Genomic DNA, 121,896 nt, shown 5'->3' with positions numbered 1-121,896 from the left:
CCATTATCTTTTTCCTCAAAAGAAAGTGCCTCGAGAGACTTATGAAGACTTTTCAAGATTGCCTCAAAACACACCTGCCACGTCTCGGCCAATTTCCCCAGGTGTAACCAACACTTCCTTCCCCCTTCCCCGGAAACGGAAGGAGGACAGGAAAGGCCCAGCGCTCAGGGTCTGGAGACGCGTTTTCCTCAGGTTCCTTGGTGGGCGGGGCCGGTAGGCCGAAGCCGATTGGCGGGAAGAGACGTCGCTCTCGGCTGACTTCGCTTCCTATTGGCTTCCCCGGATTCCGCCCTCTGGGCAGGGCGGGAGATTCGGTGTGCGGCAGGCAGGCCTCCCATCCCCCCACCCCCCCCAGACTCTGCGATCCTGCGGCCGGCTCTGACTGCTTCCCGGGGATTTGGTCCTGCCTGCCGGGGACCGGGCCGCCTTCCCCGCGGCGCCCAGGAGCGGGGTGCGGGGAGCGGCGCCCGCCGGAGACCCAGCGGTGACCCAGCGGTGCGCGGTGGGACGACGCGCCAGCCCGCTTCCCTCTCCCGCTTCGCTGGGCTTTGTGAGGTGAGTCCGGGGGCGCCCAGCCCCGGTCGCCGAGCTGCGGGCCGTGTCTCGGAGAGGGCTTCCCCTCGGCGCCGCCTGCTGGGTCGCGGCCGCCGGCCCCCGCGGGCCCTGGGACCCCGGGCTGGCGGAGCGCGGCGACCGGCGGGCGGCGCGAAGGCCCCGGCCGGAGTCCGTAAGGGTTCTCGCTGGGGCGAGAGGCTCCTCGGGGAACGCCGTTGGTCAGCCTCCCTCTCCAGCCAGTGATGGGCCTTCTGGGCGAGCGACGCGTCACCAACGCCTCAGTTTCTCGGCGTGAGGAGCCTCGTGCTTGTGAAGAGAAAACTGGAAATCGGTAACCGGCGTGTGGAGTGACCTGAGAGGAGCGGCACGGGGGGGGCTGAGGTAGAGACTCCGTCCCAGGAGCTAGCACGGGAGCGAGAACCATGATGCCATCCCGCTAAGCCAGCAGTCACCCTGGGACAGTGGTTGTGCCGCGTGGATGAACCGGGCTCCTCCGGTGGCGCTTTTCAAGTGGAGAGGATGTGGATGCGTGACTTCTCGCCTTACAACTGAAATCCCGATACAAACCATTATACTTCCCCTGGTTAAGTTGCGATCCGAAGAAAAACCGCGTGGCCCCTACCTCTCTGGGTGTTGGCGCTGCCCGTGAAATAGGTGTCCCTCATCCATCATTCACTGAGCACCTTGACTGTCAGATGAGACGTAGAGATGTGAGGTCTGCGTGCTCAAGGTGAAGGTTGAGGAAGCTGGTGATAGGAAACATGTAATTACCATTCTCAGATGCCAAGCACAGGATCTCACTGAATCATCACAGTTTTGTCCAGAGCCACACAGGAGTGTGGAATTCAGATTAGAACCCAGGTTTATCTGTTATTAAAATTGGTGCTTAACTTTTTTTTTAAAAAGGATTATGTTTTTTTTTTTAAAGATTTTATTTATTTATTCATGAGAGACACACAGAGAGAGGCAGAGGGGGAAGCAGGCTCCATGCAGGGAGCCTGATGTGGGACTTGATCCCACAGACTCCAGGATCACTCCCTGGGCAGAAGGCAGGTGCTAAGCCACTGAGCCATCCAGGGATCCCCAAGGATTATGTTTTTTAAAATTGTAGCAAATCCTTTATTTGCTCTCAAAGGAGGAGGGTATGTTGCTGTTAATACTCTTTTGGTGCTGCTGTATTACCTGCCTTGCTGACTCCTTGAATCCACTTAAAAGTAAGCACCCAGAAACAGTGCCTTGAAGAGTAAATGGTCACTAAAATTTCATTTTTATTGTGTAGTTGTCAAGTAGTGTTTTTCTTTTTTTTTTAAATTTTTTTTTAAATTTATTTATTTATGATAGTCACACACACAGAGAGAGAGGCAGAGACACAGGCAGAGGGAGAAGCAGGCTCCATGCACCGGGAGCCCGATACGGCGGGATTCGATCCCGGGTCTCCAGGATCGTGCCCTGAGCCAAAGGCAGGCGCCAAACCGCTGCGCCACCCAGGGATCCCAAGTAGTGTTTTTCTTTTGTCTGTTTTGTTTTCCGGAAATTGTTGGAGAAGAAGGAAGGAAAGGTTTCTTTCAGCTTTGTAGAAGTGTCTTCAGTTTGGTGATTCTGTACTGTGTAATAAGATGCCTTCAAATCTGGAAAAAGAAATTAGATATAAATGCATTCAGCTACAAACAAGATTTAGTTAGGGTGCCTCTGTCCAGGCAGTTCTTATGTAAAATACCATAGGAAAATTGCAAAAGGCAATATTAAGTTGTCTGGAATTTCTGTTTTTAAATTTTCCTGAAAAATCTCTTCCTGAAGGAACCACCGAACTTCTGCTAATGAGAATCATGTAACTGAACGTTACTCCTTTTTCGCTTTGATGGCCAATTATTAGCTCAGAGAGAGAATTCTTTGTATGATGTATTTTGTTTTCTTTATATTTTCCTAGGTCCAGACTTCCTATTAGTATTATAGTTTGTTATTTGTTTTATTGCATTTGCTTATTGTCACTACTTCAAATCCTTTGTAGAACATAGCTGCTTGTATTTTAAAATGATAGATTAGGGCAGCCCTGGTGGCTCAGCGGTTTAGTGCCGCCTTCAGCCCAGGGCATGATCCTGGGACCCCGGGATCGAGTCTCATGTCGAGCTCCCTGCATGGAGCCTGCTTCTTCTTCTGCCTGTGTCTCTGCCCGCCCCCCTAAATAAATAAATAAATAAATAAATAAATAAATAAATAAAATCTAAAAAAAAAAATAGACTGAATCTGGCCATGCTCTTAAAAGTATGCTTGTTAGAACAAGGCATGTTTAGCTTAATGAACTGGAAATGTAGAGAAACTGTAGAAGTCTTTGGATGTTTGAACTTACCAGGTGGGAAAATGATTAGATATATTAGGAATACGGGTGCCTGGTGGCTCAATTAAGTATCTGTCTTTGGTTCAGGTCACGATCCCAGGGTCCTGGGACCAAGCCCTACATCATCTTCTCCCTCTGCCTGCTATTCCCCCTACTTGTGCTTGCTCTGTCAAATAAATACATATTTTTTTTAAAAAAATAGATATAAACAGTATCCAGAAGTCCGAACAAGCATTTAGGATAATGGATTTGGGGACACTTGGGTGGCTCAGTAAGTTCAGGATGTGATCTCAGGATCATGGGATCCAGCCTCCATTCCAGGTTTGCACTCAGCAGGAAGTCTGCTGGAGAATATCTCTCCCTCCCTCCTTCCTCCTCTTTCTCCCTCCTCCTCTGTCTTCCTCTCCCTTCACCCCTCCCCTGCCTCCCTCCCTCTCCCTCTCCTGACACCTCCTGTCTTTTTCTGCCTCTTCCCTCAATTCTTTATCTCTTGCTCTCTAAAATAAATAAGTAAATTTAAAAAAATAACAAATTTGTATTTAATGGCAAGAAAAGTGTGTGACAGAGTGATTAGGGTCTTTAGAATCAGTCAGACTTCGGTTTTAGCCCTAACACACTTTCTAGTTGTATAAATTTGGATGAGTAATTTAATAGTTAACCTCAATTTACTCCTATATGTATTGGGGAAAATATATATATTTTAACTGCCTCAAAGAATATGAGGACTTAATGATTTGCTATGCATAAAAGTACCCAATAGAGTGTCTGACAAGCCGCCCCTCAGAAAAGCTTTTATTTATACAGATATAAAGAAATCATGTTTCTTTATTATATAAAAATACCACGTAAATACATTAATTTTTTTCTCTACTACGTCTGAATTCCCCATAATAGAAAGCACTATCATGACTAGAAAGATGGCCCAAAGGAGTATATATTCTGCTAGCAATGGTCTTATAAATTATAGATGAAATATTATCTTTATACACAAAGCATAAGCCGAAGAGGATTGTTATGAGGGTTAAATGAAAATATGTATAGAATAATCAAAATTGTGTTTAGCATATAGTAAGTGCTCCCTTGGCCTCCTCTTTCCAGCCACTTGCTTCTGCGATTGAATCTTCTCAGTCTTTAGTACTCTTGGCCAAAATACTGATGGGTGTTTTGCCCTTTACTATGCCATCATAGTAACTTTGCAAGAACTGCATTTATCGATTTATCTTGTTTATTTAAACTCAGGAACTCGTTTGGTTGTTTTCATTTCCTAGAAGCCGACCTTGACCAAGTTCTTTTTCCAATTGCAGGTGACTCAGAATTTTCCAGCTGCAGAATGTGTAGGGCCTTTAAAGGTAAATGAAAATTAAGACAAGTCATTTAAATGTGCTAGTTTCAGGGGCACCTGCCTGGCTTATTCCGAAGAGCGTAGGACTCTTAATTTCAGGGTTTTTCCTAACTCTGGGAAACAAACTAGGGGTGGTGGAAGGGGAGGTGGGCGGGGGGGGGGGGGTGACTGGGTGAGGGGCTCTGAGGGGGACACTTGATGGGATGAGCACTGGGTGTTATTCTATATGTTGGCAAATTGAACACCAATAAAAAAAAATTCAGAGTCTTGAGTTTGAGCCCTATGTTGGGTGTAGAGATTATTTAAATAAAACTTAAAAAAAAAATGTCATTAAAAAAAAAATCGGTGGGGGGTGCCTGGCTGGCTCAATTGGTAGAACATACCGCTCTTGATCTCAGGGTCATGAGTTCGACCTCACGTTGGTTATAGAGATTATAAATAAATAAGCTTTTTATTTTTTTTAAAATGTGCTGGTTACGAAGGAAAACTTGACAACATTTAGTAAGTTATCTGCATGTGAATAACTGACTTATGAGTGACATAGTCTGCAGTTCCTATTAGTAGGAAAAACAAAAATAGGATTTATAGTAGAAGAGAAAAAATTCATTTTTTTGAGTAAACTGATTAGCTAGGAGCCAGTTGGAATCATCATTATTTAGTTTCAGGCCATTAGTATTTTAAGTTCCAAAGCAAAATTTTTCTTTGAGTTTATCTTTGTGTATGGTGCAAGAGAGTGGTCCAGTTTCATTCTTCTGCATGTGGATGTCCAATTTTCCCAGCACCATTTATTGAAGAGACTGTCTTTCTTCTAGTGGATCGTCTTTCCTCCTTTATCGTATATTAGTTGAGCATAAAGTTCAGGGTCCACTTCTGGGTTCTCTGTTCTGTTCCATTGATCTATATGTCTGTTTTTGTGCCAGTACCACACTGTCTTGATGAACACAGCTTTGTAGTACAACCTGAAATCTGGCATTGTGATGCCCCCAGATATGGTTTTCTTTTTTTAAAATTCCCCTGGCTGTTTGGGGTCTTTTCTGATTCCACACAAATCTTAAAATAATTTGTTCTAAGTCTCTGAAGAAAGTCCATGGTATTTTGATAGGGATTGCATTATACGTGTAAATTGCCCTGGGTAACATTGACATTTTCACAATATTAATTCTGCCAATCCATGAGCATGGAATATTTTTCCATCTCTTTGTGTCTTCCTCAATTTCTTTCAGAAGTGTTCTGTAGTTTTTAGGGTATATTTTGAGAACCATTTGAATGGTAAATGGTTCTCCAACCTTTTATTTTCAGGTTGTAGGTGTCCTTCTGTCTAAAATGAGTCTCTTGTAGACAGCAAATAGATGGGTCCTGTTTTTTTATCCAGTCTGAAACTCTGCGCCTTTTGATGGGGTCATTAAGCCCATTCACGTTCAGAGTTACTTGAACTTCTTCTTAAAGGGGAGTTTTAAGAGTCCCCCTTAAAATTTCTTGCAGAGCTGGTTTGGAGGTCACATATTCTTTCAGTTCCTGCCTGTCTTGGAAGCTCTTTATCTCTCCTTCCATTTTGAATGAGAGCCTTGCTGGATAAAGTATTCTTGGTTGCATGTTCTTCTCATTTAGGACCCTGAATATATCCTGCCAGCCCTTTCTGGCCTGCCAGGTCTCTGTGGAGAGGTCTGCTGTTACCCTAATATTCCTCCCCATGAAAGTCAGGGACTTCTTGTCTCTTGCTGCTTTAAGGATCTTCTCTTTATCTTTGGAATTTGCAAGCTTCACTATTAGATGTCGAGGTGTTGAACGGTTTTTATTGATTTTAGGGGGGGATCTCTCTATTTCCTGGATCTGAATGCCTGTTTCCCTTCCCAGATTGGGAAAGTTTTCAGCTAGGATTTGTTCAAATACATATTCTGGCCCTCTGTCCCTTTCGGCGCCCTCGGGAACCCCAATTAAACGTAGGTTTTTCTTCCTTAGAGTGTCATTTATTTGCCTTAATCTGTCTTCATGGTTCTTTAATTGTTTGTCTCTTTTTTCCTCAGTTTCCCTCTTTGCCATTAACTTGTCTTCTATGTCACTCACTCGTTCTTCCACCTCGTTAACCCTCGTCGTTAGGACTTCTAGTTTGGATTGCATCTCATTCAATTGATTTTTAATTTCTGCCTGATTGGATCTAAATTCTGCAGTCATGAAGTCTCGTGAGGCCTTAATGCTTTTTTCTAGAGCCACCAGTAGCTGTATAATGGTGCTTCTGAATTGGCTTTCTGACATTGAAGTGTAATCCAGATTTTGTAACTCTGTGGGAAAGAGGGCTGTTTCTGATTCTTTCTTTTGAGGTGAGGTTTTCCTTCTAGTCATTTTGCTCAGTGCAGAGTGGCCAAAAACAAGTTGTATTGGAACACGGGGGAGTATCACTGGTCCGTCTAGCTGGTCTTCTGGGGGAGGGGCCTGCTGTGCTGATTTTCAGGTGTTAGCACTTGGGGGAGCTGCTCTGCCCCTGCCTGCTGCAGGGCTCAGCGGGGGTTGTTTACCCCGTGGGACCCAGGGAGGAACAGCAGCAGTTGCTATGGCAACTCTGGAAGCCTGGATTCAGCCTCCGCAGGAACTACGGGGCTCCGGGCTCTCGGCTCTCCGTCTGCAGGGCCTGGAGGCTCCGGGGCGGGGCCGCTGATCTGCTCAGCTCGGGGCAGGAGCGTCCTTGCTGTCCTGGGCCCTCCCGGCCTCTGCCTGTCCCAGGGGGAGGCCGGATCCTGGGCTGTGTCCCGGCGCCCTGTGCTCCGGGGCCTGCGCTGTGGGATTCGCGCTCAAACTAGGCAGAGTTGATCAAGTTTTTGCTTGCCAGATTCTGAAATCTGTTCAGTGAAGAACTGACTATAAAGTACTGTTTAGTTACCAGGATACGCAGAAAGCCATATTCATAACTGTAAAGTTGTTGGTAAGCATACAATAATAGTAAAGGGAGGTGCTTGAGGATTATTTGATCCAGGTTTGGTATACCAATGAAATGCATAGACTTCCCCCACTAGAAGTAAACTATTTGTTTTTAGTGAATAGATACTACCAAACCATTATTCTTTGCTTGTCTGCTCCTTCTCTAAATTCATGTATTAACCACTCCTTTCTGGTAATGTTATCATTCTGTAGATTGGTTAGGGCTTTCTTTACAGGAAGAATTGTTTTCCTCTTATTATATTTTAGTTGCGTTGATTGAATTTTGCTTTTTCCAACTCTCAGACACCTCCTGTCTTTTCCATTTTTCAGATAAAGAGTTGATTTACCTATGTTCAGAAACATAATACTAATATAATAATGCATAATATGTGTTTTATACTTAAGACTTTTTAAAATGTCATACAAATGCATGTATTTGTTATGTGAATGTTTATTTGGCTGTTGATATCAATTTTTCATCACTTTTGAGTGCTTTATTGTTTTTGTTTAGATTGGCAATGATGAGTAAACTGGAATTAAAGGAAGACAGGATGTTGGAGGTTCAGTTTGTGGGAGATGATGATGTCCTTAATCACATTCTTGATAGAGAAGCAGGTACTGATTATATAATTGTAGAGATGTTTATGTGACGGTTATGGTTTACTTCACTTTTAAAATATTTTAAACTATTTTGAAAATACAGCACAAAGTATTTCATCTACTAAGACTAAATAAAAACTACTTTTTTAAGTTTATTCCACTCAAATTTTTGAAAATTAAAAATAAAGCATTTGATATGAAATGCTTAATAATAGGGGTAAGTGATAACTACCCATTGTAATTAAAATGTGTCGCCCCCCAAAATAATAAACTTTCAAGATTTTGCTTCAAATTATATAAAGTGTGGTGAAAAGTGGTGCATGCTTTCATCAAAAACACTGAATTTTTTCCCCAGATTTTAAATAATGACAATTTAAGTAGTACAGTTTATTTACTTATTTAAATGTAATGTTTAGAAAGAATTTATGCCTGTCACATTGTAATTCTTTGGATGTTCTTACAGGAGCTAAATTAAAAAAGGAGAGAACTCAGCTTTTGGTCAACACAAAAAAAATAATAAAGAAGCCAGAATATGATTTGGAAGAAGATGACCAAGAAGTCTTAAAAGATCAGAACTATGTAGAAGTTTTAGGACGAGATATTCAAGGTATTTTGGTGGTTGGAGTTGGGGAAACTACACTCAAATTTCTGCTAGTAGCTGAAATTGCTTTGCAGGATACATAACCATAGTCTGGTAGGTTAGGCAGTGGCGAGCTATATTATTATTTTTTAATTGTAAACTACATGTAATATAAACTTTACCATCTTTAACACATTAAGTGTATACTTCATAGTTTTATATATTCATGATTCTGTGCTACTATCCCCACCATCCATCTCCAGAGCATACTACATTATTATGTTTCTCATCAGAAAAGCATTTGCTTCAGGGTTTTATGTACAATTGGGAAGGTTGGAAGCACTGAGTTTCCAATACAGTTTTTTTCTTTAGTTTTATTTTTTCCCACAAGCAACCAGTCCTACACTGAATTATTTTTAGATTCTACAAACCAATCTAAAGTTATGTTTAAGATATTTATATGTTTAATTTGAAATAATTTCATAAAGCAAGTCACTTCGTTATGACTGTAATCTTTACAAAATTAGTTAGAAAGGGGAACCTGGGTGGTTCAGTCGGGTAGGTATCTGACTCTTGATTTCAGCGTGGGTCATTTTCCCAGGTTCCTGGGATTGGGTACTATACTGGACATGGAGTCTACTTGCAGTTCTCTCGCTCCCTCTCCTTCTGTCCTTCTCCCCCCTGGTTTACACACACACACACACACACACACACACACTCTCTCTCTCTCTCTCTCTCTCTCTTTAAAAAAGAAAAAAAAAATAAGAAGGAAAATTCCAAGAAGTAATGTTGTTTCAACGTTCGCATGCTGGTGTTGTGGTTTTTTTACACCTAAGCCAGATTCCTGCCAGATTATATTTATTTAAAATTTAAGTTGGAAAAAAATAAAATAAAATTTAAGTTGACTTAAAAAAATAAGGGACGCCTGGGTGGCTCAGCGGTTGAGTGTCTGCCTTTGTCTCAGGGCGTGATCCTGGAGTTCCTGGATTGAGTCTCACATTGGGCTCTCTCCGGGGAGCCTGCTTCTCCCTCTGCCTATGTCTCTACCTCTCTCTCTGTGTCTCTCATGAATAAATAAATAAAACCCTTAAAAAAATAATAAAATAAAGACCAGGGGCACCTGGGTGGTTCAGTCAGTTGAGCATCTGCCTTCAGCTTAGGTCATGATCCCAGGGATCTGGGATCAAGCTGCATCGGGCTCTCTGCTCAGCGGGGAGTCTACTTCTCCCTCTCCCTCTGCCTTTCCCCTCTCCCCTCTCCATGGGGCTTGATCCCAAGACCCTGAGATAATCACCTGAATCAAAGTCAGATACTTAACTGACTGACTCATCCAGGCACTCCAGAACTTTGCATTCTTGACTCCTATTATGGTAGACCTAAAATTGAAAACAACATATTTGTCTTTAAATTGTTTTTTTTTAAGACTTTTTTTTTTTTCAAAGATTTTATTTATTTCTGAGAGACACAGAGAGGGAGAAGCAGGCTCCACGCAGGGAGCCCGATGTGGGACTCAATCCTAGGACTCTAGGATCACTCCCAGAGCAGAAGGCAGATGCCCAACCACTGAGCCACCCAGGCATTCCAAGACTTACTTTTTATTTGAGAGAGAGAGCATGAGCAGGAGGGGCAGAGAGAGAGAGAGGAAGAGAGAATCTCAGGCAGACTCCCTGCTCAGCTCGGAGACCAACTCAGGTGTCTATCCCACAATCCAGAACCAGGACCAAGTTGGTGGCTCAACTAACTGTGCCACCCAGGCACCCCTAAATTTTTTTTTAAAGATATTATTTATTTACTTGAGAGAGTATAAAGAGAGAGCACGAGTGCGGTATGGGGAGAGGGAGAAGCAGGCCCCCCACAAAGCAGGGAGCTTTCTGTGGGGCTCGATCCCAGGACTCTGGGGTCACAACTTGAGCTGAAGGCAGATGCTCAACCAACTGAGCCACCCACGTGGCCCTAAAATTTTTTTTCTTTTTAAGATTTTATTTATTTATTTGAGAGAGACGGCAAAAGGAAGGATGAATTGGGGGAGTAGGGTACCAGGGGTTGGGAAGAGGGACAGAAGCAGGCTCTCTACTGATCAGGGAGCTTGATGCAGGGGTTAGTCCCGGGACCTGAAGATTGTGACCTGAGTCAAAGGCAGACACCTAATCAACTGAGCCACCAAGGCTCCCCAAAATTATTTTTCTCCCCAAAAAATACATATCTGTGAGGCACATGGCTGGCACATTCAGTAGAGCATGTGACTCTTTGATCTTGGGGTTGTAAGTTCAAGATCCACTTTAGATGTAGAAATTACTTTAAAAATTTAATTAATTTTTTTTAAAGATTTTATTTATTTTTCATGAGAGACGTACCAAAAGAGGCAGAGATACAGGCTGAGAGAGAAGCAGGCTCTCTTCAGGGAGCCTGATGCAGGACTCAATCCTAGGACCCCGGGATCACAACCTGAGCCAAAGGCGGACACAACCACTGAGCCACACAGGTGCCCCTAATTAAATCTTTTTAAAAAAGGGTAATACATATTTGTAATAGAAACTCAGTGCTTCCAAGCTTTGTCACATAGTAGCATTCACAGCAAATTATATTTGGAAGCATGCTGGAATAAATGGAGGAGAATGCTCCAGACCAGGACAGATGCCCTAGGGCTACTGACCCCTGTTCCTGACCCTTCTGGAAGCCTTGTCTGGCGTCCTCAAAAGCCTGAGAGGATTATTACTCAGCACACCTGTAACCTTTGCCTTTAATTTTGCACACTTACTGGGAAACTTTGCCTTAGAGCAGCGTTCTACAACCTGTTTTTTACTCTCATCCCCTAAAGAGCCTTTTTTTAGACAGTTTCTCCTAATTGCCCCCACTCACAAAATTTTAATACCACACGTATGATCTGTTTACATATCTGTTGCCCTTGTGAAGACCACAGACCAGTTTATAATATCTAGGATGTTTTCACATTCTCCCTCCTCCCACACCAAGAGCTAATTTTTAATCCATTAAGAGCAATATATTCCTGTTAAGAATGCATGCTTTAGAGAACATGGAACTGTTAACAGTTGGGTGTTAAGCACACACATAAGCTTGTGTTGACAGTCTCTGAGTCGAGGAAATAGAGCTGTTCATTTGGCTATGGGTATGTACAACAAATGAGCTCAAAACTTGCAGTTGAGTCTCACAGACATGACTCTTTCTGTTTTGATTTGTTTTTTTCTTGTTTGCCAAAATGTGGATAGGGATAGAGAATGCTGTTCCAGTTAAGATATAGGAAGGAGTTTTTTCTCAGTGTTTTCTTCAGAGAGAAAATGTGACATTTATTATAGTCTTTTTTAGATATGAACAATAAGCTTCTGCCCAGTCTTTTATTATAACAAAAAGCATATATGCATTATTTTTAAGACACAGAGGACATTTGGTAAAGAATCTTTTTTTTTTTTTTTCGGTAAAGAATCTTTAGGAATAATTAGAAAGCAGCCTTTCAACAAGGACCTCTTAATACTTTATTGATTAATCCCTTTACTTACTATCAAAGTGTAAGCTTCTGCTTATAATCAGTACACATCTTGACATAACTGGCATAATTCTCATAGTCTATTAATCCATCTAGTCTGGAGAACAATCATTGCATGGAAATGCTAAGTGATCTCAGCCTTAAATAGAAGATTTTTCCCAAAGATCTCCCAAAGCAAGTAGATAGGTGTCCTCAAGAGCAATTTGTCTTATTGATACTTCTCTTGAGCAATTGGTGTGTTTTTTAGTCTTATAAACAGTATAATTCTATACTTGATTCTTTATAAGTTGAATGCTAGAAAATTATGTGACAAGTATGTGGTCTATTTATAGTTTATTTAAAGATTTTATTTATTTGAGAGAGAGAGCGCATGCACACAAGTGGGGGAAGGGAGAGGGAGAAGCAGACTCCCTGTAAGTGCAGAGCCTGGTTTGGTGCTCCATCCCAGGACTCTGAGATCATGCCCTGAGCCCATCAGCCACTTAACTTACTGAGCCACCCAGGGCCCCATTCATAGTATATTTAATGTTGCCTTATTCACAGTTCCATTTTTGAACTTAAGGATTATGTCAGGGTTTTTTTTTTTATTTTTTATTTATTTATGATAGTCACACACACAGAGAGAGAGAGAGGCAGAGACATAGGCAGAGGGAGAAGCAGGCTCCATGCAGGGAGCCTGATGTGGGACTCGATCCCAGGTCTCGAGGATCATGCCCTGGGCCAAAGGCAGGCGCTAAACCGCTGCGCCACCCAGGGATCCCTATGTCAGGTTTTTAATTGTGGTTAAATAAAATCTCTTTTTAAAAATTATGAGAGGAGTGCCTCGGTGGCTCAGTCAGTTAAGTGTTTGACTCCTAGTTTTGGTTTAGGTCACGATCTCCGGGTTGTAGGAATGAGCCTTGCTTTGGGCTCAGTGTAGAGTTTGTGGGATTCTCTCTCTTCCTCCCCCATTCTGTCGATTTCTCTCTAAAATAAATCTTTAAAAAATAATGTGATAAAAAATAAAAATTGTAGTAAAATAAATGTTACATAAAATTTCCCATCTTAAAGTCTATATAGTTCAGTGTTAAGTACGTTCACATTGTTTTGCAGTCAATCTCCAGAACTCTTCATTTTACAAAACTGAAATCCTACTCATTAAAAAACTCCCTAGCCCTTCTCCCCACAGCCCAACAAACACCATTCTATTTTCTCTCTGAATTTGACTATTCCAGGTACCTCATATATGTGTGACTTGCTTATTTTACTTAGTGTAATGTCCTCAAGGACACGTGCCTCATACATGTTGTGTCACGTGTCAGAATTTTCTTCCTTTTTGAGGCTAGATATTAGTGCATTGTATGTATATACCACGTTTTGCTTATCCATTCATCTGTCAATGAGCATTTGGGTGGCTTCAACCTTTTGGCTACTGTGAATAATACTGCTGTGGACATGGGTGTATAAGTATCTTTTTGAGACTCTGATTTGAATTCTTTTGGGTATATTCCCAGAAATGGAATTGCTGGATCATATGGTGATTCTATTTTTAATTTTTTGAAGAACTGCCATGTTTTCCACAGCAGCTACACCAAATTACATTGCCATCAAGCATTGCACAAGCATTCCAGTTTCTCTGCATGCTCACCAACACTTTTTTTTTAATAGCCATCCTAATGGTTGTGAATGGTAGTGCTATTTCTGTAATATTGCATTCAGATTTATAAATAACATAGTTGGCCTCTATTAGACTTGGATTGTTTCTAAATTTTTATTGTAACCAATGTAGTAGTGATTATCCTTGGACATAAATCTTTGTTTAGAAATCTTATTTCTTCAAAAGAGACTTCTAGTAGCAGAATTACTGGTAAAAGTCTACTAACTTTATAAAGCATACATATTGCCAAATTGTTTCTAGAAAGATTATATCAACTAGTATTAAGATCTCTCATTGGCATTAAACATTTTTTCTTACATTTATTTAGACTTTATTCCCGTTTTAATTTCTTCCGTAGTTTGTATAGTCATAGTTTTTTGGTTTTGTGCTTTTCAAGTAATTTAAAACCTATTCAAAAGGTTTTTTTTTTTTCTATTCAAAAGTTTTATATGTATTATAGTAAAACCTTAGCCTTTGTGATTAGAACCATTGTTAGGGGATCCCTGGGTGGCGCAGTGGTTTGGCGCCTGCCTTTGGCCCAGGGCGTGATCCTGGAGACCCGGGATTGAATCCCACATCGGGCTCCCGGTGCCTGGAGCCTGCTTCTCCCTCTGCCTATGTCTCTGCCTCTCTCTCTCTCTCTCTCTGTGACTATCATAAAAAAAAAAAAAAAAAAACTCAACAGAAAATGAATAACCTGATTTAAAAAAGAACAGAGGAACTGGACATCTCACCAAAGAAGATATACAGATGGCAAATAAGCACATAAAAATCTACTAGCAATATGTGTCATTAGAAAATTGCAGATTAAACAATAAGATATTATTTAACACCTATTAGAATGGCCAAAATGCAAAACATTGACAGCACCAAATGCTGGCAAATCTGTGGAACAACAGGAATTCTCATTTACTGCTGAGATTGCAAAATGAATGATATAGCTCTTTGACAGTTATGCAGTTTCTTAGAATCTAAACATATTCCTAGCATATGGTATAGCAATAGTGCTGATGGTATTTACTCATAGGTGTTGAAAATTTATGTCCACTCAAAAACCTGCACAAAGATGTTTATAGAAGCTTTGTTTATAATTTCCATAGCTTAGCAGCAACCAAAAAGTTCATGAAGAATAAATTAATTGATATATTCATACAATGGAATTATTCAGCACTTTTTTTAAAAAGCTATCAAGACATGAAAAGATGTGGAGGAACCTTAAATGCATATTACTAAGTGAAAGAAGCCAATCTGAAAAGGCTACTGGCTATGGTTCCAACTATATGGCATTCTAGGAAAGGCAAAACTTTGGAGACAGTGAAGAGATAAGTGGTTGCCAGGCATCGGGATGGGAGGTATGAATAAGTAGAGTATATAGGAAACCTCTGTATCTTCTATTCAAGTTGGCTCTGAACCTAAAACTGCTTTTAAAGTCTTTGAAAAATAATTCAGTACTTCTCTTCCTCAAATGTCATCATAAAAATGAGAGAAGACAAGTCACAGAATGGAGAAGATATTTCTTCCTTGGAAATAAGAAACATTGAAAAGATGTTCAGCCTCATTAGTGGTTAGGGAAAGGGAAATTAAAACAACTCTCCCCATAAGATTCATTTTACACCCACTTGATTGGCAAAGATTAAGGAGTTTTGATAATTCCAGGTATTAGTGCATATATAATGGGGACTCTTAAACAGTAACGATGGTGAACACTGATTCGGGGAAAGTCTGGTACTGTTTTGTAATAACAGTAATAAACCCATTATATATTAACATATATTACGTATGTTTAGATGAAAACTATTTCCAAAGAGAAATTAGTGAAGAAGTCATTGTTTCACATTTTTACAAATCTCTTTCATGTCTGACTTAGTAGAAGATGAATTTTCATATCTGCTTCACATATTCCATTAATCCACAGGGCGGTGCTGACATCACACATCATGTAGTCTCTGGAATAGCTCACTATCCACTCTTGATTGAGAAAAAGTCAAACAATCTCTAAGTGTTGTTATTAAATAGTTTTGGCTTTAGCCACACTTTGAGAATTGCTGTGCCAGAGAGTAGGCTACTAGCCATGGGTATCTAGTATGTTGTAGGTAGCAGTTGTTATTTAAAGGGATGATTTTAAAGAAGGGAAATGAAATCATCTTGATAGAGAATGAGAGCTTCCACTATGTAACAACTATTTAAATCTCAGCCTCAAATAGCTCAATTGTACTTTGCATGTTTGCTTCAAGAAGAAAACATAATAGAGTTCCTTCTGTTTTCCCTCCTCAGGGGCAACACTATCATATACATTCCTCTAGTCTGAAGAGGCTTTTGGGGGGGGAGGGGGCCTTGTGTGTGTGTTTTAAGTTTTTAGTTAAGATTTTATCTTTTTTTCTGTTGATTTTGTTTATTTTTCCAAAATAAGCATTGGATTTTCTCTTTCAGAATCCTTGAAAAATGGCTCTGCTGCAGATGGTGGGAATAAAGTTTATTCTTTTCAGAATAGAAAACACTCTGAAAAGATGGCTAAATTAGGTATGTTGCTTTTTCTAAGGTGTATTTAGCCACATGCCCCACAATTATGTTATTACATTCCTGAAAAGAATGAGGAGATGTCATTTTATCATGTTTTCAAGCATACATAAAGTCAGTGTTTCATCCTCAGATGTGTCTTCTGTTCCCAGCTAGGTTTTAAGCTTCTCATAGGAATCCTGTCTTTGTCTTCTTCTCACGTGTAGCCTAGGTTCTGAACAAATTTTTAAGTATATGGGTTACTTAAGTCACAGGTACTCTGAATTTATTGAATAATAATTTTATACTATATATAGAATAATGTTTGTGTTATAGAAAACTATATAAAATTGTTACTAATGGGCTCTTGTAACATTTTCTTACTCAATTTACCACTTACACTAATTATACATGAATTACTAATTTTTAGAAAACTAAACTAAAATGAATTACATGTAGCATTAAATTAAACCATCAATCCAATTAAAATTAAAATTCAGATTGCACTTTATTTGGGTCCTGTGGGGTGTGAGGGGTCAGATTTAAAAGCTTTGAGGAAGGGAAATAATATGTAAAAGCAGTTTGAAAATTAAGGAAGTCTGTAAGTATATAAGGTTCAGGAACACCAAGATGTTAAGAGCAAGGGAATAATAATTAGCTACCTGGTAAAATGTAATAGTTGTTTAATAGGGTTTATTGTCTATAATTATGGAATACCAACATATATTTCTGAAGTGGTATATTTTTATGCAGTCATTCTGGTTAACCAGGTAATCATTCAAGATCAAGTGAAAGGGATCCCTGGGTGGCGCAGCGGTTTGGCGCCTGCCTTTGGCCCAGGGCGCGATCCTGGAGACCCGGGATCGAATCCCACATCGGGCTCCCGGTGCATGGAGCCTGCTTCTCCCTCTGCCTGTGTCTCTGCCTCTCTCTCTCTCTCTGTAACTATCATAAACAAATAAAAATTAAAAAAAAGATTTAAAAAAAAAAAAAAAGATCAAGGGAAAAACATCGGTGTTGACATTGATGAGGAACATAGAAGAGTAATTATAAGACCTATGTTATAGAACATAATAATATTTAATCATTTGCAAAATTCAGTTTTTCTGAAAGGTATAGTATGAAATTTATTAATTTTGAAATTAATATGGTAGTAAAATTTACATTAACTGATCTGTTTCTTAGTGTTTATAATCTCCTTGAAAGTTTTCGTTCTGTAAAAATGACTGTATTCTGTGTAGGATCTCTGAGAAACCAGAGAAGAAATGCTAAAACAATTATTAGGGAAAGTAGGACAAAGAACATTGGAGAAAGAGAACTCATAGTGAAGAGATGAGCCCCAGAGGAGTAATCAAGTAGAAATTCTCCAAGTAGATAATCAACATGCATATAATAACCGTGATGTATGTCTTACATTGTATGGGCTGCAAGAAACTTAAGTATTGTTAGGTTGTGCATTTGTTTGGAAGCGGGAGAGCTAGGTTCTTGTCTCACAGAGTTGAAAAATAAATCTTGGAGACAAAAGAGAGTGAGTATAGTGATAGAGTTTTATTAAGCAAAAATGCAGAAAAAGCTCTTAGGAGTGAGAAAGGTCCCAACAGGGTTGCCACTGAGGGCTTTTAGGGTTGGTCTTTGATTGAAGGCTAACCAGGGAACTTAAAACTTATTCTCTACTGACAGCATCTTTATGTAAGCAATAATACTTAGTGATAACTTAGTAATACTAGTGATAACACCTTTATTGGCTTACTTCTTTTTAGGGTCTTTGTATTTCCTGTTGACCATAGGTGACTGTCTTAAAAAAGATACCCCCCCCCCCCCGGACACCTATAGCAGAGTGGTCTGATGTGTTCACCTATCTCTGGTTTCCTTACACCTCTGCATTTTTTGGGATTTCTGTGAGCCTGATCACATAGCCACCTATCTATCCCTCCTACCCAGCCCTGCCTGTCCCTTACTCATTATCATCATAAATGAAAGAAATATACAGTCATGAAAAGATGGTTTTCTGGATAATTTGAGACTGATCATACTTTCTAAAATCTGTGTTAAGACTCCTGTTTAGTTGTGATGCTTTTTAAAGAGTTTCTTTGACTTACTAAGTATTGTTGCTAATTGTGTTTACATCTAATTGTATCAATGAAGTAGAAGGCCTTAGTATATTTTTTAAAGGTCTTATTTGAGAGAGAGCACCAGTACCTGCACACATGAGTGTCGGAGGGGCTGAGGGAGAAGCAGACTCCTCACTGAGCACAGAGCCTAATACAGGGCTTGATCCTGGGTGGCTGAGATCATGACCTGAGCCGAAGTCAGACACTTAACGAACTGATCCATCCCAGCACCCCAGCCTTCGTGTTTTTAAAATAACTCTAACATGCCATAAAATCATATATTACTGTGTATAAATGATTAGATATAATTGGGCTGACAAAGACATAGGACTAGAAATACACTCAGAGTTAGATTGGGAGGCTTTTAAAAATACGTGTCTGAGATGAACAAATGAATGCAAACAAAAGAACAAAGGTAGCAATACCAAGTAGAGGACAGTAAGGACTTCAACGAACTTGTAGAAAGGGATGACTTTAGGGAAATTAAAAATAGATTGGTTGATAGGATAAATAATATCCTAATGAGAAGGCAAACAAGATTTTAAAATTTTATTTTAAAATTTCCGATATATTGCAGACCAATGTGTAAAATATAATACAAATGAAAAGCCACAGAATATATTCCTCAATTTTTTATTAGTAGATTCAATAGCCATACATGGATAATGTCTCATGTTCTTTTTCCTCTTTAATTCTTCCTTTTCCTTTCTTTTTCCTTTTGAGGTTTGTAGTTTATTTAAAAACAGAATTTTTCCATGTTTCAACATATAACCAAAATGATCCCAGGTAAATTACTTTGTGTTTACATGACTTTTTGTTGATGTGAAGTTTTTTTCCTGTCCTTTGGATCAATAGCCTTTAATCCAAAGGTACTATATTCTTCTGATATAAAGAGAAATGGAAGGCCTGATCTTCATGAATACTTAGAATGTTGCAGAGGAGACAGCAGAGAAGAAATGGAATAATTACCAACAGTAGCTGGGGGCCAGAATAATGTCATAGAACAACCCAAATGGAGGAATAATTTCAAAGAAAGATGAAAAAACAAAAACAAAACCTCCCAGTGAATGATACAGAAGACCGAGGAGGTTAGTTAAGAAAAAAGAGGGCAGTACTTTCGTGGAAGCTGTCAGGAGTATTTTAGATCAATTTCAAGTTTGGAAGATAAAACTGTGAAACAGGTTAGGAAGAGTTTGAGTCAGTAAACTGGCTTTAACTAACACAAATTCAGCTATACTTTCTCCTTTACCAAAAGATGGGGTGAGGTGCCTGGGTGGCTCAGATGGTTGGGCTTCTGCCTTCAGCTCAGGTCTTGATCTCTAGGTCCTGGGGTTAAACCCTGCCCCGGGCTTCAGTTCAGCAAGGAGTCTGCGTCTCCCTCTGCCTCTCCCCCTGCTTGTGTTCTGTCTGTCTGTCTCTCTAATGAATAAATAAACTCTTTTAAAAGGGGAGGGGACAGGCAGCCCCGGGTGGCTCAGCGGTTTAGCGCCACCTACAGCCCAGGGCCTGATCCTGGAGACCCGGGATTGAATCCCATGTCAGGCTCCCTGCATGGAGCCTCCTTCTCCCTCTGCCTGTGTCTCTGCCTCTCTTTCCTCTCTGTATTCTCATGAATAAATAAAATCTTTTAAAAGGGGGGGGGGACGGACATAATTTGAATAGCATATAACTTTTTTCTCCGTGAACAGTGTGCCTTTGTGTGTTAAGTTAGGAAATGCAAATCTATTCCTTAGGCGCCATTCCACAGGCTTCTCACACTGTTGAGAAAGTATCTTTAAAGGTAAAGATTATAGTTTTCATTTAAAATTGCCCCCTTGTGTTTAGAAGCCAACTATTTAATCTGATGTTTAGTTGAAGAAACAGCCCTCTGTTCAATGCTATATTTTACATATTGTTCACACGTATTACAGAGTTTTAGACACAAAATATACCGCAGGTGATAGGAGATTTAAGAGTTTTTAAAGCATAATTTTAAATATACATAGCTTCCATTTGGTTTTAGACCCTGTTTTCTGGCCATTCTTTCTTACCCCTAGTAAAGATATGCCTCAAGTATACTTATGATAAAGAAATGCAAAGAGTCTAAAATTGTTGATGGAGAGGAGAGGGAGAGAGAATGACAAATATAGAAACCAGTAAGGTGGGGGATCCCGGGGTGGCTCAGCGGTTTGGCACCTGCCTTCGGTCCAGGGTGTGATCCTGGAGTCCTGGTATCAAGTCCCACATCAGGCTCCCTGCATGGAGCCTGCTTCTTCCTCTGCCTGTGTCTCTGCCTCTCTCTCTCTCAGTCCGTGTCTCTCATGAATAAATAAATAAAATATTTATAAAAAAAAAAAAGAAAACAGTAAGGTCAAACTGTTTATTTGTATTTTCTTGAAACACCTGTAGATAGTGAAAGAAGACTTAAGATGATTGGAATACAGCAAATAAAGATAAAAGAGGCAGTACTCTTGATATGGGTAGATTTATTATCTTCCTGGTAACAGAGTAGGCAGGTTTCTTGTTTTTCGCTCCCCTGAGAATTTATGTAATTGAGGGGCACCTCGGTGGCTCAGTTGGTTAAGTGATGAGTCTTTATCTCGGCTCAGGTCTCATGGGTTGTGGGATTGAGCCCTATTTTGGGCTCTGTGTTCAGTTCAGTCTGCTTGAAGATTCTTTCCCTCTACCCTTTACCACCCCCCGCAAGCGTGCACCATCTCCCTCTCTAAAATAAGTCAATGAATCTTTATTTAAAAAAAAAAAAAAAGAATTTAAGTGAAATAAAGCTATTTCCCCCCTTCATGTGCTGTCATCCATTAAAGATTGTTTTTATACTTTTTGTCTGTTTACAGCTTCAGAACTAGCAAAAACACCAAGAAAAAATGTTTCGTTGAGTTTGAAGAATGATCCTGAAATTACAAACATTCCTCAGTGTAGCAAGGGTAAGATTTTACCTCAGTTCTTTGAATAGAGTTCTCATAGTTGCTTCAAGTTATGCTTCTTTTCCTTGTCTAAATGCATTAGTATATAATTCTTTTCTGTTGTGAAAATTCATTCAACAAAACGCAGTTCATACCCAGTTTGTGCCTTAGTATACCCATATTTAGCTATTGATAAAAGGGAGAAATGTGGGCAGCACCGGTGGCTCAGCGGTTTAGCGCCGCCTTTAGCCCAGGGTGGATCCTGGAGACCTGGGATCGAGTCCCACGTCGGGCTCCCTGCATGGAGCCTGCTTCTCCCTCTGCCTGTGTCTCTGCCTCTCTGCCTCTCTCTCTCTGTGTCTCTCATAAATAAATAAATAAAATCTTTAAGAAAAAAGGGCGTGGGGGGAGAAATGTCTGTGCTGATTGAAGTTGTGCAAATCGACAGGGCCAACTAGAAACACTTAAACTGCTATTATCGTTTGCTTAAGTTAGCCAAATGTTCGTGGAGGATTTGCTTTGCTACACTCTATTTGAAATAAGGCTTTGGGAGTTTGGAAGTCACAGTTTGTAGAGAATTGTGGAGCAGTTAAATGAAACTAGACCATGATGAAAACTGAAGTACTTCTGGTAAGTAATGCCTCTTTATTTTATTCTTTAGGGCATTCTGCTTCAGACAACGTTCAGTTGAAGGTAAGCTATTTACTGAAAACAAGCAAAAACCTTAGTGCTACAAAGATAGGATGAAAAATAGTCACTTCATCTCTTATATAGTGCTTTATAATTTACAGGTATTTGCCAATTAGACACCTTACATTAGATGAAGAATCTGAAGTTTAGAGAGGTGAAGTGACTTGTCTTAAGTTCATCTAACTGGGAAGGACAAAAGGTGAAAAATGAAGCCAGATCTTCTACACCCAACTGCTAAGCCCTCTCTCCCTCACTTCCTCCCTCCCCCACTTCTTTCCTTCCTTCCTTGAGAGACACAGAGAGAGGCAGAGACATAGAGGAAGAAGCAGGCTTCCTGCGGGAGTCTGATGTGGAATTAGATCCCAGTACCCTGGGATCACAACCTGAGCCAAAGGCAACACTGAACAACTGGGCCACCCAGATGCCCCTGCTATGCCAGATAGTTCTGTCAGAACTATTCGGGATATTTTCACCTCAGTAGTGCTGGCCTGGAAATTTTATGGGTTTTGTTTTGTTTTGCTTTTATATATAATATTTTGTTGTTTCTTGAGAGAAATCCATTAATATAGCCTTTCATAATTTACGTTTGAAAACAAAGTTGGTTTTGGTAAGTTTCTTCTAGGGTAGCTGAGGAGAATTGACCATTTTTATCCTCTCCTTTGTGTTTTTGTGATTTTGTTTTCTCATTAATGCTTTGTCAAATGGCCCTATCTGGATATGAGCAAACCCATATGGGCATGGATGAATCCAGGACAATGAGTATGTGAGTGATGAGTGTGTCCAGGCCTGGTGGCCATAAACTTAGACTTGCCTGGAATTGCTCATAGACTAAGTTTGGGGAACCCCTTATAAGAAAGTGAGTATAGACATTCAGGGCCATGGTTATGGCCTGTGTACAGATGTCCTATTTAGGCAAGTCTAGATGTGAGATTAGACATGTTAGATAGAGCCTCTTTTGTCTTTAATAATGCGTTTTTCCTGTATTATATCTTATATACTGTATCACTATGAAATAATAAAACTCATTCCATAATCTAGTCAAGAATATAGATATATTAATGTACATTGTTTTTTAAGATGTGAATTATAACACATAAATGGATTTTGTCAGTTCCCCCAAGAAACCATCAGAAAACCTACTACAGTAAGATGCAATATCAAAGTGGCAGTTTTAGTGCACTGTCTTAGAAGGGAGATTTCAGGAGAGAATATGTATAGGGCTTGGGGATCTGGACTCAAAAGGCTTAAGGCAGATGGAAAACTGATATATATGAGACAAAATTCATTACATGATACTTGAGGATTGGTGGACATAGTAAAAAGAGGGTCTTGAACCGAGTCCTGATGAATGAATTATTGTTTGCCCTGCTGAGTAATCTATTATTCTGATGGGAGAAAAGGTTGCCCAAATGAGCAAATTGTCTAGATAAGTTAGTTTGCATAAATTTCTGTACCAAACACTGAAGTTAATTATTTGTTTATAGCCTTACCTTTTTGAGCAAGAATTTTCTTAAATGGTTATTTTGATACAATTGTTCTTTTTTTTTTTTAATTTTTATTTATTTATGATAGTCACACACAGAGAGAGAGAGAGAGAGGCAGAGACACAGGCAGAGGGAGAAGCAGGCTCCATGCACCGGGAGCCCGACGTGGGATTCGATCCCGGGTCTCCAGGATCGCGCCCCGGGTCAAAGGCAGGCGCCAAACCGCTGCGCCACCCAGGGATCCCTACAATTGTTCTTATACCTGATAATTAAGCTATATGAACACAGACTGTTTTGACTTTCAGTCTTGAGATGAGTTTAGTAGGATATGATCTGCAGTTGTTTTTTTTTTAAAGATTTATTTACTCATGAGAGACACAGAGAGAGGCAGAGACATAGGCAGAGGGAGAAACAGGCTCCTTGCAGGGAGCCCGATGTGGGACTCGATCCTGTGATCACACCCTAAGGTGAAGGCAGACACTCAACTGCCGAACCACCCAGGTGTCCTGATGATCTGCAGTTTTAAAACTCAGATAGAATAAAATTGAAAATGTCTGTTTCATATTATTTCATTATAATTTGTTTCAGTTATATTTGTTTCAATTATATACTACATGCATATGTCGATCAAGATGTACAAAATATAAAAACTTTTTAAGGATCTGGATCAAAAAAGTTTATATACTTTATAAACCTATTGGGCTCAGTTCATTTATTATAGTACTATTCTTAACATCCCAAATCAAAATGTATTAACATTTGAAACTAGCACCAACAACCTATCACAACAAATTTTAAATTTTTCATCATAATTTCACATTGCCAAAATCACAAAGGGTACTTTATCTTTTTATCAGTACTATTAAAAATAACATTGGGCATTTTAATGTGCTAGAAATGTATTGGTGTTAGATTATTATATTCTGTGAGGAAAAGAAAAAGATTTTATGCTTCTGTAAAGTGTTTAAAAATTTTAAAATAATGGAATAAAATTATGTAGATCTCATTCTCTCATCTTCACATAGGGTAATATATTAACGCCAGTAAATTTCAAGCACATTAAAGGGCCCACTGCCATATGCATAGGAGTGCCTATATCTTCCCTTACTCATTATCAATGGATATTATCAATTTTTTAAAAAGAAATATTCTAATCTGATGGGTGAAAGTCATCAAAATGTGAAAGGCACATTCATATACTTATGTTTTTTCTTTACATAATAAAAAATACTTTATAGATGTGTGGAATACTACTTCTAGAATCACTTTGGGAATCCTTTGAAATTTGTTGTATTGTTTTTGTTGCTTTCCACTGTTTTTTCCTAAGGGCCATTTGTCATTGTCTTCTGATTCAAAATTAATCTAATGAAAACAAAATATTTTTCTTTCCTAGCCTCTTCACTCATCCATCATTAATTTCCATGTCATCATTATTATTTAATTATTGAAACTGTATTGCTTTATTTTTAAACAGAACAATGATAAAAGTGAATTTCTATCAACAGCACCTAGTGGTCTAAAGAAAAGATTAATAGGTATGTATTTCTTTTTAAACTGAATCTTTATAAAAAGCACCTAAACCATGGGCAGTAATGGTTAAGTGTGTAGGTTCTAGTCTTAGACTGTTTTGTTTTTTTTTTTAAGATTTTATTTATTTATTCATGAGAGACACAGAGAGAGAGAGAGAGAGGCACAGGCAGAGGGAGAAGCAGGCTCCATGCAGGGAACCTGCCGTGGGACTCGATCCCAGGGCTCCAGGATCACACCCCAGGCTGAAGGCCATGCTAAACCACTGAGCCACCAGGGCTGCCCCTAGACTGCTTTTTTTTTACTCTTTGGCTTGCCACTTCCAGAGACTTGTCTGTGGTTCAGGTTTTTTCATTTGCAAAATAGGGATAATAATGGTACTAGCCCTGGAATTGTTCTGAGAGTAATGGAAATAAAAGATGTCAAAGTGCTTGGTATAGTGCTTGACCTTGATATATTTCACAGGTGTTAGCTGTTATCTTTTTTTTTTTTTTTAAGATGTGTTCATTTTAGACAGTGTGCATTGGTGGGGGGGGGGGGGCGCGGCAGGAGAGGAAGAGAGGAAACAGACTTTGCTAAGCAGGGCTTGATCTCATGACCCTGAGGTCAAGACCTGAGCCAAAATCCAGAGTAAGTCGGCCGCCCAACTGACTGAGCCATTTAAGGTGCCCAAACCTTTTTTTTTTTTTTTTTAAGTGAGCTCTAGGCCCAACATGTGGCTTAAACTCATGGCCCTGAGATCAGGAGTTGCATGCTCCACTGACTGAGCCAGACAGGTGCCCCCCTATTATTTTTTATTATTATCACTACTTCTTTTCATGAAAGAAAGGATAGCACTTTATCTTTTACATTATAGTAAGTGGGTACTGAAGTTAGTTAAAATGTCTGCCTAATAAAATAACATGCCTTTTAGGTTTTTCTTTCTGAGACAGTTTTGTAAGTGGTTCTGTTGATTTACTTAAAAATTTTATAATGAAACCATTTTAAATATTCACAGTTATACTGAATGATACCACGCCAAGTAAATAGACATGGTCCATCCTGCCTTCTGGGAAATTAAAAATAGTTCTAGATTTTCAAATATATAACTCTAGAGCAAATGACTTTGTTTACTTTTTATATTTCAGAAAGATGTCAACTCCTTTCTTGAGGTTGACCCGACAGTAATACAGCCAACATTGTTAAATCTATATGCAGTAGCCTTTTCTTTTCAAGGCATAGATTTCAGAGAGCATTTAATAATTACATTTTTAATGAACATAAAAATGTAATACTAAATGATTAGATATCTGAAGCAATAAAAGATGATATATGCAGTTTTGATTATTATTTTACATCAGGTACAGTTATCCTGTTTTCCCTCCTTACCCCAAAGACTCATCCTTTTGTGAGAGAAGCTGTAAACTTCCTTGTCCTCAGTTACCACCATACAAGTAGGAAATATCCATGTAAATGAGCTAGAAGCATTTTCTGGTTCCTCCTGCATCTACCATGGGCAGCAGTCAGTGCAAATATGAATCTGCTAAGGTATATGTGCCCACAAAATCAGGCCTCTATTTTTCTTCCTTTAGATCTACATTTATTATATGCTGACCCTAGATATCCTGAAATATATCTGTTGTTCAAAATTAATAACTGATTCGTTAAAGTTATTTCACTCATATTGGAAGTTAACTTTTTATAATAGTTTTATACTTACTGTGTTGGGTGTAAAATTAGTTTTATCCTTTATGAGTATAAAACTAGCTTTAATATTTCTGGGGAGTAGTGGAGGTTGCTATGTTTTTTGTTTTCTTTGTTTTTTTAATAAAAAATCAGCTATGGGATGGAATGTGCCTGTGTATTAGTAGTACTTAGAATAGTAACTACCATTTATTGAGTCAATTATGAGGGTATTTTCTGTGTAGGCAGCAACAGAAAATTCTACAACAGTGGCTTAAGCTATAGACATTTAGTTATCTCACATAATGAAAAGTCTAGGGATGCACAGTTCCATGGTTGAGGTGACTCAACAGGTCACCTATCTTCTTGGCTCTGCTACCAGCATTTTTCATCTTTAGGTTTGATGCTTCATATTGCAAAATGGCTTCTTTGCCTTTAAGCTCTTGGTATAAATAAGGGCCTTTCCTTCCATAAGTGCAAGAAATCTTTCCCAGAAGCTTCTAGCAAATTTCCCCTCACGTTTCATTGGTCAGAGGGTTACATAGCCAATCCTAGTTACAAAAGAGGCTTGGAAAACAAGTGTCAGGCAAACAAAAGAAAATTACCGTGATTATTTATCCCTTAGGTTGAGACACATTGCCACACTTTACAAAATTGGAGTACTGTTAGCAAGGAAGAGGGCAAGAAATGATACTAAGTATGACTGGCAGTTTCTGCCATGGTCCTCGGGTGTCCGGCATTGTCAGTTGCTTTATATACTTTCAGTGTGGTCTTCACAATGGTTCATTAAATTAGGCACTGTGATCCTCATGTGATAAATGAAGAAATTGATGCTCAGAAAACTTTAGCTCTGGGGAAATCATCAGCAAGTAATGACAAAACCAGGAGTGAAAGGCTCTTATTTCAAAGTCTACTTTCTTTTCATTACCCTTCAGTGCCTCTCCTGTCAAACTGTCAGATTTTTCCCTATTGCTTTTCCCCCACAGTTCCGAGGTCTCATTCTGACAGTGAAAGTGAATATTCTACTTCCAACTCAGAAGATGATGATGGGGTTGCACAAGAAAATGAAGAGGACACTAATGAAGTCATATTGAGCCAAAAGATTCCGTCACAGAATAGAGCTGTTTCAGCTCCTGTTTGCAAAGAAACACCTTCTAAGAAAATGAAAAGAGATGAAACAGTAAGTAGAGGCTTCAGCCTTAAAGAAAAATTGTATAATATCTTAAAGCTAAGCTACCCTAAGAGAAGAGATTCAAATTGGGGAATCAATAATTTTTTTTCTTCTGTGTATTCTCAGTCTTTCACATAAATGCCCATTTGTGTCTATATAGTTTCATTTTTGTAACATTGTTGATGTATTCAAGTCAGTATAAGTAGTAAGTGTATATAGTTTCATTTTTGTAACATTGTTGATATATTCAAGTCAGTATAAGTAGTAAGTGAAGTGGCTGTGAATCCACATGGAGTTGTTTGGAAGAACCTTGTAAGACTGTGGCCTGAGGAAAAGCTAACTATCTGGTGTTCTGTGTGTAAAGACTCAGAGTAGTCGAGGAACCCTACTGCTTGTAAGGTTTTGCATCCCTTACTACCATGGAGAGTAGTCCTGCCTCAAGTCCACAGAACAAGTAGTGAGCCATTTTACTGGACTAGTAGGCAAATCTTTTACTTTGCTGTTGATGTCTTCCTCATTTTCAGCTCTTCTACTGTACTAATATTAAAGGATTTGTTAGAACTGTGTGAGGCAACATGAAAGTCCTGATAGGTAAAACTCCTTTTCTTTTGAAGTCTAAATGGAAATTTTATGTTGGAACTGAGTAATCGTTTTTGTAAACAGACTACTTCAGTCGAGTCATTTCTTTGATTTTCATGGTCTTAAGAGTTCCTTAGTTTTACTGCTAGAATTAAATGTCCTTGGTGCTTAATCTGATTGTTGCTTCAAAAGGAAAATACTGCCAAATAAAGAATTTCACATATCCTATTTTATGCTAATGTTACTGTCTAGTTTGATATAAAACAAATATTTGAAACTAAGAATTGGTTTTGCTCTGTTCATTTTCAGAGTGATTTGGTAGAAGAATATTTTGAAGCTCATAGCAGTTCAAAAGTTTTAACCTCTGACAGAACACTGCAGAAACTAAAGCGAGCTAAACTGGATCAGGTATGTTGCAAGGAATGTTACTTCTACTTTTTTTTACTGTGAGCTAGAAAACATACTTCATAAACAGATTTGAGTGACTTTACACAAATAGAATTATTGTCCTGATAAAATAAAACACAAATTGATGTGACATAATAACTATTAAATATTTTATAAAATGGTAAGTGGTTCACTTGAATTGTTTGACATACTATAATTACATTTTTTTCTCTAATTTGTCATTTCTTCAGGGTAATCATCAGGGCCGTAGTTTCTTTGATATCCATGTAGCATTAATATCTGTTATTCTTTAACCCACATCTTCATTGAACTGTACCTTGGTCGTAAAATGGACTGTGACCTTTTAGTTAGGAACCTTGCAAAGAGCAGAGGAAATCTGCTTCTTGATATGGGAAACTGCTCAAGTGCCATAAGATAAGAAGGGTACTATATACTATGGTTCTCATATCTCATTTTATAAAAAATACCTGTTATACTCAGGGTTTTGACTGATACCACCCTAAGAGGGAAGACAGACCTATTTGAGAAAATCTTCGAGTAGAAAGTGATATGATGGGATCCCTGGGTGGCTCAGCGGTTTAGTGCTGCCTTCAGCCCAGGGCATGATCCTGGAGACCTGGGATCGAGTCCCACACTGGGCTCCCTGCGTGGAGTCTGCTTCTCCCTCTGCCTGTGTCTCTGCTGTCTCTCTCTCTCTCGGTCTCTCATGAATAAATAAATAAAATCTTTAAAAATAAAAAAAAGAAAGTGGAATGATCATCTGAGTCAGGAAAAAATTATTATTGGCTCAGAATATTGAGACTTACTCCTTGCAAACTAGAATTTTTGTAATTTTCCAAGGTATACAGGGCTTTTTGCAGATACAGAAGAGGAGAGAATATAGGGTAAGCTGCTATGACCTGGAAGACATGATGCTTTGTGGTTTTTGTTTTTGTCACTTGGCTTATTGGTATTGAGACTCAGAGCAGAGATTGGCTGAAAACATGTCAAGAAGCCAAGTTATTCCAGGAAAAAGATGGCACTAACATCTGCTTAGTGCATATATTTCTATATAAGCAACATGGGAGAAAGGTAAATGGATCTAGGGTCAAAGCAGGACTCATAGGACTGAAATTCAGAAAGACCTCTAAAATGAAAGGAACACTTATTACCAATAATGACAGAAGGGAAGGTCGTTCACTGATTTTGGACATAGCTAACCAGAACAATCTCAGTAGCATGTGTCATTCAGCATTTATTTCTTTTGCCTACAGGTCAGCCGGGGGTTGGCTGATCAAACATTTGCTCCGTATGTCTCCCTTCCTTTTTGGACCAGCAGGCTAGCTGAGGCATGTTCTTATTGCAATGGCAGAGATGTAAAAAGTGGAAAAACATAAGACCTCTTACAGCCTGGGCTCAGATTGGCCCAGTATCACTTCTACCTCATTCTAGTGGTCACAGCAAATCATGTGGCGGAAAACAAAGTCAAAGATCAGGGAACTAGACTCCACCTCTCTAGGAGGAGGCAAAGTCACAGGGCAGAGGATATGGATATGTGGAGTATTGAGGCTGATAGTGCGATTCTCTGCAGACACGAAAGTTTAACATTAAAGTTTATAGATAACTTCCCAGATCGAGTTCACACTCAAGTGTGAGTATGCTTTGATAATCTGAGATTAGATCTGAGTATAAATGATTACTGGAAAAGATATTCATCTGCTTTTCCAGGTTCTAAACTTCAGAAGGAATGTGGGAAAATGTGTACGTGTCCTGTTTCTCTTTAAGTGTGTGGATAAATGAAACCTATACAAGCCAGTATGCCTGGGATGCTGACTACAACTCTACCCTTTAGTATTAAAAAAAAATGTTTTTCTTAAGGGCCAGAATCATGGAAAGATGGTAGCACTAGGGTAAAATGCATATACAGCTTTTTTGCTAGAGTTTTCATTTCAAAAAGTGAGCTATGTTTGATTCACCAGCATGAATTTCCAAATTTTGGGTACAGGTACAATGTACCCTCCTTAGTTTATTTACATTATTGTTTAAAAAATGTTGTCACGAGACGCCTGGGTGGCTCAGCAGTTGAGCATCTGCCTTCGGCCCGGGGTGTGATCCTGGAGTCCTGGGATTGGGACCCACACTGGGCTCCTTGCATGGAGCCTGCTTCTCCCTCTGCCTATGTGTCTGCCTCTCTTTCTCTGTGTCTCTCATGAATAAATAAAATCTTAAAAAAACAAACAAAAAAACACAAAACTTTGCCATACTGGGGCTCCTGGCTGGCTCAGTAGAGCATGTCACTCCTTGATCTTGGGGTTGTGAGTCTAAGCCCCATGTTGGGTGTAGAGATTACTTAAAAATAAAATTTTATTTTTATTTTAAGTACTTTCCATGCTCTTTCCACAACCCTAAGATCAAGACCTGAGCTGAGATCAAGAGTTGGATGCTTATCCAACTGCACCACCCAGGCGCCCCTTAAAAATAATATCTTAAAGAAAAAAATCAAAAAACTTTGTTGCACTTATCAAAGATGGATTTGTCAGAAGTAGATTTTGGGGGGTACCTGGCTGGCTCAGTTGGTAAGCATGTGACTCTTGATTTTAGGGTCATTGGTTTGAGTCCCTTGCTAGGGGCGGAGAACACTATAGTAAGTAAAAGTTTTTTTAAAAAAAATCAAAAGTTAATGAGGCATCTGGGTGGCCCAGTCAGTAGAATGTCCCAACTCTTGATCTCAGGTCTTGATCTTAGGGTTGTGAGTTCAAGCCCTATGTTGGCCGTGGAGCCTATTTAAAAAAAAAAAAAAAAAAAAAAAAAAAAGGTAGCTTTTGGAAAAGGAGCAGTGATTCAAGTTTACTTTACTAATGACTATGGTAAATTATAAAGAACCTTTAATATTTTCTGAGAATTCATATTTCACAGTTACCATCAGCTTTCACATTTCTTCAAATTCAATAGGTTTTTAAAAGTCTGTCTGGATTTGTTGTTAAAGGTGGGAGGGAGGTTTAATCTCCTTCTGGTAATGATCTTTTTAGAAATTAAAGCCTTATTGAAATTTATAATCACAGAAATGGTTCTAGACAAAACCTGGGAAATTCTTTACTATTACATATTTGTACTAAAAATGAGGTTTAAAAAATTTTAAGAAAACAAGGGTGCCAAGGTAACTTGGTGGGCTTCCAGCTCTTGGTTTTGGCTGGGGTTGTGATTTCAGGGTTGTGGGATCGAGCCCTGTGTCGGGCTCACACTAGGCATGGAGCCTGCTTAGAATTTTCTCTCCCTTTTTCCCTGCACTCATGCACATGTACTTACTCGCTCTCTTATCACACTCTCAAAAAAAATTTTTTTTTTAAGAAAACAAATATTTAAATCATACTTAATATTATGTGTATTCAGTTGATGATGCACTCATTACCAAACCTGATTAAAGTAATATTTCCACTAGTTTGCCTCTTCTAACCTCTACCTCTAATGAAATTTTTAGTTTGGATTGATTTTGATGTATGTGGTTTGAGAATGATTTTCTTTACTTTTTTTTTTTAAAGCAAACTTTGCGTAACTTGTTGAGCAAAGTTTCTCCTTCCTTTTCTGCTGAACTTAAACAACTAAGTCAACAATATGAACAATTATTTCATAAATGGATGTTGCAGTTACGGTACGTACTATTATTGCATACTGTTGTGAAATAACAACATGGATATGCCTGTGTTAAAATCAGAGCAATTTAATTTTCTTTTTGTAATCAACCAGATATTTTTTTCATATATAAAAATTTGAAAAAAATCCTAATTATATGACTCACATGTAGAAATGTCATATTGTATGATTCATCTCAGAAATTTTAGTTTTCAAGAAATGTGTCTATATTTATCAGATGTGAAAGCCATTGGTAAAATAAATAGCCCATCTTAGAATTCCAAGTTATTACTTATTAAAGTATTTGGAAATCTGATTTGTTAAGACTGACAAGATATATCAATTATATTTGAGTCCAGTTTTCCACAGCAAAGTTCCTAAAAAGAATATATATATTTATTTTAATCTCATTCTATTTTCATGTACTACAGATCTTCAAAATTTTGTGATGTCTGTCTGATAAACATTATTTTACCATTTTAAAATTATTTCTTAGATTATATTTTCAATTTTACTGTTTTTCAGATAACAGATTAAAATTTAAATTCGCATTAAAATAACTAAAAGAATAACTTTTTATTTTTACTATACTTTTATACTTTTATTAAAAAGGATCTTAGTGCTTAAAAACTATACTATCGTGAATGTGTACTCAGTCACTGATAAATAAGAAGGCAGATCTGCCAAGCAGTAAAAACAAATTGACACAATTTTCCCCATTGATGCTGGTTTTGCTTTTTTGTCAATAATACATCAAAGGGGTTATGCTTATCTTCCCTGCTAGGAGCTCAGCTTCTCTCAATAACTATTTATAGATAGATCTGTTCATTATAAATTGGCAAAGTAGCTCTTTACTCTGATCCTATCCTCTATAGTCCAGTTCCTCCATCTGTCAACCCTGATAATTTGTTGGGCTTTGCTTCCCAGCCTAGACTTTAGTCAGCTACTTCAATAGAAATTGCCAACTCTCTGAATAACCTTTTTTTCTGCTGCTGCCACCTTGCAGCAGAATGTGCTACGTGGGGGTTATTGCTTTTCTTTGATTTCTAGGCTCCCCTGAGCATCACGTAAATACTATTTCTGATTGACCTCTATAAACAATCATGAAATCGAGCTTTAGCTTTAGCCTTAGCGCTTTGGTGTTCTGGATCTTCTTAATCGCTTGGCTTTGGTTGCTTTTTGCATGTGAGTAACACCCATTGTATCTCTGGCCCACCCCAGATATCACTCCTCAGCAGCAGATACAGATATCTCAGTGTATATTTGAGGTTTCCATGTGGATGTCCTGTAAATAATTCAATATACATAAAATTTAACTCCTCTTTAAACCCATCATTCCCACCTGCCCCCTGCAACCTGGCACAATGGATGTCCCATTTGTGTTGTCGCCTATGCCAAAAAAATGAGGTATTCTGAAATACTCCCTTTCCATCACCTTCCACATCTAACCACTCTCCAAATTGATCGGACATGTAAAGCTCTTGACAACTTGTTTTTCTACACAACACCTAATTCAGGGCCATAGTCGTTGGTACTTCTCTCTCCTGTCTGTTCCCTCTGTTTAGCCAGGATGATCTTCCTGAAAATATCATGCTACTTTCCTACTTAAAACCTTTCAATTAACACCTGAGTAGTTAGTTTTAAATGGTCATTGTCCTTGAAATAAAATCTAATCAATGTCTTGGTTGCCTTAACAAAACCTTTGTGACCTGGCCTCTGCTTACCTTTCCTATTTAATCTCAAATAAATCTGCCTGAGCCTGTGGAATCGGTAGTGCCTTGTCCCCGCTGTTCTCCTTTCCCTCCAGCCCGCCATCACGTGAAAGGTAATAAAGAGCTGGAGAGAAAGCTACTGAAGTCTGGTGTACAGATAATAAAACTGTGCTTCTACAGTGTATGAGCTGGAAATCAATGTAATTACTTAGTCATCCTAGTCCTTTCCATATTCTTTATCAACTTAAAGAAACTAGTTGATTATAATAAATTAGGAGGTGCCGAACTTTAATTTCATGAATGCTATCTTTCCTAACAGCCTGGGGTTCAACATTGTGCTTTATGGTTTGGGTTCTAAGAGAGATTTACTAGAAAGGTTTCGAACCACTGTGCTGCAAGATTCCATTCATGTTGTCATCAATGGCTTCTTTCCTGGAATAAGTGTGAAATCAGTAAGTTTCAAAAATGTTAAAGGAAGCAACATTATATCTCCTGCCAATCCATACCCCTACATTAATGAGGATGCTACTTCTCATTCTGGAACATTGAGGTTTTTTTTAGCCTTTACACTAGTAGGATTACATATTACTTAAGATCGTGTTTGAACTCAGGGTTCTAGCTTTGAGTCCTCATCTGAATTTCCTACTTTGTAACTGATAAATATATTAAATCTTAGAGAAATGTTAGTTTTATTTACTATACCAAATACCAACAGTACTTCTCTGAAGGACAGGATTATGGAAGATTTTACTTTTATTATGCTCAGTGACACTTTGGTACTCTAAAAGTAGTAAGTTAATAGTTTGTAGTTTTAGAATACATTTATTATAGATCATTTTCAGTGCAAATACTCATGTTTCATCATTTGAAAACTAAACCTTTTGGTGCTGGCTATTAACCAATGCAGTATTCCTTTTTTTAAAATGTCTTTAATGTTTGTATCCTATTTTCATTGGTAGATCTATGGTTTTCTAATGTTTTCCATAATCGGGGAGGGATATTTTTGCTACCCTCCTATCTATACATCTTTGCCGTTCTTCCATGTTTCATTTTAGATATAACTTATGCCAAAAAAATGAATTAGGTATACTTAAGTACCAGTATAATTTTTTAAGTGGTTTTTCAGACTTGATGGGAAATCTAAATGCATTTTTAACTTCTAAAAAAGGACTGACTGTAGTTGAATTTATCCTATATGACAGAATGAGTAGTAATTGATGTACCTCTTGCACTTTTATGATACAGATCCTGAATTCTATAACAGAAGAAGTCCTCAATCATATGGGTACTTTCCGCAGTGTACTGGACCAGCTAGACTGGATAGTAAACAAATTTAAAGAAGGTAACATGAAATAGATGCTCTAGTTTTAGGGCGAAGCTAAGCATACACTTCTACTTATTCATGTACAGATCAACGGTCCCCTTAAAATGGATTGACTTACCATTTTTTTGACTTTATGATGGTGCAAAAGCAGTATTCATCCATTCACTAGAAACCATACTTTGAATTTTGATCTTCTCCTGGGCTAGTGATATGTGGTATATACTCTTCTCATGATGCTGGGCAGCAATAGTGAGTCAGCCACATGACCATGAAAGTAAATAACCGATAAATTTAAAACCATTCTGTTTTTCATTTTCAGTATTTTATTCAGTAAATGACATGGGATATTCAACACTTTATTATAAAATGGCTTCGTGTTTTTGCTCTACTGTAGGCTAATGTAAGCTTTCTGTGTGTGTTTAGGTGGGCTAGGCTTAGCTATGATATTTGGTAGGTTGAGTGTATTGAATACATTTTCAAATTATATTTTCAAGTTAGAATGGCTTTATTGGAACATATCCCCATCTGAAACCGATGAAGATCTGTATTATTGTATACAAAAATCTGGATTATATCAGTAATAACACTTCTTTCAATGCTGATTTAGATTTCTCTGAAATAATTTGTCCTTTCTTTTATCATGAAGTTTTTCTGTGAACTTGACTTATACCTAACAGGAATGATTTGCTCATACTCCTTGAATTTGTATAACCAAAAAAGCCTTTATCTCAGAATAGTTATCAGGTTTTACTTGGCCCATATGAAATGCCCCCAGTTGATAGGTGCATCTTTGGTATTGTTATAGTTGCATATTTTTAGAACACATTTTTTCTCTTTATTTGAAATAAATATCACTACATTTGAATAGTTTCATACATTAAAATCTGTGGAATGGAAAAAACCATTCTTTATTTTTGTGTGAATATTTTGGCTATGTGAGCATTTCAAGAAATTAAAAATAAAATTATTTAGAATCAAACAATTGCCACTTAGTCACTAAAGAATTAAAAGGAGTGGGGTGCCTGGGTGGCTGTCAGTTAAATGTCCAACTCTTGGTATCAGCTCAGGTCTCCATCTCTGGTGGTGAGTTCAAGCTCTACACTGGGTTCTACACTGTGCATGGAACCTACTTTAAAAAAAAAAAAAAAAAGGATGGGATCCCTGGGTGGCTCAGTGGTTGAGCACCTGGCTTCAGTCCAGGGAGTGATCTTGGAGTCCCAGGATCGAGTCCCACATCGGGCTCCCTGCATGGAGCCTGCTTCTCCTTCTGCCTATGTCTCTGCCTCTATGTATGTGTATGTCTCATGAATAAATAAATAAAACCTTCAAAAAAGATAAAAGGTATAACTTAATTTGATCTGATGGAGAATTTTAATAGTTTATATGCTCATGAGAGAATGCATGCCGAAGTCATTGTATGTATATATACATATATAATGCCTATTACATATTATTTATATAAAATATAGTTGTAATTATATAAATTGTAATTACATAAGTTATATAAAAGTATTTACATATGGGTATATAATTTGAATGTATATAATTACATCATTCATAATTATATATTATGCATGTGATATAAATGTCAATATATTAACATTTAAGTATAATTCAATTAATAGAAATATATGGGGACGCCTGGGTGGCTCAGCAGCTGAGTGTCTGCCTTTGGCTCAGGGCCTGATCCCGGATTCTCAGGATCGAGTCCCACATCGGGCTCCTTGCATGGAGCCTGCTTCTCCTCCCTCTACCTATGTCTCTGCCTTTCTCCCTGTGTCTCTCATGAATAAATAAATTTTTTAAAAATCTTAAAAAAACTACAGGCATTAAAAAAAATAGAAATATATGTTTATATGTAATTTAAATACTGTTGATTATGGTGGCTTCTAGAATTTTAAGGAACCTTAGACTTTCAGAATGTTACCAGAATCTTTGTTGTTATATTGTCTCTCTTGTCCCTCTAGCCCCAGTGAGAGAGAAATTTACTCTAAAAAGCTCATCCTCCATTATAAATGCTGAATGTTCTGTTTCTTACAAACTCCTGAGAAACTTATCAATGACTTTTAAACATGTATAGGACTTCTTCCATTATAAGAAAAGGCTTACCTGATTCTACTGCCCTTCCACACTATTTTACTTTCTTATTTCAATGATTTCAGAGTTTTTGAAGACATTCTGCTTTCTACTTTTTACCTATTGCCTTAATTTCTTACTTCTGTGCTACCTTAACTATATGCTTGAAGATCACCTGTAATTTTCTTACTAAACCACAGTTGACCTTGGCCCATCCTTTGTCTGTTTTTTTGCAGTATTTTAATGGTTTTGACAGCCCCATCCATAAATTCCTCCTTCACTGACCTTTATATATTTTTTTTACCTCTGACTTTCCTGATGCCTTGAGCAATAGCCTAAATCCCTCTCCCCCCCACCACTTTTTTTGTTTCCTTTGGCTTTTGTGTTAATCAGGGCATTCTATCTCTTAATGCCTAGTGAGACCTTTATGTGTGTGTGTGTGTGTGTGTGTGTGTGTCTCCGTGTCTCCCTCCTTTTCCCCTCTCCACTCCCACCTTACAATGCAACATGCACGGATTTACCTCCAACCCAAAATGCATCTTGCCTTATTTCCTGTGCTTTATTGAAACTGCTTTATGATCCGATTCAGGTGCTAACCATTCCAGTTAAGTCTCTAATACCCAGTCCCTACTGATTTTCAATGAATTTCCTTAAGACTTTAATAATATGTTGCCTCTTTTGAGACTGATATCTTCTCAAATAAATTACATACCTCTATGCAATATTTACTATGTCTTATGCTACTTTGATACATCTTTTAATACACAAGCATTGCGTGTGGTAAGGACTTCACAAATACGCTTTGTAAATAATAATTGAATTGTCTTTCCTTTAGATTCTTCTTTAGAACTCTTCCTTCTCATCCACAACTTGGATAGCCAGATGTTGAGAGGAGACAAAAGCCAGCAAATTATTGGACAGTTGTCGTCTTTACGTAACATATACCTTATAGCATCTATCGATCACCTCAATGCTCCTCTCAGTATGTACTACCATTTTTCTTTCTTGGGATACCAGTCTTAAAAAATTTCTAAGTGTTGTAAATCACAACATTTTTATTGTTTTTCAGTACACTTTTTTTGTTTGCATACTTAAAAGACACATATTGCTAAAAATAAAAGTGTCCTCAATCTGATTCAGAATATAATTCTTGGAAATAAAAATTAAGATTCTGTAGGTGGTGTTTTACACCTAAAGTTTCATGAAGAAGAGACCCAACTCTTATTTTGGTCTCTTTCTACTCTTTGTGGTATTGCAACATTTATTTTAATGCATTTAAATTCAGAGACTTTGTGATAATCCTTATAGAACAAAATGTTAAATTATTAAATTGTTTTAAAAGAATGCCTTGGTAGCACTAATATATAATATAATTTAATTATATTTAATTATTTTTCATTATTTAATTATATTTAATAATATAATATAATTTAAAATATAAATTATATTTAATACACAAAGCTTCATATGTTGATTGATAATGAAATTAGATTATGAGGTACTGATTTGGATAGGAAAATGTCAAAAATGAAAAATTTCAGGATTCATTTTTTAATACTTTCTGATTCTTTCCTAGAGTAGAATCTAGTAACATGACATTATGATAATTAGTACCTCCTGTTTTCTTTAATCATATGTTACAGTGTGGGATCATGCAAAGCAGAGCCTTTATAACTGGCTCTGGTATGAAACTACTACATATAGTCCTTATACTGAAGAAACCTCCTATGAGAATTCACTTCTGGTTAAACAATCTGGATCATTACCACTTAGTTCCCTAATTCATGTCTTACGAAGCCTTACCCCTAATGCAAGGTAAGAATGAAAACTATAGTTTCTTTTTTTAAAAAAGCTCTACATTTTACGATACGCATGAATAGCTTTTAATGGCAATTTTAAAGTCTCTAGTTTGCAGGATTAAGACAAATGGTTAAGAAAAAAAAAAAAGTTGGCAGTATTAAGGCAGACTCCTTAACAGTAGAGTTAGCATTTTTTTCTTTTTATATTTCCAAATAAGAGCATCTCAAGATAGTGGTCACTGGAAGAAAAAGAATTTTCATGGATTTTACTTAAATCTGATGGTAATTTTTAACTTTATTGAACACTGTGGTGCAAACATGGGGCCCTTTACATGAAATAATTCCCTTGATCCTCACTACCATTCTAAGGTAGATAGCAACGGGCACAGAGATTTTGATCCAAATCTGCCTGGCTCCCAAGTTCTTGCTCTTAAACATTTCTGTGTGATACCTCCAGTGAAGCCCCTTCAGCAGCCTCCCTATGAGGCGTATCTGAAATAATAAAAGCTAAGAAAAGCTGGATACAGCATAAAGTGGCAAAACATAAAGGGCATGATAATTAACCTGTTGAAAAAGGCTTTGAGTAGCAGCCCCCCCCCCGCAAAGCATAGAGTTCTAGAACAATTTTTAACAAGATGAAATATTTAAAAACAAGCCCTCTTGAGAATAAGTAAAGTTTGAAAAAAGATGAAAATACTATGTTCTTGGATGAGTGGACTGAGCATGTATTAGACCTATAAATTAATTCAAACATCAATGGTTGTGTTTTAAATCTGACACAAAATGTAAAGTTTCTTAAAGAAGCAGATGTGACTAGCAAAATCTTTTTCTCCCAAGAGCAGTGGCATAGATGGTACAATACTTTTCACTCTTTAATTCATCCCCTTTTGTTCCAAACACACAGCATAACAGATAAAATATAAAATGACCAAAAAACATAGATACAGCCTGGCTGAAAAATATGAACATCTCAATGAAACAATCATAAAGCAGTGAGAGAGCTGAAGGCAAAGCCCAGCTATGTTCTGGATCTAGCTAGTAGCATTGGCAACTGAGTTTCGCTTATGTAGGGTAACAGTGGTATGACAATACCACTTACTGTCCAGACCTCTAGATACTTTTGTTCAGGACAAATGCCAAACCAGACAGGATGGTAGATTTAAAAAAAAAAAAAAAAAAAACACGTAAAACAATACCATGTATATTATATAGTGCTCAAATTCATACGGCAGTATGGCTAAAATTTTAAAGTGTGCATGGAAGTGAAAAATAACCTGTTCAGGATGGCACTGACCCTATAAAAGAAGGTGGAGACTAGCTAGGGGGTGGGGTATGCAGGAAGTTTTCAAATCTTTTTTTTTTCTTCTGGCAATTTCTTTTGCATTGTTTGCTTTTTTCCTTCAAGATTTTGTTTATTTTAGAGCAAGGGAGAGCAAGAGAGCAGGGGAAGGGGCAAAGGCAGTGGGGTAGAGTCCCAAGCCGACTTTGTGCAGAGCCCGACACAGGGCTGATCTCAGAACCCCAAGACCATAACCTGAGCCGAAACCGAGAGTTGGATGCTCAACCAACTGAGCCACCCAAGCTGCCCTACATGTATTTGCTTTTTAAAAAACTTTGGGTTGTGAAGTAATTAGATTCACAGAAACGTACGGGGAAATCCTGAGCATCCCTTTCCCAACTGCCTCCCATCACAGTGCAGTATTAAAACCAAGAAACAGACATCGGCACCATCCATAGAGCTTATTCATGTTTACCTTTGATACGTGTAGCTACTTGCGTGTTTATAGCCCTGAGCAGTTTAGTCACATGCAGAGCCTTACAGAACTATTACCACCACAATCAAAATATTCATCTGTGTCCTCACCGGAAGACTTCCTCATGCTAGCCTCATGCTAGTAATTTAATGAATTTTGTTACTCTGTAAAGCTGCACTGTACACCTGAAGGTTAGCATTGCATTAATACTGAAATGTGCATTGGGTAGCTAATCAAAACTTCTATGTATCTGCAACAGAAAAAGTCTCACAAAGTCTCATTCAGTCTTACTATGCTTACTCTTAATGGACTAGTGCAAGCTGCTGCATATAAAGTTAGGAATCCATGCAATAGAAGTACTCTCAACACTGCTCTAAAGCAAGTAATTTTTAGTTCGGGGTACCCTCAACGTCTGTGCACTAGCCTTCGCTGCCTTTTTTTTTTTTTTTTAACTATGAAATTTTTTTTCATTCTGCAAACTCCAGTATCATTTAGTCTTTACCTGGTGTGAATATGATCAAAACCTTTGACCAGCATTTAGCTGTGGAGTCACTAGCAAGGTCTACTTATAATGTGGCCAGTCAGTCTAAATATGCTTATACTAATTATTTTCTAGGTAATCTTGAAAACGTAAAGGTTTAAGGTTTTTGCCATACCCAGGGAGTCCTGGAAATCTTAGTGTGTGTGCTTCCAGCCCCATAATTCCACTTTGTACACTTCTGGAGAAATTGATATGAAAGAATCATGTATAATTTAATGTGGAGATTTTAATCATTAAAATTGCAAGTAATGTAAACGTCCAAAATGAGTAGGGCAATGGTAAGTTTGTGGTACATGATAGGATAGGCAAGCAGCCAGTAAAAATTTTGGGAAGATTTTAATGACATGCGAAAATCAAAGTGAAAAGGTGAGATGTAAAATGATGTGTACTATATATAAATGCATGAATTCATGTGTCTTGACCTTGCTTCATTCCACAAAGACTTGAGAAGGCACCACACAGGATTGTGATTTGCACATCAAATGTTAGTGGCTATTATTTTAGGTTTATGGGATTAATATTTTCCTCTTTACACTGTATTATATAGTCCAGATTTACTGTTCTCATTTGATGTTAATGTTCTGGATTTGAATTCCTGTTTTGTTTTTTTCCCTTAGGGGGATTTTCAGGCTACTAATAAAGTATCAGCTGGATAACCTGGATAACCCTTCTTACATTGGTATCCACTATTTATAATATTGTGTGTCTTTTGTTTCACCCCATAAATTCCTTTATGTTTCACAGGAGCAAATAAATGGTTTGCCCTGGGATCAGTTTGTTGCCACGTGGCATATTTTCAAGAAGCCCCACAGATACACTGCTTGAACAGGCTGTTTGCCAAGGCACATTCAAAGACACGTCTGGCCTATTTTTAAATTTCCTATGGTAACTCTGGACGTGTGTCTGCCAACTACATACATTTCACATGCTGGACATCTTATCAGATTTTCTTCCCCCGGGGTAAAAATAATGTGTTAATTTGGACAAATATTTTAATAGTTCAGCTCTTATGACTTACTAGTTCCTTTTTTTTTTTTCTTAAGATTTTTATTTACTTATTTGACAGAGAGCACAAGCAGGAGAAGTGGCAGGCAGAGAGAGAGAGGGAGAAGCAGCCTCCCCGCTGAGCAAGGAGCCCAATGCTGGGCTCGCTCCCAGGACCCTGGGATCATGGCCTGAGCTGAAGGCAGATGCTTAACTGAGCCACCCAGGTGCCCCTAGTTCCTTCTTTAAAGGTCAACTTTATTCATAGTGTTTAAAGCTACCCACAAGATTTATGTTCTACTTGGTCATAGTTGACTACTTTTCAACCAGTCAGTTCTCTTTAATTTAAAATATAAGCCACAGTGTATAATACTCACCTTTATCAATACTTACTGCTTTGACATACGATGGCAACAGCACTTTGTGTTCTCTGGTATGGGTATCCATATATGGGGTCATGTTTTAAATGATGACTTATGTTCATATCTCCTTCTGAACTCTCTAGGACTTTCTTTTCAAGACTTTTACCAACAGTGTCGAGAGGCATTCCTGGTCAATAGTGATCTGACACTTCGGGCCCAGTTAACTGAATTTAGGGACCACAAACTTATAAGAACAAAGAAGGTGAGACTTTTGCTATTACAGCATTATATGCTAAGAATACCTTATCTCCTGTTTACTTAAGGACAAGTATGCCTCTGACTCAACTTCAATGATAAAATGCAAGTTCCATGATGGGTCACAAGGATCCATTTAGGCAGTATGCCATCTGAGTTCTGTAGAAAGAGATAAAGTACAAGTACTCAGTTTCAGAGCAGAAAACGTAGGAGTTCTAGCCCAGAGTAATAGGCCATTAGAAATAGAAGTCAAATAATTCTATTCCCTTCTCCCTCTCTCCCTTCTACCACATTCAGTAATTGGATGTATATGGAGCATTAAGTATTGGGACACGGTATTAAGCAAAAACCTAATTCCTTTCTGATAGAGCTTAGTCTAATGGAGAAGATAGACATTTGTCAAATAATCACATGTAAAGTGTTAACTGTAATTAAGTCCTATGATCAGAAAGGTACATGGTTCTAAAAGACGTCAGATTCATATATTATGCTAATTATGGTTATCAGATCACTGAGCTGAGATCTAGAGGGAAACTAGGAGATAACTGGTCAGAGAGAATAAACCAAGGCCAGCATGGCTTAGGATGAGGTTTATAAGACAATGACCTAAGGGCTAGCCCACACACTACTTTTAGGCCAAGGATTTTAATCTTCATTTGAAAATAAAGGGAAGTCATTAAAAAAAATTGTCCTCTGAATGTGGAGAGTGGGATGGGGATTGTTAAATGTCAGCACACAGAGACACCAGCTAGGAAGGTGTGTTAGTAGTCTGTAGTCTGGGTGAGCTGATGGTAGGGAACTTGACTAGGAACTCAGAGAAAAGTGGTTGGAGTTCAGATACATTTGGGAGGTGAAACTGACAAGAACTGGTGATAGATTGGGCATGAGTGCCAAGGAAAAGTGAGCAAGAAGGATTTCTGGTGTCTGGCTTGCATAGCCAGAGAGGTGGTGAGATCACTGGATGAGAAACATTTTTGAGGAAGACAGATCATGAGTTCGTGATTGTAATATGTTTGGTCTTAACTATGTTTGAGGTTCTTTTGAGATTTCCAAATGGAGGTGTCAACTAGGCAATTGGGTTTCCTGGGATAAGAAACCAGAGGAAAGATCTGGGCTAGAGACAGAAGATTAATCCCTGTGTATTAAGGTAGTAACAAACCAGGCATTGGTGGGACTATCTAGAGAGGGGACATACAGTGAGAAGGCCAGGAACTAAGCCTAGAAGTGTGACATTTAATGGCCAAGTAGAAGATAAACGTGTAGAGGAGGGAGAAATAGCCAGGAAGAAAACTAGAATATGATGTTATAGAAGCCAAGAGAATCATGCTTGTTTGCTTTTAAGATTTATTTATTCATGAGAGGCAGAGGGAAAATCAGGCTCTCTGCAGGGAGCCCGATGTGGGACTCGATTCTGGGACTGTAGGATCCCGCCCTGGGCGGAAGGCAGGCACTAAACCGCTGAGCCACCCAGGGATCCCCCCCCCCCCCCCGGAGAATCATGTCTTTAGGAAGAGTAGTCAGCAGTGTTGGGTTCTGCTGGGTGGCCAAAAAGATGAAAACTGAAAATATGTATTGGATATATAGGAATAAGGAATTCCTGGTATTCCCAGGAAAAGCTCTTTTAATGACATGATAATGGTGGTAGAAGCTAGGTTGGACTGGGAAAATGGAGACCACCAATTATTGACAGTTGATAGTAATGAGAGCCTAGCAGGAGTTTATTTTTTTTATTTTTATTTTTTAAGATTTTATTTATTTATGAGAGACATGGGCAGGGGCAGAGTTACAGGCAGAGGGAGAGGCAGGCTCCATGCAGGGAGCCCGATGTGTGGGACTCAATCCTGGGTTTCCAGGATCAGGCCCTGGGGCGATGGCGGCGCTAAACCGCTGAGCCACCGGACAGCCTACAAGTTATTTAAAAAGGGCAGCACCTGGCTGCCGCACTTAGTAGAGCGTGCCATTCTTGATCTCGGGGTCATGAATTCCAGTCCATACTGGGTATAGAAATTGCTTTTAAAAAAATGGTGTGTGATGGGGTAGAGATACCTGGATAAAAGAACAGAAAAATCAACAGTGTTGTAAGTAAGATTCTAGAAAGAACAGGAGGGTAAAGAGATCTATTCACCCTCTTTTCCACTATGAAGTGGTTTAACTATAAACTCAGTGTATTTAAATAGATATGTCTTTGTGCCCCTTTGCCTTAATCTTTACATTTCTGTATTTCTATATTAAATCCATTGTTTTTGCCTGACCTACAACAGGATTCACATACATCGCTTTACAAATGACTAACATCCAGGTTTTTGTCACTTCTTGTAGGGAACTGATGGAGTGGAATATTTATTAATTCCTGTGGACAATGGAACACTGAATGATTTCCTGGAAAGGGAAGAAGAAGAGTCTTGAAGTTATCCCTTTCTCTTGAATCTTTTGTGGAAGGATTGTACCCCAGCTGCCACTCCTCTAGTCTAAAGTGTTTACATCTAACATTAGACTCTTTTCTAGTGTACAAGACTTAAAGTTGGGAGGGGGGAATGTCATCAATTAGAACCTTGATTAGCCTGGCTGGTGTATCATCTCTAGTACTATGCATTGGTCCTCGAGTTGGAGAAAACGTGCCTTTCATTCATTACCTCTCTGGAGACTTCGTGCTGGAATGAACTGTGTGCTCAGGGACTATTTGGAGCTGGATGTTTTTGAATTATTTTATACTAGAGAGGATATTATTCCTGATTTTTTGAGGGCCTTTTAAACACTCCCAGAGCTGTTTGCAGATGTGTTTGTGCCAGAGTGTGGAAGTACAAAAACACTGGCATCACATAAACCTATTACTTTATTTGCTGTTGTCTGAGCTGATGAGGGCAGATCATCTTACTGTTTTTGGTGGGCTTAACAAAAGGGACGCGTACGAGTAGGTGATCTAGCTTTCTCCTTTTGGATTTAGACAATATCCTGGTAGGGTGGGGAAGAGAGGGCATGACCCTGTTCAGTGGATAGAGGGAAAAGCATAATGAGTGTAGAGGGTGCATACCCACCTTAGAAAACACATGAACAATAATCATGATCCCTGGAACAGCTAACATCTGTGCCATCACCTTCATGACACAAGCCAGGCTACAGAAACACAGTCCTGAGTTACATTTTAGTTTTGAAGACAACAGAAAATAAAATTTTTAATTATTCTTGTATTGACAGTTTTTCTTCAATAATGTGCAAGTGAGTAGCATATTAATGTCTGATTTTAATCTTGATTTCTCTAGATTAAGTAGACCCAAAACTCACTGTAAGACATTTCAGTTTTTTTTGTTAAAGTAACAGTTTCAAGCCCTCTACATTTTTTTTTAAGCCCTCTCCATATTTACCAAGGTTTTTTCCTGAAGAAAGAGAAAAAGGCTTAACCTTGGGCACTGGTCAGCTCATAGTCTTCACATACTCTCTAAAATACTTCATACTTGGAAATGAAATTCTTCATTAAAATATCACCAAAATAAGTGAGAGCTGCGGATGCAGTAAATTTTATCTTGTAAACCCCTTTCATGAAACTTTCCCAAAATGCTCCGAATTTAAGTCATTTCTCTTTGTGGCATATGATTAATTTGGTTAAGTCCATGTATGAGGGTTTGTTTAGTCTTACATATAATCAAAATATTTAAACTAGTACATAAATTTGATTCTAAAATTATTACCAAAGGATATTCACTGAAAAGTGAGTTTCCTTCCCCTTCACCGATCCAGTCCCTTACACAACCAGTGATAGTTTATTCCTCCAGAGGTATTCTATGCACATGGAAGGGTGTGTCTATATCTCCTTTTAAAAACACAAATGGTAGCATATGATACGTGCTCGTTTGCACCTTGCTTTTTTTGCTTAATATATCTAGTTTATAACTTATAACAAAGTATATAAAATCTTTAAATGACCTAATATGCAAATTTTGCATTCACCCTTAAATATCTACTGGTTTATTTTTATAATTTTTGTGTCCATACTATTTGCAAGCAGTATGTATCAACAGTCTTATTAATAAATAAAAAGCCAATTTGGATAGAATCACTTTTTTATAGTACTGGTTTTTTACTAAAAATATTTTTAAGTCCTTCAAAAATTTTCTAAGTGCGTCTTACACATCTGAATATCTTAGCAGAATTATCCTACACTTTAACTTGTTTCAGTATCAGTGTTCCTTACACTCTATCAGTTAAGAAGTTGACTGCTAAGCCTCCAACTTACATTACTTGCTTCTGACAAGGGTCAACAGACCTCAAAACCTTGATTTTTCTGGCTGCTCTTAATAAAATGGCCAAATGAACAGGTCCAAAAACGGCATAGGGGATGCAGAACAGGCATTCTTACACTCTACAAGAGTTGATTAAACACCACTGAATTCCTGATGCAGAGTGCTAAATCTGTTCCTGTGATACTCTAGAAACTGACTTTCTTAGCATGTTTGTCATTTTAATTTTAGTAAGTGAGCATTTCATATAAAAGATCAGCGAATTTAGGGAATAGATTTTGCTTATCTCTTTTTTTAAAAAAAAAAAAAACTTACTTTAGAAGTCTATTTCTTCTAATTCAAATGTGGAGCCGTAGCACTGTATTTTCCTACATTCTAGGAAGCGAGGAGACTCTTGCAGCTTAGTCCTGAGCCATCAGAGGGCCTGCGTTATCAGACTGTGGCTCCTAAAACTGATGGATAAAAATGGGTTACGCAAAGGACTTTATTCTCAGGCTTCCTGTAATTACTTCTCCCTTAGGAGGGTCTCCTATCTTGGTATTTCAAACTGCTGTTAAAACATTTTAATTCATGTTTATTGAACACTACGTAGAAGGCTCTATGCTAGATAGAGGAGTTGTAAGGAATATGAAGGAAGAAATATGGGGTTTTAATAGCTTTATTAAGTTACAGTATTCTTAATTTGCCGAAAATAAATTTGAAATAACTGATGCTATGGAAAATATAACTAAGTTATATTTTAAACTGAGTTTAATAGAAAGCTAATTACCGTGTTTTCATAACCATTTTGGCATCTACCACACTTCGGCCTTGAGCCCTCCCGTATTTAGGTCACCACCCTTATTTTGTTACCTAACATCCTGCAACAGCAGCATTCTCTCTCCGGAACTGAAGTGCTTGGGCCCCATTCAAGTATCTGAATCAGCATTTTAAGAATCTGCATTTTAAAACTCCATCTCCATACATTATTCTGCACATTAAAATTTGAAAAGCAGTGGGGCAGCCGGGGTGGCTCAGTGGTTTAGCACCGCCTTCAGCTGTGATCCTGGAGACGGAGGATCTGGCTCCCTCTCCCAGCAAAGAGCCTGCTCCGCCCTCTGCCTGTGTCTGTGTCTCATGAATGAATAAATAAAATCTTAAAAATAAAATCTTAAAAAAAAAAAGCAATGATATATACAATTAACACCTTAAAGTTAACAGTTCAGAAAATCTGACAAGTGAAAATAATTCATCTTTAGTGATACTTAAAAACAAAACTACAGAGGGACATATTTGAGGATATTTTATTTAGAAACTTTTTTTTAAGTCAGAGACCCAGGCAAAGGGAGAAGCAGGCTCCCCACAGAGAGCCCGATGTGGGATTTATCTGGGAATCCGGGATCACACCCTGAGCCCAAGGCAGATGCCCAACCACTGAGCCACCAGGCATCCCAAAACTTTAAAAATTGTAGTAACAATGGCATTCTTTAAAAAAAAAAAAATGGCAATAGCATGTCTAATCATCATCAAAATCTTTGATCCATTAGATCCTTTCTGAAACTCAGCAAAAGGCACTAATCTACAACCTTCAGCATGAATAAATGTTCAAGGTGAGATCACATCTTACCTTCGGTGCCATAAAGAAAAAAAAAAGGTTTAAGAATCCCTGTCCCCAAGCTATTTCCGAAGCATCATCTCTGACCGTACCCTTCCTGCCTCCTGCTCTCTGCCCTGACAGTAATAAGTGAATCGTTGGCTTTTTCAATGCATTGTGCTGCTTCTCCAGTGTTTGTTCAAGCTGTGCCTGATTGCATCCTACCCTTTCCCCAGGAAACCTCCTTTGTAGGCCCCCTGCGGATCTTCAGCATGTATGTAATTACAATAGCCTCTCAGGCATCATCTCCAAGCCGTCTGCTCTCCCATTCCCTAGACCTTGACCTCGACCATCCCTCATCAAAGCTTTCTCCTTGGCTTCTGATCCTTTGCCTCCTCTAACCTTGGAATCAGGGTCATTTCTAAGGCTCAGTCCTATTGGTTATTTCTGTAGTGAATCAATATTAGAGGTGAACCACCGAGAATAATGTGTAAATTAGGATACCAAGTCTTCCAGAAGATGATTGGTAGGAAAAGAGTCCCACAAAAGAAATGCAGGTTGTGGAAGGAGAGGTGGGCGAAGGGGGGATGGGGTAACTGGGTGACAGCAGAGGAGGGCACTTGATGGGATGAGCACTGGTATTACATGTTGGCAAATCGAACGTCAATTAAAAACAAATGAAAAAAAAATGTAAAATTCTTTCCTTTCTCATCTTAGACTGTATTTTAAAAGATCTGCTTTTGTCATTCCAAAGGAAAAAGCTCTGTGCTGAGAGACTGGAAATATGCATAGAAGGATTCAAAAGAAAAGCCTCCCATACTATCTGAGAAAATCCCAGTTAAAATGGATTTCTTTTCCTTCAGAATTTCTTACATACCTCCTGTATCAGGTTTATTATCAATGTTCATTAAAAAGGAGTTAAGAACAGACTCTGGAACCAGACTACCTGAGTTTGTGTCCAAACTCCCATCATTTCCTAGCTATGTGGCCTTGGGCAGACTCCGTAATCTGTTTTAGTCATCTGTAGAATGGAAATAATAATACCTGTATTCTTGTTTCTAAAGATTAAAAGTGTTTATAACATACCTGAGAGTGCCCAGCACAAAACTAGTTATCGTATGGTAATGGGAATATTTTGGAAGCTAACCATCTTTTTATAATACTAATAAAATTCCAGGTGAGTTACCTAAAAAGCACTAAAACAGTCATGAATAATGACCATGTATATTAAGAAAAAAAGAAACAAAAAAATAAAGCCTCATCCTGATTCTGAAATTCAGCTGAGAGATTAGTGATCTGGGAATGGGAACATAGAGACAGACCTTATCACCCTCTGCAGGCTACTATCTACAAATAAGTATTCCAATCTCAAGTTTTTTAAAGTACATTTTAAACTAGCCAAGGACAGAGAGATCTAGAATGACACATCCCATCTATAATTAAGCAAAGGAGTTGCTCAAGCAACTTACCAGAATGCTAAGTAAACAGATTTTAGTGGATCTTTCCTGGAGTTTATAATGAATATATGCTTTACATTTATAATCTTAATTATCTTATAATGAATACTTATTCTTGAATGGTAGTTATGTTATGGTTTTCACCATATGAGCTACAGAACATTTGGTGAACAGATTTACAAACCAGAAATAATATACATTTTAAGACATTCTTCCAGGAGGAGTCTCTGATTTGTGTTATACATTCAAGTTGGAGCCAATTGGTTTGTAGACTGTCATCCTGTCCTTTCTGTATGTTTTATACCACATGAAGAGGGTCCCTGTCTGTTTCTGACAAGATAATATTAATCTTATTCTCCAAGTGAGCACCCAGCATATCTCGAAGATCAGAAAGAAAGCCTCGTTCAGTGTTGCTATGTTCACAGAGGATGACATTTATTCCTTGGGATGCAGCATCCAGAACATCATGATGGGACATCTCACCTGCCAACAGAGGAAAGAGCAAATACTTAAATATTAGACACAGAGTCTGTAGAATGCTGAACCATAACTGCATAAATACCAAGTTCTCATTGTGTAAAAAGCAGAACTTTACACATAAATCTAGAAAGTTATATTCAGGCTTTATTACATGTTCTCCAATTAGAAAGAGAAAGACCATCCCACTGAGAACTCCCAATTTTTTCTCCTTGGCAGACTCAAGTCAAGTATCTAAACCCACATATACAACAGTCAGAACTAGACCTATAAGAACACCCGTTCAAAATGTTTCCATTGGGGTGCCTGAGTGATGGTGACTCTTAATCACAGCTCAGCTCTTGATCTCAGGGTCATGAATTTGAGCCCTACATTGGGCTCCATGCCTTGCATGGAGCCTACTTCAAAACAAAAAAAAAACCCCAAAATGCTTCCATTATAAAATTAAAAACTAAGTGAACTGGGGCTTTCAGAAATCTCTCCTATAAAAACAAACAAACAAAACAAAACAAAACTCCTATAAATATTAAAAGGTATAGAAAATCCTGGGTGTACTTCCCAAAGACTCCTTTTGGCTTTATGAACACCAAAATTTTCAGCATCAGCTCTAGTCTAATTCATAAGGATGAAATAAATTTAAGGTTATTTCTAAATTAAAGACAAGGTAAAAAATAAAAATAAAAACATGGCATTTATTTTCCTTTGACTTAGGCAAAATTTCTAGAAATCCTGAAGTTTCTAGTACAAGAGGATTTCTCGTCTTTTGGAAAAAGATTTTAGGAAAACTCAAGTGTTTTGCATTTTTTAAAAACCCCACTTGTGAATCTGATGACTTCTAATTTACCAGCAAAAATATACTGTACAATTTGGCTTATTCATAACAAGCATAATATTGAAATCTGTTTAGAGCTCTAAAAGCATTAAAAAAATAAGGAAAAACTTTTTTCCCCTGAAAAATTTTCAATCCCTTACATTTTTCCCATCTCCCCAGTACATGTCATTTCATATATGGGACAGTTTTTATTCAAGCATTTTTTAAAGTTGTAGTGTGTGTGTGTATTTTAAGATTTTACTTATTTATTTTAGAGAGCACTTGGGTGGAGGGGCAGAGGGAGAGAATCTCAAGCAGACTTCCTGCTGAGCACAGAATCTGACCCTGGAACCCTGAGATCATGACCTGAGCTGAAACCAAGAATTGGGATGCTTAACTAGTAGAGCCTCCCAGGAACCCCTAAAATATCTTAATCTATAACAGCAAAATATTTTAATCTATAATAGAAGAAAAGACCCTAATGGGCTCCGTTAGAAGCCATGCTTCAGGAGAGACAAGTCTGGTGTCTGAACGATTCCACATGCTCTGATGGACGTGGGGGAACCTACAAAGACTCTGTAATACTAGCTGAAGGCAGGGGCACCCGGGTAGCTCAGTCAGTTAAGTGTCTGCTTTCTGCTCCAGTCATGGTCTTGGGGTCCTGGGATCCAGCCCTCCATTGGGCTCCCTGCTAGGTGGAAAGCCTGCTTCTCCCTCTGCCTCTGCTGCTCCCCACCCCCACTTGTGCACTCTCTCTGTTGAATAAATCTTTTTCTTTTTTTAAGATCTTTAAAAATTTATTCATGAGAGAGACAGAGAGGCAGAGACACAGGCAGAGGGAGAAGCTCCCTGTGGGGAGCCTGATGTGGGACTCAATCCCAGGACCTAGGGATCACAACCCATGCCAAAGGCAAGGCTCAACCACTGAGAGCCCCAGGTACCTCAGTAAATAAAATCTTAAAAAAAAAAAAAAAGAAAAGAAAAGAAAAGATGTCAAACTGCTTTAAAAAAAAAAAAAAAAAAAACTAGCTGAAGGCAAAGGGAAGAGAAGCCTAGCTCAGGATGGTAGCTGTGGGAAAGAAAGAGCAATGAGAGAATATTTCTATCTGCAAGGAGCAAGCTCTCCATCTGCTGGTCTTTCCACAATAAGACCCTTAACGACCTGATACTACCATGTTCTGCTCAAAGGGTGATGAACATCAACAGAGGCCTATGTGTGGCTTTAAACAATTCTGAATTGCATTAATTTATCTTATGCACATATTGCTTAATAATTTAAAAAATCAGTTTAAGAAAGTAATTATTTATGAGAAAACAATCACATGCCCCAAATTAAGAGATATATCACAAAACAAATGGCCTATACTCTTCAAGAAAAGTGCCAGTGCTCTGAACAAAGCTGAAGAACTATTCTAGATGCAGTGATCATGGACTAGATATCAATCAGAAAAAGAAATGCAACAAGACGGGATGCCTGGGTGGCTTAGCGGTTGAGTGTCTGCCTTTGGCTCAGGGCGAGATCCTAGAGACCCGGGATCAAGTCCCACATCGGGCTTCCTGCATGGCGCCTGCCTCTCCCTCTGCCTGTGTCTATGCCTCTCTCTCTCTGTGTCTCTCATGAATAAATAAAATCTTAAAAAAAAATTGCAACAATTCTGATCAATTAGCAAAATTCAAATATAGACTACATATTAAATAAGTGTTTTGGGTTTTTTTTGTCGTTGTTGTTAAAGATTTTGTTTATTTATTCATGAGACACAGAGAGAAAGCAGACACAGGCAGAGAGAGAGAAGCAGGCTTCCCCGCAGAGAGCCCAATGTAAGACTCGATCCCAAGACCCCGGGATCACGCCCTGAGCCAAAGGCAGAGGCTCAACCGCTAAGCCACCCAGGGGTCCTTTAAATAAATGTTTTAACAATGTTAAATTCCTGTATTTGATCTCTTTCCATGGTTATATAATGTCCTTGTTCTTAGGAGGTTTATGTTGATGTATTTAGTGATAAGATAAAAAGGCCACGTATACAATTTATTATTAAATGGTTTTGGGAAAACAAATGAATAGAAATATATTTACACACACTCATAGATATTTATAGACATACATACATGCATACATATATGTGACACAGAATATGCAAATGTAGCAAAATATAACCATTAGCAATCTTTATTTTTATTCATTTATTTTTTAAGTAAGCTTCCATACCCAGCATGGAATCCAACATGGGATTGAACTCACAACCCAGACCTGAACCAAGATCAAGAATTGGATGCTTAACGGACTAAGCCCAGGTGCCCCTATAACCATTAATCTTAAGTGAAGGACATACAAAAGCTCATTGTACAATCCTTGCAACTTTTCTACAGGTCTGAAATTCCTCCAAAGTAAAATGTTATAATTAACTTTATTTTTTAAAATATGTATTTATTTAACAGAGAGAGAGCAAAAGAGAGCAAAGGGAAGAGTAGAGGGAGAGGGAGACAAGCAGACTCCCTGCTGAGCAGGGGGCCGACAATGGGCCTGATCAAACAACCCTGAGATCATGAACTGAGCTCAATGATTTTTTATTTTATTTTATTATTTTATTTTATTTTTTTAAATTTTTTAATTTTCAAATGACTATTTTAAAATTAACTGTAGGGGCACCTGGGTGGCTCAGTTGGTTGAGCATCTGATTCATGGTTTTGGCTCAGATCATCATCTCAGGATTGTGGGATAAGGCCCTAGGTAGAGCCCCCTGCTCAGCAGGGAGTCCACTTGAAGATTTTCTCCCTCTGCCCCTACCTCCTGGCTCACACATGCACACACTCTCTCTAAAATAAATATTTAAAAAATTAAAACAATGAATAAATAAAAATAGTCATATAATGCTGTAGGTATTTTGTCAAACTCCTTATACACTGAAAGTTTATTTCAATCTAGTACAAGTTTGAGGGCTTATACAAATTTTACATCTTCAGAAGAATAGAAAACAGATACTGGTCATGTACACTTTTAGTAAGTTCAGAGAAGGAATAGTAATGGAGAGGCCTAGGAAGTAGCCATGGGAATAGCCAGAGGGTTAAAACCCTGGATTCTGGTCCTGGAAGTAAAAAAAAAGTAATTTTTTAAACAGATTTTTATTTTTAAGTAATCTCTGTACCCAATGGGGGACTCGAACTTACAAACCCGAGATTAAGAGTTGCATGCTCTACTGAATGAGGAACATACAAAAGCTCATACTGAATGAGCCAGCCAGGAACCCTGAAAAAAGTATTTAACTGCCTCTCTCCTAACCCTAAGGAGGAACAGAGGTGGAAATGCAGCACGTAGGGCAAGTGTACAAAGTGCCTCCAAATCTTTTGGTTTTGTTTTTTTAAAAAATTTTTTTATTAATTTTTATTTATTTATGATAGTCAGAGAGAGAGAGAGAGAGAGAGAGAGAGAGAGGCGCAGAGACACAGGCAGAGGGAGAAACAGGCTCCATGCACCGGGAGACCGACGTGGGACTCGATCCCGGGTCTCCAGGATCACGCCCTGGGCCAAAGGCAGGCGCCAAACCGCTGCACCACCCAGGGATCCCGCCTCCAAATCTTTTGAATGAGCAGTCACATTACCTATTAGATGTTATGCTCAAGGACAAAGCATAGAGCCAAAGTGCCAAACAAACACTGTCCAATAGAAATATATACCGCAGGTTAAGAACAAAGCAATGGGGATCCCTGGGTGGCGCAGCGGTTTGGCGCCTGCCTTTGGCCCAGGGCGCGATCCTGGAGACCCGGGATCGAATCCCACGTCGGGCTCCCGGTGCATGGAGCCTGCTTCTCTCTCTGCCTGTGTCTCTGCCTTTCTCTCTCTCTCTGTGACTATCATAAATACATAAAAAAAAAACTAAAAAAAAATAAAAAATAAAAAAGAACAAAGCAATGGGGACTGGAGAGGAAGGCATGACCATCAGGGCAGGAGCCATACAGTGTCAGAAAAACCTTCTCAGAGGAGGTATCTCAACTTATCACTAGAAATATAAAGAAAGGGGCAAGAAAGGCATTTTAACCAGAGAAAACAAAGGTTGTATGAAACAAGATAAACATTCAGGCTTGGGGATCCCTGGGTGGCTCAGCGGTTTAGTGCCTGCCTTTGGCCCACGGCATGATCCTGGAGACCCGGGATCGAGTCCCACATCAGGCTCCCTTCATGAAGCCTGCTTCTCCCTCTGCCTGTCTGTCTGTCTGTCTCTCTCTCTCTCTCTTTCTCTCACAAATAAATAATTAAATCTTAAAAAAAAATAAAATAAAATGGAAACGTAGAAGGTGTCCCATTAATTGACATGAAATCTAAGAGAAATCATGTGTAAGAAGAAGACACATGCTGAACGTGAGTCTTTTAGATAATCTAATAATAAATTGTTGGGGCACCTGGGTGGCTCAGCTGGTTAAGCATCTGCCTTCAGCTCAGGTCATGACCTCAGGGTGTTGCTTCTCCCTTTCTCTCTGCCATTGCCCCTGCTTGTGCATGCTCTCACTCAAATAAATAAATAAGGTCTTTAAAAAAAACTGTTAAATGATCCCCCCCTTTTTTTAGATTTTATTTATTCATTCACGAGAGACAGAGAGAGAGAGAGAGAGAGAGAGAGAGAGAGAGAGAGAGGCAGAGACACAGGCAGAGGGAGAAGCAGGCTCCATGTAGGAAGTCCGACGTGGGACTCGATCCTGGGTCTCCAGGATCAGGCCCTGGGCCAAAGGTGGCGCTAAACCGCTGAGCCACCCGGGCTGTCCAATTTTTCCCCCTCTACAAAGATTATGGTCTGTCTCCAATTTCACTGTAGTTCCTGTTTAGTTCAGGACAAACTACAGTTGTTAGATCCATTTATATAGTAAGTGCTATCCTAAATTCTATTTTTTATCTTGTAAAAAATAAACCAACATTGAGAAAACATACACACAAAAAAGAAAGGGAGACCCAAAGGCTGTCCTACCTGTGAGGTAAAGGTCGGCCTCTGCCCCTTGTAGCACCGTACTCCCAGAACCAGCACACAGGGCCACGACTTTGACTGGAGACTCTTCAAGATAAAACAAACAAGAGACCAATACTTTACAATTCCCCTTCATTTTAATATTACAATTTGTATAAAAAATACTTCATGTAATGCAGGTATCACTCCTGGTCTCATCAACAGTATATGAACTTTGCTTACTAAATTTTAAAAAATAACAAAACATGTCTTCATATAAACAAGCAAATTATTCTTTGGTATTGCATAAGTAGTCCAGCACAGGGCTGTTATTTCTTCAGATGTATGTGGCTGCACAGCCCACACAAGGTACCACCAAAGAGTGCTAACAGGACAGCTCTAGGCTTCCTCCCTGCTGCTCAGTAGAGTGACCTCTCCTGGGTTTCCAGGCAACATTGAGAGGTGGGCCAGGTACTATCTCTATTCTCAGGTGAGAAATAAAAAGAGCTAGTTAAAAGTATGTTACAAATTAATATAACACATATTTTTAAATATCATATTCAATTTAAAGGAACATCTGGGAGATACCTGGGTGGCTCAGTAGAGTGCCTCCCTTCAGCCCAGGGCATGATCCTGGAGTCCCGGGATTGAGTCCCGTGTCGGGCTCCCTGCATGGAGCCTGCTTCTCCCTCTGCCTGTGTCTCTGCCCCTCTCTGTGTGCTCATGAATGAATGAATGAATAAGTAAATAAATAAATAAAATGAAAGAAAGAAAGAAAGAAAAAGAAAAAAAGAAAAAAGAAAGAAAAGAAAGACATGAATAAATAAATAGGGACACCCAAGTGGCTCAGTGGTTGAGTATCTGCCTTTGGCTTGGGGCGTGATCCTGGAGTCCTGGGATCAAGTCCCACATCAGGCTTCCCGCATGGAGCCTGCTTCTCCGTCTGCCTGTGTCTCTGCCTCTCTCTGTGTGACTCTCCTGAATAAATTACTAAAATCTTAAAAAAAAAAAAAGACCATCTGAAGAGTTAAAGAATAAAATAACAGAAACTTTGAAGCCCAAATCCAACAATTATTTAGCCCTTAAGGCTTCTAGAATGGGCACTTCATTAGTGACTACTCTGAAATATTTTAAAGATTTATTTGAGAGTGTGTGCATGTGTGAGCAGGATTAGGAGAAGAGGAAAGAGAGAGAATCCTCAAGCAGACTCTACACCAAGCACAGACCCTGACACAGGGCTTGATCCCAGGCCCCTGAGATCACGACCTGAGCTAAAATCAAGTCAGACTCTTTACCGACTGAGCCATCCAGGCACACCTGGGGGTATTTTAAAAGAGGCTGAGGGCACCCTCTGCACGGAGAGCCCTGGGATCCCCTGGCCTATACCCACCTTCAGCTATAGCTGTCCTGCCAGGGTGCTTTAGGGACCTCCCTAGCCCATGCCCCACCTCCATTCCAGCTGCCCCACTGAGGCACCCACTGCACAGAACACCCTGAGACACTTGGCTTACACTCACTTTAGCTTCAGTTGTCCTGCCACGGCATTCTCTGAGAGCTTTGGGACCATCCCAGTCAATACCCACTTTAGCTACCGCCATCCCACTAGGACAGCCCTAGTGCAGAGTGCCCTGAGACTCCCAGTCCATGCCAGACACTGCTGCTGCCAGCCAAAATCACACACAGTCTACTATACAGGAAGGCCCATACACAAGACCATTCCTTCAAGTTTAGGAGCAGTACCTGTTCTGCCTAATTCATAGAAATGAACATAGAAAGTCAAGCAAAACGAGGAGCCTGAGACATATATTCCAAATGAAAGAACAAGATGAAGCCTCAGAAAAGAACTAAATGAAACAGAAATAAACAATATTGCCAGGTAAAGAGTTTAAAATAATGGTCATACAGATGGTTACCGGACTAGAGAGAAGAGTAAAACAATTCAGTGAGAACTTCAACAAAGAGACAGAAAATATAAAATATATAAAAGAACTCTTTATGGGAGTTGAAGAATATAACTTAAATGAAAAAAAGGTAGAGGAAATCAACAGATTAGTGCATGCAGAAGAACAGGTCAGCAATCTGAAAAACAGTGTAATGGAACACACTCAACCTGAAGAGCAAAAGAAAAAAAAAAATTTTTTTTAAAGATATTATTGGTTTAGGGCAGCCCTGGTGGCGCAGCAGTTTAGCGCCACCTGCAGCCCAAGGCGTGATCCTGGAGGCCCTGGATCAGGTCCCACGTCAGGCTCTCTGTATGATGCCTGCTTCTCCCTCTGCCTCTGTCTCTGCCTCTCTCTCTGTCTCTATGAATAGAATAGAATATTGATTTATTCATGAGAGATGCAGAGAGAGAAGTGGGTTCCATGCAGGAAACCTGATGCGTGACTCAATCCCAGGACTCCAGGATCACACCCTGGGCTGAAGGAAGACGCTCAATTGCTGAGCCACCAAGGTATCCCAGAAAAACATTTTTTAATGAGAACACGTGAAGGGATCTCTTCAACATCAAGCTAACAAACATTAGCATTATGTAGGTCCCAGAAGGAGAAGAGAAAGAGAGAGGCAGAAAACTTATCTGAAAAAATAATAGCTGAAAACTTCCCTGACCTAGAGAAGGAAACAGACATCAAAGTTCAGAAAGCACAGAGAGTTCCAAAAAGATGAACCCAAGGAGGTCCATTCCATGACACATAATAATTGAAATGTCAAAGACTAAAAGAGAATTTTAAAAGAAGCAAGTGAAAAGCAAAAGCTATATATAAGGAAAACCCTATCATGCTATCAGCTGATTTTCAGAAGAAATCTTACAGGCCAAAAAGGAATGTTCATGATATATTTAAAGTGCTAAATGGAAAAAAGCCTACCATCAATAATAATCTTCCTGGCAAGATATTCATTCAGATTTGAAGGAGATATAAAATGAGTTTCCCAAACAACCAAAAGTTAAAGGAGCTCATCACCACTAAACCAGACTTACAAAAAATATTAACTTCCTTAAGTGGAAAAGAAAAATCCATAATTGAAAGTTACAAATAAAAAGACATAAAATAACATATACAAAAAATATGGAGGAGGGAGTAAAAAAGAAGTCCTTTTAAAATGTGGTCCAACTGGAGCACCTGGGTGTGTCAGTCAGCTGGGCAGCCAATTTTTTTTTTTAAGATTTATTTATTTATTCATGAGAGACACAGAGGCAGAGGCACAGGCAGAGGGAGAAGCAGGCTCTCCAGAGAGAGCCCAATGTGGGACTTGATCCCAGATTCAGGGACCACGCCCTGACCCAAAGGCAGATGCTCAACCACTGAGCCACCCAGGCATCCCCTGGCAGCCAATTCTTGATTTTGGCTTGGGTCGTGATCTTGGGGTCCTCGGATCAAGCCCCACATGAGGCTCCATGCTAGTGGGGAGTCTGCTTTTACGATTCTCTGTCTCCCTCTGCCCCTCCCCTCATTTGCTTGCTTTCTGAAAATGAACAAATGAATCTTTTTCAAAAAAGTGTTCCAATTTAAGTGACCATCAAATTATTATAGATGACTGGGTGCCTGGGTGGCTCAGTCAGTTAAGCATCTGCCTTCGGCCCCAGTCATGATCCTAGGGTCCTGGGATTAAGCCCAGTATCAGGCTTCCTGCTGGGTAGGGAGCTTGCTTCTCCCTCTCCCTCTGCCTGCTGCTCCCCCTGCCTCTGTCAAATAAATAAATTTCATTTTAAAAACTTTTAAAAATTATAAATGGCTATATGCTTAGGATGCCATAAATAAACTTCCTGGTAATCACAAAACCTATAACAGATACACAAAAAGAGAAAGAAAACCAAGTATAACACTAAAGGAAATCATCAATTGTAAGAAAAGGGAGCAAGAGAAGAAGAAAGGAACAGAGAAGAACTACATAAACAACCAGGATGAACAAAACAACAGCAAGTACATAACTACCAGTAATTACTTTAAATGTAAATGGTCTAAACGCACCAATCAAAAAACTTAGGGTGGTGGAACAGATAAAACACAAGACCAAACTATAGGCTGCCTTTAGACTCACTTCAGACCTAAAAACACATACAAACTGAAGGAGAAATAATGGAAAAAGATATTCCATGCAAATGGAAGCAAAAGATAAAAGAAAAAAAAAAGCTGAAGCAGCAACACTTAGACAAAATACGCTTTAAAACAAAGACTAACAAGAGACAAAGAAGTGCATTACATAATGATTAAAAATCAATGCAAAAATAGGATATAACAAGTATAAATATCTACATCCAACATTGGAGCACCTAAATACATAGAGCAAATATTGACATAAAGGGAAAATCTGACAGTAATACCATTATAGTAGGGAACTTTAACACCCATTTACATCAATGGATAAATCATCCAGGTGGAAAATCCATAATGAAACAGTGTCTTTGAACAATACATTAGTCGATGGACTTAACAGATATACACAGAACATTCTATCCAAAAAAAGTCCAGAATACACCTTTCCAAGTGTACATGGAAGATTCTCCAGGATAAAGCACATGAGAACATGAAACAAATCTTAATAAATTTAAGACTGAAAAAATAAATAAATAAATAAATAAATAAATAAATAAATAAATAAATAAATTTAAGACTGAAATCGTATCATGGGTCTTTTCTGACCACAGAACAAGAAACTAGCAAGCAATCACAAGAAAAAAAAAAAAACTGGAAGAAACCACAAACATATGAAAGCTAAACCAATGGTTAACAAAGAAATCAAAGAAGAAATAAAAAGATACATATAGACAAATAAAAATGAAAACACAACAGTCCAAAATCTGAGACACAACAGAAGCAGGTCTAAAAAAAATTTAGTGATGAAGGCCTGCCTCAAGAAACAAGAAATACCTGAAGTAAACAATCTAACCTTACACTCGAACTAGAAAAAGGACAAAACCAAGGTTAAGGTCAGCTGAAGGAAGGAAATAAAAGATAAGAGCAGAAATAAGTGAAAGAGACTATAAAAAAAAAAAAAAGAAAAGATCAATGAAACCAAGAGCCATTTCTTTGAAAAGATAAAATTTATAAACCTTTGGCCAGACTTATCAAGAAGAACAAGGAGGACCCAAATTTAAAAAATCAGAAATGAAAGAGAAGTAACAACTGACACAACAGAAATACAAAGGATGAGAGACTACTTTGAAAAATTACATGCCAACAAATTGAACAATCCAGAAGAAATGAATAAACTCCTGGAAATACACAATCTTCCAAAATTAAATCAGGAATAAATAGAAAATCTGAACAGACTGATTCCTAGTAAAGAAATTGAATTGGTAATCAAAAAACTCCCAACAAATACAAGTCTAGATGAACTTACAGATGAATTCTAACAAAAACTTAAAGAGAGTTAGTATCTATTCTCCTCAAACTAGTCCAAAAAATAAAAGAGGAAGGAAAGCTTCTAAATACATTCTATAAGGCCAGCATTACCCTGATTCCAAAACCAGACACTCCAAAACTACAGGCCAATATTCTTGGTGAACATGGATGCAAAAATCCTCAACAAAATATTAGCCAACCACATTTAATACGTTCACCATAATTAGGCAGCATTTATTCCAGGGATGCAAGGATGCTTTAATAGTCATAAAATCAATGTAATTTACCCCATTAACAAAGCAAAGGATAAAAATAATATCATCTTAAGAGACGCAGAAAAGGCACTGGACAAAATTCAACATCTCCTCAACAAAGCAGGTTTACAAGAAACATTCCTCAACATAATAAAGGCTATAATATGAAAAACCCATGGCTAACATCATATTCAATGATGAGAAACTGAGAGCTTCTCCTGTAAGATCAGGAGTAAGATAAGAATGCCCACTCTTCCACCAGAAGTCCTAGTCATAGAAATTAAACAAAAAACAAAACATATCCAAACTGATAAGAAATAAAACTCGTTTTGTAGATGACATAATGGTATACATAGAAAACCTGAAGGCTCCACCAAAAAATGATTAAAAGTAATAAATAAATTTAATAATGTTGCAAAATACAAAGTTAATATACAGAAATATGTTACACTTCTATACACTAATAATGAAGTAGCAAAAAGGGAAGTTAAGGAAACAATTCCATTTACAACTGCACCAAAAAGAATAAAATTGGAATAAACTTAACCAAGGAGGTCGAAGTTCTCTATTCTGAAAACTATAACACACTGATAGAAAACATTGAATATAACACAAATGGAAAGAGATTCCATTATCATAGATTTGAAGAATACTGTTAAAATGTCCATACTTACTGAAAGCAATCTACAGATTCAATGCAATCCCTAACAAAATACCAATATCATTTTTCACAAAACTAGAACAAATACTCAAAATTGTATGGAATCATAAAAGACCTTGAATAGATACAGCAATGTTGAAAAAGAACAAAGCTGGAGGCACCACACTTTCCGATTTCAAGATATACCAAAGGTTTAATAATCAAAACAGCATGGTACTGGTACAAAAACAGATACATAGATCAATGGAACAGAATAGAAGCCAGAAATAAACCCACATTTATAGTCGGTCAATTAATCTTTGATAACGGAGACAAGAATATCCAATGGGAAAAAGTCTGTTCAACAAGTGATGCTGGGAAAACTGGACAGCTACACATAAAAGAATAAAACTGGACCACTTTCTTACACCATACACAAAAACAAACTCAAGACGGTTTAAAAACCTAAGTGTGAGGGCAGCTGGGGTGGCTCAGCGGTTTAGCGCCACCTTCAGCCCAGGGCGTGATCCAGGGAGACCCAGGATCGAGTCCCACTTTAGGCCCCCTGCATGGAGCCTGCTTCTCCCTCTGCTTCTCTCTCTCTCTCTCTCTGGTGTTTCTCATGAATAAATAAATAAAATCTAAAAAAAAAAAAAAAAAAACTAAAACAAAAACCTAAATGTGAGACCTGAAACCATAAAACTCCTAGAAGAAATCATAAGCAGTAATTTCCCTGACATTAGCCTTAGCAATATTTTTCTAGATAGGTCTTCTCAGGCAAGGTAAACAAAAGCAAAAATAAACTATTGGGACCACATCAAAATAAAAAACTTTTGCACAGCAAAGAAAACCATCAACAAAATGAAAAAGGCAATCTACTGAATGGAAAAAGACATTTGCAATGATGAATCCAATAACAGGTTAACATCCAAAATATATAAAAGAACTTACACAACTAGACACTAAGAAAAAAAAAAAACTCAAATAATCCGATTTAAAGATGGGCAGAAGACCTGAACTAACATTTTTCCAAAGACATAAAGATGGCCAACAGATATGTGAAGAGATGCTCAATATCACTCATCATCAGGGAAATGCAAATCAAAACCACAATAAAGTATCATTCACACCTATCAGAAAGGCTGAAGTAAAAAAGACCAGAAATAAGTGTTGCTGAGGAGGGGAGAAAAAGGAACCCTCATCCATTGTTGATGGGAATACAAACTGGTACAGCCACTGTGGAAAACAGTATGGAGATTCCTCAAAAAATTAAAAATATGAATACCACATGACCTAATAATTCCACTACTAGGTATTTATGCAAGGAAAGTAAAAACACTAACATGAAAAGACATATGTACTCCTATGTCTACTGCAGCATTATTTACAACAGCCAAGCTAAGGAAGCAACCTAAATGCTCATCAATAAATGAATGGACAAAGATGCAGTAAACAGACATAATGGAACATTTACTCTGCCACAAAAAAGCAGATCTTGACATGGATGGATGAAGAGGGTTTTATGCTAAGTGAAATAAAAGTGAGAGAGAGAAAGACAAATACCATATGAGGAATTATATATGGAATCTAAAAAAACAAAAAGCAGGAGACCCATAAATACAGAGAACAGATGGTTGCCAGAGTGGAGGGAGAATGGACAAAATAGGTGAAGGGGAGTTAGGAGACACTTCCAGAATGAATAAGTCATGAGGACAAAAGGTACAGCATAGGGAATATGGTTCATGGTATTTTAACAGCATTGTATGGTGACAGATTGGTGGCCACACTTAGTGAGCACTTGCTGAATCATTATGTTGTACACCTGAAACTAACGAAACATTATATGTCAACTACACTTTAATTAAAAAAAATAAATAAAACAGAGACGCCTGGGTGACACAGTTAAGCATCCGACTCTGAGTTTCAACTCAGATCTTGATCTTACGGTCATGATCTCAGGGTCATGAGATCAAGCCTCACTCCCAGCTCCCTGTGGTACACTCTGCTTAGGATTTTCTCTCTCCCCCTCTGCCCCTCTCCACCCCTCTACACATGCCCATGCACTCTAAAATAAATAAATAAATCTTTAAAAATAATTAATCAAATAAAAATTTTAAGTCTGAAAGAAAATAATCAAAAAAGCAGTTTTGGAGTTGAATCAGAAGTCAAATCTCATCTCTACCATCCATTTTCTTTGGAAACTAACTCCCATGAGTTGTTGTGGACTAAGTTACCTATATTTCTGAATGTCAATTTTTTCACCTGAAATATAATGGGAATAATAATCCTACCACACAGCTAACATGTACTAGACTTAATGTGTGCCAGTCACTGTGCCCTGTCACATGGATTATACTACCTTGATGAGTCAGGTTTTATTATTACTGCAGTTTTTACAGATGAGACTACCATGACACAGGGGTGTTAAATAACTTGTCAAAGTCACGCAGCGAATAGGACAGATAAATTTGAACCCAAGTCATTCAGAATCTACACTCATAACAACTATGCTCCACTCACTGCCTCTGCAGTAGGAATTCACATACTTAGGACATTCAGTACGTTGTTAGGCCCAACAAATGTTCTGTTCCTTTTTTTTTTTTTTTTAAAGATATTCATGACTCATGAGAGACACAGAGACACACACACACATACAAAGAGAGAGAAAGAAAGAGAGAGAGAGAGGCAGAGACATAGGCAAAGGGAGAAGCAGGCTCCATGCAGGGAGCCCAACGTGGGACTTGATCCCAGGTCTCCAGGATCATGCCCCAAGCTGAAGGTAGGCACAAACCGCTGAGCCACCCGGGCTGCCCTATTCTGTTCCTTTCTTCTGTTCTCCAAGATACTGGGAAAAGCCAAAAGATAAGACACTGGCTATACAAGACTCAAACTGTAGTGGATCACTATTTATCACCTCACTATAAAATATCACCAGTATTGTAAAATATAATAAAATTATATTATACATTATAATTAGAGCAATAATAATTAACAGCTCTTTTCGTGGCCCATGGTAGGACTACATTTCATGCCCTGACTTGCACTGGCAGTGTGATTAATTCTGGACAAGAGTTGAACAGAAAACATTCCAGGCTAGAATGTTTAACTGATGTGTTTAAGACCCTCCGAAATGCCTCCTCTGCAACACTGATCAGCCTATGGTGAGGAGACTTCTGCTGACTTGAAATGAACACCAAATACGAGAGACATAAATCTTGTTTGAGGGATCCCTGGGTGGCGCAGCGGTTTGGCGCCTATCTTTGGCCCAGGGCGCGATCCTGGAGACCCGGGATTGAATCCCACGTCGGGCTCCCGGTGCATGGAGCCTGCTTCTCCCTCTGCCTATGTCTCTACCTCTCTCTCTCTCTCCCTGTGACTATCATAAATAAATAAAAAAAATTAAAAAAAAATAAATAAATCTTGTTTGAGCCAATGAGATAACCGAGCCCACCCTGATTGATAAAATAAACCATCCATCTTCTGTGAACTAATGTTTCCTGTCACTTATATTAATATAACCAAGAGCTAAAATTTGGCCCAAATACTACATAATACTACATTAGTAGGTACACTGGACAAATAAACAGTACATATTTACCTAAGGTCCTTCCTACCCCAAGAGCAAGGCGAACATGAGATAGTTTAAGGTGCCTTTTGATTCGATCAATCATGGTTGCCAAGGAAACAGATTCATCCAGTGTGCACAACCGTCCCATTCCAGTGTGTAGAAGCAGAGGCTGAAGAGAAACAGAAGTTAGAAAAACTGTCCATTTCAGTCCTAGAAAACAAACAGCAAATGCTGAGGACAATAAAACATGCACTGTGAGCTTACTATACCCAGTACCAGGCTAAAGTTTCATTATGCAAAAATGACAAAAACATTCTCTGATTTCTAGGAGCTCAGTGTTCTGTAAAGGCAAATGTTTAGTTAACTAACTGCAATAAAAGTGCTTAAATACAAGAGAGGTACTATTTTATGGGAGCCAAAGCAATGACAAAATAAATGAGCTGGGAGTTCAGGTGGGAGTACTTGGACGAAGTGGAATCAAAGGCTTTACGGACTTTTGTTTCCCAGACCAGAAAAAAGTTGTTTTTTTTTTTTAAAAAAAGGAGTGATGTCAGGTGTAGTGTGGTAGAAAAGGGATAGGTGAAATAATGTGTAAAGGCATGAGCTCAGACACTATAGCTGGTGTGCAGAGTAAGGGATGGGGACAGAAGCCATAGCTAGTCATGAAGGGCTTTGTACATTATGCTAAAAATCATGGGCTGTCTCTTGTAGGGGCTCACTAGCGAGACTACTCATGTCCCAGATGATGAAAGATCAGAATTTCAAGTACTGTGGTGACAACGCAAACAAAGAGAAACAGTTCAGACTTGGGGACAAACTAAGCAGGGCTTGGATTTAGGAGAGGCAAAGCAGGTTGCAGAAACTTGGAAAATAAGGTAGATGATGATGCCATCAATGAAACAGAAAAAATATGTAAAGGGTTGACGTAGGGGCACCTGAGTTGCTCAGTCAGTTAAGTGTCCAACTGTTGATTTTGGCTTGGGTAATAATCTCAGGGTGGAGCCTGCTGAAGATTCTTTCCCTCTCTCTGCCCCTCCTCCCAAACCCTGCTTTCACGGGTGCGCACATTCTCTCTCAAAAATAAATAAATAAACAAATAAATAAAATATATAGAGGATGAGGTCAATATTTGTTATGTGCTGAAGTACCTGTGGGATCCATTAAGTGGAAATGTCCAGAGAGTCCTTGGAAATATGGGTTTTTAAACTTTTTATCTTAAGAAAGCATTCTGAGCCAGAACATCAAGATACAGGAATCATCTTATGAATTGTAGTCAGGTAAAAGGAGCAAATAAAATGGTCCAGGCAGAGGGTATAAAAGGGATAGAACCTGTAACTGAGTCTCTAACCCTAAAAAGTACTGCTATGTAATACTGGGTATCAACTATACTTCAATAAAAAAACAGAATTTTTAAAATTATTTTTTAGAGAGTGCACATGTGAGTGGGAGGTGGGTGGGAGAGAGAATTTTAAGCAGGCTCCATGCCCAGCATAGAACCCTACCTCATGACCCTGAGATCATGACCTGAGCCAAAATCAAGTCAGAGACTTAATGTACTGAGCCACTCAGGTACCCCCAAAAGCAGAACTTAAAAAAAAATACACACACACACACATATATACTGCACTGCTAGGACCTGAATGTGTCTGTCCACACAAATTCATATGCTGAAATCCTAACCCCCAAAGACGATGGTATTAGGAGGCAGAGACCTTGGGGGAGGGTACTTAAGTCATGAGAGGGGAGCTGAAATGACTGGGGTTTGCTTCTAAAATAGGCTCCAAGACAGATCCCAGTCCTTCCCATTATGTGAGGACACAGAGAGAAGGCAATGCTGGTGAACCAGGAAGTGAGCCCTCACCAGATACCACTCCAAATCCGTTAATACCATGATCTTAGACTTCACAACCTCCAGAACTGTAAGAAATAAATTTCTGTTGTTCATAAGCTATTCATAAGCTGGGGTATTTTGCCCCAAATTGTTATAGAAGCCTGAATGAACTAAAACATCTACCAACACTTTCCCACTCCTGGCATGTCTCCCTTTCTCAATATATTCTCCAGGGTATTTTACCCCTCAACACCACCTTGTGCTTCTTTATGTAAAAGTCAATAGCCTGTCAATCTAACAATTGATAATGATCTATCAATAAAAATGCACAGTAATATATTTTTATTACCTTCTCCAGTGACAGAATTTCAGTCTTCTGGTAGAATTGTCTGCTCTGGGAAAGAAATGCCACCACCTGTATCAAAGCCTCCTGACTACAATTCAGACTAATCCTTGTTTGTTCTTCATCATCAGTCCTATTTAAAAAAAAAAAAAAAATCACTTGCTGCTGTAGGATAAATGTAAATGAGATGTAGTTTTTGGTAAAGATTTTGTTTACTTGAGAGAAAAAGAGAGTGAGAGAGTGTGCTCACAGAAAATGGGATGGGGGTGGTGGTGAGAAAAACCCAAACTGACTTTGTGCTGAACTTGGACCTCACTGACACAAGGGCTCAATCTTGTAACCCTGAGACGAATCCAAGACTCGAATGCTTAATCAGATGCTTAACCAACAGAGCCACCCAAGCACCCTGTGAAACATATTTGAACGATCTATGGTTTACACCCTCCTATAAAAGAGATTAGATTACATGAAATTTAGGATTCAATCCCAAATCAAACTATTTTCTAGAATAATATTTTTCAAATTTCAGCATGCATCAAAATCTCCTTGTAGACTTTTTAAGATTTGAGACACGGAACACAAGTGAGAGGGGCACAGGGAGAGGGAGAGACAATCTCAAGCAGTCTCTGCATTCAGTGGGGAGCCTGACAACAAGGCTCAATCTCATGACTCTGAGATTATGACCTGAGCAGAAACCAAGAGTTGGACACTTAACTCACTGTGCACCCAGGCACCACAAAAATCTCCTTGTAGACTTATTAAAAACAGATTGTTGAACTCTCCCCCTCAGGGTTTCAGATCCAGTAGGTCTATTAGGGATCTGAGAGTTTAACTTTCTAACAGTTCCAGGTGATGCTGATGTTGCTGACCCAGAGACCTCACTTTGAAACTACTGTTATAGGGATGCCTTAATGGCTCAGCGGTTGAGCATATGCTTTTGGCTCAGGGCATTATCCTAGAGTCCTGGTATCGAGTCACGCATCAGGCTCCCCTCAGGGAGCCTGCTTCTTCCTCTGCCTGTGTCTCTGCCTCTCTCTGTGTCTCATGAACAAATAAATAAAATCTTAAAAAAAAAAAAAAAGAGAGAGAGAAAGAGAGAGAGAGAGAGAGAGAGAGAGAGAGAGAGAGAGTAAACCTATGTAATGTGTTACCAGTAGGGTTTATCTAGGGATGCCTGGGTGGCTCAGTGGTTGAGCATCTGCCTTTGGCTCAGGGTGTGATCCTGGGATCAAGTCTCACATCAGTCTCCCTGCAGGGAGCCTGCTTCTCTTTCTACCTATGTCTCTGCCTTTCTCTGTGTCTCTCATAAATAAATAAAATCTCAAAACAAAAATTATTTTAAGGTAGGGTTTATCTATATCCTCTCAAGTAAAAACCACCACCTTTCAACATTATCAGGAGAATTAGAAATATTGTAAGTAAAAGGTGTAGCATAGTCCCTCCCACATAGAAAACAGTGTTACTTGTCATTTTTATTGTTTTGAAAGGGTCCCATGGAGCACCCACATGCAAATGAGAAGTAGGCTGCCTTAGAAACCCACCCTGGGGGAAAACAATTTGTTTCAGACCTAAATACTGGGGTTATAGAATTTATAAGGAAGATTCATACAAATACACATAAAAAAGGAGGAAAATATATCGTACCTAGTAGAAAAAGAAGTGACAGAAACATCTGCAATTCGTTTCACTGCAGATATAACTTTGTCCAGGTCTTCGGTACCATTAACACTGAATTCTACTCTGTGTGTTCCCGTTGTAGGGTAGTTGGGAGCTCTGGAAGGATGTATGGGCCTGGAGGTGCAAACTCCTGGGGAAAAAATTGTGCTTTATTTTTTTAATTAAAAAGAGAAACCATTATGAGCACAACTTTTAAAAAATGAGTTTTTAAAGACTGATTCTCAGATACTTATATACACACACATCTCTTACCTATACATCCAAGAGCCCCCATATTCTAGGGATTTAGCACAAATATACAAAATCAAATTTACTTTTTTTTTTCAAATTTACTTTCAAAATTATTTTCCAGAACTCTTAAATATCACAAAAACTTGACTCATGAATTCTTAGAGGATGTACAGAATTGTGACTGCTTCCTATACTTCTTCATGTAAATCATCATTCAGGTTGCAAATGCTCATAATCTACTTGACCACATTAATCCAGATATGTCATCACAAAAGCTTCAGCTCCAAATGAGTAAACTAAAATAACTTACTAAAAAATAAAGCTAAAACACATAAGTTAAAGTCCTCCATTGCACGGAGCATGAGTAAGCAATAAAACTCTGGTATCTTAAAAAAAAAAAACCCTCTGATATCTATTTTACTGACAATATGAAGTAGATTCTGGAGAAGTCTGAGCTTTTGACTCAATTTAACAAGCACTTCTCAAATTTCTGGGTGCTAGGCACGTTGCTCCATGAGTGAGGACTCACAGCAATGACGATTTCCTATGCTTTCCTTATTCATTAAGGATAAAAACTTATCAAATACAACTGCCAGATTTCACATTATTTTTAAATAGGTAAAAATAAAATAATGGTACCCACATATAAAGCAGTTAACATTCTATTCAAGACACTTTAAAATTTTCAAAGGATTTGTAGGGGAAATATTAAACATGAAAAAATAAAAGGCTTCTCACCAAGCCCTTTAGCCAACCAGCTGTTGACTCCTTGGGGTGCAGCATCATAGGCTGTGTGAGGAGAGTAAATACCAACTCTGTTTTCCAGAGCCCGGATCACCAGGCGCTCCTTCCAGGTTTTCCAGGTTATGTGCTTTAAGGGTCGAAAAATAGGTGGATGGTAGGAGAGAATGAGGTCCGCCTTTTTTTGCAGCGCCTCCTCCATCACTTCCTCGGTCAAGTCGTTGGTAAGGAAGAGTGTGTTTACAGTGTGTGGTGGGCTTGGTTCCACCAGTAAGCCAACATTGTCCCAACTCTCAGCAAGGGAGAGGGATGCAAAGTCATTCAAGGAGAAAAGGAGCGCCTTTAAATCCATGGAGGAATGGCAAGAATTGTAGATGAGGGAATGAACAAGCCGGACTGTTCTGGGAATGAGGCGTACACGAGACGACAACATACAGAAATCAGGTAACACTGAGTATCTGAAGCCAAAACACAGAAAATGGTACAGGTACATACTTAGGCCTGGACCTTTGAGGGAGCAAAGCACAGGAGCAAAAGAGCTGTGTAGTCACATACCCCTGGGTTCAAATGCAGAGTCAGCCACCTACCAGCACGTGGTAACTCAGTCATTTACCCTGAGGTTGTTTTCATTTACAAAACGGGAGACCCTATAGCCTACATCAGAGGCTACCCACAGGAGCAAATCAATTAATACGTGTAAGTCACCTAACATGAGCTTGGTACATAATACACAAATGTTCATCCCCACTTTCTCCACCCCACACACACCTTGGTTCTTTTCTTCTCATCTTTGCTTTAATCATCCTCTTCCCTTCTCCAGTTCTCTAAATATTACCCTTCCTTCCAAGTCCTAAATAAAGCTTTTCTTGACAAACATTTCCAGTGTCTAGGCCCTATACAAAACTAAGAGTCAACTCCAGTTAAGAATCCATGTACAGGGGATGCCTGGGTGGCTCAGCGGTTGAGCATCTGCCTTTGGCTCAGGGCGTGATCCTGTCCCAGGATCAAGTCCCACGTTGGGCCCCCGGCATGGAGCCTGCTTCTCCCTCTGCCTGCATCTCTGCCACACTGTCTCTCATAAAATCTTAAAAAAAAAAAAAAAAAGAATCCAGGTACAGGGACGCCCGGGTGGCTCAGCGATTTGGCGCCTGCCTTCGGTCCAAGGTGCGATACTGGAGTCCCAGGATCAAGTCCCACCACCGGCTCCCTGCATGGAGCCTGCTTCTCTGCCTATCTCTCATGAATAAATAAATAAAATCTTAAAAAAAAAAAGAAAAAAGAATTCACCCACTGTCCTACAAATAAAAATTTAAAAAAATCCAGGAATATTTCTATTTTTGAAGAAAAGCATTCATAATATGCATAATAACTGACAAGGTATAGCACAGCCAATCGAAAATCTAATCAAATACTAATAACCTAATTTCAAAAACAACTTTTTCAATAAAAATGCTCAACAAATTCGTTGAAAAAAAAAAGTATGTTTTCAGCAAAAAAAAATGTTTACTATGAGGTGTGCGCACTTATTCAGTGTCTGCTCTCAAGTGACGTGGGGCCTCCAAAACCCACTGGAGCCTGGGGTCGCGTGAGAGCTCGAGGTCCTCATGCCACTCTCCCTCTGCGGATTCCAAGCACCGACGCTGCGCTCTGCACACTCACCCAGGCTGGCGGGCGGGAAACAGGCCCCGGGGGCCAACACAGTTTTGAGATTCACGGCTAAATTTGAAAGAACCCTTGAAAATACCACCACCCTCCCACTTCACGGATCGGGAAGCAGCGAAGCGGCGTGGCCTGACGCCGCCACAACAACGGGGGGCGGCTTCGCCGGCGGTGGGGGGGGGGCGCCCACTCGGCAGCCAGCCCGACTCGCAGGGCCGCGGCTGTGTAACCAACTACCCGACCCCTGTCGCTTCGCCCTCTCAAGAATGAGAAGAGGGTCCCGCTTACGTTGTGCTCGCGAGGTTTCGCGGGACGGCGGGGAACGAGGCCTAGCGTGGCACGCCCCCGCCCTACAGCCTGCCAGCTGCACCGTTGCACTACGCCGGCTACCTCTCACTTCCGTCCCACTTCAGGCCGCTTCCAGGGCAAGGCAGAGGCCAGACGCGGCAGGAAGCTCTCAGTCAGCACTCCTGCCCTCCCCCCGGGAGCCCTAAGCTCCCCAGCCACACACCACTTTCCGGCCCGCGTCTCCCCGCTCTGCCTCCTTTCCCAGAAACGCCCTCACAACCTCCCCAGGGCGCAATGACGGCGGGGCGCCACGCGAGGCCCGCACTCGCCACTTCCGGTCCTGCGCAGGGCCTCCAGGCGTGGCCGGACGGGCTGAGGAGGAGCCGGGCGGAAGTGACCTCAAGCCGCTCGCCCGGGTTGCCCGCCTTAGTTCCGCTTTGCGTTTCGCGTGTTTGTAGGATTATTAAGCGAGCTCCCTCTCCCTGTCAAAAGCGTACCAGGTGAGGGTAAATTCCATTGCTTTCGTAAGTTCTAGTCACTTTGGTTTGAAATAGGAAGCGGGAGGTAAAAGGCGAGCAGGTGAGGAGCGTTCTAACGGGCCCGAAGACCCTAATTTCGAAACGTGGGTAATGCAAGGGCAACGTCTCGGTTGCCACAACAGGTGTGCTAACTGAAGTGGTCCGTCACATCCCTCATTCTCATTCACTTACTGAGACCCTTGCTAAGCTCTGTTCTGGTGCTTGGGCTGTTCCATTCAGTGAGCATTCTGGACGGGAGGGTAGTATTGGAACAGACTTATTTAGAAAAAGATATAGCGTATTATTGGTAAGTGCTATGGGAAAAGATAATCGGGCAGGTACTAAAGTGAAGGCAGTTTTAAGGAGAGTTATAAGGCCAATAGGAACTGACTTCTGAGCAGAGACTTGAACTCGAGGAAAATAAGCGGCCAGACGTCTGGGTGTAAGGGCTCCAGACAAAGAGAGCACCCAGCGTCTGGACCCCAAGGCGGAAATGTACGCGACTTGTTGGAGGACTTGCAGGGAGTGAAGAAGAAGTGCACAGGGGAAGTAGGAGGTTGATAGGTTCTCATCATTTCCATCACTAGACTTTTATTACTTGGGGGGGGGGTGCTGTTCCAGACTTTTTTCTTAAATATGGGGTAGAAATGAGCATGTGTGAGTTAAGAGAGGAAAACGAACTTAATTTTCTCTTTTGGGAATAGAGACACGTTTTCTAACTTCTCTTGGTGAGACTGAGAAATTGAACAATAGTACTTCCTGAAACTCACATCAAGAAGGAAAATGGTAAGTCTGATTCAATTCTTGTTGTCTTTCATTATAGATAATTTTTAGAAATTCAGTCAAGGAAAATAAAACTGGTATGATGGCTAAACAAAACCCGAAGCAAAATTACTTTTAAATTCTTTAGTGGAAATAAATAAATAATAAATAAATTAATTAATTAATTAAATTAAATAAAAAATAAATTCTTCAGTGGTTTCACTTCAAATACACAGAATTTTACTTTTTTAAAGAAAAAGATTTATTACAGCATATAGATGGAAAGGAGTTACAGAGTATACCCAGGTGTGATAATTTTGATTGGATCCTTTTGTTCTGGATCTAAGGTAGGCAACTAGAGCTTGAAATAGAAGAAAAGCAATGAGAATACTATACCCTGTTTCCTCCCACCCTACCCCAACTCACACACTCTTGGCCCTTGTCAGCTTGACCATATTCCGACTGCTAGATTCTGATGTGGGAAACAGAGGCAGAAGACAAATTATTAAATTTTCTTACTACCTACAGCCCATTGACAAGTCCTTGAAACAGGCAGTGACGCTCCTCTAGGGACTTAACTGCCTCAATGTCAATACTTTGCTAAGGGCAAGAGGCAGTCTTACCCCAACTCCCACGATGCTGTAAATCTACTTTAACATATAAAAATTCCTTTAGGAATTTCCTTATCTCGGGGCACCCGGGTGGCTCAGACAGTTGAGTGTCTGCCTTCGGCTCAGGTCATGCTCTTAGGGTCCTGGGATTGAGCCCCCACATCGGGCTCCCTGCTCAGCGGGGAACCTGCTTCTTCCTCTAACTCTCCCCCTGCTTGTGCTTTCTCAAATAAATAAAATCTTAAAAAAAAAAAAAAAAGAAATTCCCTTGTCTCCCCCAAGATACCTGTTGGCAATCATCCCCCAAGCATATGGCCCACTGATATATATCTGAATGATCTTTGCCCAACAATAGCTATCACCCCACCACCACCAAGGTCCTGGAAACCTTGCTTCCAGAATTCCTTAGAGATTTATGCTCTCCCTACACCCCTCCCAACTTGAGAGTATATAATGGGCCACTCGCCGTGACCCCAGTGCAGCTCTTTCTGCCCATGAGTCCTGTCCCCAAGCTTTAATAAAATCACCTTTTTGCACCAAAGGCATCTCAAGAATTCTTTCTTGGCTGTCAGTTTCCAACCCTAAAGTCTTTTCCTACGTCAGATACTACTGGAAGAGGAGAAATGAAAAAGGAAGCCTCAGAATAACCCCTGACCCCACAATGGGATAACAAAAGGAATATGCAAGTTACTCAGAGAACATCAGAGAAACAAAAAGCAAGCAAGGAATAATATGATTACCTCTGCACATTTACGATTGTTGTCTTCAGTGAAGAATCGTTTTTAACACTCAAATTACATAGGGAAATAAATGGTGGAGACTCTGTTTTGAAAAGTCATTTTCTTACTATTTTTCAATATATATTAATGGTGTTGGTGAATTGCCATTTAAATCAGTAATACTAATATAACCATTGTTTTCATTTTTATTGATGACAAATTCACACTTAAAATAAGTATTTCCATCACAGTATATTTACTGTTAAAAATTTTTTTTAAAGATTTTATGTATTTATTCATGAGAGACACAAAAAGAGAGAGAGGCAGAGACACAGGCAGAGGGAGATGCAGGCTCCATGCAGGGAACCTAACGTGGGACTCGATCCCGGGTCTCCAGGATCACACCCTGAGCTGCAGGCAGCACTAAACCGCTGCACCACCGGGGCTGCCCTACTGTTAAATTTTTATGATAGGTACCATTTTACATTAACATTTATATTTAAAAAAAAATTATATTTATTTTCTGGAGTTTTTTTCTACTGTTGAAATAAATTTTGAAGAAGTACACATTACTCTCGTGTGTGTAGTCATACCATCTCTGAAATGGTATTTCTTTCTGTGTTTTAATTCAGGCTGTCATCTTTAATCTAGTTTGAGAATAATATAGCACATAAAGTCACAAAGAAATCTAATTTGTTCTATTTTTTTTTCTCTTTTTTAGTCAGTGACACTGCATACAGATGTAGGTGATATTAAAATTGAAGTATTCTGTGAGAGAACACCCAAAACTTGTGAGGTGAGTACCATTATGTCCATATAAAAAATGAGTTAATGGGCAGCCCCGGTGGCTTGGTGGTTTGGCCCCGCCTTCAGCCCAGGACATGATCCTGGAGACCCAGGATTGAGTCCCACATCAGGCTCTCTGCATGAAGCCTGCTTCTCCCTCTGCCTCTGTCTCTCATGAATAAATAAATAAAATCTTAAAAAAAAAAAAAAAAGAGTTAATGCAGCAGGATAACCATTTTGGAATTAAATCATCTAACCAAAAAAAATAATAAAAGCTTATATATAAAACCATTGTCAAGAAAAACTAGCCATCATAATTTCTGGCCTAATTTCCACTTACCTTTGATATTAAAGGTGGATCAAAGAAAGAGCAGATAATTTTTCTCTAAACATAGAGGGGTTGGGGGGTACCTGTGTGACTCAGTGGTTGAGCGCCTACCTTTGGCTCAGGTCATGATCTTGGGGTCCTGGGATAGAGTCCCTTATCGGGCTCCCGACAGGGAACCTGCTTCTCCCTCTGCCTAATGTCTCTGCCTGTCTCTGTGTCTCTCATGAATAAATAAAATCTTTAAAAATATATATATGTATAAGTGTATTTTTGCTATATCATTTCCCAATCATTACTTTCTCTCTTTTCAGAATTTCTTGGCTCTTTGTGCCAGTAATTACTACAATGGCTGTATATTTCATAGAAATATCAAGGGTTTCATGGTTCAAACAGGAGATCCGACAGGTAAGTTAATTCTATTAATATCTAGAGAATTGGGTATATAGTATGAAAAAGAGGGTAGACAAAGAACAGAAAAATATAATGTAACATTGTATGTCAACTATACTCAAATTAAAAATATTTTTTGGAATACCTATGTGACTCAGTTTAAGCATCTGACTCTTGATTTCAGCCCAGGTCTTGATCTCAAGCTGGTGAGTTCAAGCACCACTGGGCCTAGAACCTACTTAGAAAAAATATATATATGTGAAATTTTAATTTTTAATAAATAAAATTAATTTTTATAAAATAAAACAAAGATATAAGCACATAGAGTTTTTATAACCTGGCTACTTTACCACAACAATAAATTTTTAGGGCAGCCCAGGTGGCTCAGCAGTTTAGCACCACCTTCAGCCCAGGGCCTGATCCTGGAGACCCGGGATTGAGTCCCATGTCGGACTCCCTGCATTGGAGCCTGCTTTTCCCTCTGTGTCTCTGCTTCTCTCTCTGTGTGTCTCTCATGAATAAATAAATTAAATCTTAAAAAAGGGGGGGGGGCAGCCCCGGTGGCGCAGCGGTTTAGCGCCACCTGCAGCCCAGGGCGTGATCCTGGAGACCCTGGATCGAGTCCCACGTCAGGCTCTCTGTATGATGCCTGCTTCTTTCTCTGCCTCTATCTCTCTGTCTCTATGAATAAATAAATAAAATCTTTTAAAAAAAAATTTAAGTAGAAGTTACTGGCATCTAGTTTTATTTATTTATTTATTGCATCTAGTTTTATTTTTTTTACTTTTTTATTTATGATAGTCACACACACACACACACACACACACACACACAGAGAGAGAGAGAGAAAGAGGCAGAGACATAGGCAGAGGGAGAAGCAGGCTCCATGCACCAGGAGCCTGACGTGGGATTGGATCCCGGGTCTCCAAGATCGTGCCCTGGGCCAAAGGCAGGCGCCAAACCGCTGCGCCACCCAGGGATCCCTGCATCTAGTTTTAAAATAAAATATGAACGGGGTGCCTAGCGGCTCAGTCAATTGAGTGTTGGACTCTTGGTTTCAGCTTGACTCGTTATCTCAAGGTTGTGAGATTAAGCCCTGCATCGGACCTTACATTGAGCAGAGTCTGCATGGGGTTCTTTCTTTGTACTCCTCTCATTTCATGTGTTTGCACTCTCTTTAAAATAAATAAAACAAAATATGAACAATACTGATAGGGGATTTTTTTTTTTGTAGAGACACTTTATTTTTCTGCTCTGTAAAGTGGAATTTTGAGAAGAGAGGACATTTCAAATTTAAAGAGTTACAAAATAGCCCTTATGTTTTAGAAAATGAAACTTTTTCAACATTAGATACTTCCCTTTTTTTTTTTAATTAGATACTTTTTTTATTTGTCTCATAATATAGGTACTGGAAGAGGAGGTAACAGTATCTGGGGCAAGAAATTTGAGGATGAATATAGTGAATATCTTAAGGTATATCTCGAGCGCTTCAAAATCTATCTTCTCATGCCTTGTTTACACTTGAAAACTTTAATACATATGTTGTAGTAATACAAGGTAATGTCATTAGTATACAAACATGCTTTTTTTGTAGTTTTAGTACACTTAATAAATGTCAGGGAGAAAATATAAATATAAATGACATTTCTTACCTAAAATATATTCTGAAATCTCGCAATCACATGGATCTTGACATTAAGTGAGCTTTTCTTTGGGTCCAGCCTGAAATGTTTATTAATCAGAAATGTACCAAAAGGGCTTAATGTCTCACTATAAAATTTATGTTGAATGACATGAATCACTAGCCTTTTTTGAGGATAGGCAAGAAAGACCATGAGACCTCCTGGTTGCAATACTGCACATGGTAAATATCCAATTTTTATTATCATCTGTTAGATGTTTGAATATACCTGTGTTAACTTAATTTCTGTGGTAAATCCCAGCTAGGTTAAAGAGAAGTGCATAGCATAGTAAAATCAGAGATTTTTGTTTCCTTTTTTTTTTATTTTCATATTTTTTCTCTATTTTTCAAACTTTCTAAAGACCATTTTTTCAAATTTCCTATTTTTAAAAGATTTTATTTTTTTAAAAAAAATAAATATATATATTTTTAAGATTTTATTTTTAATCTCTATACCTAAATGGGGCTCAAACTTACAATCTCAGAATCAAGAATTGCCTGCTCCGCCAACTGAGCCAGGCACTCCAAGAACCTTTGTTTTTAAATAAAAAACTAACACATGCCTATTTTAAAAAATTTTTTAATTAAAATTTAAAATTAAATCATTTCTTCTTCCCAGAGATGACATCTACTGACAATTGTCATGTGATCTTTTAAACTTTGTATCTGCATAGAATGATAACTTTAGAAATTTAAAAAAAAGAGATAAATTCTCCTCAATTAGAACATGTAATATTTTTTTTCTTTTTTTTTGGGGGGGGGCAAGTGCACAGCAAGGGGAGCTGCGGAGCAAGGAGAAACAGGCTCCCCGCATGACCTGAGCCGAGGGCAGACTCTTAACCAACAGAGCCACCCAGGTGCCCCTAAAATATGTGATTTGGTACATCGTATTTCAGTCACATTAAGATATATCCAAGAGGGATACCTGGGTGACTCAGTGGTTGAGCATCTGCCTTTGGTTCAGGTCATCATCCCGGGGTCCTAGGATCAAGCTTTGCATCAGGCTCCCTACAGGGAGCTTCCTTCTGCCTCTGCCTTATACCTCTGCGTCTTTGTGTCTCTCATGAATAAATAAAATCTTTAAAAATATATATATATATCCAAGAAAATTCTGAAAATTCATTGCAGTGTTTAAGTCTGGATGATGGGACTAGGAGTAATTTATTTTTTTCTTTTTGTTTTCCTTCATGCGGAAAGATTACTTTTGTTATAGGAGTTGGGGCTGGGAGGTGATAAATTGTTTATAAGTCATCCTTTTCCAGAATTATAAACAAAGCAACTTTAGGCATTAATTAATAACTGCTTCAGTAACACTAATTCACCATCCTATACCAGTGATTTTCAACACTGGCTATTATAGACTCACCTGTGGAGTTTTAAAAATAGGAAATATTAAGGCCTTATACCCCTTAATATAGAAAAAAAGAATAAAACTGATTAGGACCTAGATTATATTTTAAGGTTCTCTAGTGATTCCTAAAGTCTTAAGAACTATCATCTTTATATACCAGAGTTGGGTGTGTATTGAATATTCACATACTCTGACCCAGCAATTCCATTCCCAAATGTTTACCTTATAGAAACTCTTGTACATATGCATTAAGAATCAGTACAGGAGTGGTCCTAGAGTGCTATTTTAATAGCAAAATCTAAAAACAACCCAAATATCCATTGATCATAAAATGGACAAATAGAGTATATTCAGTGGTTGAATATTATCCAGCAATAAAAAAATCATAACTGGACGCCTGGGTGGCTCAGCGGTTGAGCACCACCCTTCAGCCCAGGGTGTGATCCTGGAGTCCCAGGATCGAGTCCCACATGGGGCTCTCTGCATGGGGCCTGCTTCTCCCTCCGCCTACGTCTCTGCCTCTCTCTGTCTCCATGAATAAATAAATAAAATCTTTAAAAAAAAAATCACAATTACTGCTACACATTTATGTGTAAGTCTTAGAAACATAATGATGGTATAAAAAGCATTTGCCAGAAGACTACAAATAGTATGATACTATTTTAGAGAGCTCAGAAACAACCGGAAGAGAGCAATCTTGTTTAGGCATGTATAAAGATAGTAGAATGGTGGTTTTTTTCCTTGGGAGAGGTTGAGGTAAGAGATGACGAGTACATAGGCATATGCAATAGTTTGGTAAGTTGGAATTCTTTTTTTTTTTTTTTTTTAAGATTTTATTTATTCATGAGAGACACAGAGAGAGCAAGAGGCAGAGACACAGGCAGAGGGAGAAGCAGGCTCCATGCAGGGAGCCTGATGCAGGACTCCATCCCGGAACTCCAGAATCATGTCCTGGGCCGAAGGCAGACGCTAAACTGCTGAGCCACCCAGAGATCCCAAGTAAGAATTCTTAAATCTTAGAAATAGGTTAATGAGTATTTTATTAAGCTATAAGTTAAATGTAACATTTGAGTCACCTTTTGAGAAGAAAATAAAGCTTTAATATCTTGATGTAGCTAGATTTCTATTGCTTTCTCATTAGTGTCTGCTGATAAATAGCTTAAGAGAGAGTAATCACTAGTTATTTATGATATATTTTATATTGCAGCGCCTCCTTATAGCACAGTTTTGTCATGTCTTCAATCTTCTCAGTAATGTCCTTATAATTCTTATATACAGTCCCTTGTATAACAAATAGTATCATGAGTATTAGAGCAATAGGAGACCTTCCCTTAGATCATCCAGTCCTGGGTTATGAGCTGCCTGCCCTTGGGTGGAAGATCCACAGATACATTCTCTGTGGCCGTGGTCTAAAAAATGTTTTAGTACTATTTAGGCAAGAGATATATCATTCCTTTTGCCAGACTCCATCACTCCTACATTCTGTCCAAATAACCCATTTATTATCTGCTGACCTAGGTGAGCATTTGAATTATGGATAAAACCCCTGAACTAGTCCAACCTCCCTCCCTTGTTTTACAGATAAAGCAACTAGCCAGAGGCCAGTGTATGTGTGAAGAGATTATGGGGATTTTGGTTTTGTTCTCTTCCTGATTGTTTCATGCCAGCACACTGTTCCCTAATATGATGTAAAGACTTCTCTTATGCCTTGGTTTTGCTAAAAATATCTGTGGCTGTACTCCTCCAAAGTGAAAATGCAATTAACCGGGGCATAGGATTTGATATGTACACAATTCACATACAAGTGTTAGAAATACAGATCATACAGAAACTGAACATTTGGATTAGCCTTAATAGCAGCTAATTAAATGTTTTCTTGGTCCCTTAAAAAGTACAGATTTTGTCTCAGTCCTATATTTGGAATATTTACATAGAAACACAATTAAGGGCAGCCCGGGTGGCTCAGCAGTTTAGCACCACCTTCAGCCCAGGGCGTGATCCTGGAGACCTGGGATCGAGTCCCACGTCAGGCTCCCTGCATGGAGCCTGCTTCTCCCTCTGCCTGTGTCTCTGTCTCTCTCTCTGTGTCTCTCATGAATAAATAAATAAAATAAAAAAAAAAAAACCACACACACACACAATTAAATATTTTGGCCTGTCTTTCACAGCACAATGTTAGGGGTGTTGTATCAATGGCTAATAATGGCCCAAACACCAATGGATCTCAGTTCTTCATCACCTATGGCAAGCAGCCACATTTGGACATGAAATATACAGTATTTGGAAAGTGAGTATTTTGGTTATAGTTTTCTTTGGAATTTCAATGCAAGGGCTGCATATGAGAGACTATGATAGCATAATATTGAAAGAGCAGTATGAAAGTTAAATACACCTGGTAAGCCCACCACTTACCAGCACTGTGACCTTGGGAACGTATAACCTCTTCGAGCCTTAATTTCTTTACTTCGTAAAATAGGAGCAAATACTTTTTTCCCCTTTTTTTGGACTGTTATGCAAATTAACAGTAATGTATTTTTTATGAATAACATTTTGCAGGAATGAACAGATCTGAAAAATAGGGGCCTTAACAAGATGGGCTAAGACGGTGGTTCCCTTCTGTCACCAGTGTTCTAGGCGCCTCTTTCTCCTCAACCACCTTTCTCTTCCATCCTCATGCTCACCTCATGGTCATAATATGGGCAGCATAGCTCCAGTCAGAACATGTGTTCCAGGCAGAAAGAAGGAGGAAGGGCAAAAGGGGCTTGCCAGCTGAGTCAGTCCCTTTTTTTTAAGTTTTACTTTATGTTTTTGTGTGTTTTTTTAAGATTTTATTTATTCATGAGAGACAGAGAGAGAGAGGCAGAGACACAGGCAGAGGGAAAAGCAGGCTCCATGCAAGGAGCCCGATGAGGGACTCGATCCCTGGACTCCAGGATCATGCCCTGAGCCGAAGGCAGCCGCTCAATCACTGAGCCACCCAGGCATCCCTATTTATATGTTTGTTTTTGTTTTTGTTTTTGTTTTTAAGTAAGCTCCACAAGTCGGCCCCTTCTTAAATAGCTTTCCTAGAAGACCCAGAACTTAACATTGTGGACTTCATTACCTACAAGGGAAGGTAGGAAATGTTTTTCAGAAACACATTGCCAGTCTTAATAAAATCAAGATTCTATGAGGAAGAAGAAGCCGGGAGACTGGATTCTAGGTAGTTGTTCAGCAGACTGTGCCAGAATATCCACTATTAGCACCATGCCTGGGAATTGCTTTTATAAATCAGCAAAATGTCAACCTGTCAAATGTTCATTCAACAAACATTTACTGTGCTCAATAAACCAAGGCACAGTTGTAGGGTTTCTTTTAACAGTTTGGATGCCAAGTTAGATAAACTAGAAGACTCAGGGTGCCTGGTTGGCTCAGCTGGTTGGGTGTCTGCCTTTGACCCAGGTCGTGGTCCCATGGACCTGGGATTAAGCCCTGAGTCAGGCTCCCTGCTCAACAAGGAGTCTGTTTCTCCACTGCCCTTCGCTTCACTCATGCTCCCTCTCTCTCTCTCAAATAAGTAAAATCTTTTTTAAAAAATGGAAATAAGGCCTGTTTAAAATTTTTTTAAAAATCGAAGACTCAACAACTCTTAGTTTTCATTCTATATAAATGTCTAATTTACAGATTAATAATCAATGAAATTAGTGAAATATTACAGCCTCTAGTAGTAATTGCCTGGATGTAGATAATTCAGGTTCCCTTTCTTTTGTTTTCTCCTTTAACCCAGAATCATTGATCATTAACTACCAGGATTTATATCACTAGATTTGTGACAACTAGAGAGTTAAGAACAAAGATTCTTAACTGTAGGTTTCTTAATTCCTTGAAGTTATGTGTTCTGTGTGTATACACACATACTTTTTTGGAAGATGGCATGTAGCTTTCCATTTGTTCTCAAAGGTGCCCATGTCCCAAACACTTGACTAACTTGACTCAATTCTACATGCCCTTTTTGCTTGAGATCTGTTTCCTATGTCCTCTGTTTCTCTGACCCAAAAGGTGAGGAAGCTTTTGAAACTTAAAATTTAAGGACCATAGTGAGGGGGCACATGGGTGGATCAGTCTGTTAAGCATCTGCCTTTGGCTCAAATCATGATCGCAGGGTCCTAGGATCAAGTCCCATGTCAGGCTCCCTACTTAGCAGGGAGTCTGTTGCTCCCTATGCTTATGCTCTCTTTCTCTCTCTCAAATAAATAAATCAAATCTTAAAAAAATACTTGGTACATTTGGGAGTAAATTCAAAAGGTTGGTAGAAATGCAAAATAAAATGTAAATCTGTTATCTTTGTAAGTTATGCTGTAAGTCTTGGAAATTGATTAGAGTTGCACTAAGAGATATAACCTAAAGCCACCTGGGGCATCTCAGTGGCTCAGTCCATAGTGTGTGACTCTTGATTTCACTCAGATCATGATCTCAGGGTCCTGGGTTTGAGCCCCACATCAGATGCCCTGCTCAGCAAGGAGTCTGCTCAAGATCCTCTCTCCCTTTCCTCTTCCCCCCTCCCCATTTGTGTGTTCTCTCTTTCTCTCACTTGCTGTCTCCAAAATAAATAAATATATAAATAAATCCACCTTTCCTTAACAAATGTTTTAGACCACTTGCCAGAAGGATAGCTCTCTATATTTTCTTATATTTGTGGTAACGTGGAAATACGCTTCCTGGAAATGGGCTTAAGTTCCCATCTTTCCTTCTTTTATTATTAGTGCTTTTTGTTGTTGCCCAGATGCAAAAAGTAAAAACACCATATTTAAATAAAGTGCAAAATGGCCATAACAGTGTCACCATTACATACTTTCTCTGAGTATTTCCTCTAGTAAAGAAAATCTTATGACTGGTTATATTAGACCCATTTGTAGCTATGCTGTGGGAATACTTTGGTGGTAATATTCCTAGTCACTGCTATTGTCTAAAGGCCATAATAATGAATTTTTGTTTCTGAATTTTGGCTTATATCCATGGTAGAAAAACAAATCAGTATTTTATTGCATATTCAACTAGGGAGTGCAAAGAACTATGAGACATGGTTCTTTTTTCTTAATTAAGGAAACTAATTGCTATAAGTATTTGGATATTATGTTTCAATCTATGGAAATTTTCAAACATTTATATTTCTCTTTCAGGGTAATAGATGGTCTAGAAACTCTAGATGAATTGGAGAAGTTACCAGTAAATGAGAAGACCTACCGGCCTCTTAATGATGTACACATTAAGGACATAACTATTCATGCCAATCCATTTGCACAATAGCTATAATAGACCTGGAAAAATATTTGGCAGACTATTTAAGGAACACACCTATTGTAGTTTACCCAGTTTTAATTATGTCAAAAGATTACATCATCCTTCTGCTTGTTTATAGCTAAGATCTTATTTAAGTTTAATTTTCTAAAAACTCTTCTAATTTTTGGTTACATACAAGCATTCATTTTTTTTTTTTTAAGATTTTATTTATTTATTCATGAAAGGCAGAGACACAGACAGAAGGAGAAGCAGGCTCCATGCAGGGAGCCCGACGTGGGACTGGATCCCAGGACTCCAGGATCATGCCCTGGGCAGAAGGTGGAGCTAAACCGTTGAGCCACCCCAGCTGCCCACAAACATTCATTTTTAAATGCTGAGCCTCAAATCCTGGCATACTTTTTTTTTTTTTAAGATTTTATTTATTTATTTATTCATGAGACAGAGAGAGAGAGAGAGAGGCAGAGACACAGGCAGAGGGAGAAGCAGGCTCCATGCAGGGAGCCCGACGTGGGACTCGATCCCAGGTCTCCAGGATCAGGCCCCAGGCTGAAGGCGGCGCTAAACTGCTGAGCCACCTGGGCTGCCCAAATCCTGGCATTTTTGAGCACTATACATATTCCTGCCATATCTAGTCCACGTCCTAGAGGTAGTCTTTTCCATTAATTATTCACTTTGAGCAGTTAGAGTAAGGACAAGATAGAGATGATCTAGAAAAGCCAGCCAGCCAATCCCTTTGCTATTTTCTGTGGTCTTTAGATTACAGTAAAGGCTCAGAGAAGTCCTAGAGTACAGTAAGCACTCAATTTCCCAATTCCTTTGTCCATGGAACTTTTTTAAAGCGTATCATATACAGTATTGTAGGACAGAATTCTACAGGTGAGCTGTTTGAAAAATGCAACTAATTGGCTAAGAGCACCAGTTGTAGAGTCCTGGATTGTGTTTGAATCACAGCTCTACCTCCTACTAGTAACTTTAGGCAGTTTACCATCTCCCAGATTTTCTTATCCCTAAAGACTCCTCCCCTTCATAAGACTATTGTGAGGACTAATGAAACAATGTAAAGCTTCTGGCATCTGATAAGTGTTCTGTAGTGAGTAAACAGAAGCTGTTCTCTTAATATTTATCTCCACCATAAGGCTCTCACCTAATCAGGCCTCATCATTTATCAGGCTATATCATTGATCTCATCAAAACCGTATTCTTTGATTTGCTTCCATCACCTTGATTAGATTTTGGTATTACTAAAACTGATGTCAAGTATTTCTTGGTTTGTATCATTTCTACAGATAGCTGATCTAGTATTTTCTTTCTTAATTATAATTTGGATGTTAGCTTGTAATATTCTCTTATTACCACCTATACCTTCTATTAAACTGATGTGCCAATTATATTAATGTCTTCACTTTTTGAAAAATAAGCTCTATGCCCAACATAGAGATTGAATTCATGACCCTAAGATTAAGAATTGCATGCTCTACCTACTGAGCCAGTCAGGCACCCCTAATGCCCTCACGTTTTGATTCAGCCTTCTAATTTAGTCATTTAGATTTCTAGACCATATTAAAGCCTCTTTGGGGCCAAAATTTGTTTTGACACTTTCTTATACCTGATTTTTTTTTCTCCCAACTGAATGACATTGTTTTTGTCATTACTCTTAGGAGGCTTTTACTGATTGCCAAGATGTTTTTGTACTGACTGGCATTCTGTCAATTTTAATTCTAAACCCTGCTCTTAAAACAAACAAAACAAAAAAACAATCCTGCTCTTGTTTCTTTACGTGCTACCAATATGGTGGGTTTTTAGTTTTTAGAGCTCATCCTTATAATGTCTGTTTAGTGATAGCCATAAGGATCTTATAGAAAGACTGGCTGCCCATCTTGGGCCTTTGAGAGGCATCATGAGGATCAAGATCCATGACACTGCTTTCCACTCACAGAAGTGGCTGGTTCACACATCACATTAGCAGTTGAGTCTGTTCCATGTATTAACCGGAGGTAAAACACACTTAGCCAAAGGCAGACATTTAACAACAGAGCCACCCTGATGCCCCCAAAATAAAATCTTAAAAATAAAACTACAGTAAGGGGTGCCTGGGTGCCTCAGTTGGTTAGGTGTCTGCCTTCAGCTTGGATGATGATCTCAGGGTCCTGGGATCCAGCCTCCCGTGCGGTTCCTTGCTCAGTGGGAAGTTTGCTTCTCCCTCTATCCCTGCTTGTGCTCTCTGTGAAATTTAAAAAAAAAAAAAAATCTTCAAAAATAAATAAAAATAAAGCTATAATGAAAAAGGGATTAGCTGCAAACATTTTATAAAGCTCCAAATACTAAATTGGTGCAAGAGATATGGCTAGGATAGTATACAGGAGTTCAATTCAAAATCATTAAAGGAAAAAAATTTAAAAAATTTAAAAAATAAATAAAAAAAATCATTAAAGGGAAAAGTTATCCCATAAATTGTGTTAAGATAACCAGTAAATTATATGGAGAAAAATAGCAAAAGAATTTCAACACACATGATGATGCAGCAAAATTCCAGATGGATAAATTGCCTTTAAAAAAAAAAATCTAGGGCAGCCTGGGTGGCTCAGCGGTTTAGCGCTGCCTTCAGCCCAGTGTGTGATCCTGGAGACCCGGGATCAAGTCCCATGTCAGGCTCCCTGCATGGAGCCTGCTTCTCCCTCTGCCTGTGTCTCTGCCTCTCTCTCTGTGTGTGTCTCTCATGAATAAATAAATAAAATCTTTAAAAAAAAAAAAAAAATCTAGGGCAGCCCGGGTGGCTCAGCGGTTTAGTGCCGCCTTTGGCCCAGGGTCTGATCCTAAAGACCTGGGATGGAGTCCCATGTCTGGCTCCTTGTGTGGAGCCTGCTTCTCCCTCTGCCTCTCATGAATAAAAAAATCAAGTTGTGGGCAGGGTTGTTTACACTAAGGTCTCACTTTGGCTGGTAAATGACCATCTTCTACACAATCTCAGTGAGTAATCTCTTCAAGAAGAAAGACCTCAGTCATATTGGATTGGGGCCCACCCTAGTGACCTCATTTTAACCTTAAGTAGGTCTGTAACGGCCCTATCTACAAATAAGTCACAATCTGAGGTAGTAGGAGTCAAGACTAAACATGAATTGGGGGGGGACAGTGCCACCTCAAAACCAACAGTATGCACTAGGAACACAATATTTTCATAGGGCAGCCTTCAGTCTAGGGCCTGATCTGGAGCCCTGGGATCAAGTCCCACGTCAGGCTCCCTACATGGAGCCTGCTTCTCCCTCTGCCTGTGTCTCTCATGAATACATTAAAAAAAAAAAAAGGATAAAAATTTTTAAAAAAATGTTCATAAATGAAATTTTGGGTAAATCTCAAATTAGTAATTGCCTAGGTATGAGTAAATTTAAAACCATTTCGAAAACTAATTTTGGTAGTATACACAAGATTATTTTCAATGTTCATCATCTTTCACCCTTGTAATCTTATTGTGATTTCTAAATTTCTCTCTGCAGTCCTTCACTACTTGTAAAAGCACAATATAGTTGATGCCTTTCTCCCATCTCCTACTAGATTGTTAGCATTAAGAATGTATGTACAGTGCTTGGCACAATAACCAGCTCACTATGATTAGCTACTATTCTCCAAAGGCAGGGATTCCTTAGGTTTGCTTAAGATTGAAAAATGCTAAATAGGTCTTGAATTTCACAAGTTAACAGTGATGAATTCTTCCCTCTGAAATATTTACCTTCTATTTGGTGACCCTGGCCCCCATAAAGATTTAAGTATTAATAGTTTTAAAACATCTTCAAATCTTATGAAGGGGCTTAAGAAATGCAAACTACCATAGAATTTTGGAAATACATATTCCTCATCACTTTTTACCCAATAATTGTGCATCTGTGTAGGGCTGGCTACATATGTTGCTCTCCTGTGCAACAGCTAGTAAAATTATGGTTGGTTTTAAGTTAATTTTATACGTTTTTGTGACGCCTAGGTGGTTCAGTGGTTGAGCGTCTGCCTTTGTTTTTTGTTTTTGTTTCTGTTTTTTTGAGCGTCTGCCTTTGGCTGGGATCACGATCCCAGGCTTCTGGGATCAAGTCCAGCATCAGGCTCCCTGCATGGAGCCTGCTTTTCCCTCTACCAGTGTCTCTACCTCTTTCTCTTATGAATAAATAAAATCTTTAAAAATGATAATTTTTTACATTTTCCACTAAATTTGGAACGAGTGAATAAGACAAAACTGTGGAGGGCACGGGGCTAGGACTGGCAGTGACTAGTCTATCCAAGTGTAGTTTGATGATTTTGTTGTTAAGGTTGTTTCCTGACATTTTCTTCAAGCCCTTCCATTTCCCCTCTTAAGAGGTCATGCAGAGGACGGACTATGCCAAAATGCTTAACAGTGAAAGGTCCCCATTTCCTGTCTCCAAGCTCTTGCCCATTCATTTCTGCAACATTTAACACCACGAGGGTCGCCCGGGGGGCTCGGCGGTTGCGCATCTCCCTTGGGCCACGGGCGTGACCCTGGAGTCCGGAAATCAAGTTCCGCATCGCGCTCCCTGTGTCTCATGAAAAACATGAAAAAAAAAAAAAATCTCTCCAATCTAATTTCGGTGTATGTTGAGTCCCAGCTACTAAAGACTTACCTAGTTTTAAATCTCAGAACCTTAGCAAAAGCCGAAATCCAGACGATTAACTCATTTATGACTATAGGATGGACGTCGTGTTTTGTTTTGTTTTAAGGATTGTTGCGTGGTTGCACTCAGGTCACAGGAGATTTAGTAGCACGCTTCCCTCACTCCTTGCCACGTCTACCGAGCACATTCGAGAGTCCTCTCTAGCACCTCCACGGTTTGCCTCAGACCCAGAGCGCCCAACATGGCCGCCGGGAGACACCTCCCACCTCCCCCTTCGGTCTTCGGGCTCCCGCTCCGGCGCCTGCGCACTCGTCGGCCACCGGGCCTCCGGCAGTCCCTGCGCACAAGCGCCACCCACCCCGCCCCGCCCTGCGGCGAGACGCGCTCGCGGCGTCACCAGTGTTTTCGAGTCGAGTCCCGACGCTGCGGCTGTCACCTCCATTTTGTTTTCGGAGCCCGTCGCAGCCAGTTGGGCTCCTCCCTGTTGTCGCGTTGCAAGCTTTGCCTCTTTCGGCTTGGACTGTCTGGCCGGGACGGTAAGACGCAGGACGAAGCGGGCTAGGTGTCAGGGCCCTCCTTCTGTTCCTGGTGATGCCCTCTCGCTTGTTTGCTGCCTGTAATCTCCGGCACGACGCCCCCCCCCCCGCCGCCGCCGCCTCCCGGGGTTGCGTGAAGGCAGCCTGCTTGTCTTCCTAGCGCCGCCGAGCCTGTTGCCGCGATTTTCTCCTTAAACCGCAACGCCCCGGACGCTGGCGAGGGCTAGCGCTGACTGACGGCTGGCGGGAGCGCCGGCAGGGCCCGCGGGCGCCATTTTGTCGGCGGCGGCCTTGGCCTCTTCGGCGGAGCTGTAAGATGGCGGCGGGGCGGAGGAGGCGAGGCTTCCTGTTGAGGGTGCTGTGTACTTGGGTCCCTGGATGTGCGTGTCGCTCTCCCGTAAGCCGCTGTGTTCGCAGCAAATAGATCACGTTGACCTGACAGGACTCGGTAGCACCTAACGTCTAGTCGAGTCTTAAAGGATTCGAGTGAAGGTCGCGAGTGTCCTTGCCCTCGGTGCGTTAACCAAAATCAGGTTTCGCAGAGCCCGGAGAAGCAGAAATAATAGGGTATATTCGAAGGTGCGTGGGAGACGAGTCAGGTTATGAGACGTCTTGCGCTATAGAATTTTGCGCCCCCTTGCCCCCAACCTCTAGGGAGCAGCTGGAGCCTTTTGGTTTATAGTTTACGTGCAAAGACGTGGTGGCGTCCCTTCAGTTAGTACTGTTAAGAACGGTGGTTGAGATGAAAAGATGCTATCTACTGTTTTTTTTCTTAAAGGTTTTATTTATTCATGAGAGACACAGAGGGAGAAGCAGGCGGCTGCGGGGAGCTCAATGCAGGACTCGATCCCGTAGTTCCAGGATGACGCCCTGGGCCGAAGGCCGGCGCTAAACCGCTGAGCCACCCAGGGATACCCTCCCTCATTCTTTTTTTTTTTTTTAAGATTTTATTTATTTATTCATAAGAGACACAGAGAGAGCGAGAGGGGCAGAGACACAACACAGACAGAGGGAGAAGCAGGCTCTATGCAAGGGAGCCCGACGCGGGATCGATCCCGGGTCTCCAGGATCACGCCCTGGGCTGTAGGCGGCGCTAAACCGCTGAGCCTCCCGGGCTGCCCTGTTTTGTTTTGTTTTTTTCAAGTTATTAGGAATTTCTGTTCAAAACATTGAAAGGAAGGTGCTCCCCTCCCCCAAGTTGATCTTGTAAGATTGCTTTCGGAATAAGCTAGGTCTTACTGGGTATAGCGTGTGCTGGGTACCTCAAAAGATGGTATGTTGTGGTTTTTAAATGCCACCGTTGACTTCTGTGTATGATAAAAGGCCTTGGTAGTTTGATCCGTTTATCTTCACGAAGAAATAGTAGTGAGGGTTCTGTCGCTAAGAACATTGACGATTGCATTCGAGTTGGAGTTGAATGAGGCGAGTTAGATACGTGGACGGGTAGTAATTTTGTGCTGCTGACAGAAAAGGGGTAAGATCTTACCAAAGTTGGTAAATTGGATTTCCTGGCTCCCCACCTCATTTTTTTTTCTTTTCCTAGTGCTTTCAATAAATCTTAGAATAAGGTGGATAATGGCAGAATGCCTATTAATATTAATAGAGTTTGGACTCCACATTTTGGCACAGTGCACTAATTGGATTTATGAGTGATTTTTTTTTTTTTTTTTTTTTTTTTTAGATTGGTTAACAACGACTTTTGAACTTTGATTTTAAAGAACAGTTGGGCCACCTTTCTAAGTCAAAGCATGTGACTTTTTCTCGGGGTTGTAAGTTCAGCCCCATGCTGAGTGTGCAGATTACTTAAAAATAAAATCTTTAAAAAAATAAAAGTAATAAAATGTTTTTAAAAATTAAGATTGAGGGATCCCTGGATGGCGCAGCGGTTTGGCCCAGGGCGCGATCCCGGAGACCCGGGATCGAATCCCACGTCGGGCTCCCGTTGCATGGAGCCTGCTTCTCCCTCTGCCTGTGTCTCTGCCTCTCTCTCTCTGTGACTATCATAAATAAATAAAAATTAAAAAATAGTTCTTTAAAAAAAAAATTAAGATTGAAAAAGTCATAGCTAGAGTGAATTTGTGAAGAAGAGTTTTACTAAACTCAATGTTGACAAGTGGGATACAACTTACCTGGGAAAACTTGTCTTTTATACAGATGAGACACTCAAAGAGAACTTATTGTCCTGACTGGGATGAAAAAGATTGGGACTGCGGAAAATGGAGAAGCAGCAGTCATAAAAGAAGGAAGAGATCGCATAGCAGTGCCCGGGAAAACAAGCGCTGCAAATATAATCACTCTAAAACATCTGATAGGTAAAGATGGTATTTAAAGTGTCTCCATGTAAAAATACATTTCATTAGAATGTATGTCAGTTATATCAGTAAAAGGGGGAGGGGTTTATTTTCATGACTAAAATTACAGTATCACTTAACCATGAGTCCTATTCCTGTTTCCAATGATGGCTTGTAATGTTTGGAAAAATTGTGGATTTTTTCTCATGTGAAAGCATAGTTTTATTAAGATTAGTGTCTTGAGATTTACTGAGATTTTAAGAATATTTGGTATTAGCATAAAGCATTAAAATGTTTTTTATTTTTTAGCCATTATTTGGAAAGTAGATCCATAAACGAGAAAGATTATCATAGTCGACGCTACATTGATGAATACAGAAATGACTACAGTCAAGGATGTGAACCTGGACATCGCCATAGAGACCATGAAAGCAGATATCAGAACCATAGTAGCAAGTCTTCTGGGAGAAGTGGAAGAAGTAGTTATAAAAGCAAACACAGGAATCACCATAGTACTTCACACCATCGTTCACATGGGGTATGAGCGCTTTTAAAATATTTTTTAAAGTTTATTTCTCACATGGAACAGGAATACTTGATTTGTGTTTGATCATTTGAGAAAGTTCTGTTTAAAAAGAAGTCATCTCAATTTAACTTGGATTCTTTCTGTGTTTGTGCATTGAATAGGAAATTCCTGAAATACAGTGCATATTAAGTTAGAGTAACAGGTTTTATTACTAGTTGGCAACTAATTGTTATTCCAGTGAGTCAGTAGAAGTAATTAACTTAGTTAATTTTTATGGTAGTTCAAGAAATCTGATTTGTTTTAATAAATTGAAGTTTTATCACAAAAGTAGAATAGGCGTTTTATTTTTGTAAGGTTGAGGGTTTAGTTAGGCATGCCTTTTTTTAGCAAAGCATGCTCTAATTTTTTTTTTTTTTCACTAAGCAAATCACTTAACAGATGAACATTACAGTTTATGGGTTAATTTGCAGATCATTTCAGATGACATTTTAAATGGTATAGTGTTATCCTTGTATGCCAAATCTTTTTTTCTCCCCAAAATTAGGACTTTAATTTTATTTACTGTTTTGATATTTGTTTTCTTAGATTAGCTAGGAAATCTTAATTTGGCCACAGCCTACTTTGACCAAGTAAATATTACATCCTACGATTTTGCAACATTAAATTAGAACACTAGAAACTTAAAATTATATTTCAGTGAATGCTACAACTTAGCATTTTTTTTTTTTAAGAAAAACAATTGTATTATGTTTTGTTGCCTTGCCACTTTGAGTATCTTATCTGAAAATCTGTTCCTTGCCATGTTTTTCTCCTGTTAACATAAACTATGTGCCCTGTGAATTTCTGGGGACTGAATTTGAAATTGCTCCTGCCAACCGTTTGTGGCCTGGCGTGTATCTGAATGCCTGAATATCTCCCCGCTGAATGAATTTCGTATTCTGCCCTGAATTCACTCGGGTATATTGATTGGCTGGATGATCTTGGTGCCGCCCACTTGACGTTTCCAGAAGAGTCACCGAAGGAAAAGAACCAGGAGTGTAGAGGATGATGAGGAGGGTCACCTGATCTGTCAGAGTGGAGACGTACTAAGTGCAAGATGTATAGAATATTTTTCAACACTTATTAACTTTTCAGATAACATAATCTATATATAAAGATTTCAGGGATTTGGAAATCTTTTTTTCTTTCTCTGTTTTTTTGTTTGTTTTCCATTTCTTTTGGTGGGCGGGGATTGTGTTTTTTTTTCTTTCTTTAGAAATTTAATATTTGTTAAGCAGAAGTTCCAAAAACAGTAAATCAAGTTAATAAAATGAGCTTAAGAATGAAATTAGACCTAAAAATAGTTATAAATGTTTTTTGACAGTGTTGACCGATAAAATGTCTAGTGATTAAGGAAATTTGTAGCATCAACTAGAATAATCTGTATTGATAGCATTTATTATGTTAAGTAAACTGTTTCCACTTCCTGGTATAACTGAGATTTATTTCTCTTTTTTAGATGAAATTGTTGATACTTTAGGAGAAGGAGCTTTTGGAAAAGTCGTGGAGTGCATTGATCATAAAGCGTAAGTTTCCTAGCTTGTGATTGCATTTGGGGCTGTCAGCAGTAATAGAAAATTTGCTTAGCTTTACAATATGTTCTGACTATGATAGATACACTATTAATCCTGTCCCTTGGTTTTTTTTACTTTGATGTAGGAAATTCCTAGTGAAAGGTACCAACACTTTAGGGATGCCTGTGGCTTACTTGGTTAATCTGCCTTTGGCTTAGGTCATGATCTGAGGGTCCTAGGATGAAGCCCATGTACTGCTCCCTCTCTTTTCTCAAATGAAAAAAAATATTTTTTTATATTTATTTTTAAAATTTTTATTTATTAATGAGAGAGGCAGAGACACAGGCAGAGGGAGAAGCGGGCTCCATGCAGGGATCCTGATGTGGGACTCCATCCTGGGGCCCCAGGATCACACCCTGGGCTGAAGGCAGCACTAAACCGCTCAGCCACCCAGGCTGCCCCCAAAAATTTTTTTAAGGGCAATAGTGTATGTAGCCCTTAATTTTGAGTTGAGAGCAGATTTTACTATTTTAGAGCGTATTTTTTTGTTGTCCCACTGGGCACAGTTGTGACTGTCTCCTCTCCTCTTCCCCCCCCCCCCACACCCCCCAGATTAGTGATCTAAATCAGAACTTCCCACAATTTTGGTTTTTATGTTAGGAGTATTTGGAACGGCACTTAGCCCAGGCATATTGATGCCGTCTACAGAGTAGTTAGCTAGGAATCTGTATTTTTAGAAAATACTGTAGTTCATAACATACAGATGCTATAATGGATAACACAGCCACGGGTGAGAACTCTTTCTAAATTGGCATCACATGTTTAATACTTATGCCCTTCTTTTTTTAACTTATGCATGTTATTTTATTTTAAAGATTTTATTTATCCATGAGAGATGCAGAGACACACAGGCAGAGGGAGAAGCAGGCTCCATGCAGGGAGCCTGACTTGGGACTCAATCCCGGGTCTCCAGAATCACTCCCTGGGCCAAAGGCAGGCGCTAAACCACTGAGCCACCCAGGAATCCCCCTACTTAGGCCTTTTAAACTACTGACAGAAATTTCTTGAGATAGTGTAAAAAAATTTTTTGCCTTTGCTTTGTTTCCTGTTGGAATTACTTCTCCTTCTGAAGGGCAGAGCTTTTCTGAGTGAATTAGAAAAGGCTTCCTACTATTAGTGAGGCTCTGAGAAGTAGAGCTCATTACTACGGCCCCTCCCATACCCCATTTTTTCTGGTAACAGACAAAATGGAAGGTTTTTTTTTTTTTCTCTTTTAAGATTTTACATATTTTTTAATGAGAGAGGGGTAGAAGGGAGAAGCAGGCTCCCTACAGAGAGCCTGATGTGGGACTCGATCCCAGGATCCCCAAAGGCAGAGAGGCTCAACCCCTGAACCACCCAGGCATCCCTAAAATGAAAAATTTTGAGTAAATATTTGCTGGTGACAGATGATACAAGAAGAAATTGTTTTTACATGTTATGAGTCTTATAGTTGGGCTACAGATTGAAATAATGATACCTCAATATTCTTGTTAAGTTTCGACTATTAATATATAGTTGAACGACCAAGAAAGAATTCATATGAGTAGTGGTTTGATGAAAAACAATTGGGTCATTCAGCATGTATTTGTGTTAACTGATTCTTTCATATACCTGAGGATCATTCTCACTGCTTACATTGAGTTGCAATTAGAAGAGAGTACTTAGTTTTAGTTAGATAAAATCGAATGCTAGCCAGTAAATGCAAGAAAACAAAATGGTAGTAGTAGTACAGTTTGAAAAGAGTGATAGAAAAGTGGAAGAAGATGTCTTTTTTTTTTTAAGTTTATTTATTTTTAAAGATTTATTTATTCATGAGAGATACAGAGAGAAGCAGGCTTCATGCAGGGAGCCTGATGTGGGACTCGATCCCAGGACTTCAGGATTACACTGTGGGCCGAAGGCAGGTGCTAAACCGCTGAGCCACCCAGGAATCCTCTATTTTTTTGAATTCAGTTAGCCAATATATAGTACATCAGTCGTTTCAGAGAGAACATAACTTTTTTTTTTTTTTTTTACTTTCTCTAACAGAGGAGGTAGACATGTAGCAGTAAAAATAGTTAAAAATGTCGATAGATACTGTGAAGCTGCTCGCTCAGAAATACAAGTTCTGGAACACTTGAATACAACAGACCCCAGCAGTACATTGTAAGTATCAAATTAGAACTCAGAAAATGCTCTCAGGTAGATTTAAATTGTGAGAGGCTGTACTCAGTTATTTTTCATGTGTTTATAGCCGCTGTGTCCAGATGTTGGAGTGGTTTGAACATCATGGTCACATTTGCATTGTGTTTGAACTACTAGGACTTAGTACTTACGACTTCATTAAAGAAAATGGTTTTCTGCCGTTTCGTCTGGATCATATCAGGAAGATGGCATATCAGATATGCAAGTCAGTGAATTGTAAGTATTTGGTATATCTTTAAGAAACTTGAGGTTATTGGGACTAATTTAATGCAGACTAATTTGAATCTTTAAGAAAAAATGGGATCTAACATACAGCTTATGGAAGCCTGACTTAAGAATAGGGATGAGAAAGATGATAAGCTCTTGGTCAGTTTCGCATTTCATTCAGTAAGTAGTATATTGTCTATCATATAATACATTGTCATGTAGAAAGACAAATTTAGCTGTATTTATTTATTTATAACTATCCTACTTCTTCCAGAAGACTTGCTAACTATGGTTCTGATAACTGTTTTCATGGTCTCCGGTGATGTCTAGATTAATCCTTGACTAGTCATTTCTTTATCAATGTTGCATCAAGTAGGATAATCTTGCTTTTATGTATCTGCTTTGTAAATAATGGCTAAAAATATTTTTAATGCTTTATGCTAATATTAAATATCCTCATATTCTCAGTAAATCTCATTTTTTTCCTCAGTAAATTTCATTGATGCTATTCTTAATAAGACTATATACTTTGCCAACCAGAAAAAAATCCACACAATTTTACAAATATTACAAGCCGTCATTGGAAACTGGCAAATCTCTGCTTCCTGAAGAAAAATACTACTATACTTTTTGAGCAGTTAGCTGGCAGTGGACTAACTTTGAGGGTAGTGGGTGGTTTTCTAAGCAGGCTACTGAATGTTGACAATTTTGGACAGGTAGAAAAGGCATCAGGTTTTTTGTTGTAGGGCTTTTGAGTTTGAGTTTGGTTGGGTTTTTGATTTTCAGATTACAGCAACTTTTTCTGTTTCATTCTCAGTTCTGCACAGTAACAAGTTGACTCACACAGACTTAAAGCCTGAAAACATCTTATTTGTGCAGTCTGACTACACAGAGGCATATAATCCCAAAATGGTAAGTCTTCTCAGTGTATTATCTTCATGGTTTGAAGTTAATATCTTGTGCCTTCTTAATATCATGCCTCCTTAACCCATTGTTTGTGATTTTAGAAACGTGATGAACGTACCTTAATAAATGCAGATATTAAAGTTGTAGACTTTGGAAGTGCAACCTATGATGATGAACATCACAGTACCTTGGTATCTACAAGGCATTATAGGGCGCCTGAAGTTATTTTGGGTAAGTTACTTTCTCTTTTTTTATTATTATTTTAATAGAGATTGTGTGCAAATGCCTGCACACATGGGGGTGGGGAGCAGACCCGACCCCCCCCCCCCCGGTGCTAGGTAACTTGCTTCTGAATTGTGCTTTTGAGAACCTGCATATATCTTTCCTGAAGCGAACTTTAAAGTTTATAGCTCTAGTCTTATTTGTGGGTTGTTTTTTTTTTTGTTTTTTTTTTTTTTAATAATTTTCCCTTTAAGAAATTGTTAACTTAAAAAAAAAAGAAATTGTTACCCAGGTGGCTCAGCGGTTTAGCACCGCCTTCAGCCCAGGGCCTGATCCTGGAGACCCAGGATGGAGTCCCACGGGCCCCCAACATGGAACCTGCTCCTCCCTCTGCCTGTGTCTCTGCCTCTCTCTCTCATGAATAAATAAATAAAACCTTAAAAAAAAAAATACCGAAAAAAAATTTTAACTTAAAACACATGAAGGATAGGAGGTGACTGGGTGGCTTGGTAGGTTAAGCATCTGACTTTGGCACAAGTGGTGATCTCAGGGTCATGGGATGGAGCCACTCTTAGGGCTCTCTGCTTGGTGGGGAGTCTGCTTGTCCCTCTGCCTTCCTCTAGCTTATGTGTGCATGAAGTCTCTCTCTCAGTCTAAAAACACACATTGGGGCACCTGGGTGGCTCAGTTGGTTAAGTGTCTGCCTTCAGCTTAGGTCATGATCCCAGAGTCTTGGGATGGGGCCTCACATCAAGCCGCCTGCTCAGCAGGGAGCCTGCTTCTACTTCCTCTTTCCCTGACACCCTCACCCCACCATGGCTCATGCATACTCTCTCAAATCTTTAAAAGAAAAAAAACCAAGATAAATAAAATACATTAAGGATTTTAAGCTCATACTTGTTCCAGATAGCTCTAATACTTTGAGTTAAATGTCTTAATTTTCCTGGAATTGAGTTTGCATATATGTAATGTGATGAGATTTTAAAATGTAATTCACACCTATTATATCTCAGACACTTTTCTTGTCAAGTCCTTGGATGGTGCAGGTAACTCTCATTTTACTGGTTAGGAAATTACGACTCGGGGGGAAAAACAGTTCCCCAAATCACTAGTCCCAAAAAGAGTTGGAACTTGACCAGAGGTCTCCAGAGCCCTAATTCATATGTTATTCTATTACAATACACTTTAAGTGATTCCTTAGGGTATTTCTAGCTCAGATATTAAATTGTATGCTGGCTTGTTGTGGTTTTTTTTGTTGTTTAATGTCTTTAAGAAATATTAAAGTTTTTTGTTTGCTTTTGCTTTACAGCCCTAGGATGGTCCCAGCCATGTGATGTCTGGAGTATAGGATGCATTCTCATTGAATACTACCTTGGGTTTACAGTATTTCCAGTAAGTGACAGTGCTTTGTTTCAAGGCTTTACTCAAAAAAGGTGCTTGGGTATGTAAATGAGCCCTTTAAGGCAAAGTATACACACTTAAGCAGCTTCCCCCCCCTTATAGACTTACTTGTGAAGTATAAAGAAATAAAAGTCTGTAACTGATGCTATTGGGTATTAAATTTCCTTCATAATTTATCATTTTATTTAAAACATTTTAAAATATAAACAGTAATTCTGTTCATGGGGAGAAATCATTGGTGAGCTTGTTCTGTGGGCCTTAATACTTTGCAGCTGTAACTTGATAAGAGTTTGCCCTTTTTTATGATCACCTTCCGTTTTTGATCTCTGATTTCCGTTTTGATCTCTAATGGACTAGAAATTCAGCTATGTAAATGAAATCAAGGCACATGGTGTGCTTAACAAGTTTTGTTTATTGTTTTAGACACATGATAGTAAGGAGCATTTGGCAATGATGGAAAGGATTCTTGGACCTTTACCAAAACATATGATACAGAAAACCAGGTATGTTTTTATTTAAGAGTAGGTGCCATCCTTTATACCACTTGGTCTTATATTCTGATTGGAACTTCATTGAAACAATGAAGTGTTAGACAATTCTTTTTCACTCCAATTACTTTGTTGGGAAGGCAGTAACTAGGGTATCTTTTCAAGTCTCCAGTAAAGTGTTCATCTTTGATCTATAAAAGCATAATGATGAAACCAGTCACTTTCACTAGATGTTTTAAGTTTTCATGGTTGACATTATAAAAATGACTGGGTGTTGACTTACTTTTAGGAAACGTAAATATTTCCATCACGATCGATTAGACTGGGATGAACACAGTTCTGCTGGCAGATATGTTTCACGGCGCTGTAAACCTCTGAAGGTGAGCCTGAGCCATTGCTATATGATTAAAACTCTGAGATTCCCTTCTCTTTATGGTAGAGAAATAAAATTATAATGAATGATGGTTGAAAGGACTGTTGACTCTTTTCCTTTCAGGAATTTATGCTCTCTCAGGATGCTGAACATGAGCTTCTCTTTGACCTCATTGAGAAAATGTTGGAGTATGATCCAGCTAAAAGGATTACTCTCAAAGAAGCCTTAAAGCATCCTTTCTTTTACCCCCTAAGAAAAGCTACATAGATTTGTAAGTGTATAGTTCTCTTGAAGAGATTTTACAGACTGTATCAGTCTAATTTTAAATAATTTATTTTGTATAGCTTTTGTAAATTTCTTACATTTTTGTATTGCCATGTTTATTTTGCTTGGATAATTTGATTCATTAAATAGCTAAAGTAATGAACATTTTTTCAAGTAATTACTGTATAAAATGATATATTCAAAATAAATTTTTGTGCTTATGAAATTGATAAGACTACAGTTTGTTTTTAGCACCGTTTTTCTTCCTGTATATATTTCCTTAAGTCTTTGGAAAGATAGCTTTGTTTCCACTTTAGGGATTGCCAACATTGGGGCTTTTATGCCTTGCTTCTTAAAACCAAATGTAATAAACCCAAATTTTACAGGATACAAAGAACTAGAGATTGGCCCCAATTTATTTTCTCCCTTTATTCCCACTCAAATTTATCTCTACCTGCCCTCCACCCCCCAGTAGGGTACTGCAAATGGCTTTAGGTCCTGTGCTCATTCAAGAGTAATAACGAATGATAGAAAAGCTTCCAGGGGGGCACCTGGATGGCTCAGTTAAGGGTCTGGTCTGCCTTTAACTCCGGTAACATCTCAGGTCCTGGGATTGAGCCCCATTTTCATGCTCCCTGCTTATTAGCAGGAGAGTCTACTTTTCCCCTTCCCTCTGCCCCTCCCCCTGCTTGTGCACTCAAGCTCATTCTCTGTCAAATAAAATCTTTTTATTTTATTTACTTATTTATTTTTAAAGGTTTTATATATTTATTCATGAGAGACAGCAGAGACACAGGCAGAGGGAGAAGCAGGCTCCATGCAGGGACTCAATGGACTATGTGGGACTCGATCCCAGGTCTCCAGGATCAGGCCCTGGGCTGAAGGTGGCGCTAAACCACTGAGCCACCTGGGCTGCCCGAAATATCTTTTTTTTTTTTTTTTTTTTAAAGAAAAAGCTTCCAGGATGCTTTATAGCCAAGTCTGAAATATCAAGTGACAAGTAAGTGAGGTGTTTGTCCATGGTTTTACTTATGCATGATCCATTTAAGGCTCCGACAGGTTTTTTGTTTTTAATTAATTTGTCTTTTCTTTAGAGTCTAGGTTCACAGCAAAATTGAAAGAACAGAGATGCCCTGTGTACCCCCTGTTGTCCTCATTCTGTCATCCCCGTCCGTTTCCCCCACCACCATCACCACTGCTGTGCATGTATTATCTCCTGCATTATCAGCATCTCTCACCAATGGGTACAGTTGTTAAAGTTGAACCTATGTTGACGTAGTCCTATGAAGTCCATAGAATACTTTTTAGTCCACTTTTAGTGCATTACATTCTGTGGGTTTGTACAGATGGATAATTACATCATGAGTCTGTCATTACAGAATCCTGAGCATTTTCATTGCTCTCAAACTATTCTCTGTGTTATCCCACTCCCAATCCATACTCTGGCAACCACTAATTTTTTCATTGTAGTTTTGTCTTTTCCAGAATGTCCTTTAATGGGAATCCTGTAGTGTTTAGCCTTTCACATTTCTTTTAAGTAATGTGTGTTTAAGTTTGCTCCATCTTTTCATAGCTTTATTCCTTTTAGTTCTGAATTAGTATTCCATTGTCTGGATGTACCACAGCTTATCCATTTACCTACTAAAGGACATCTTACTTGCTTCAAGATAATTAAATAAAGCTGCTGAAAATACCCGTAAACAGGTTTTCGTGTGGACATAAGTTTCCAATTCCCTTAGGTAGATAACAAGGAGTGATTCCTAGATCAAATACTAAGAATATATTGAGTTTTTTGTGTATTTGGGATAGTCCTTTATTAGATATGTCTTACAAATATTTTCTTCCAGTCTGGCTTGATTTGTTCTTTTGAAATGGCCTTCCACAGAGCAGAAGTGGTCAATTCTTCATGGGTTATGCCCTTGGTGTCTTTAAAAAGACCCAAGATCGATCATCTGGGTTTTCTTTGTAGGAGTTTTATAGTTTTGTATTTCACATTTAAGTCTGATTCATTTTGAGTTAATTTTTGTGAAGAATTCATCTTTTTGTATATGGATATCCACTTCCTATACTATTTGTTGAAGCGAGTGTGGAGTTTTTTTTAGAAATTTAAAAATTAAGCAGATTTGTGGCCATAATATAAATGCTTGCTGCTAGAATGAGGATCTCAACTCCAGAGCTCATAGTTTCAAAACTAGCCCTTACTAGCTGCAGGACTTTGGAATGTCCCTAAGTCTATGCTTGTCTATATTTGTAAAACTAAGGAATGTTACAGTTAAATTCCCCTAAAAAGTTAAAGTTGCCTGTGCAGAGGATGTCTGAATTTTTTTTATTGAGTAAACCCTAAATGATAGTACTTTTTTTTTTTTTTGAAAGATTTACCTACTCATTTTAGAGCAGTGTGTATGCATGAGGCGGTGAGCAGAGGGAGAGGGAAAGAATTGCAAACTTAGCAAGTGCAAAGCTCACGTAGAGCTTGATCCAGCTTGATCCCAGCTTGATCCCAGGACCCAAGCTGAAATCAGGAGTCAGACCCCCAGCTGTGACTGAGTCACCCAGGTGCCCCCCTTTTTTTAATTTGAAAAAGTGGGGTGGGGAGGGACTAGCAGATCATGCTGAGCATAGAGCCCAAAAAGGGGGCTCAATCCCACAATGAGATGACCAAAGTCAAAATCAAGAGCCAGGACTCAACCAACTGAGCCACCCAGGTACCCCATAATAGTGCATTTTAAATGACAACCTTCAATATATCTCATAGTCCAGTTTTTTTTTTTTTTTTTTGAGTTCTTTAGCCATTGAAGATGGTTCTTTGGATACTCAGTTGTCGAAATTAATAGCCTAAGTTGTGAGAGAAATGCACTGGTTACATGTTTGAAAGATGTATTAGATTGAACAATATAAACCTAACAGCTTGGGTTTTAGAGGAAAGAAAAAAAAATAAAGCAAAGAGGGATGGTGGGAAAAACAAGGCAGTTCAGGCTTTGAGGCTTACCCTGCCCCCTCAGGAATAGTGTCCTACAGTGAATTTGCTAATAGCATCCTGTTGGTTAAAGAAAGCCACATGGCTAGGTCAGCATCTATGTGGGAGGGCACTACAAGGTTACATGGCAAAAGTATGGATAAAGGCAGTGTTAAGAGATCTCTATTTGGACCATCAGTGGAATCAGTCACCACTCTTCACTCCCAGCTGTCCTCCATCTACAAACCAAAGCCAAAATGAGCCTGTTAAAACAAATTATTCATCTTTAAAATCCAAAGGTGGGGCGCCTGGGTGGCTCAGGTGGTTAAGCATCTGCCTTCAGCTCAGGTCATGATCCCAGGGTCCTGGGATTAAGCCCCGCATCAGCTCCCTGCTCAGAGGGGAGTCTGCTTCTCCCTCTCCCTCTGCCCTTCCCCCCCACCTTGTTCATGCTTGCTCTGTCACTCTCTCAAATAAATAAATAAAATCTTAAAATCCAAAGGCTTTCATGTCAGTTTACTAAAGTCCTTATCACCTTTATAATGTAACTTCTGTACCACACCCCCATCTTTCTGACCACAAAGCCAGCTACCTTCTGTATAGTGCTCTGGCCTCACTGGCTGCCTTATTCCCCAAATCTACCAAATACAGTCCTTCACTCCTAGATGTGCACATTTCACTCCTTCAGGTGTTTATTTCCATGAGTCCTCCCCTGACTACTTAAAATTGCCCTAGCCTCCCTTGTTAACAACATCCATACTCCCCTTTCTGCCTTGTTTTCCTGTAAGGAGTTTACTTTTACACTGCTGAAAGGAACCTCCGTGAGATCAGAGATCTTTTCATTTGTTCACTGTGTATCCCAAGGACCTATAACAATGAGGTAGATTGAAGGTGCTCAAATATTTGTTGAATAATGGCTGATGACCACCTTTTTGGAGAATTCTTAGGAAGTTTAGAGAGAGGGTTGCATGGATGCAGATAACCCAAGGAAGATTGTGCAGGGAGAGGAAATAGTAACTGCCACTGAGGCAGAAGCATTCTTAGTGTGTTCACTGTACAGGAAGACCAGTATAGTTGAAACTGAATAGGTGTTGGAGTGTTAGGAAATGAAGTTAGAGATCAATCCAGAGGCCAGATTGTGTAGGGGTTTGTAGATCATTGTGTTTTTTGTTTCACTTCTTTTTAATACTTATTTAAGATTTTTAAAATTTATTTATTCATGAGAGACACAGAGAGGCAGAGACACAGGCAGAGGGAGAAGCAGGCTCCACTCAGGGAGCCCGATGTGGGACTCGATCCTGGGTCCCCAGGATCACGCCCTGGGCCAAAGGTGGCACCAAACCACTGAGCCACCTGGGCTGCCCTATTTTTAAGACTTTTTAAAATTTTTATTTTAAGTTCTCTCTACCCAACATGGAGCTCGAATTTACAACCCTGAGTTTAAGAGTCACATGCTCTACTAACTGAACCAGCCAGCACCCCTGCTTTGTAGATTATTGTAAAGACTAGATTTTATTCTGTATGAGATAGGAAGTCACTAGAAAGTTGTGAATGGTTGGAAGAATGGTTGCCTGCATCCCCTGGCTTCTATTCTCCTGGTGGAAGATAGAAAATTGCCTCCCTTTGAACAGTCACAGAAAAAGACTCCTGCTTGGTTTTGCTTCAAATAATCAAAAGAGGGCAGCCCCGGGTGGCTCAGCGGTTTAACGCCACCTTCAGCCCAGGGCATGATCCTGGAGTCCCAGGATCAAGGCCCACGTCAGGCTCCCTGTGTGGAGCCTACTTCTCCCTCTGCCTGTGTCTCTGCCCACCCACCCACCCACCCCCCCGTGCCTCAGGAATTAAATAAATAAAATCTTAAAAAAAAAAGAATACATAATCAAAAGGGGTTGGAAGAAAGGGAGGACTGGGGGAATATAGATAAAAATAAGATTGGCCGTGAGTTAATAATAGTTGAACGTGGGTGATGGATCAGTGAGGGTTCATGATATTTTTTTCTTGTAATGTTTTAAGTGTATATGTTCTCTTTGGTAGTGAGAAAGCAGCTGTAGGTAACATGTAAATGAATGGGTGTCACTGCGTTCCAGTAAACTTTACAAAAATAGTGGGTAGCTGGATTTTCAAAAGATGTTTGATGTGCCTTGGTGTGCATTCTTTACGTTTATCCCATTTACAGGTGCACTCAGCTTCTCAAATCTGAATGTTTCTATTTTTTGCCAAATTTGGGAGTTTTCGGCCATATTTCTTTGAATACTTTTTCAGCCCTACCCACTGTCTTCTTTCTTTCTGGTACTGTAGTGACATGAATACTAGATCTTTCACTACAGTTCCACAGGCCCGATTCTCTGGTCATTTTTTTTTTTTTTTTTAAGATTTTGTTTATTCATGAGAGACCCAGAGAGAGAGGCAGAGACACAGGCAGGGGGAGAAGCAGGCTCCATGCAGGGAGCCCAATGTGGGACTCCATCCCGGGTCTCCAGGATCACGCCCTAGGCTGAAGGCAGGCGCTAAACCGCTGAGCCACCCAGGGATCCCCTAGCCATTTTTTAAAATCTATTTTCTCTGTTACTCATAGTGGATAATTTTTTATTATTTAAGAAATTTAAGAATACCAGTTTTTTTCCTCAGTTCTCTTTCTGCTGTTTAGCCCATCTATTGGGGGTGGGTCCCTCAATTATGTTTTTCAGTTATAAAATTTCCATCCGGACTTTATAGTTTTCCATTTGTTTCAAGTGTTTTTGTAATTGTTCATTGTAGCATTTTTGTGATGAGTGCTTTAAAATTATTGGGTAATTCCTTTATTTTATTTTATTTATTTATGATAGGCACACAGTGAGAGAGAGAGAGAGGCGGAGACACAGGCAGAGGGAGAAGCAGGCTCCATGCACCGGGAGCCCGATGTGGGATTCGATCCCGGGTCTCCAGGATCTTTTTAATTGAAACCTGGACATTTTCTGGCATATATAAGACTCTGGGTCTTACTTTTAAATATACTTTTTATTTTTTTACTTAAATACTATATTTCACTAGTCTTCTGACATATAACCCTGATGGGAAAACACAGTATTGTCTCATTACTACCAGGTTAATGGGGAGTCCAGGTTCTCCATTCAGCTTAGTAAACACTCAGGGTTAGGGAGCAGCTCCTTCTCCCTGCTGGACAGAGTTGGGGAGTTCTGACCCTCTGTGAGGCCTCTGCTATCACGCTGGCTAGGAGGGGCAGGTTGCTTCATTACCTGTTACCTCATGGCCTCCACTGACACAGGGTAGAGTGGCCTTAATACATGTTCTCTCTGGACAGCATGAAAGTTCTGGGTCTCTCTCACCTGGGCTCATCAAATGCCACACCAGCAACAAGAGGGAGGGGAAGTCCAGGCCCTCCAAGCGGACACAGCAGGAGGTTGGAAGGAGCATTATCATCACCCAGCAGGGATGAGAGGCCCAGCTCCCTACTCAGCCTTCTCTGGCCAACCTAGTCAGGGCTTGAGGAATCTTTTTTTTTTTTTTTTAAAGATGTTATTTATTTATTCATGAGAGACACAGAGAGAGAGAGGCAGAGACACAGGCAGAGGGAGAAGCAGGCTCCGTGCAGGGAGCCCGATGTGGGACTTGATCCTGGGACTCCTGGACTGAAGGCACTAAACTGCGGAGCCACCCAGGCTTGAGGATTCTTGTTAGAGCCTGGTAAGGGTGGAAATCTGGGGTCCTCGCTTAAGTTTTTGCTGGCAGGAATGGAAGTGGGGCCATGTATTTTTCTGTGGTACTTGCCTAGAGTAGAGCAATCATAGTCTTTGAAAGTTTTCTGTCTTGGGGCACCTGGGTGGCTCAGTCTGTCTTAGGTTAAGTATCTGCCTTCAGCTCAGGTCATGATCCCAGGGTCCTGGTATCAGGCTCCCTACTCAGGGAAGTCTGCCCCTCCCCCTCCTCGTTTTCTATTATCTCTCTCAAAATTTTTTTAAAAGTTTTCTTTCTAGGATGCCCTTTTTGTGGTCCTTTGGCTAGAGAGAACACACTTTATTGACGATCTTTTTTTCTACACCTTTTGGTGTTTCCAGGTTGCCTACTTCTGCATCAAGTCTAGGGCAGAGGACAGCCCAGGTGGCTCAGTGATTTAGCGCCGCCTTCAGTCCAGGATGTGACCTTGGAGTCCCACATCGGGCTCCCTGCATGAAACCTGCTCCTCCCTCTGCCTGTGTCTCTGCCTCTCTCTGTCTCTCATGAATACTAAAAAAAAAAAAAAAATCTTTAAAAAAAAAAAAAGTCTAGGGCAGATAAAAAAATCAATCAATCCAATCAAGCAAGCCAGGAAAAATTCACAACCATGTCATTCCTCAGATCCAGCTAAGGTCCCCAGCTCCTTTCAGTCTCTTCTTACTTTTGTCTTATTTAGAATGCTTGGGGATTTTAGTTGTACTTAGTCGAAGGAGGAGGGAAAAGTCAACCTGTCCTTCTGGAAGTGTCCCTCCTGTTCTTTTTATATTTCCCATCTTCTCCATGTTTCAATTTGGGGGTTTTCTTCTGGTCTGTTTTCCAGTTTACTAATAATACTCTTTAGTTTGTTCAGTCTTCTGTTAATTTCATCTATCAAAGTCTTAATTTCAGATATATTTTGGCTGTAGGGATTTTATAATAATTCTAGTTCATAGTTCCCAGTTTTCTGCTAAAGTCCTCCATTGTTATCTTGAACATATGGTCATAATTATTCGAAAATAATTTAATCATGTCTGATACGAAGATCTGGAACCTCCTGTGGATCTATTTCTCTTGTCTACTTTCCCTCTTGTATTTCAGTCATTTTTGTCTTTTTGTTTGCCTGGCTGCTTTTATTTGAATGCCAGGCATTGTGTATGAAATTACAGAGATAATTTGGAGCCCAGGATGGTATCTTTCTCCAGGGAGGATTTACATTGACTTACTTCTGGCATGTAAATAGAGGAAAGAGAAATCATTCTGATCTAATCAAGTATTGTGCTGATTTGAAACTAGGTTTCAGGGACGCCTGGGTGGCTCAGTGGTTGAGTGTCTGTCCCTGAGTCCTGGATCAAGTCTCGCATCAGGCTCCCCAAGGAGCCTGCCTCTCCCTCTGCTTATGTCTCCCCCTCTGCCTGCCTGTTAATCTCATGAATAAATAAAATCTTTTAAAAAAAAAAAAAGAAAAGAAAAACAAACCAGGTTTCAGTCTTCTTAGGACTAATCTATTTCCAGGCTACTTTTACTCCTGAGGTATATATTCAGGTAGTCTCAGTCATTTTGGGTTCCCCTATAGTAAGACCCTTAGGCACGAGTTTGAGTGCAAGTAGTTTATTGGGGAGGTAATCCCATGGAATATCAATTGTGGAATGGGGAAATGAGACAGGGAAGGAAAAAAACCTAACATAGGGTACATGATCAAGCAAGTTACTACTTGCAGATAGTTGGAGTTTAATACCACGGAGGAACTCTGGGAAGTACAGGTATCTTAAAGTTACTCCACCTGAGGCACCAAAGATAGATTTATACACCCAACTCCTGTTAGTCACAGACTCAGGCTGCTCTGAATAAACACCAGGGGGGTGTTAATCCTTGGCACTTCTGGACTCTGCTTTTGGGCTCTGGCTCAGGCAAAAAGATGCAAGTATTGATAGGAGGAGTGGAACCTGTATGTACTGTTTTGGTTAAGCCCTGAGGGGATAAGGAGGACACAACGTCTACCTACAGTTCACTCTTTGCATTGTTGAGATCCACTCAGGACCTACATTAAGTTTACTCTTTCCAGTCACTGCTTTCTCCAGGGGGTGGCTGGTCATAATTTTAAAAAAGAGGGAGGGGCACCTGGGTGGATCAGTCAGTTAATATACTGATTCTTAATTTCAGCTCAGGTCATGATCTCAGGGGCGTGGGACCAGCCCCCCGCCCCACACTTGGGCTCTGTGCTCAACAGAGTCTGCTTGTCTCTCTCTCTCTGCTCCTCCCCCTGCTCTAATAAATAAATATTTTTTTAAAAAAAAGGGGGAAAAGGAACTTCCAACAGAGGGTTCATTAGAGTAAGCTGTAAAGTCTACTGTGGTATAATTGGCCTTGAAGCCAATACTGATATTTATCACCTCTCTCTTCTACCACGCATTCTAGATTTGTACTCCACTGGTCTAGAACTCTTGCCCCTGATGGGAAATCCATACCTTCATCCCTTCTGAGGCAACTGAGTCCTGTTTACCTTGCCCTTGTAAGGCGGTGGTTGCCACAATTGCCCACTTGTAATTATCGAGTCATAGATGTACCAAGAGAGAGCCTGCCCAGCCCCTGTGGCAGCAACTATGTCTTTCATAATAATCAGTCCAATTTCCCTGCCAGTATGCTAACATCTTTATTTGGCTGATGGTCAACCAGCATAAAGAGCCCCAAATATTCAGGCAGCAGTCACAGCAGCAAGTTTAACTCACTAATTTGTTTGCCCTTAATGCTCAGGAGTCCATCAGGCCACTTTTGCCCCTAAATCATGTTAATGGCCAGGTATACTGCTCAAAGCTTTCCCCACTGAGAGGTCTTGCCCTCACCATTATCTGTCAGAGTCACTCCTGAGCAGGACTTACTACAAAAGCGGTCCATTTTCAGCTTTACCAACCTATTGAGCTGTCCCATCCACAACAGTCTACCCACTCGCCCCTTCCCTCCACTGCCTCAAGGCCCAAGGTATCAGATAAGGGAGAAAAGCTGGTGCAATGTAAGCACGTGGTGTGACCTACTTGTGACCTATTCCAGACCTGCTTGAAATGCATCTCATCAATAGATTGTGTTGGAAGACAATGCTCCATGAATACTGGCATGTTTCTCTCTCTTTTTTTTTTAATTTATTTATTCATGAGAGACACAGAGAGAGAGGCAGAGACACAGGCAGACAGAGAAGCAGGCTCTATGCAGGGAGCACGATGTGGGACTCGATCCCCGGACTCCAGGATCATGCCCTGGGCTGAAGGCGGTGCTAAACCACTGAACCACCCAGGCGTCCAATTTGCATGTTTCTACACAGTTAGGGCTTCTTGCACAAAATGATTTGTCATTCTGGGTTAAAGAACGACTGAATGACAAACACATCTTGAAAATTAAAGATAAAAAAAATTAATCTATTACTCCAGAAATTTGAAAGGTTCATTTCCCCTGGGGCCATTTGCTTATATTCTGAGGGTAAAAAGAACCTAGGGACTCTTGGGGCACCTGGCTGGCTCAGTTAGTAGAACATGAGACTCTTGATCTTGGGCTCATGAGCTCAAGCCCCACATTCACTGTAGAGCCTACTTAAAACAAACAAACAAATAACCAAAAAAAAACAAACCCAGAGACTCCCCCTCCTTCCTCCCAAAGAGAAAGAGATAGAGAAGGCGCAGATGTGCCAGTCACCGTGTATCAGATCTGAGTCTCACAGCTTCAACGCTCCGCTCAGAAACAAGCCTTGTGCTGCAGACACATCTGACCCTCATCCCATTTCTCCGTGTGTGTTAGATAGCATTGTGACAGGGTGGCATGCTGCCTGGGTCCGGGATGGGTAGTGGCTCAGACCCTTCATGATTTGGGACTTGACAGATGGCTGCTGCCCGCCTGACCCCATGACTGTGTGTGTGTGTGTCTGGTGGGTGGGCAGGGATGTCTGAGAATACTCAGCTGAGAGTGGGCAGCTCTAGTCACAAATTCACTTGGTGTCTCATAGTCAGGGTTAGCTGCATGCCAGAAGCCACTTTTCAAATGATGAATAGTCTCTGCTACAGACAGTCTAGCCTTGCTGCAGAATCTGAGAGTTCGGGATCCCTGGGTGGCGCAGCGGTTTGGCGCCTGCCTTTGGCCCGGGGCGCGATCCTGGAGACCCGGGATCGAATCCCATGTCGGGCTCCCGGTGCATGGAGCCTGCTTCTCTCTCTGCCTGTGTCTCTGCCTCTCTGTGTGTGTGTGTGACTATCATAAATTTAAAAAAATTAAAAAAAAAAAAAGAATCTGAGAGTTCTATGGTGTGACACTTCTGTGGAAGGCTTTCCCACATCCTTCTCTACATGGAAACTTCCAGTACCACACCATATGTCCTCACCCAAGAGGCAGGGCTGTTTCTACCACAGCCTGACTTGCCACATAGCTCTGTCTTGTTCTGGACCTCACTCAAAACTGAGCCTTCTCAGTTACCTAGGTAAGAGCAGTAATTTTTTTTAAGATTTTATTTATTTATTCATGAGAGACACAGAGAGAGAGAGGGACAGAGAGACAGGCAAAGGGAGTAGCAGGCTCCATGCAGGGAGCCCGACGTGGAACTCGATCCCGGGTTTCCAGGATCACACCCCGGGCTGAAGGCAGCGCTAAATCACTGAGCCATCAGGGCTGCCCAAGAGCAGTATTTCTAAGTGGGATATGTGCTATGTCCAAAAGCATAAAGAGGTCTACCCAGCGCTGCTCCTCTCTTTTAGTCGTAGAAGGTACAGTGGGTCCATTACTTTGAAGAGAATGTGCTGGTAGGTCCTCTTCCTGAAAGTGTCCTAATGTGGCGGACTCAATCTTTGTACAGTTTACTTCCCACCCTCTGACTCACAGGCGTGTTTCCAGAGCATCGAGCATACTTGCCACTTCCTCAGGTTTGATTTAAATGATGTCATTGTGGAAGTGGGCTGGTGCGATGTTCTGTGCAATGTGCAGATTCTGTGGCAGAGTAGGAGAGCTAATATGGCACTGGGACAAGACCACAAATAGGAATTGCTGCTGTTCCACATCAGTGTGACTTCCTTCCATCCTCCTCTACGTGATGAGTAAGGCTGCACCTGCCAAATCACTAGCTCCATACTGTTTCATAGGCTGTGTTGACCTAACAGATACTAAACCGGATACATAGCAGCTAAAACTGGGGCTACCTCTTGGTTACATTTAGGATAATCCAGTTATCCACCATGATCCATCTTATTTTTGCAGATGCCAAATGGATGAATTAAGTGGGAAATAAAACTATCCCCACATTTTTAAAGACTTTGAGGGTATTATTCATTGATCTTTGATATTCTACTTAGGATGCAGAATTGCTTCTGATCTACTATCTTGGCTGGCGTGGGGAAGCAGTTTAAGAGGCTTCCACTTCAGTGTCTCTCAGACTACTTCAGTGTCTCTCATAACTGCAGCTGAGTGATCAATGTGAAGATTTCATCAACTGCTAAATGTGTCCATCCTTACTTCAAAGAATGGGGACATGACTGCAGTGTAAGACTTTCGGACCCATTGGACTCACTGTGAAATGGACTTGGGCCAGGACTCCATTCACCATCTGGACTCTGTGTGCTCTAACAGGAAGGCCATGATGGGTATTTGGGTTTCCCTAGGATAAACACCAGTTCAGACCCTGTTTTATTTTGGGATGTTATAATAAAAATGCCATTGACTAGGTGGCTTCACTAATAGAAATTAATCCCTTGCAATTTTGAAGGCTGGGAAGTCCAAAATTAGGGTGCTGATCAGTTTGGTTCCTGGTGAAAGCCCTTTTCCTGGTTTGCAGACACCTTGCTGTATCCTCACTTGGCAGAGAGAAAGACTGAGAGGACGCTCTCTGATATCTTCTTATTAGGGCACTGATCCCATCATGAAGGCTCCTAATCACCTCCCACAAGGCCCTATCTCTAAAATACCACCACACTGGGGATTAGAATTTCAACATACACATTTTGAGACACATTCAGTCTTATAGCAGATCCACACTCAAAAGGCCCTCAAAAATACTAGGTACTCAGATTTCCCCCGTTTACAATTACTTTGGTAATGGCCTTTGGGAAAAGTAAAAAAAAAAAAAAAAAAAAAAAAAAAAAAATATATATATATATATATATATATATATATACATATATATATACATATATAGGCACTGTATACACTTGCTGAAGTGTTGAAGGATTCTTCCTTAAGGGAACCCAGCCATCCCTTCAGTTGGTGGTCTGAGAACAACTCAAATTTGACAACTGGAGAGGCATTGTGACTTTTTACTGTGGTAGCTGACATTAGCCTCTGCTAATTTATTCTTGAACTCATTTGGTTCTTATAGACATCAGGCAGCACTCTTAAATGCTATCTCAACACTAGGAGGGGTGACACACTTGTCACAGATCCCTGCAGGTCAGGGCTCCCCTACCCCTAATTGCCAAATTGAATTTCTTGACAAATTATGTTCACTTTGCTTCTGATGGTGAAATATTGCACCCTGACCTCTGCTCTTCTGGAATCCATTTATTCCAACTGATGCTAAAAACTCAGTTCTGTAGTAATATCCCCTACTGATGATCCTGACCTGTAGAGATAGGTCATAATAAAGGCCATATATGAAAAACCCACAGCTAACATCATACCCAATGGTGAAAAACAGCTTTTCCTTTAAGATCAGGTACAAGACAAGGATGTCCATTCTCACCACTTTTATTCAACATAGTACTGGAAGTCATAGCCAGAGCAATCAGACAAGAAAAAGAAATAAAAGGTATCCAAATTGGTAATGACAAAGTGAAACTCTCACTATTTGCAGATGACATAATAAGTGTAGAGAACCCTAAAGACTCCATCAAAAAAAAAAAAAATACCAGAACTGATAAATGAATTCAGTAGTCTCAAGATACAAAATCAATATACAGAAATCTGCACTTCTAATGAAGTAGCAAAAACAGAAAATAAGAAAACGATCTCAGGGCACCTAGCTGGCTCAGTCAGTGGAGCATGCAACTTTTTAAAAAAAGATTTATTTATTTTTAGAGAAAGAAAGAGGGAGCATGAGCACAGGAGGGTGGAGCAGGAGAGGGAGAAAGAGAATCTCAAGCAGACACCCATCCCTGCCACCCCGTGAGCTCAATACAACAACCTTGAGATCATAACCTGAACCAAAACAAGTGTCAGATGCTTAACTGAGTCACCCAGGTGCCCCTGAAATCTGCTACTCTAGATTTTGGGGTCACGAATTTGAGTCCCATATTAGGTGTAGAGGTTTCTTAAAATCTTAAAAAAAATCCTAATAACCAATCTCATTTACAATTATATCAAAAATAATAAAATACCTAGGCATAGGTATTCTTTAAGTTTTTAAAGAAGTAAAATACCTGAAAACTATAAAATATCGATGAAAGAAGTTTAAGATGACACAAAAAAGTGGAAAGATATTCCATGCCCATGGATTGGGAGAACAAATATTGATAAAATGTCCATACTACCCAAAGCAGTAATCAAAACAGTATAGTACTGACACAAAAATAGACACATAGATCAACAGAATAGAGAGCTCAGAAATAAACCTACAATTATATGGTCAATCAACAAAGGTGGCAAGAATATACAACAGGAGAGAGACTGTTTCTTTAGCAAAAGGTATTGGGAAAACTGGACAGCTACATGCAAAAGAACGAAACTGGATCACTTTCTTACACCATACACAAAAATAAACTCAAAATGAATTAAAGACCTGAAACCATAAAATTCCTAGAATAAAACATAGCCAGTAATCTCTTTGATATCAGCCATAGGAATATTTTTCTAGGGACACCTGGGTGGATCAGTGGTTGAGCGTCTGTCTGCCTTTGGCTCAGGGCATGATCTTGGATTCCTGGGTTCGAGTCACCTTGTACGGAGCCTGCTTCTCCCTCTGCCTGTGTCTCTGTCTCTCTCTCTCTGTATCTCTTGTGAATAAATAAATAAAATCTTTAAAAAAATATTTTTCTAGATATGTGGTCTCCTTTGGCAAGGGAAATAAAAGCAAAATTAAACTACTGGGACTATACCAAACTAAAAAGCTTTTGCAAGGTGAAAGAAACCACTAACAAACCCACTCCTTCCCCTCCCCTAAGGTCCTGATGGGCCAGCAGCGCAGCCCCAGGCCAGTGGCCAGGCCCCCCTCACCAGTTGCACCCACTGCTGCCCGGCCTGCGCCCCCCTGGCATGCCCAGGGGGAGCTCTGAGGGTCAGCCACCCTACGGCAATGGGGTGGGGGGTTCTCTAGCTGCTAGAACTCATCTCTGAGATGGGATGGGGGCCTTGGAAGGATTTGCTTCCTCCTGGACAGGCAAAGGACATACCAACTAAAAAGCGGTTTTGCAAGGTGAAAGAAACACTATCAAGTGTACCGGGATCCCTGGGTGGTGCAGCGGTTTGGCGCCTGCCTTTGGCCCAGGGCGCGATCCTGGAGACCCGGGATCGAATCCCACGTCAGGCTCCCGGTGCATGGAGCCTGCTTCTCCCTCTGCCTGTGTCTCTGCCTCTCTCTCTCTCACTGTGTGCCTATCATAAATAAAACAAAAAATAAATAAAGTTGCTTTAAAAAAATGTGTGTACCTATATGCCAATACAAATGCAGAGAAAGAACTTTCTGGGTCAGACAAGTACTATGCCAATACAATGCAGAGAAAGAACTTTCTGGGTGTCAAGCATGATACGTACAGCAGCCTTTCATTCAGGGGGATTTTCGGACGCTTGCATTTTGCCTGGGCACTGCCATCACAGTTTGTGATATGAAAACAAGTGACACTCTATAGGTTAAAGGATTTATTTTTTGTATCAAAATAAAGAATCCTCAGGAAAAAATAAAAAATAAAAGTTTTCGGCGCTTGCATTTTGCCTGGGCTCCATCACAGTTTGTGATATGAAAACAAGTGACACTCTATAGGTTAAAGGATTTATTTTTGTATCAAAATAAAGAATCCTCAGGAAAAAATAAAAAATAAAAGTTTACATTTCAACGCTGACAGCTCTAAAGACGTTTCTATTCTAATTAAATCAACAAACTTAAAATTACTTTTAATACTGAAAATATTGCACCTGTGTCCACTGAAAGTCATCCTCCATCAATTTTACTTGGGGCTCCTGTGGGGAAATCTGAAGTGGGTGGTTTAAGCCCATGGGAGCTCCTGGGCCCCTTCATGTTGACTTGGGAGATGCTGCAGTTGAAACCTCTTAAGGAAGTGGCCCAACAGCTTGGGGTGTGTTTTGCTCCTTGACAGTGAGCGTCAGGAGCAGGAGCTGATGGCATTACAGGCACCGAGGGTGATGTGGGAGCTGGTGTTGGTACAGCAACAGGAGGAGGGAGAGGCAGGGCTGAGGGCAGCAGGGGTGCCACCAGCGAGGCCCAAGGTCAAGTCTAAGTTTGGACTAATGTTCCTTTATCTCCATTTCCTGTCTCTCCCTCCTGAAAAACAGGAGGTTCTCTCAGGTGGTTTCGCTCCCCTCTGCCCCATGTATTCAAAATAGGTCCTAATGGACTTTACTTGGGGCAGGAGTATTCTCTATCTTCGTAGTCAAAAGCTCAGAAAGAACACAGAAGGCACAGCCTATAGCCAAGCCCAGTGCTTCTGCTGTTAGCATTTGTTCTTCCCCAGAAGTCGGGGGCCTTCATTGACTGAACCAAACAGCTTCCTAGGCAAGCCAAGAGAGCCAGAGCCAAACCCAAACCCGCTGTTTGGAGGCAACCAAATTGAAGAAATCCATGAGAGCCATTCAGTGACCTTCTTTCCTCTGAGCTTATCATATACATAGACCAGGCGGTGTTACAATAAAGATCATTTTCTTCTTAGTCATAGATTTATAATGAAAAGTAGACCCGTCAGCCAGTATTCTCCGTCGGGGTCTTTGGGAAAGGATAGAGCGAGCCTTCCCTAGCTTGTGTACACACACACACACACCAGTGCCAACAGAGAGCTTGCCCAATGAGGACCCTGATTTCTTGTTAACTCACGTCCTCTTTCCAATGGTACTTTTACGGATGACAAGGGCCCCTGCCATAACTCAGGCTAGGTGTCAGAAGTATGCTATGCAGGTGCACACACAAGTTGTGTCTTTCCATGATGTTGGCTCTACTCAATCATAAAGCAAAGTTAATCCAATTTTATAAAGCAGGTTCAGGACTCCAAACTCAATGACATTTTACCATGTGATTAAACGTGGCTTCTTACACAGCACACAGAGCAGGACATCAAGCCACACAAGGTAACACAAGGTAACAGAAGGGTGTAAGAAGTGAACGAACCAAACGGGGAGTCAGTCTGTGGGTGCACAGCTGAGATAAGGCCTCGGTCAGGTCCAGGTCAAGGCTCAGTGCTTACTGCTTCTTATCTTCGAGCTGTGAAGGATCTCGGTTCTGTTTGGGGATCAGTAGGAGAGAGCCTTCCATGGCAGTTGCCTTTTTTAAGTGGTCAGACATAGAGAAGTCATGTCTGCAGAGTCGGATAGTTTGGTGCAAAAATCCTCCCTTTTTAAAGGGCTTTAATGGTCTTGGGCCCTGCACACCTCCTCTGGTTCTGCTTGTTATCAGTTCTGGGGTGTCCACCGACACTGCAGTGCCTTTAACTACTTGTGTCATTGCTTGACACAGGCTCCTGCTTGACATGAGAGACTCCATTTTGTTCTCTACACTATGAAAACCTGAACAAATGGGTTATGAAAACCTAGAACGGGGTGCCTGGGTGGCTTAGTGGGTTAAGTGATTCTTCAATTTGGCTCAGGTCATGATCTCAGGGTTGTGGGATTGAGTCCCATGAGGGCTTTGTGCTCAGCTCAGAGTCTGCTTGTCTCTCTCCCTCTGCTCCTCTCTCTTCCCCCACTCACACTTGCACTCTCTCAAATAAATAAAATCTTTAAAAAAAAAAAAAAAAACAACCAACAGAATGAATGGTTAAAAAAAACTGAACAGCCAGGAACCAAGGAGGGATGAGGTCTGATGTGCAGTTATCGGGGGAACTTACCAAACGCCAAATCTCTAAGGTCCACTACCTTCAATTTGTTTCTCTGCTTCACCAAGTACGTTTAAGGCAGTCGGGGCCAGCTCAGGGCAAGGGAGAAAGAAAATCCTCCAAACGAAACAGGTTTTGGACGCTTCCAGGGACTTCCTGTCCTCCTCGTGTAGGGTCTGGGGTCTGGGATCAAGCAGCCAAGAGCAGCTGACTCGGATCTACCGTGACCACTGCTCAAGAAGCAAATGATGAGTAAATGGTGAGCAAATGGTGAGCAAATGGTGAGCCCTGGTGCACAGCTGAGGCCAAGTGCTCCATCCGGGGGATTCTGAGTAGGCTGGACAAATTGAAAGCATCGCTCCTACATGGCTCACCAAGGTTATAAACAGGTCCATCTGTGGCACTTGACAACAAAACAAGCCTCAGTCCTTATAATTATCGTCGCCATCTCGCAAATGCCAGGGATGTTATATAAGCCAGCACATCCCCTGCCGCCGGCATCCTCTCTCAGTTCCCAAGTGAGTCCTAGACATGGTGCTACAGCATTCCAGGGGTGGTAGCACCCCGCCTATGGTCCTTGATAACCATCCAGTTAGTGAGTGACCCAATCAAGAGTCCCATCTTGGGAACCCCCTCTTGTAGGACCATTGCAAAAGCTTTATTTTGTGGCTTCCCAGAAGCAGAAACTCTGCAAGGTGATTTCAAATGCAAGTGGTTTATTTGGGAGGTGATTCCAGGAAACACCGGTAGGAGAATAAAAAAGTGAGACGGGAAAGGGATGACAACACGGAATGTATTATGGAGGAAATTCCTATTAAGGGGAACTTTTTTTTTTAATTTTTATTTATTTATGATAGTCACACAGAGAGAGAGAGAGAGGCAGAGACACAGGCAGAGGGAGAAGCAGGCTCCATGCACCGGGAGCCTGACGTGGGATTCGATCCCGGGTCTCCAGGATCGCGCCCTGGGCCAAAGGCAGGCGCCAAACCGCTGAGCCACCCAGGGATCCCGGTACACACATTTTTTGACTTTACAAATAAGATTGTGCCTGCTTTTTCAATGGACGAATACAAGTTTTCTGTAAGATAGGTGTGGCAAATTTTTTTTCTAAAATGTCTGCTACAGGGACGCCTGGGTGGCTCAGCGGTTGAGCGTCTGCCTTCAGCCCACGGTGTGACCCTGGAGACCCAGGATCGAGTCCCACGTCAGGCTCCCTGCATGGAGCTTGTTTCTCCCTCTGCCTGTGTCTCTGCCTCTGTGTGTGTGTGTGTGTGTGTGTCTCATGAATAAATAAATAAAATCTTTTTAAAAAGTAAATAAAAATAAAATAAAATGTCTGCTACAATATGTCCAACTTCACATGGTCTTTGGAACTGCTAGCTCCTTCAAATAATAGACAATAGCAGAAGTCACAGTAGATCATTTCTTTTTTTCAGTAGTGACTTCAAACTGGGAATGAGGGAGATACAAATAATAATTTCCCCTTTTGCTTGCTCAGTCTTTTTTTTTTTTTAAACAAAATATTTCACTAATTTCACTATATCCCTCAAGGCCTTTGTGTCCTCCAAAGACCGAAGCTGTAGATGAGCATCTCCCGGGTCCTATTAATCAGGAGTCCTTTGCCTGTCCAGGAGGAAGCAAATCCTTCCAAGGCCCCCATCCCATCTCAGAGATGAGTTCTAGCAGCTAGAGAACCCCCCACCCCATTGCCGTAGGGTGGCTGACCCTCAGAGCTCCCCCTGGGCATGCCAGGGGGGCGCAGGCCGGGCAGCAGTGGGTGCAACTGGTGAGGGGGGCCTGGCCACTGGCCTGGGGCTGCGCTGCTGGCCCATCAGGACCTTAGGGGAGGGGAAGGAGTGGGTGAGGGTCTAGCAGATGAAGAGGGCCCCCTGAAACTTCTGGGCCTGGAAATCTGCTGGGCGCTCCCACTTCATGTGATGCTCCCGGAAAGGTGTCACCTCTTGGCCTCGGGGACTCCTCTCCTTGGGTGAATCCTGCTGCTCCATGGTCTCTGCAGGATGGGAGTCCTCCATAATGACTGGGGTCCCTCTGGGTGGGACCTGGGCTCCCTACATCAAACTAAGTCCCCGAACTCAGGGCATGGATCTTTTTCTTTTTTTTTTTAAGATTTTATTTATTTATTCATGAGAGACAGAGAGAGAGAGAGGCAGAGACAGAGGCAGAGGGAGAAGCAGGCTCCATGCAGGGAGCCCGCCGTGGGACTCTATCCTGGGACTCCAGGATCACTCCCTGGGCCAAAGGCAGATGCTCAACCGCTGAGGCCTCCAGGTGTCCCGGAACTCTTGATGTTTGACACCAGCCTCACCCCGGTCTCCCAGTGTCTTGAGGCGGGTAGTGGTATCCAGGCTTTAGCCCACCTCTCCCTGTGAGGCATCTTTCTCTGATCCTGTAGCCCGCGTTCCACCCAGGGCCCCCGCTGCCCCAAGCACTGCCTGCTGTTCCCTCCTCCCTGTCACACTAGATCAGAAAAGGTTCATGCAGGTTCCTTCTGGTTTTCATGGAACACTTGCCCTCCACAGCTCCTTCCTGAGGGACTGACTACCTTTTGGAATCCAGCCCTCATGCTCTGAGAAGCCCAAGTCACTGGGAGGGGTGCATGTAAGTGCTCCAGTCAACCTCCAGTCTCTAAGTCATCCTAGATCAGCTTCCAGGTGTTTCCAGACCTCTGTCACTTGAGTTACTTCCCTCTCCCAACAGTCAGAATTTTCTTGCATTAGGCCCTAGACCTTACGGGACAGAGGCAATCAGTCTCCACTGTGCCCTACCCAAATTCCTGAACCGCAGAATCTATGAACATAATAAAAGTTATTTTATGTCACCAAATTTCGGGATGATCTGTTATATAGGAATATATAATAGAAATGAATTACTGGGATTGGAACAGCTAAATAAAAATATATGCTTCTTTATGTTTTTTTTCTAAAGATTTTATTTATTTAGTCATGACAGACACATAGAGAGAGGCAGACGTAAGCAGAGGAGAAGCAGGCTCCTCACAGGGAACCTGATGTGGGACTCGATCCCAGACTCTGGGAACATGCCCTGAGACAAAGACAGATGATCAATGGCTAAGCCACCCAGGCATCCCAAAATATAGGCTTATTTAAAATTAAATTGCCAGATTTCCTTTCACCAATAACTGACTTAAGATGAAATAGAAGAAATAGAATAAGAGTGCCTGGCTGGCCCAGTTGGTAGAACATGCAACTCTTGATCTCAGGGTTGTGGGTTCAAG

At 39.9% G+C, this 121,896-nt stretch overlaps 4 protein-coding genes across 12 annotated transcripts; 3 read left to right on the top strand and 1 right to left on the bottom strand.

Annotated features, from left to right (window-relative positions):
• Positions 1-356: 356 nt before the first annotated feature.
• Positions 357-46,095, top strand: ORC2 (origin recognition complex subunit 2). 2 transcript variants are annotated; one of them, XM_055345659.1, is made up of 18 exons: positions 357-555; positions 4,195-4,239; positions 7,657-7,760; positions 8,209-8,352; positions 15,894-15,983; positions 20,902-20,991; positions 21,632-21,663; positions 24,619-24,679; positions 27,320-27,513; positions 28,393-28,491; positions 32,010-32,119; positions 34,132-34,264; positions 35,058-35,154; positions 38,048-38,194; positions 38,856-39,027; positions 41,924-41,985; positions 42,796-42,914; positions 45,227-46,095. In XM_055345659.1, exons 3-18 carry the CDS (start codon positions 7,664-7,666, stop codon positions 45,311-45,313), a joined length of 1,734 nt encoding a protein of 577 aa, XP_055201634.1. In that variant the 5' UTR covers positions 357-555; positions 4,195-4,239; positions 7,657-7,663; the 3' UTR covers positions 45,314-46,095. The 2 variants fall into 2 exon arrangements, with proteins under 2 accessions (XP_055201634.1, XP_055201635.1); XM_055345660.1 differs by lacking the exon at positions 4,195-4,239.
• A 137-nt stretch (positions 46,096-46,232) lies between these two features.
• Positions 46,233-73,287, bottom strand: NIF3L1 (NGG1 interacting factor 3 like 1). 5 transcript variants are annotated; one of them, XM_055345666.1, is made up of 7 exons: positions 71,787-72,662; positions 71,016-71,476; positions 70,014-70,176; positions 68,376-68,502; positions 66,226-66,364; positions 56,416-56,499; positions 46,233-47,594 (listed from the first exon to the last, which is right to left on the bottom strand). In XM_055345666.1, exons 1-7 carry the CDS (start codon positions 71,819-71,821, stop codon positions 47,575-47,577), a joined length of 1,029 nt encoding a protein of 342 aa, XP_055201641.1. In that variant the 5' UTR covers positions 71,822-72,662; the 3' UTR covers positions 46,233-47,574. The 5 variants fall into 5 exon arrangements, with proteins under 5 accessions (XP_055201641.1, XP_055201638.1, XP_055201640.1 ...); XM_055345663.1 differs by lacking the exons at positions 46,233-47,594; positions 71,787-72,662 and adding exons at positions 47,783-50,655; positions 72,966-73,287; XM_055345665.1 differs by lacking the exons at positions 46,233-47,594; positions 71,787-72,662 and adding exons at positions 47,783-50,655; positions 73,189-73,286.
• A 98-nt stretch (positions 73,288-73,385) lies between these two features.
• On the top strand, positions 73,386-86,779 carry PPIL3 (peptidylprolyl isomerase like 3). Of its 4 annotated transcripts, none has more exons than XM_055345148.1 (7): positions 73,386-73,465; positions 74,188-74,269; positions 76,297-76,371; positions 77,001-77,094; positions 78,485-78,552; positions 80,942-81,110; positions 85,271-85,442. In XM_055345148.1, exons 2-7 carry the CDS (start codon positions 74,267-74,269, stop codon positions 85,273-85,275), a joined length of 414 nt encoding a protein of 137 aa, XP_055201123.1. In that variant the 5' UTR covers positions 73,386-73,465; positions 74,188-74,266; the 3' UTR covers positions 85,276-85,442. The 4 variants fall into 4 exon arrangements, with proteins under 4 accessions (XP_055201123.1, XP_055201122.1, XP_055201124.1 ...); XM_055345147.1 differs by lacking the exon at positions 85,271-85,442 and adding an exon at positions 82,280-82,350; XM_055345146.1 differs by lacking the exon at positions 80,942-81,110 and adding an exon at positions 82,280-82,398 and having other exon boundaries at positions 73,395-73,465; positions 74,190-74,269; positions 85,271-86,779.
• A 3,603-nt stretch (positions 86,780-90,382) lies between these two features.
• On the top strand, positions 90,383-101,230 carry CLK1 (CDC like kinase 1). The gene is made up of 13 exons (XM_055345145.1): positions 90,383-90,540; positions 92,695-92,852; positions 93,141-93,369; positions 94,365-94,455; positions 94,856-94,922; positions 96,981-97,097; positions 97,186-97,352; positions 98,161-98,255; positions 98,351-98,480; positions 99,781-99,863; positions 100,296-100,375; positions 100,650-100,740; positions 100,857-101,230. Exons 2-13 carry the CDS (start codon positions 92,695-92,697, stop codon positions 100,998-101,000), a joined length of 1,452 nt encoding a protein of 483 aa, XP_055201120.1. The 5' UTR covers positions 90,383-90,540; the 3' UTR covers positions 101,001-101,230.
• Positions 101,231-121,896: the final 20,666 nt, after the last annotated feature.

Source organism: Nyctereutes procyonoides, unplaced genomic scaffold (assembly GCF_905146905.1).
Source record: "Nyctereutes procyonoides isolate TBG_1078 unplaced genomic scaffold, NYPRO_anot_genome, whole genome shotgun sequence".
Taxonomy (NCBI): Eukaryota; Metazoa; Chordata; class Mammalia; order Carnivora; family Canidae; genus Nyctereutes; species Nyctereutes procyonoides.
The sequence above is the reverse complement of the archived record's forward strand: the minus strand, read 5'-3'. Positions and strand labels throughout refer to the sequence as shown.

What these genes read in the sequence shown, in the direction of transcription:
- NIF3L1 (XM_055345661.1), bottom strand. Translation starts at nt 71,821, where the DNA reads ATGATTAAAGCAAAGATGAGAAGAAAAGAACCAAG. An exon ending in CTGGTTGGCTAAAGGGCTTG is followed by an intron (nt 70,177 to 71,015) that starts GTGAGAAGCCTT and finishes TTTTTTCCCCAG; the next exon opens with GAGTTTGCACCTCCAGGCCC. An exon ending in AAATTCTGTCACTGGAGAAG is followed by an intron (nt 66,365 to 68,375) that starts GTAATAAAAATA and finishes GTTTCTCTTCAG; the next exon opens with CCTCTGCTTCTACACACTGG.
- ORC2 (XM_055345660.1), top strand. Translation starts at nt 7,664, where the DNA reads ATGATGAGTAAACTGGAATTAAAGGAAGACAGGATGTTGGAGGTTCAG. An exon ending in AGTAAACAAATTTAAAGAAG is followed by an intron (nt 35,155 to 38,047) that starts GTAACATGAAAT and finishes TCTTTCCTTTAG; the next exon opens with ATTCTTCTTTAGAACTCTTC. An exon ending in AGCCTTACCCCTAATGCAAG is followed by an intron (nt 39,028 to 41,923) that starts GTAAGAATGAAA and finishes TTTTTCCCTTAG; the next exon opens with GGGGATTTTCAGGCTACTAA.
- CLK1 (XM_055345145.1), top strand. Translation starts at nt 92,695, where the DNA reads ATGAGACACTCAAAGAGAACTTATTGTCCTGACTGGGATGAAAAAGAT. An exon ending in AGACGTACTAAGTGCAAGAT is followed by an intron (nt 94,456 to 94,855) that starts GTATAGAATATT and finishes TCTCTTTTTTAG; the next exon opens with ATGAAATTGTTGATACTTTA. An exon ending in GGCGCTGTAAACCTCTGAAG is followed by an intron (nt 100,741 to 100,856) that starts GTGAGCCTGAGC and finishes TTTTCCTTTCAG; the next exon opens with GAATTTATGCTCTCTCAGGA.
- PPIL3 (XM_055345146.1), top strand. An exon ending in GAACACCCAAAACTTGTGAG is followed by an intron (nt 76,372 to 77,000) that starts GTGAGTACCATT and finishes CTCTCTTTTCAG; the next exon opens with AATTTCTTGGCTCTTTGTGC. An exon ending in AATATAGTGAATATCTTAAG is followed by an intron (nt 78,553 to 82,279) that starts GTATATCTCGAG and finishes TGTCTTTCACAG; the next exon opens with CACAATGTTAGGGGTGTTGT.